We start from the raw sequence: 101173 nt of genomic DNA, 5'->3' as shown, positions 1-101173 counted from the left end.
TCGCTCAGCCTCCCTGAGCCGAGGTCACCTTTTCTTAAAATAGGAGTGAACCTGAGGTTGTCTGGCAAGGCAGGCACAGGGGAGGAAGGCCACAGCGGTAGGGGCGTGGCGGTGGTCAGGACAGGCCGCCAGCAGAAGCGGTGGGTGGCGGGAGGAGGAGCCAAGGCTGGCCGAGATGCAAAGAGGAAGGATGTGAATGAACCAGGGCAAACTTGGAGGCAAAGGGCAAAAGAAAGGAGGTAGAAGCAGCCCTGTGTCCAGCCAGGTCCTGGGCCTTGTGGCTCCCCTGGGGCCCCTGAGAGCAGGAGCCAGCAGGGCAAGGGTGGGGTGGTTTGTGGGGACTGTGACAGGAGAAGGGGCTCCTGTGGTGGGGGTGGGGGTAGCCTCTGGGGGGGAAGACCCCTCCCGCTGTCACTCCTGCTGGCTTGGGAGGGATGAAGGAACTCTCTGAGCTGGTCAGAATTGGGGTCAATTTAGAACGTGGCCCTTGAGAAAGCCCCCAACCCTGAGACAGAGAACACCACCATTTAGAGTTCACCCCAGATCTGGGTTGGGGATACCATGTGGGTGGGGGAAGGGGTGAGGAGGTGCAGCCACTGGGGACACCCGGCAGCGCCCCGTGGGCTGCAGGCTGGCGCAGGAGGTCTGGGGTTTATTCTGTTCTCTAAACTGAGGGGGAGGGCCTCCCTGGCGGCCCAAGGGGTTAAGCACTGCACTATGAAGCAATCTGCAGCCTCTGCAGCACAAGTTCGATCCCCGGCAGGCCAGGGAGCTACCCACATGGCGCAGCAGACCTCTCCTGCCTCGCCAGCTGCTCCCCTCAGCAGTGTATGTCACTCAATCTGCCTGTTCTGTTCCCCACTCTGTCTCTGGTGCATCCTCTCACCCCTGTACCCCCACATCTCTGGCCTGTACCCCAGCTCTTGTATGCATAAATAAATCTTTAAAAAATGATAAAAATAAACTGAGGGGGAGCCTTGTCTCCAGAGGAGATGAGCAGCTGGGTCAGCCCCTCCTGGCGTCCTCGCGCGGGGAGCGATGGGGTCAGGGTGGGGGGGGCGGGGTGCTCTGGCTTCTGCGGAGCCTTCGCGGCAAAGCGGCCCGGGCCGCGCGGCCCCACCGCGCCCCCTGCTGGCAGCGGCGGGCACCTCGCCTGGGAAGCCCGGGCTGAGCGCGGGCCTCCTTCCAAGGGGCAGCGCCACAGGGAAACTGTGCTCCCCTGGACCTGCTTATCAGGATGGAGGGTAAGTGATCATCAGGCTTTTCCGCCCTCCCGCCGTTAGCATTAGCACGACTGATGGATCCCTGCGGCCCTGCGTGCGTGCCTGATGGCGGCACCTGGAGTGGGCATGCATAGGTGGGCGCACCTGGGCTGAGACTGGGCTTATAAGGGCGGCGCCCCGGGGACACCGGCAGAATGAAAGAGAAGCTGAGACCACAGAGAACGCCAGAGAGCCCAGAAAGAGTGAAGACTCGCGGGGGCCTGGGGAGCAGCCGGCCTTCCGCCCTCCCTCACACCCGCACCCCCCACCCCTGCCTGCCGTGTACCTGCTTAACAAAAGCCTGAAAAATCCACCCAGGGCTCCAGGACTCTCCTTTGCCAGTCTGCTCAGATCATAGAGATCCTGAGCTGTGCTCCTGTCCCTACAGAGAACAGCCCTCCCACCCCACCCCACCCCACCCCACCCCACCCCACCCTGTATTTTGAGCCAAGTGAAAAATGTTAATGAATGCTCTATTTAAAAAAAAAAAACCACACACATAAAGCCCTGGTTGCCCAAGCTGTCGGGTCTCATTTGTTTAAGGGTTTAAACTGTTTAAGGGTTTAAGTATTTAACCCTGTTAAATGCTGTTGGGGGACACTGTGTCACAGAGGTCAGTCAACAAACAGTAGGTCTCTGTTTAACTTTTTAATTTTTTGTTACATCATGGATATTTTTATTTTAATACAGATGTTGTAGTTTAATACTGTTTTCCTTGATTACTGCTCCCTTCGAATTTTGTACCCCAGGCAAGCCGGGTACAACTCACCCACCTCTCCCTAGCCCAGCCCTTGCCTGTTTGTTGGGGTGGCTCTAGGGCCGGGTCTCCCTGGAGCTGGTGGGAAGCTGCACACTCGGGATTGATTTCTGAAGTTGGTCCAACATGATTTATTGATAGAGCAGATGTGGGGGTGAAATTGGGGAGAGGTGAGGGTGACCCCAGGGTTTCTTGGCAAGTGGGTGGCCCCTGCTGAGGGGAATCGCGGAGGAGGAGCAGGCTTGGCCCGGACTGTCATGAGTCTGCTTTGTCCAGGGGAAACGCGAGGTGTCCAGGGGTGCCTGGATACTGCCGCCAGGTCCAGGGACCTCGGATTGTAACAGGGGGTGAAGCCAAGGTTGCTACAGATGGCGCCCCTGGAGGGGGTGCTGGTGAGCATGAAGAGCCCCAGGAATAGGAACAAAGTATGGGGGTGGGGGAGACTGATAAGAAATATAAGGGACGGCAGAAGGAACACCCCCCAGCCCCCCATTCAGCATTTGGGATTTTAGCGTTTTCGTATCTTCAGGAACGGGGGGGCCGTTCCTGCCCCATGGGCCCATCTCCCAGAGGCCGCCGGGGCCTCCGCAGGAGGAGGAGAGGCTTCCAGCAGCCAACCTCAGAGAGGGAAAGTTTGGGGCTTTGCAGGTGGCCGAGCGGCTGAAGCTGCTCCGGGTCCGGCTGCTGCACAGCGGGACGGGCGGTGGCGGGGACGGGGACACAGGAGCGGCCTCCCCGAGCTGCGAGCGTGGACGCTGGTCGGGGGGTGCAGCCGCTGGGCCGCTGCTCTGAGTGTCCCGTCGGGGGCTGCGCTGGGTCGTGTCTGCAGCGCCGGGTGCAGCTCCTGCTGTGTCTCCTGCTCTCTCACACCTGGACCCCGGCCTGTGGTCCGGCTGCCTCTTGCTCCAGCCCTCAGTGGCGGGAAGACGCCATCTTGGAGCCGCTGCTTCCGGGCGACGCCATCTTGGATGTTTTTGGTCCAAGTCTTGAAAACATCAGGCACGCCTTGGGGTCAGGTAACCGGCCCTTTGTGGCCTCAGTGACTCTTTGTTTTCCCTGGTTTGCTAAAAAATCCTCTTACTGTTGTTCACTGAACCTGAGTGCTCTTGCAATGGTGCACACAGGTGAAGAACTCAGACGGAGACTGAGTTTAGCCCCCAGTGTGCCTGCAACACTGTCAGTTTACCAGACGGTGACTGGTGAACTATTTGGGCAGTGTCCTCGGCCAATTCTAATGCCCCTTGCTGCCGGTATCAGGATGAGATCGCAGCTCAGAGTGTGGGAAGTGGAGGGGCCGGGTCAGGGCTCTGGAGCCCTTGACCCTGAGATCAGGGCTAAAGGGAGGAGGGAGGGCAGGAGCAGGGGCCGAGGGGCCTGCGAGGGCAACTTTCCTAGAGGCCTGGCCAGCTGGGTCTGCACAGCAGCAGGGTCCAGGGCTGTGAGGACAGACAGAGGCAGGGTGTCAGCCCTGGGGCTGCTGCCTGCAGGAGGGCAACGTGTCTGAGGTGGGGAGTGGAGGAGTGGAGGGGGGTGTCCATGGTGCAGGGCAGAGACTGCTGAGGGAAATCTCCAGAAGAGGAGGGTGACCTTAAGAGACTTGCCTGGGAAGGCAGAGGTGGGCTGAGCTGCCAGCCGGGGATGGGCTGAGGGGTGCTGAGGGGAAGCTGGGCTGCCTTCCTAATGAAGTATGACTCAGGTCATTACCTGAGAGCCTGTGGGCGCGGTGCGGAGGGGCTGGGAGAGAAGGGAGGCTAAGAAAGTCTCAGCACGGAGAAAAGAGACTCCAGCAGGGAAAGGGAAGACAGTAGAGGGGCAAACACGTGGCTGCCGCGGACTCAAGACGCTGCCTTGGCCGGGTGGAGACCCCTTAGAGGTGGGGGATTCTGGCTGCGCTCACCCAGCGGGGTTGTGGCAGGAGGCAGGCCAAGGAGCAGACACCTCCCCAGAGGGGGCGTAGAGCCTGAGGAGCCCAGTGGGGAATTCTAGTTGAACTAACTTAGAAGGTTTTTGCTGAAAGTGGACAATATACCGGAGCCCAGAAGTGCCAAGGTCAGGCCTAGTGGGAAAGGTCAGGGGACCCAGATCTTTGTCATTTTCTCCCTTGGGACACAGAACAATGGCAGGTTCCAAGAGGGTCATGGTGGGGTTGGGGGTAGCAGGGCCAGCCTAACCCTCATTCCTCTAAATAGACAGAAGGGGCCTAAGGAAGCCAGCCCTCTGCCCTGCCTCCTGCTCCCAGCCCTTTTCTGCAGCTGGGATGGGCCCCTTGGAGTAGAGGGAAGGCAGGGGGCAGGTGGGGAGGGGCCTCCCCAGGCTGGTGGGGAAATGAGCCCATGACCTTGTCTGGGTCCAAAGACAGTGCATGCAACACTGTCATTCATTCATTAAAAACAACAATGTTCTGGGCCTCCCCAGTGGCACAGCGGGTTGAGTGCAGCTTCACAGGGTTCGATTCCCAGCCAGCCAGGGAGCTACCCACATGGTGCAGCAGACCTCTCCTGTCTCGCCCGCTGCTCCCCTCAGCAGTGTATTTCAGTCAGTCTGCCTGTTCTGCTCCCCACTCTGTCTCTGGTGAATCCTCTCACCCTCCCGTGCCTCTGGCCTGTACCCCAGCTCTTGTATAAAAATAAATAAATCTTAAAAAAAAAAAGTCATATAGAAAAAAGTTCTTATGCAAGAAGAAAAATTTTAACTGTATTTCAGAAAATTTAGAAAAGAACTCGCCCGTAATCCATCACCCTCACCTGATCTCCCAGATGTCTTTTGTCTGCCTTAAAAAAATTATAATGCTTTAAATTTTAATACCTTGTCTTAAAAATAGTATCCGTGGGGCCTCCCTGGTGGCGCAGCGGTTGAGCACTGGGTTGCGAAGCTGCCCGCGGCCTCTGCAGCGCTGGTTCTGCAGGCTGCTCCCCGGCCACCGGAGGAGGGTCCCACATGGCGCGCAGACCTCTCCTGCCGCCCGCTGCTCCCCTCAGCAGTGTACTTCGGTCCTTCTGCCTGCTCTGCTCCCCGCTCTGGCTCTGGTGAATTCTCTCACCCTCCCACGCTTCTGACTGTACTCAGTGCTTGTATGTATGTATGCATAAATAAATAAACAAATTAAAAAAAAATAGTATCCGTGGCGGGGTTTGTACGGTTGCAAAGCCAGTGTCTGATTGTTGCCGGCAATTAGGGGGAACATAAAAGAAAGAAGAAATTAAAATCACTGGTGACCCTCCCCCCAGAGGTAACCCCTGTTCCCATTAGGGTGTAAATATCTGCGGTCTTTCCCCTGTGCCTAAATTGAGATCCTTCCCTATGTGTTGCCATCAGTGAGATTCCTTCGCTTGCAGGAAACCTCCTGGTGCAAAGGAAAGTTTGGGGTCACACAGGGACCGTCACAGCTACACCTGACTACAAGCTGGAGTTTCCTCTCCTTGGGTTTGTTCTTTTGCTGCAGAGGCCCTTAGAGCGCAGAAACATTGTGCTTACTTTGTAATTATTATAAAGGGCATTTTAAAGGATACAACTGAACAGCCAGATATTAAAGGTCTAGATGGGCCCCTAAGGCTTTAAGAGCTTTTATCCCCAAAGAGTTGGGGTACACCACCTATCCAACAGGTGAATGTGTTCCCCAGCCTGGAAACCCTCCAAACCTCATACTTTGGGGCTTTTTAAGGAGCCTTCATCCACATGGGGTTGAGCGTCAGTAACTCAATCTCCAGGCTCCCTCTTCTCCCTGGAGGATAAGGATGGGCTGGAAGTTCCAAGCTTGCCCCATCAGAACTAAAGCTATTGGGGCCTCCCCGGTGGCGCAGCGGTTGAGCGCTGGGTTGCAAAGCTGCCAGCAGCCTCTGCAGCGCCGGTTCGATCCCCGGCTGCTCCCCGGCCACCGGAGGAGGGTCCCACATGGCGCGCAGACCTCTCCTGCCGCCCGCTGCTCCCCTCAGCAGTGTACTTCGGTCCTTCTGCCTGCTCTGCTCCCTGCTCTGGCTCTGGTGAATTCTCTCACCCTCCCGCACTTCTGACTGTACCCAGTGCTTGTATAGACAGGGCAAACAAACAAACAAATAAATAAATAAAACATGCCTCTATTAAAAAAAAAAAAAAAGAACTAAAGCTATTCCTATCACCCAGGGGATTCCAAGGGGGCTGGAATTTGGAGACAGAAACAACGGGACTGTGTACACACACACACACACTCACACACCCCTACTCACATGCATATACACATTCATATATATATATATATATATATATGGATACATATATTTTTATTTTATTGACTTTGGATTTTTCACTCTGAAACATAGTGCAATGACATCTGTGGGCTCGTAAATCCTAGAAGTGAATTTTTCAGTCAAAAGGTGTGGCCATTTTAAGGGTTTTTTTAACCTTTATTTATTTATACAAGAACTGGGGTACAGGCCAGAGATGCAGGGGTGAGAGGATTCATGAGAGAGTGGGGAACAGAACAGATGAATCTACTGAAACCCACTGCTGAGGGGAGCAGCGGGCGAGGCAGGAGAGGTCTGCTGCACCATGTGGGTAGCTCCCTGGCCGGGGCTCAAACTCATGCTGCAGAGGCTGCGGACAGCTACATAGTGCTGTGCTCAACCCCTTGCGCCACCACAGAGGCCCTAGATCGCCATTTTTAAAACTAACATTTTCACAGTGGATAAAACCTGTAACGGCTCCCTCGGGTCATCCCACCTCCATATTAAAAATTCACCCGTTGCCTCCCGGGATTCGTATGCTTAGTTTTTCCAGTCCAGGCTGTGCCCAGGACCCTGGGTTGAGTCCGTCTCCTTTTACCCAGCACAACCAGCCCTTCGGCGTGTGGGGCGCCACTGTGGCCCCCTGCCGGGGTCTGCCTGCTCTGTCATCCTGTCCTTCATTTCTTTGTTCCAGTCCCTGAGCTCCCGGGCACTGGGCGTTAGAACCAAAGTCGGTCATCAGTTCAAACACTGTTGGCAGAAATCCCTGAAGGGGAAGCTGTGAGCTTCTGGCTGCACCCACTTGGGGACACAGAGGGCCTGGGTGTCCCCCAGGGGTGATGTAAGGTTGACCCCTGGAGCAGGCAACACAGCCTCAGCCTTTCATGTGGACCCCAAAGGGATCCTCCTGGTTTTGCTTTGGTACCAAACAAATGTCCACTTCCCCGCCCACACTCACCGATGTTTCTAGCACAAGTGGCCGCGGTCGCCTGCCCAGGGCTGGAAATGTGGCTGCCTGCTGTGGGGGCACCTTCTGAAGTGGCCCCCGGGCCCCCGCCTGGAATTGACGCCTGAATTGGTGGGCTCAGGTACTGGAACAGCGCCCACAACGGGGGACTCAAACAACAGGGGTTGCACTCTCCCACGGTTCTGGGGACCCTGAAGTCCAAGTTCAAGGCGTGGGCAGGGCTGTGCAACCTCTGGCGGTGACCTGTTTCCAACTCAGATCTCATTCTGAGCTTCTGGGGGTTAGCATTTTAACATACAAATGGTGTGTGTGTGTTCGGGGGGGACACAGTTAAACCTATAACAATGTCCTAAGTAATATTCCTTCCAGGGTGGGCTAGACTTACTGATTTTTTAAAAAGATTTATTTATTTTTTTAATTAATTTTTTTTAAATAGAGGCATGTTTTAATTATTTATTTGTTTGTTTGTTTGTTTGTTTTGTTTATACAAGCACTGGGTACAGTCAGAAGCGCGGGAGGGTGAGAGAATTCACCAGAGCCAGAGCGGGGAGCAGAGCAGGCAGAAGGACCGAAGGACACTGCTGAGGGGAGCAGCGGGCGGCAGGAGAGGTCTGCGCGCCATGCGGGACCCTCCTCCGGCGGCAGGGGAGCAGCCGGGGATCAAACCGGGGATCGAACGGGCACTGCAGAGGCTTTGGGCAGCTTCGCAACCCAGCGCTCAACCGCTGCGCCACCAGGGAGACCCAAGATTTATTTATTTTTATACAAGAGCTGGGGTACAGGCCAGAGGCATGGGAGGGTGAGAGGATTCACCAGTGACAGAGCGGGGAGCAGAACAGGCAGATCCACTGAAATACACTGCTGAGGGGAGCAGCGGGCGAGAGAGAAGAGGTCTACCTCGCCATGTGGGTTTCTCCCTGGCCGGCTGGGGATTGAACTCGTGCTGCAGAGGCTGCAGATTGCTTCATAGTGCGCTACTTAACCCCTTGCGCCACCAGGGAGGCCCTAATTTCCTATTTAATGAAATTTATTAATGTCATTTCCTTTCAAGTACAAGGTTAAAGGGTTAGCATGGATTTTACTGGTCATCTTTGTAGAGTGCGCGCCAAGTTTTAAATGCCAATTGAAGAGCACTTATGGAACTCACCAGCAGAAACATTAAGTTCACACCTTCGGTTGCTTTTTTTGTTGTTGTTGTTGTTTATACAAGAACTGGGGTACAGGTTAGAGGCATGGGAGGGTGAGAGGATTCACCAGAGACAGAACGGGGAGCAGAACAGGCAGATGGACCAAAAGCACTGCTGAGGGGAGCAGCAGGCACAACAGGAGAGGTCTGCCGCGCCATGTGGGAATCTCCCTGGCCTGCTGGGAATTGAACTAGCGCTGCAGAGGCTGCAGACAGCTTCACAATGGTATGTTCAACCCACTGTGCCACCGGGGAGACCCTGTTTTTGTTTTTTTTTTTTAAATTTATTTATGCATAAAGAGCTGGGGTGCAGGCCAGAAGGGCAAGGCAGTGAGGGGATTCCCCCAAGACAGAGTGGGCAGCAGAACAGGTGGATCTCCTGAAGTACACTGCTGAGGGGAGCAGTGGGGAGACAGGAGAGGTCTGCTGTGCCATGTAGGTAGCTCCCCAGCGGGGATTGAACTCACGCTGCAGTGGCTGCAGTTAGCTTCATGGGTTGGATCTTGATCCCTTGCACCACCAGGGAGTCCCACACCCTTGGTATCTTGTGGGGGGGTGTGCATATGTATTCTGGGTCCTTCCTACTGGAACAGCAAGAGGCTGCCCTGGAAGATGCAGCTGGTTTTATTACACTTCTTGGTTCTCCTACGTCTCTATGGAAGCCAGGGGGTCCTCTGCCACCAGACCTCATACTCACCTTAACTATCGCCAAACCTCCACACTGGGTAGGCCCACCAGAAGTTGGAGTCCCTCAAGTGCTTTATCAAAATGGAGCTGCAAGGGGTGAAGGTGACCATGGACCCGGAGCAGCTCCTCAAGTGCCTGCCTGCTCCATTGTGCCTGGGCTGCCGTCACAGACCACAGCTCAAAGGTAAAGCACTAAACAGACAGCAGGGGGTGGAGCCCTGCAGCATCCTCAGGTGCGCAGTCCCGGGGCTCCTGCCCAGGTCACACCCCAGGAAGTCAGCCCTGCCTGGACCACAGTCGGCAGGGAGGGCACCTGCCCCGCTTGGAAGTGGGCCCATCCCATGCCAGCCTGAGATGCCTGCCTGTGCAGCCAGCACCTGGACTGTAGACCCACATCAGCCACACCCAGACCCCGGACCTAGGGAAACTGTGGGGTAGCAGCTCGTGTTGTTTTAAGCAACCTGGCCTGGGGGTCATTTGTTAGGCAGCCATCAGGAACTGATGCCACCAGTGCTTCTGTAAAGCAGTTTCCCCCTCCTATCCAGGGCTGTTTGGTTTCTTGGAAATAAAGTCCCCAGGGCCTCCCTGGTGGTGCAAGGGGTTAGATGTCAGCACTATCAAGCTATCCCCAGCCACTGCGGCCTGAGTTCGATCCCCAGCCAGGGAGCTGACCCACATGGCGCAGCAGACCTCTCCTGTCTCTCTGCTGCTCCCCTCAGCAGTGTATTTTAGTCAGCCTGCCTGTTCTGTTCCCCACCCTATCTCTGGTGAATCCTCTCACCCCCTGCACCTCTGGCTTGCACCCCAGTTCTTGTATGCATGAATAAATAAACCTTTTTTTTAAAAAAAGAAAGAAAGAAATACAGTCCCGAGACGCTGAGCCCTGCCCTTTACTCACCCCCATTTCAAAGTAAGATTTGGGTTCCAGAAATGTCTCCGTGGGGTCCCGAGATTCTCTCTGCATTTTCTCCAGTTTGAGTTTCTTCAGGAAGACAAGACTTGTGGTTTCAGGGATTTCCAACCACCTGCCACCTTTTTCCTTTTTAATGCTCACATCTTTGCAGTTTGGTCAGTGGGAAGGATGTGGCGTGGGTGCCTGGGGTCCTCTGACATGACCCCGCGCGTCTCTGACAGCCTCCTTGCTTCCTGCTTCAAACAAGATGTCCCGCGCCCCTCCTGTGATTTCATCGGCCGGACCCGCAGCCGCCTTGTGCCAGGGCCCTGGTTCTGGTGCTTCCGGACACAGGGGCCTGGACAGTAGGTTCACCCCACGTCCTGATCCCCAGTGAGGCTGGTGTCTCTCCCCCCCCCCTTAAACCTTTAAAACACAGGTTTAAGCGATTAGCATACATTTTTTTTTTTTGCACTCAGTGGTTTTACTAACTAGTGGTCCGCATCTTTCGTTCTGTTCAAAGGTGCCTTTTCACGTCTGTCTCAAATAGTTTGAAAATATGTGCTCCTTCCCCGCCCGCCTCTTACAATGTCTCCTTGAACTGCTGGTGATAAAGATGCTAAGTGCTCTTTCCTAGTCTCTGTTTATACGCTCACTCCCCATTCTGTGCCCCACACCGCCTGCCAGAGAGCAACCATCTCCAGGGCTTCTCCATCACCCCCAGGCAAACATCCACCCTCCTTAGCTCTGAATGCAAATATTTTCACCATCTGACCTCGGACTTATTTTCCAGCTTCATTTATCACTTATATTCCCGTCAAATGCTCATGTTATCATCGCTCCCCAGGCTCTGCCTTCCTAAACAGCTTATCCCTTCCCCCCACCATCCCCTGCCTCCCTCTTTACTTCCCCTTCATCACCCCAGAGCCCTCATATGTGTGCTGATGTCTATATTTTTAAAGAGTTCTTTATGCATACAAGAACTGGGGTACAGGCCAGAGGTGTGGGGGAGAGAGGACCCACCAGAGACAGAGTGGGGAACAGAACAGGCAGACTGACTGAAATCCACTGCTGAGGGGAGCAGCGGGCGAGTCAGGAGAGGTCTGCCGCGCCATGTGGGTAGCTCCCTGGCTGGGGATCAAACTCACGCTGCAGTGGCTGCAAATAGCTTCATAGGTTGTGTCTTAACCCCTTGCGCCACCAAGGAGGCCCATGACGTAGATATTTTAAAGAGTTTTATGTTGTCAAATTGCTATATGACTATCCCATATTTGTTTTTATTATTCTGACTTGTTTTGCTTCGTACATTTTCCCAAACTCCCTCCATTTTGTGGAAAATGTCTGCATTTCATCTTTTCTCATGGCTGTGTAATATTCCATGTTGAGTCTGGACCACATTTTTTTTTTTTTTGCTTCACTATTTTTATGGATTCATTCCTCCACCAAAGGAGATTTAGGCCGCCTCAAAGTCTCCGCTATTGTCAGTAACATCGCTGTGAATATTGTGGAACAGATGGGGATTTTTGTTGATAAATTTTACTTTATATCTTTATATCGTATGGTGCCGGTTCTCAGACGCCAGCAGAAGAGCACTTCCTGTACTCCGTGCAGAGCCACCTAACTCTCCCCACGGGTGTAACTGGGCCTCTTTTCTCACTTTGAGATGTGACTCCTTGACCAATCGCATCCACTGGAAACTCTCTGCTAGCTTGACCTTTGTCCAAGACAACTTTTTGTGGCAGCTTTTTGCAGTTTTTATGTCATCAAATCTGTTGATCTTTTTGTTTTATGGTTTTGGGGTGGGCCTTCTAGGGAAGCCTCGCAACTAGGTAAATTGCCTTTGGTCCCACCTCCAACGCTAGTTAGTGGCAAGCTGGGTACCCTGAGTATTTACCCTGAAAGTCAGTGCCTCGGGGTAGGTGAGAGAGGCCGAGGCAGTGAGGTGGGGTCTGCCGGATGAGCCAGGTGGATGTGTGAGGGTGACATGGGCTCAGGATTAACAAAGTCCTTTTCCGAAGGCCAGTGGGATAACCAAGTCTTGGCCAAGACCAGGGTGACCCAGAGGAGGCCTGACAAAGGGTGAGAACAGTACGTGCAAGAAGATTCAAGACTCCCATGGGGGGGAGGGGACAGCCTCAGGAGGAGACTGAACTGAAAAGTACCCCTGCACCCCAGGAGTCTGACCACATCAGTCCTGACTCTGGACACCCCGGGATCCCCCAGGGTGCTGCGGTTTTGCAGCACCTGAGTCCTGGCATAGAGGGTCCCTGGTGCCTCTTCCTGAGCACGATGCATATCCTGAAAGGCAGGCAGGCGCTGGCATCCTCCTAACACTGACAACTCTCTTGAGACTCAGCACCTGGCCTTCAAGCCCTTGACCTTGGAGCGGCACTGTCTGTTCTGGTGAGGGCGAGCAGGGACCTGTGCTTCGGGGTTCCTTGGCGCAGTACCCCCTGTGGCCACAAGGTGGCGGTGCTGCGCCATCAGTAGCTGCTGCCCCGGCCGGGGCGCTGCTGGGTCTCAGGATCACCCGCAGCTTCACTCCACCCAAACCCCCTTTCCTGATGCCACCCCGGAGCCTGAGCATAAATGGAGCGGGTATCTGTCGCCCTGTGTTGGCCAAATTCCGCAGGGAAAGGGGATGTGTTTCTAATGCTATTCCTCGTCTCTCCCCTCCTGGCAGGGCCCGTGTCTCCTCACAGGAGCCCCGTCTTCCGTCCATCTTCGCCCCAAACCAGCGTGGCCCGTGCACGGCCAGGACGGCCCTGCTGCAGGCTGTCCTGCGTGGGCCCCAAGGCGGCCGGGAAGAGGCCCCAGCTCTGCTCTCCCGCCGCCGTGTGGCTTTGAGGACAGTCCCGAACCTCTGGGAGCCTGGCCGAGCAGCAGCGTCCCTGCAGCCAGCCGCGCCGTGTGTTCCGCAGAAAGCTGGATCTCGGCGAGCAAAGACACCCCAATATTGTACTCCCCGGGGCAAACACAGGGGCGGCTTTCAGAGGCCGCGTACCGGAGTCTCTGAGTTTGCTCCCTTCGCATCACCGGTCCCCTGCCCTTTCCTCCCGAAGGTCATGCTCTGAGCGTCACCAGGCAGTCTCGGAATTGCTCAGACGTGAAAGAACGAAGCTTCTGATGTGTTGGGGAACCGGCTGGTGGTGATGCCCCGTCCCGCCTTCCTGCAGAGCATCGCTTACAAACTGACAGAAGCTTCTCATTTGAAAACTACCGGCGTGTGGTCTATTATTCCACCGCAGCCTGTTTCCTTTCGTCGGCGTTGCCCTGCCTACCTTGCAGGATCGCTGTGGAGATTAAAAAACGCAATCGTGTCAGAGAAAACACTTTTCAAAGAGGGCGACACAGCAGCAAAATAGCAGGATGCAAGGGCCCAGGGTACAAACTCCTGATTGCTTGCAGGATAAAAGAAAAACACCTTCTCCAGACCCATCAGCGCCTCCCGCACACGCCCTCCCGCCCTCCCGGGCCCGTCTCCCTCCACACACGTCCTGGGAGGCGGCCAACCCAGGGCAGGAGCTGCCACCACCACGGTCTCCTGAGACGACCCCCCCCTCCGCACCTGCTAAGACCCTCCAACACCTTTAGGTCCCTCTTCAGCAAACCCGCACATGTGTGGGTGTTCCCTTTAACCCCAGGTAAATGGACTCGCGCTCAGCCTGCACCCGGCTCTTCTTGACGGCATACGTCGTGGATGGGCTCCATGCCAGCGGACCGCCTGGCTCCCTGCTTTGCACAGCAGTTGACATCACCCAAATTACCCCTCTAGTCTATTTAACACGCTTCGCCCTGGGGGTGGGCAGGTGCTGTGGCTGCAGCCAGGCAGTGATCACCACCCCCCACCCCCCCCCCCCGCCGCTGGAGAGCCCCATGTCTCTGCGGGACAACCCCCTGGCAAGGCCTAGAATCCCACCCTCAACAGCCTCCTACAGCGCCTCCCTTGCCCTCAGCAGCAGCGACAGCTCAGGTGCAAGGAGCTCCCCAGAGTGTTAAATGGGAGCGGTGCTGGGTTCGAACCCCGGCCGCTCCACCTCCGTCGCCTCCACCAGGGCTTGCTTGTCCCCAAGCAGATGACGGTGGAGCCGCTTCCGGAGCCGTCCCAGGAGCAGGGGAGGCTGCCCGTCCAGCCCTGGGCTCCGGGGAAGGGGCGGGATGGCTTCCTTCCGCCCAGGGTAGCCCCAAGGGCGCGCCATCCCGCTGCCAGTGCTTTCCGGGCACTTCTCTTGTAGGTCGGGGTCTTGTTCCTCTCTGCGCCCCGCATGGGGTGGGTGCACAATAACAGCCTCTGCGTTGCCGCTGAGGAGCAGTCCTCCGACTTGGGGGTCCCCCACCCCAAGAAGAGTTTCCCTGCATGATGCCCTGTAGTCAGGAGCCTCTCCCCTCTTTCCATTCCTTAACCACCCACCCCATTAGGGGCAGTGAGAAGTAACACAAGGGTGCTGGAAGGGGTGCACAGGGGCTCTGGAAGGGGCCAGGCCCCTCTCCCTCCCCCAGGCCTGAATCCCAGCCAGACCTCCCCAAGGGGGAGGGGGAGATGACAGCCACCAGGGCTGATGAAGGGGCATCTGGACTTTGGGGTTCCAGCAGGGCTCAGCTGGCGCCCTGCCCCTGGGCCCAGCACTCCCAGGACAGATGGGCAGTCCCGGTCCTGCCTATGGAGGGGGCAGTTCACGAATTTTGGCCCTGGCGGCAGCAGGGAGAGACCTGTTCCCCCACCCCCCACCCCCGCCCCTGGCCCCCTGCGGGGGTGGGTGGGGGAGAGTCAGTGCCCCCGGAGCCGCAGGGCTGGGGAGAGGCCGAGGCCTCGGGACGAAGCCTGAAGGCCCAGCGTGCCCGGGCCCAGGGCGAGTCGAGCCGGGCTCGGTTAAGGAGGCCGCCCCGCCCCGCCCGCCCCGCCGACCCCGGCCGCCTCCAGACCCGGCTCCTCCCTCTGCGCGCGCCGCCTCGGGGGCTCCAGTCGGGGGCCGAGGCCGCGTGGGGCTCCCCTGGTCCGCCCTGAGGAGGCTCCCGGGACTCCCCAGAGCCCGGCGCCAGCCCGCCGGGGCGCGCTCCGCGCGGGGGGGCGCTGGGGCGGGATGCGCGGCCCGCCGGGCTGCACGGGGCCCGGGGCGCGGGGCGGGCGCTGCACGGCGATGTGACGCCCAGCGGCGGCGATCCGGGAGGACTTCCCGGAGGCGGCGGCTGAGCGACACCCGGGGTAGGAGGAACAGCTGAGCTGAAGCTCGCGGGGCCAGCCCGCCGGGCCCGAGGCGGCGGCACCGGAGGGGAGAGGAGGGGGTGGCGGGGGGTGCAGGGGGGTGGCGGGGGGTGGGGGGGTGGAGGAGGGTGGGGGGTCCTCGGGGGACGCTCCCGGGGCGGGGTGACGGGTGAGGGCGGCTCGGGCCTGCCTCACGCGCTTTGTCTTGGGAGGGGAAGCGGGAGGCAGGGCCGGCGCCCGGAAGAGACCAGATCCGGCGGAAAGCAGGGTAGTGCCCGGCGGGAACCCCCAACCCCCGGGCCCGAGCGCAGGAGCGGCGGGATCCCACCCAGGGGGAGGCCCCCCAGGGGCCGCCCCGCCCCGCCCCTGGCCCCGCCCCCGGGATCCAGGCCCCGCCCCGTCCCGCCGGCCCCGCCCCGCCCCGCCGCCCGCGCTCCGGTGGGGAAGGGGCGGGGCGGAGAGTCCCCGCCCCCGGGATCCAGGCCCCGCCCCGCCCCGCCGGCCCCGCCCCGCCGCCCGCACGCCGGTGAGGAAGGGGCGGGGCGGAGAGTCCCCGCCCCCGGGATCCAGGCCCCGCCCCGCCGCCCGCGCGCAGGTGGGGAAGGGGCGGGACGCCGCGGCCCCGCCCCCAGGGGCCACCGCCCAGCGCTGGCCGCGCCGCTGGGAGCTGCGTCCCGGGGCCGCCGCGCCGCAGCCGGTGAGCGGGGGCGACGGGCGGGGGCGCGGGCGGGGGCGCGGGCGGGGGCGCGGGCGGGCGCGGGCGGGCGGGGGCGCGGGCGGGCGGGGGCCGCCGGGCCGCGGGCGACGGAGGGTCCGCGGGGTCGCGCCCGAGCCGGCCGGGGCGGCGGTGCCCGCCCCGCGCTCCAGCGCTCGGGCGCACGTGGGCCGCGCAGGCCGGAGAGCGCGCGGGGCTGCCGGGCCGCCCGCGGGCCCCGGGGTTCGGCTGGGCCCGGCGGCCCCCGAGCGCGGTCACCGGCTGACGACGGGGGGGAGAGTGAAGTCCGGGCGGGAGCGCGGGGCCGCCCCGCGCACCCCCGCCCCGCGCACCCCCGCCGGCCCGGGGCGCCGGATCCAGCCCCGCCCGCCCTCCCGCGCCCCGAGCCCGCGGCCTGGCCGGGGCAGCCGCTCAGCCGCGGGTGAGCAGGTGCCGCGGACTCGCGGCGGGGGCCTCGGAGCGCGCACGCTGGGCCCAGAGTCCGGCTTCGGACGGACGGGCCGGGCCGGGAAGGTTGGCCCCCCGGTTCCCCCGGGTCTAGGCTAAGGAGGGAGGTGGCCCCGGGGTGCTTGCCCCCCACCCCTGCGGGCCCCGGCTCGGCCGTCGGCCCTGCTGCAAGGAGTGAGAACAGGGGAAGGCTGTGGGCTGGGCTCCTGCGGGGTGTGAGGCGGGGAAGCCTGGAGGGGCCCCCAGGGGTGTGCCCCGGCTCCTGGATGGCTGGCCCCGGCACCCCGTGTGTGAGACACTTGCTGGCAAATGATGAGCCCGACCTCTGCGTGCGCGGCTGTGCCCTGTGGGCAGGGCAGGGGGACATGGAAGGGGAGCGTGTGGGGCAGTGGCTCTCCGCCTGGGGTGATTTTGCCCCGTAGGGGATGTTTGGCTGCATCTGGAGACACTTTGGCTGCCACAGCTTGGAAGCAGGGGGCTGAGCGTAGTTGTTGCTTTTAGCATTTAGTGGGTGAGAGGCAGAGAGGCTGCCGAGCGTCCTACCGTGCCCGGGACCGTGCCCGGGACAGCCTGCGGGACAGAGGTGGACCCAGCGCAAAACCCACCAAGCCTGAGAAACCCTGAGTTCCTTCTCACCAACTTCCACTCGCTGCCTCAGTTTCCCTAGGGTTAGGGGTGGAACCTGGAATAAACCTAAAGGAAATAGAGGCAGGACATGCAAGGGCAGCTGTTCCCCTCGCCAGAGGCCTGCCTCGGGGCCATCGGCCTCTGTCCTGCAGGAAGTGAGTCTGGGTGTGGTGGGGGAGAAGCTGAGATGGGAACTGGGGTCCTCTTACAGCTCAGTCTAGAGTGCTGGGCCCCAGACAGCTCCCCCACACAGGAACTCAGATGTCCACACTCTGCAGGGAGGAAGGGGGTGAACTCTGTTTTCCTAGGTTTTCCAGAGCGTTGCCTGATGTCACGTGACCTGCAGGAATTTTCCCTTCTAAACTCACGCCTAACTCTTCCAGTTATTCACACCAGGAAAATAACATCCAAGGAACAGCAGGGCCCCGAATTCCTTGTAGCTCCCCAGTCTGCTTCCTTCCTGCAGGGCAATGCTCCCCTGTGGCTAGGGGAACCCGGATTAGGTGAGGCCTGCGTCCTGATGCAAGGGGCGAGCCCCCACTCTGGGTGTCAGCTGAGCGTGTGAGAGATGGGGTCCTCAGAGTCACAGGCCGGGAGGACCCCCACTAGGGATGACTCCAGGTGGTCTGAGCTGGACGCAGTGGTGTGTCTCCACTTCAGGGCGTGGAGGGGGTGGCCGTCTTGGGCAGGGTGGAATACAGTGGCCCTTCATGCCCAGGCTGCCCTCTGGGGTCAGGGGCAGGTGGCAGTTTCTGGCTTCACTTTTGCTTGTGGGTTGGGCTTTTCGTCTTTTAACTTTAAAAGATTGGCGTGTGTGCTCGCTTCGGCAGCACATATACTAAAAGATCGGCATGAGACTCCTGGTGTGGGCCCCTTAAGGCTGGCAGTGCCCTGGCTGGTACAGAGCTGTTCAGGAAGTCAGTCTGCAGCCCAGCTCCCAAGCCTCGTACTGCCTGCAGGGGCTGGGGGGACCCACTCGGAGGCCACTGGAGTCTGTGAGCCGTGGTAGTCTTCCTGTGGCCTCCGGAGGGTTTCTGTCAACCCACTGTGTAAATAACCCAGGTGAGACCCACCAGTTGAGTGGAGGGAGTGATTTGGGTGAGCCTCCTGGCACTGCCCTCTGGGTCAGGAAGGGTGGTGTTGGGATGGGGCGGCCCAGCCCCCCACCTCTCTGTGGATGCCTGTCCCCACCTGCACATCCCAAAGGTGCCTGGCATCTGCCGGGGAGCAGGCTTCTGCTGCCCTGGCCTCCCGTGGGGATTTCCAGAGTGAGCTCAGTGTCTGCTCCCAGTTTCCTATCCCGCTGAGCCAGCTGGGGGAGGAGTGGCCCGGACAGACGTCAGCGCTGCCCCGTGCAGGCTGACCTCGCGCCTGCGCGCGGCCTGGCAGAGAGGAGACAGCCAGGCCAGCTGGGAGGCACTGCCCCTCCCTGGGGAAAACAAGGACCTTTCCTAGACCGTCCAGGGAGCTCCTGCTGCCTTAGTGACTTGTGTACATGGGGGTTCATCCTTTCTCTTCCCCAGAGTAGAGCCAGTGTCCACGTTCCCTCCCCACCTTTGGTAAATATCTCAGGGACGCAGATGTAAATTGTTGGCAGTTCAGAAGCGGCCAGAGGCATGCTGGTGGAGGCCTCTGGGAAAGTGGGTGGGGCACAGTGGGCCTCCAGGTGAGCTGGCAGGACGCTGGCCTGGAGGGTGGAGGTGGTGGGAGGCGCAATTAGCAGCCTGGAGGCCAGCAGGCCCTGTGGGCTGGGGGAGTGTGGTCAGCAGGGTGGGGGCCACTTAAGTAGTCTGCCTCAGTTTTCCCAGCTCTTTTTTTTTTTTTAAGATTTTATTTTTGCATAGAACTGGGGTACAGGCCAGAGGTGTGGTGGGTGAGAGGATTCACCAGAGACAAAGTGGGGAGCAGAACAGGCAGATCCACTGAAATCCACTGCTGAGGGGAGCAGCGGGGAGACAGGAGAGGTCTGCTGCTCCATGTGGGTAGCTCCCTGGCCGGGGATCGAACTCAGGCTGCAGCTGTGACAGCTTGAGACTTCACCCCTAGGCCGCCAGGGAGGCTGTCTCCCAGCTCTCAAGGGGGCTGACACAAGTCTACCTGGAGGCAACCAGTGGTCATTTGTGTGGAAGCTCTGGCCCAGAGCCCAGGGAGGGAGCCGGCATGGGAGCAGCCACTGCTGCTAGGAGCCCTTGGCACAGACTCGGTGATGCCTGAGGCCTGGCCTGGTGGGCTGTTGGGGGACTAGATGGGACTGCCGCGGAGTGGCGGGGCCTGGCATGGGAGATGTCAGCACCCTGGAGTCCAAGGGAACGTTGGGCCTGACCTGCCCTGCCCCAGGGTCTTCCCTGCCGCTGCAGTGTGTGTCCTGGTGACAGGGATGGGGGTCATGGGGGGTGAGGCCCCTGGGCCCAGCCCCTCTGCAGGGAGCGAGCAAGCCTCAGAACCTTAGACCCTCCTCCCACGTATGCCCATTACCTGTGCTGAGAGTCCTGGGGCCGTGAGCACCTCGCCCTCTCCAAGGGGCTCTCCCCAGGTCCTGCTGCGGCCCCCTGAGGCCTGGGGGGTAGTGCGGGGGGTCCTCTGTGTGGCTGGGCGCAGCAGGATTGGGAACTGAGGTCTGGCTGAGTCCTTGCTGTGGCCTGGGGCCTTATCAGTCAGCCGTGGTGGTGAGGTGAGGACAGGACCGGTGAGATAATGGTTGTGCAAGGGGGGGGCGGCCCAGCCTGCCCAGCCTAGGTGTTGTCGTTTCTGCCTGGGGCCTGGGAGGGGCTTGCGAGTCTAAGGCCGCACCAGACCTCAGCTGCCTGCCAGGCCCTGGATGTTCAGGGGCGACCCTGGCCTGTTCTTTTGCCCCTGATTTCATAGTTCCGGGTGGCAGGAGAGTACAGAAAGTGAGGGCCGCAGCCCCACCACCTCCTAACTGTGGGACCTTGCTGGGACAGGTGACAGCCTCACTCTCCCCACCTGTCAGATGGAGATCTGTAACCTCTGGAGTTCCGGCTCACGTACAGAGGCCAGGGGAGCCTCGGAGGCAGCAGGCAGGTGGAAATGAAGGGCCTGTCGACTTCCGGCCTCTGATTTTATGCCAGGTGCTGGCCATTCACAAGCTCGTGTCGTCGCTACTGGGTCCCTGCTTAGGGGAGTCCCTCACCCCATTTCACAGCAGAGGAAACAGGCCTAGAAACAGAAACTTGTCCAGTCTCTCAGGCCATAGGTTCTCTTGCCACTTGCTTCACCAAGCCAGGCCGTGAGCCCTGTCTCTGAACCTGCATCCTGGAGCAGTGGGGGGCTCTATGGGGAGTCTAGCGCGCTGTGAGGGCCCTGGTCTGGGGCCAGCCTCTTCCAGGGAAGCAAGCCCCAGGGCAGGATTCTGGGAAATCAAGTTTACTAGCACCTTAATGACTGTTTACAAGCCGAAAATTGTGTGCCTCACTTTTCCCTGCCCGCTGAGGGGCCCCTACCTGAACCTGCAGAAATGGGGGGGGGTACAGGACGGGACGGGAACACCTGCCTTCTGGCCGAGTGCACCTCTCTGTAAGATAGACTGTCACTGCGCTGTGCATGCCCAGGTGAGCCTTAGCTAGTGCTGACCAGCCGCCTGCACGGCTGGCCCCTGGGAGGCTACTTAGCATCTTTAGCATTTTTGGCCTAAATGCAAGTGTTAAGTGGCTCCAGCTCACGCGGGGCCTAAGGCTGGGGCAGCCTCCACCTGGCTGTCCCTCCAGTACGAGAGAGTTCTCAGCAGAGCCAGGCCTGGGGAGCCGGGTGGAAATTGGCTGGACTCCACCTCTTGCCCCCTACCCCTGCTGTACCCTGTCTTTCCTCCACCCACTGAGCGTGTGTTAGGCCTCTGCCAGCGAAAACCCAGCTCCCAGAATCCCAGGATCCCAGGAGAGGCAAATCCTCATGAGTGGCGCGAAACCCAGTTGGCCCCCAAGCCTGGGTCAGCGTGGCGCCTGTGTGCACCCCCCTGTCCTGGAGCCCTCCTATGCCCCAGGGGCCAGTTCCGGTGCCCCTCTTCCCATGGGGGTCAGGACCCAGCAGAACTGGAGCAGAACATGCCTCTTTCGCAGAGGAGGCCGGGCCCCCCGGCAGAGCATCCTGTGAGCCTCCCAGTGCGCGCCCCTCTCCCCGCTGCCCCAAGCAGTGGCCAGCCCCCGCCGGTGGGCACTGCTGCCTTCCCAGGAATGGAAGGGCCCTGTCCCAGGCCTCTGTTGGGGCACCCACATCCCTTTGTCGGCCTCCACCAGCACCTTCTGGGGCCCAGAGAGTCCCAGTGGCCCTGGGGGGGGGGGGGGCGGGGCGGCTCTCCCGCCTCCACCGCTGCCTGTGCCCCGTGTTGCCGGCAGCTGCTACGTCTTAGGAGGTGGGGATGTGGGCTCTTTCACCCCCACCTCTGCCGGCTTCCTGGACCCCAGGCCTCCAAAGAGCCCAGGGATTCACATGGCACCAGCGCCCACTTCCCGTGTCTGTGGTCAGCCTGGCGACCCATGCCCTCTGACTGGGCCGGGGGCGTCCAGAACTTGGGGTCTGTGGGCAAAGGCCAGCTGTTCCCCACGCCCCTAAACCTGCCCTTCCAGTTCTTTGTCTTCTGAACTGAGGTTGAGTAGAGCTTGTGGGGAGAAATAGGGAGTCTGGGCTGGGACCCGGGCAGGGGCCCTCTCCCTGGGGGAGGTGCAAACCCGCAGGTGGTTTCAGTTTTCCTCTGCCCTGGGGTGCTGGGTGGGGTGCTGTGACATGCGCCCAGGGGACGTGGGCGCCGGCTGGGAGGGCGGGCGGGCACCAGCGGCAGGAGCTCCTGTTTGGCTTCTGGAGAGAAGCAGGATTCCCACGGCCGCTGCAGCTCTGCCCCCCCCCCCCCCCCCCCGGCCCCGCAGCTTGCTTCCGTCCCCTCTTGTCTCGCCATCTGTCGTCTTCCCAGATCCCGTCTGCCCTCGGCAGCCCGGGGGGCACGTCCTGCTCCGCTGCCGGGGCTGCTGTGTGCAGGGGATCCAGCCGGCGGGGGTGCCAGCAGCTGGGGGCGCGCAGGGAGCGGGGAGACCCCCGCCTCCACGGAGCTGCTCCTTCCGGGCCTCGTGGGGGGCCGGGCAGCTCCTGAGGTCAGCGAAACTAGGGTTTTGGCTCGGGATTGCACCACGGGTGAAGGCCAGCTTCCTCTTTGCAGCTTTCTAAAAATGACCTGCTTCTCAGAAGGGCTGCGGGCAGGAGATGGAGTTTCAGTTTCTGTGGCAGGGAAGCGGGGAGAGGAGCCGCTTCCTCGCCCCCGGCCCCCGTCATCCTGTGAATCAGCCGTGGGGCCAGACAGGTTCCCAGCCGCCCTGGCCTCGGGACCGCGCCGCCTGTGCCAGGGGATGGCCTCTGTACTTCCTCCTCCCCCAGGGGCAGCCCCTAAACCGCTCACCCGTGGCCAGTAATAGTCTCTCCCTCTTTCCTCTGGGGGGGCTCCTTCCCCCGTCCAGAAGGGTCCATCCTCCCTCTGGCCTCATGCAGGCTGTGCCCTGTGTCGGGCCCCTTGTGTCCTGGGCTGCAGCCGCTGCCCCTCTGTGCCGGCTGAGGGAGCCCACAGGGGCTGCAGACACCTGCCCGTGGCTTGTGCGGGTGGGGGCAGCGGGCCAGAGGGGGAGGGGACTGGAACGACACTGCTGGCAGGTGGAACTCACCTGGAACACCCCCCCACCCACACCCTGCCTAGACACACTCAGTTGGAGGACCTCCCTGGGGGAGGCCTTGCTGATCCTGGCTGTGTCTGTTGGGACAAGGTTTAGCTGGCAGTGCCCAGCCCCACCCTTTGTGGGGAAACCGGATTCTCAGGTGGCAACGGGTGGGTGGTTTCTGAGCCTGTAATTCTGTCACATGTGCATGATCCTGGCCATGCTCACTGGCTCCCGCTACCGGGTGTTGGGGTGGCAAGGATACAGAAACTGGGTGGGGGTACTGAAGTCTCAACCCCTGGTACCTGGGGATCACTTAGCTCTGTACTTGCTTTGGGTTTGGACCTGCCCACTCCATGCATACCCCACCCTCAGGCCACGCCCTTTCTCCAGGCCCTTGGGGGTCCGTCTCCTCACCACTCTGGGCTTGGGCCCCGGGGTCCTTCCCTGGGGACAGCCCCTCCAAGGCCAGGATCCAGCTTGGGTCCTGCTGTGTGGGGCAGCCCCCCCGACCACCCCTGCCTTCCCAGGGGCTGGGCACTGTGCCCCTGGGGGGGTGTCCTTAGAGCAGCGGATGTGCGTGTGGGCCCGGAGGAGGCCGGTCCTAGGATGTCACAATTTCCCCTGCAGTGAGCAAGCACTTCTGGGGCGCGGGAGATAAGTGTCGGGCGGGGCTCCAGCACTTTCTCTGCCTGGTCTCTGCCATCTTGGCTCTTCCACACCCTGGTTTGGGTTACGTAGATGCACAGAGCAGGCGCAACGTCTTGGCACCTGCCAACACCAACCCTCCCCCAGCCCCAAGAAAGGGACTGGGGTTCTGGTGCCCTCGCCTGCCTTTTCTGCCCCAGCGAGGGATGCAGCCTTGGGAGCGTGTGGAGACAGTCCGGGGAAAGAGGTGTGTTTATACCAAATTTGTGGGCGGCGAAACTTGACACTCACCTTGTCCAAGTCCCTGGCTGACAGAGAAGGAAACTGAGGCTGGTGTGTGGTGTGTGTGTGAAAGAAGCTGTTCACAGGCTTGATGCCGCTGCCCTAAACCCTGAAGATGGTATCCCGGGGAGACATTTCAGCCCTGCACCTCCCTGGGAGATGCACCCCCAGCCCTGCCCTACCCTCTGGGAGGAGCTGCTTCTCTTTGGGACCTGCAGGATGACCCTCGCACTGGTCGAGTCCCCCCCACTTTGGCCTTGGGTTGTGCCTGCCCTTTGATATTGGTCGTGTAGCAGGTCCTGGGCCGGGGGTCCAGCCAGGGGAGGGATGGCCTTGGGAAAAGAGAGCTGGACAGCTCCCAGAACTGAAAGGAATACCTGTGGTGGGCCAAGGAGCAGGGTGGGGAGCCACCTGTGCTGGAGAAGAGGGCCAGGAGGTCCACTGGGGCCTCATCCCGGGACAGCATCCTCTATCCCCGCAGTGGCCGCAGAACTGTGGGAGATGGTGTCTGCATAGGGTCAGTGTAAAGTGACCATCGGCAGCACGTGCTCAGCCGTGAGGGCGCCAGCTGTGTGCCGGCCCTTGTGCTGCGCAGGGGCAGTTGGGAGACGCCTGCGTGTGGGCCGATCCCAGCAGGATGCTGTGAGTGCAGGTGAGAAGGTGCTGGATTCTGTTGCCCGTAGCAGGCAGGCTTCCTAGAGGAAGTGACATTTTACCCTCTTTAAGGCAGTGCATCAGTGTTGGCAGGCAGGTGAAGTAGAGCCTGGCGTGCCAGGTACAGGGCCTCCGAGGAGAAGAGGTGGGAGCTGAAGGAGTTGGGGGGGGCCTGGACCATGTGGCTTGTCCGGTGGGATGTGGGGATGGGTTTTGAAGGCACCAAGTGCCCACTCTGGGGAGGTGTGATCCCCTGCAGGATGACCTTACCTGAGCTCGGGCCTGGAGGCCCCCCACTCACCTCTGACCCAGCTCCGCTGCCTCCTTCCCTCCTTGGTGCCAGTTTCCCAGGGCAATGCCCACCCGATGCCCTCTCACTGCACCCTGGTCCCAGAGGAGGAGCAACTTTCCATGCAGGGCCCCAGGTGAGGCTGTTGTCTTGGCGCTGTCCCCAGAGCGGGCTCAGAGTGGCATCCTGTGCGGCCCGCAGGCCCCAAGGAGTCAGCTGGCCCGGAGCCGACGGGCCTCTGTCCTGGGCCTCTGCGGGCCTCGTCCACAGCAGTCTGTCCGGGAGAGTGAATCAGGACTGCCAGTGCTTTGGGCACGAAGGTGGGATGCCCGTGTCTGTGGACCAAGCCTTAGAGAAGCAGGGAGTCCTGGGTGCTCAGTTCTGCCTGGCGATGGCTCTCTGGCACCCCCTACTCCGTACCCAAGGTCCTATCTGTAAGCAGAGGACTTTGGCAAAGGGCGCCCGCCCTCAGTATGTAAAGTAAAAGGAGCGCTTGCCCCATGGAATCAGAGGGGGCCCAGATCTGCTCCTCAGCCTCCAGGTGACCCCTCCTTCGACCCCGTGACCCCAGGTCCCTGAGGAACACATTCTGCAAACCGTGTGATGCTTTACCAAGTTCTCTGCAGGCTGAACTCTCCACTCTGTTTCCCTGATACGGGCCGCCCAGCCCTGGGTGTGCCCCAGCTTTAGAAAGGGGGTGTCCTTGTTTCCCAAGGAAACCTCAGGCCCTAGAGCCAGTGCTCCCTTTCCTGGCGGTGTGAGCCTGAGCACATCACTTAACCTCTCCGAGCCTCCCCACTCCCACTACAAACTGGAGGCCGTGGTGAGGGCCACCTTGAAGGTGCGTCCAGGCCAAAGTGGTCTCGGGTACATGAAGCCCGAGCCTCCCCCCTGCTCAAGAACAGTGGTTCACTTTAAAATGCTTGATTTTATGCTGCATGGATTGCACTTTAATGAGTCATTAAAAACAGCAAGATGGCATTGAAGCTCTTCCATCATGAACCTACCTGGCTTACCTGCCTGAGGTGGCCAGAGGCAGCCAACCGTTCCTGGGTTTTAAGGTTAAATGTTTCGGGCCTTCCTGGTGGCGCAAGAGCTTAAGTCTCAGCACTTTCAAGCTGTCATCAGCCACTGCAGCACGAGTTCAATCTCCGGCCAGGGAGCTACCCACATGGCACAGCAGACCTCTCCTGTCTCCCCGCTGCTCCCCACTCTGTCTCTGGTGAATCCTCTCACCCCTGCCCCCTCCCCGCACTTCTGGCCTGCACCCCAGCTCTTGTATTCATAAATAAATCAAGTTAAATGTTTCTAGTAAAGTAACGTTGAAATTCCCAAAACAAAAACGGGAGCGTCTTGAGTTTGGGTCCCCAGTACCGGGCAGGGGATGTGGCTAAGGTTTGGGCGAATGTCCTGGGGTTGGAGCCCCTGGCTGCCCCCCCTGCCAGAAGGCTCATCTCCAGGGCCCTTACTCCAGGGGAGGAACGGGGGAGGACATATCTCCCATAATCCTCACCCACAAGGCCTGGGAATTATCCCCATGAGGCCCAGAAGGTAAGACACGGTGGTCCTGATGTTCCCCTGATGTCTCCCTTCCCTGCAGGCTGTGAGCACTGAGGAGCAGCCCTGCTGACCTGGAGCGTGTGTCCAGCTTTCCAGCTGTCTGTCCAGCTTTCCATACAGCTTGGACTTGCCCCCAAGCATCTAGAGTGAAGAAAGGGCCAGAACATGCTCTGAAGACCCAGGAGGCTGCTAACTGAGCCTGCTCTGAAGGTAGGAAGCCGATGCCCCTGTAGGCCCGCACTCTGCTGGCGTGGAGGGGGCAGGAGATGCGGCAAGACTAGACTGAGAGAGGGCAGGGGTTGGGGGGCATTCTTTAGGCAGTCAGGGAGGGCTCCTCAGAGGAGGTGGTGCCTAAGCTGGGACCCCAGTGCTGGGGAGCCCCTGCTGTGCCATGTGTTGAGCCAGGAATGGCAGCACCCGTGCAGGCAGGTGGGCCACTGCACAGGCTGGTTCCTTCTGGGGACCAGCTCACGACCTGAGCCTGTGTCTGCCAGGTACATCCACAGGGCGGGAAACGGCTGGGCCAGTGCAGACAGGCCGTCCACTGGCCTTGGCCTCACGAGCGTCGCCAGGTCTGGGGGAAGCTGTTTACGTTAAGATCAACAGCCACCTCGCCCAGACCGAGTGCCCAGTCGGTGTGCACCGTCTCCTGGCTGAGAAAGTCCAGCCCCGACTGGACTCAGTGCCTGGTGCTGTGGGCTGCGGCTCAGGGCGAGCTGACATGTCCACACGCGTGCACATGGCTGAGGGCCCCGACGTCCAGCTTCTCAATCTAGTCAGAGGAAGTTAGGTTCAAGTTTCACTCAGCTTTGTCTAAAACAAGCTTTCAAAGCACAGTTCTGACGTCCCGAGGGGCCAGCACGCGCAGGATGGAGCTTGTTTGGGTTACAGTTTGTCCGGGGGCTGCTGGTGTGTTTCCTCCCTTCACGCTGATGAGCTTGCGGCGGCAAACGCACCAGACCAGGTTTCCATGAGGACGCGCAGCCCGAGCCCCCATCACAGACCAACCCTCAGGCAACCCTGGTCTCCTGCCAGCGTGTGGGTCAACACAGGCTGCTGCCTGGTCCTGCTGGCCCAGCCGTGGCTCTGCGTGCCCTGGGGAAGCTCCCTGTGCCACTCCCCTCAGTTTGTGCACCCCCACATTGGCACATGGGGTCCCTGGCTTTGTATGAGGGGAGGAAAACCCAAACCTGCCCCAGGAGCCTTGGAAAGTGATGAGAGACAACAGGAGTTTTAGCAAGAAAACAGTGTCAGGGCAGAGCCAGCCAGGAAGTGAGGGGGACAGACTAGGCAGAGGGTGTTGGTTCTGGCGAGAGCAGAGAGGGAGTAAGAGGGAGGCAGGAGCTAGGAGAAGCCCTAGATGGGCTGGGGTGTGAATGGCCCCTCCCCTCCGCAGGCCATTTGGCACAACCCACTGACATTCAGGATGTGCCTCCTGGACCCGCGATGGCCGCGGACAGGCCCTCACGTGGGCAGGGCGTCTGTTGCAGCATCGGCCTGAAATGCCAGAAACACCCTAAATAACAATCCGCTGGAATGAAGGAAATACTCGCGTCAGGGAAGACGTGGTACAGCATGGCCTTCCGGTGCGGAGGCTTCTGGAAGGACTTGTATACCCAGCTTTTTGCTCTAGGAGGTGACGGGCAGGCCATGCGGTCACTTCTCGCTGATGGTCTTCTCGGTCTCTATGTAAAGGGATTTTGTGGCGAACCTGTCTCACTTTCGTCATTGAGACACAGTATTTTCCTTCTGGAAGGAAAGCAGTGCTGGACAGGTGACAGTGCCTATTAGCTTTGAAAAAGGAACTGGCACCCACCCCACCCTCACCCCCTCTTCCTCTCAGCCACCTGCTTCCTGCACAGCTGGCCTCAGGAGGTGTGGCAGAGGCCCGAGGGCCCCTTGTTTATGGCCTGGTCACCAGGTTGCTCTGGGGCCCTCTAGTCCTCCCCCGCACTCCGCCCAGGGACAAAGGAAGCTGCCCTGGAGCACAGAGCTACCCCTGCGGCCTGAGCCAATCTCTGCCACGTGGTTTAGGCCCCACAGTTCAGTCTGAACCCACTTCAGGCAAGTCACAGGCCTGCCCCCTGTGGCACCAGCGTCCCCCGTCCCCTCGGCCTGTGCCCTCTCAGCACCCCTCTGCTCCCCGTCTCCATTCCAGCCGCCTGGCCCTGCCCACCATGGCCTCCACCGACAAGAAAGGGGACGGTGGGTCCGTGCCCAGCAGCCGCCTGCAGAGCCGGAAGCCTCCCAACCTGTCCATCACCATCCCACCGCCCGAGACCGCAGCGCCCGGCGAGCTGGCCAGCATGCTGCCCCAGGTGAGCGGGCCGGCCCGGGCTCCTGCCCCGCCACAGTGACAGGCGTGCGCGCGTGACACCTGCACCCTGAATGGGAGTTTCATCTTGGGGGGACGGGGGCGCCGGCCTGGAGAAAGGGTTGAGGTCCCAGCTGGGATGTGGCCGCCCTTGCCACCCCAGCCCACCCCGGTGCGGGGTGCGCCTCCGTAGTGCCGGGTGTCTCGGCGTCGCAGCCTGACCCCAGCGCCTGCCGCCTCCTCAGAGCCGGCGTGAATCAGTGTTTCCAGCCGGCCGGACCGTGGTTCCATAAAGAGCTCATTGAGAACGGCCGGGCCGGCCCACAGGGCACCGTGCTAGTGCCGCCCACGCACCTGGCTCCCTCTGGCACACGGTGGCCGTGCAGGGCCCTGGTGACCAGGGCGCCCCGAGGGGCAAACAGGCCATGCGTGCTCAAAGCAGAGGAAACGGCTACTTTACATGCAGGATGAGAGCAGCTTGAGGGGAGACTCGGGGAGGGGGAGCGGGGTGTGCCCTCTCGGGGCTTTCACACTAGGAGCCGGGCAAGATCTGGCCCTGGGAGGCCTCAGCCTGACCGCTCCCCGCCTCCCCCAGAGGCCCAGGAACCCAGCCTACATGAAGAGCATCAGCCTGCAGGAGCCGCGGGCACGATGGCAGGAGGGCGGCTCGGAGAAGCACCCTGGCATCCGCCGCCAGGCCTCCCTGTCCCAGAGCATCCGCAAGTGAGCCCCTCCACCCCCTTGCCCCTGTGGCTTCTGGGCACCTGGACATTCTGGGCCTGGTCACTGTGTCCCTTGCCAGAAGGCATGGGCAGGCATCAGCAAGCAGCCTCTCCCAGCAGGGTGAGAACCTAGCACCACGCCCGGGGGCGGCAAGCCTACTGGGGCTGTGCCTGGTGGAGTCACAGGATAGAGGGGAGGGGTTCAGGGAGCCAGGGGCACCCCACACCCCTCAGATTGGCTTCCAGAGGCTGCCCAGCTCACTCCCCTTGTTCTGTCCAGAGTCACCTCGGCTCATCTGGCTGTTGGGTTCCCAGTCTGGGGCTTCTCTGCCCCCCGCCCCCCGCTTCTCCTGCACACACACAGGTCCTGCCTCATGTCACCTCCTGCCCCCTTCCCTGCACACACCCATGTCCCCTGTCTGTGCCCTACGCCCGCCCTGTCTGACCCCCGCGCCCGCCCTCTCTACCCGCAGGGGCACAGCGCAGTGGTTCGGGATCAGCGGCGACTGGGAGGCGAAGCGGCAGCACTGGCAGCGCAGGAGCCTGCACCACTGCAGCGTGCGCTATGGCCGGCTCAAGGCCTCGTACCAGAGGGACCTGGAGCTCCCCAGCCAGGAGGTGCCATCCTTCCAGGGCACCGAGTCTCCAAAACCCTGCAAGCTGCCCAAGGTGGGCTCCACCAGGTTGGGGGCGGCGCCTTCACCAGGCCCTGTCGGCTCTGCTCACCGCCTACCCCTTCCAGATCGTGGACCCACTGGCCCGAGGCCGGGCATTCCGCCACCCGGACGAGGTGGATCGGCCCCATGCCCCGCACCCGCCGCTCACCCCAGGGGTCCTGTCCCTCACCTCCTTCACCAGTGTGCGCTCCGGCTACTCCCACCTGCCCCGCCGCAAGAGGATGTCGGTGGCTCACATGAGTTTTCAAGCTGCTGCCGCCCTCTTCAAGGTAAGAAGACGGCACCTGTAACCAGGGCACCTGCCAGGAGCTCCCGCAGGCACCTGCCTCTGTGCCAAAGGCGGTGGATGCCCTGGGACCCTGGGCACAGAGGGTCCTGTGGCCAGGCCCACCTCTGGTCTGGAAAGCCAGACTGCCTCTGGTCTGGGAAGCCGGCCTGGGGCTGGCACCTGAGCCGGGAGGTGGAGATATAGTCACCACTCATTTGCTCAGGCTGCCAGAGCCTCCGGGTGGGCACCGGGGCTGCCCCAAAGGAGCTCCCAGCCCAGGTGAGGGCAGTGTCACCATGAGGGTGGTCATGCTGGGCCCACCCGGAGAAGGGGCTGCCCCAGCTGATCCAGGAGGGAGTGCAGAAAAGTAAGGAAAATTCCCCAGGAAAGGAAGGAGGGGAACGGCATCCTCAGCAAAGGGAACAGCCTATGCAAGGGCCTGGAAGGAGGGGATATGGCCCTTTGGGGGAGCAGCAAGTGGTTTGATAAGGGTTTAGTGCGTTGGGTTACAAGAGGAACAGCAGGAGATGGGGTCAGAAAGGTGGGCAGGGGCCTGGCGGGCCTTGCCAAGAAGCCAGGATGGTGGAGGAGACAGCCCAAGCCTCAGGAGTGAGGATGCAGAGTGTGGGGGGCCGCCCAAACTGGAGGGCAGGAGGTCCCTGGGAGCCCACCGGGGAGCGGCCTTTAGGCCAGGAGAGCCTGGCGCTGTGCTTCCTGGCCTCACCCAGCCCCTTGTCCCCACGGGGCCCCTGCCCTCGGCATGCTGCCTGCCCCAGGAGGGCGGGTCTGGTGCTGCCTTTGGTGCAGGCGGTGAGGCCTGATGGCCGGGCCTCTGCCGTGCAGGGGCGCTCGGTGCTGGACGCCGCGGGACAGCGGTGCCGGGTGGTCAAGCGCAGCTTCGCCTACCCCAGCTTCCTGGAGGAGGACGCAGTCGACGGGGCTGACACATTTGACTCCTCGTTTTTTAGTAAGGCAAGCATGGAGTGTGGGCCCTCGGGCAGGGCTGGGCGGCCTGGGAGCCAGGAGAGCTGACCAGCCAGCTTGTGCTCTGCAGGGAGCCCCCGGGAAGCCCACGGGCCTGCGGGTGGGATGGGGTGCGCCCCTTCTGGAGCTCTCGACCCCCATCTTTCTGCCTAGCCAAGCAAGGACCCAGACATGGGGGATCGGGGCCGGCGGCCGGGGCCTCCACTTCCCTGCAAGAAGCCTGCCCACCCGACCCCAGACTGAGCTGTTGGGGTGTTGGCTAAGTGGGGCCTCACACTGTCTCTTTTTGTGGCCCCCCCACCCCCAGGAAGAAATGAGCTCCATGCCGGATGATGTGTTTGAGTCTCCCCCACTCTCTGCCACCTACTTCCGGGGGATCCCGCGCTCCGCCTCCCCAGTGACCCCCGATGGGGTGCAGATCCCTCTGTGAGTTCCGGGGAGTCCATCCTCTAGGTGGAGGGAGGTGGTTCAGGGGTCAGGGGCTCCCAGACCTCAGCTCTTTCCTCAGTGCCCGCTCTGGGGTGGGTGGGTGGGAGGGGCAGCAGGCTGAGACCCCTGTCCCGCCAGGAAGGACTACGGCCGCGCCCCGGTGCCCGCGGCCAGGCGCGGCAAGCGCATCGCCTCCCGGGTGAAGCACTTTGCCTTCGACCGGAAGAGGCGGCACTACGGCCTGGGCGTGGTGGGCAACTGGCTGAACCGCAGCTACCGGCGCAGCATCAGCAGCACCGTGCAGAGGCAGCTCGAGAGCTTCGACAGCCACCGGTGAGCGGCGCGCCCCGCCTGCCCCCGTCCCGAGCCCCTGCACCCCTGCTGTCCTGCCTCCCGCTTCAGACAAGTGTTGAGGGCCAGCACGGGGGCCTGGACAAGCCCCCACAGGGTGGGGGGGCATATGTCAGAGGAACAGTTGGGGCCGGGGACTGAGCTGGGGCTGCACGAGAGCCTGGGGGGAGGGGCGGTTCTCGCAGCGCCTGCTAGCAGTGACCCCAGGGTGAGCGCAGGGGCTGGGCTGCTGGTGGCGAGGGCCAGGGTCAGCAGGGCAGGCATTTGCTGGGGGAGAGGAGAGATGGGGCGAGCATCCCGGGCAAAGGAGGCGGCATGGGCAGCGTGTTCAAAGGCTCCTGGGCTCCAGGAGCTGCAAGAAACAGAGGGAAGAGGCAGGGAGGGAGCCCCGTGGGCTTGGTCCTGAGGTCAGTGGGAACAAGGGAAGGGGTTCAGACAGGTGCCCGCTGTAGTGGAAGATGAGTCGGAGGGGACACAGGGGAGCGCCGGGCGTCCAGGCCTCAGCGGGCTCTGTCTGCAGGCCCTACTTCACCTACTGGCTCACCTTCGTCCACATCATCATCACGCTGCTGGTCATTTGCACGTACGGCATCGCCCCCGTGGGTTTTGCCCAGCATGTCACCACCCAGCTGGTGAGTCCCAGAGGAGAGTGCTCCCCGGGGGGCCCAGCCTCCCCTGACAGGCTTTGGCTGCTCGGGCCACCGATTCCGTCCCACGGCAACACCCCCACGCAGGAGGGGCTTGGGCTCACCACAGCTTTCCCGTCCTGGGATGGGGAGCCCTGCCCGCTGGCGCCCTGATCCCTGTCCTCCCACCACTGCACCAGGTACTCAGGAACAAAGGTGTGTACGAGAGCGTGAAGTACATCCAGCAGGAGAACTTCTGGATCGGCCCCAGCTCGGTAAGGGGTCCAGGGAGGCTGGCATCTCAGCAGGGAGCAGGGCTCAGCTTGCTCAGTAGCCTGGCTATTCAGGGGATCCTCAGGGGAGACTGCACAGAGCAGCCAGGTCGGGACCGAGCTCACCCCACACCTGCCCCCCGCCAGATCGACCTGATCCACCTGGGAGCCAAGTTCTCACCCTGCATCCGCAAGGACCAGCAGATCGAGCAGCTGGTGCACCGGGAGCGAGCCCTGGAGCGGGACTCGGGCTGCTGCGTGCAGAATGACCACTCGGGCTGCATCCAGACCCAGCGCAAGGACTGCTCGGTGGGCACCGGCCCCAGCCTGTTGGGCACCTGGCACCGTCCCTGTTTGCCCCATCCTTGGGAAGCAGCCCTTCAAGACAGCGAGCGTGTCCCCACCCCCTTCCTCGGTCCTCCCTGTCCCACCCTGGCCTCCCCACGTGGCCTAGCATGGCCAGGGCCTCCAGTGCCTGACCAGATCCCCAGCCCCCCAGCCCCAGGGAAGTAAAAGCTCGGCCTCTGGACCGTCAGCCGGGTGGGGGGCTGGGAAATGGCTCTCCCGTCCGTCCTGCCCACTCCGACAGGGTGGCCTTGTCCTAGCCATGACCAACCCTCCATCCTCCAGGAGACTTTGGCCACTTTTGTCAAGTGGCAGGACGACACGGGGCCCAGCATGGACAAGTCCGATCAGGGCCCGAAGCGGACTTCTGGGGCCGTGTGCCACCAGGACCCCAGGTACCTGCCAGGCCCTGGCCCAGGCTATCTGAGCTAGAGTTGAGGATCACGGCTGCACCCCCCGTGGGGCTGTGGGCTGCAGCCCCTCACTTGGCCCCCTCTGACTTATGCCTCCAGAACCTGTGAGGAGCCAGCCTCCAGTGGTGCCCACATCTGGCCTGATGACATCACCAAGTGGCCAGTAAGAGGGGGGACAACTGAGGGAGAGCGGTGTGTGCAGGGCCGGCGGGGACCTGCCTGTGCCCCGGCTCACCCGCCCGGTCGGCGCCCGCCCGCAGATCTGCACTGAGCAGGCCAGGAGCAACAGCACCGGCTTGCAGCACATGGACTGCCAGATCCGGGGCCGCCCCTGCTGCATCGGCACCAAGGGCAGGTGAGCCGCCCGCCCCGCGCCACCACCGGGCGCTGGCCCCGGCTTCGGGGCCACCTGGGGTGTGAGCAGGGCGAAGGGGAGCTCACCCCGGAGCCTGGGTCTCCACAGAAGCCGCTCCCTTCCTGCCAGCCCTGCCTGTGGGGGCCACAGCCTGGGCTCCAGGGAGGGGGTGGGTCCTGGGGCTCTGACGCGCCCCTTGCCCCCCCCAGCTGTGAGATCACCACGCGGGAGTACTGCGAGTTCATGCACGGCTACTTCCACGAGGAGGCCACGCTCTGCTCCCAGGTGAGGCCATCCCCGGGGCCCGGGTGCGCGTCCCCCTGCAGCAGGCGTCCAGCTCGGCCCCCAGCTCGGGGCTGTGGCAGGGCGCTGACGGCTGTGTGCCCCCCACAGGTGCACTGCTTGGACAAGGTGTGCGGGCTGCTGCCCTTCCTCAACCCCGAGGTCCCCAACCAGATCTACCGCCTCTGGCTGTCTCTGTTCCTCCATGCTGGGTAAGGGGCTCCTTGCTGCCCCCCTCCAAAGGCCCCCAGGCCCCTGGATCACTGAGGAGGGGCTCCTGGGCCAGGACTCCGCTGGCACAACCCGCCAGACCCCATGCTCCTGGCTGCCAGGCCGGTGGCTGCAGGAGATGTGGGCAGGCCGGCTGATGCCCAGTGTGTCTGCCCCAGCCTGGTGCACTGCCTCGTGTCTGTGATCTTCCAAATGACCATCCTGCGGGACCTGGAGAAGCTGGCCGGCTGGCACCGCATTGCCATCATCTTCATCCTCAGCGGCATCACTGGCAACCTCGCCAGTGCCATCTTCCTCCCATACCGGGCAGAGGTAGGTGGGGGGCCCCTCCCGTGCCTGCTCCACGGCAGATGGAAGCTAAGCTGGGGCTCAGCAGCCGATCCCTTAATCCCGGGCGCGAGGAGCAGCCATGCTCCTGAGACGTCAGCTCCAGAGAGAAGCTTCTGGGCCTCTGTCCTCTCCCTGTTCTTCTCCGCTCCTCATGGTCACCACTGCCTCCCAACCCCTCGTGGGCCGAGCCATGAAGAGTTGCCAGGCGGCCCTTCTTGACCTGTGGAAACGGTGCTTCAGCAAACGTTGCTGCCAGGCCAGGGCCTGTCCCCTCCGTGCCGTTGGCTGCCTGGAGCAGGCTGGCCTGTCCTGACTGTTGCTCCGGGCACCTAGTAGGTGCTCAGGCTTTCCAGAAAGGTGGGGGGAACAAGCCCAGCTGAGAGGTCCAGCCGCTCCACTGACCCTGGTGTCCAGCTTCAGGGTCCCCACCCCGGGGAGGACGACCCCGTCCCCCATCCTAGGGCTCCTGCCCAGCTGTGCCAGGGCCCCTGCCGGGCTTCCTCTCTGGCCCTGGAAGGGACATGTCTCCCCCTCCCCAGGTGGGCCCAGCTGGCTCGCAGTTTGGCCTCCTGGCCTGCCTCTTCGTGGAACTGTTCCAGAGCTGGCAGCTGCTGGAGCGGCCCTGGAAGGCCTTCCTGAACCTGTCGGCCATCGTGCTCTTCCTGTTCGTCTGCGGCCTCCTGCCCTGGATCGACAACATCGCCCACATCTTCGGCTTCCTCAGCGGCCTGCTGCTGTCCTTCGCCTTCCTGCCCTACATCACCTTCGGCACCAGCGACAAGTACCGCAAACGCGCCCTCATCCTGGTGTCCCTGCTGGCCTTTTCCGGCCTCTTCGCCTCACTGGTCATCTGGCTGTACGTCTACCCCATCAACTGGCCCTGGATCGAGTACCTGACCTGCTTCCCCTTCACCAGCCGCTTCTGCGAGAAGTATGAGCTGGACCAGGTGCTGCACTGACCATGGCCTGCTGCCCACGGAGCTCTGATGTCACCATGCCCGGGCTGGGCCTGTGCAGAGCACCCCAGCCCGCCCTCCAGAGACCCCACTGGGCCTAGGCACCCACACCAGGCCAGCCACCCTGGAGCCATCACGAAGGCCCATTCCTTCCCCAGGCCTTGTGGCCCTGGCCCAGGCCAGGACACCCCCAGCACCTTCCTCACAGCTCAGGGTGCAGGCACTGACCTCTCTGTCCCCTAACTGTCAGGTCCCTCTCCTGGAGGCGGGGTTCTTTCTTCCTGGGGTCCTCAAGCTGCTGCCGCCTTCTGCCCCATGGTTACGTGGGTGTGTGGGCTTCCACCACAGCCCCCTCCAGTGTCTCCTGCCCTCCCCTGTGGGCCCAGGCCCTGCCTTCATCGGCGGCCTGGTGAGTTTGCCCGGAAGGCGGCTGGACATGGTGAGGGTGGGGCAGCTTGTGCGAGGGCAGGGGAGAGAATCAGCAAGAAGGCAGCTGGCCAAGGGCCAGGGCTGTGCCCCGACCCCAGTCCACCCCTCCCACCAGTGTTCTGCCTCTGGGGGCTGCCCCCACCTTGGCCTCAGTCCTGCCCCAGGTAGGTGGGGCATCCCAGGACCGGGCCCCAGAGGGCACCCAGCCTCAGGCCCGTTTTTTTACTACTTTATATTATGGTCCTGATTTTTTTAAAGGAACGCTAAGTTTGTATGATGATGTATTAAATGGTATTCTTCTCAGGAACACCTTTGGTTCTAAGGCCTCAGGCAGCATCAAGACTGCAACTTTATTTAGCAGGGGGCAGGAGGATGTGGGGGGCAGCCGTGAGGAGCTGGGGAGCAAGTGCTTGGCAGTAGAAAACTTCAGAGGGATTTGGTTGGATCAGGTACCAGGTGGGGATCCATTGAGAGGGCTTGGTTAAATCCGGGGGTCCCTGGGGTCTCCCAGCCTTGCCTCTTATGAGGGCAGGGAGGGAGTCTATTTGGACTCGCAAGTGGGGTGTAGCTCGACCATTCTCCCCAGCTGGTGCCAAGTCCACTCCCTGCACCTGGGCCTCACCCCAAACTACCCCCATGCCTGGGAGGCACAGCTACTTAGCGTGTCCTGGATCAGGGTGCTTATCGGGGGGGGGGGGGGGGGGGACGGGGGGCTGTGGGTAAACTGGGAGGCCCCTGTTCCCAGCTACCCTCCAGTCCAGGGCTGAGTCCAGAAGGGGCATCTCCAGGGCTGACAATTACAAGGGCTCCCTCCCTGAGCAGGGGATCCCCGTGAGGACACTGGTGCTGAGCCCCTTCCTGACCCCTGTCTCGAAGTCCCCCCACTGTTCCTTAACAAAGTGGGAGGTGCTGAGGTGCCACCCCCACCCCCACCCCTGCCCAACCTCAGGCAGGCAGACTGGGGCTGTGGCCACACTCTAGCGGGGCAGCCTGGATGGCAGAAACTGCCCCTCTTTTCATTCGGTGCCCCCCACCCCCACCTGGGGGATCACTCCCTTCATGCTCAGTGGGGGCTGGGGGGAGCCCAGCCTCTGGCTCCAGGCTCAGCAGCCGCTGTTCCTGCGCAGGGACGCGTGGCCCCGCAGGCAGCAGTGGAGCTCGGTGAAGGCCAGGGAGCCCGCGCTGGCCGCGCAGGGGCCGACGGGCCGGAAGCCACACCGCTGGTAGAAGGGCACCAGCGCCGCCTCGCACATGAGCGCGGCCCGGCGCACGGCGCGCTGGCCACCCAGGCGGTGCAGGTAGCGCCACAGCAGGACGGGGCCCTTGCCCTGCTGCCGGGAGGCGCGGTGCACCGCCAGCACGTGCAGGTGGGCCGTGCGGCCCCCGGGCCGGTGCAGCGTCAGCGACTCCTAGGGAGAGAGGGACAAGGCCCCGTCGCCTCTGCGCCAGCTGCCCCAGCCTCCCCCTTGGGCCAAGGGCAGGGTCTTGAGTTTCTCATCAGGGTCCCCCTCCCACCCAAGGAGGCTCCAGGCAGACCCTTCACGAGGGCCTCTGGGACCCCAAAGGGGCTGGGTGCTACATCCCGGGAGGGACGGCTCAGCTCTGGAGGACACCCCGCCCCCGCCCACCTCCCCCTGGCTGGCCGGCTGGCCTCTGCGGGCAGCAGGTACCAGGGCAGCGGTGGGCAGCGGCCTGCCTTCCATGGCCCTCACCTGAGTGAGCCTCTCCTCATCCCACAGCGAGCCGATGACGAAGGCTACGAGGCGGCCCTCCTCGAACCAGCCCAGGGACAGCTCGGGACACAGGGTCAGGAAGTGCCGGATCTCATCCAGATACAGGGGGCAGGCGCCCGAGACGGACAGGAAGGCTGCAACGGGAGGGGCGCTCGGGTGGGGATCTTGGGGGTCGCCACTCAAACCCCCACTGTCCACCGCACACCCAGGTCTGCTCACATCACCCCCACAACCCTCCCCGGGGGGCTTCCCAGGGGGGCCCGGGACGCTGGCCCCGCCCATGTTCTTAAACCCGCGCCCCCGTGCACAGGGGCTCCTCCAGCACCCCGGGCCCGGTGTAGGGGCCGCTCACCTTCCCGCTCGATCTCGAACACGCTGGTGGCGTCCTCTGGGGTGAGGCAGCGAAACTCGCTGGCGGGGAGCGTGTGGCGGCGCTGGCGGCTCGGGGCCTCGGCCGTGCCCAGCGGCGGCTGCGGGCCCACGGGGGGCTGGCAGTGCGTGCCCGACCTGGACATGCTGGCTGCCGGCTCCTCCTTGGGCTTTCCCAGCTTCGGAAGTGGCTCCTGCAGACAAGGAAGAGATGCCCCCCCACCTGGGTCGGGGGTCCAGACCTGGTCTCCGGGAGGGGCAGTCAGGAAGCTCCCTCTTGCCTCTTTCGGAGCCGGGGCTCTGGGGCACTTTGGAGGCTGTAAACTCGATGCTTCTGCCCACGCTCCCCCCTCAACCAGAAGTCCCTGCACAGCAGCCCCTCCCAACCTCCAGATTTCTGGCCTCACTGCCCTCTAAACCCCAGAGATGGTGGGAGGGCTGGTCTGGGCCCAGAGCCTAGGGCACCCCAACATTGCAGTCCACGGCAGGAGGGGCATACACCTCCCCTGGCCCTTTCAAATGCAACTGTGCTGGGATGGGGGCGTCTAACCCCAAAAGAGGGAGACTTTGGGGGATGAGATGGTGTGGCCAGGAGCTCCTCAGGCACCCTGGGCCCTGGAGGGAAACACCCTTATTCACAGCAGGCCCTCGAGGAGCCCCCGCATTGACCCAGATGACCTCAGATTGGGTCATGCACACCGGGCGGGGCTGGGAGTCTGGAGTGGGGAGGAATCCGAGACACCTGCCCACCCTGGCTCAGAGCTGTGCCCCCTTGTATCTGTTTCCCAAGACACCCCCACCTTAGCCCCCTGCCACGTCTTCTCTGCCCTCGCTCCACCACCCGTCCACCCCACTTCTTGAGCCCCAGGCAGGTGTTCCTGTTCCCGAAGGCTGAGGGCCCGGGCAGTGTCTCACCTGCAGTAGGGACCCTGACTTTTCCACCACAGAGCCAGTCACCCTGGGGACTGGCCGCGGCGCCGGAACGGACAGCGGTGACCGTTGTGTGCGTGGCCGCTGCAAGGGCCGGTGATGCTCGGTCTAACCCCCGCCTCCACGCGGCCCTGCAGGACAAAGCCCCGCTTCTGCGGCTGAGGGCGAGACGTCAGCGCGGGGCGCCCGGGGAGGGGATTACGGGGGCCACCTGGGCCGCGGGGCTTGGGGAAGAGCAGGGCTAAGCCTCACGGTCCAGCTCTAATCCTGCTCCGTGGCCAGCTGGCAGGCAGGGCGCCCCCTCTGTGTCCTAGAGGCCCGGGCAAGCCCACCTGGGAGGGCCCCTCCCGCTCCGGCGGCTGGAAAGCTGCCCCTGAGAGCCCTTCTTCTGCGCCATCCCTGAGCGTGTCCCTTAACCCACAGACAGCCCCGTGGCGCTGCTGACCCCGTAAGGACCCAAGGTTCGGAGGGGTCATAGCCTGCTGGGGGGCTATCCTGTCAGCACAGGCAGGAGCAACCCCAGGTCTGTCGCAGTGGAGCCGAGGGCCCAGAGGATGATCCAGGTGACCCGTCCACGCCTCCTCAGTTGTCCTGCTGGTGCTCAGTGTCCCCAGGTCAGAGTCCCCCCAAGCGAGAGAGCCGCCGAGGGACCCATCGGCCTTAGGGGACTGTGCCCCATCTGGCCCGAGGACGTGCAGGGGGAGCCGGTGAGCCTGGAGAGGCAGGCAGGGCTGCGGCAGCGTTCGGGCTGCGTGAAGACTGTGGTGCGCCACGGGACGGGCTCGATGCCCAGACCCTCCCGTCCCGCCCTCGCGACCACCTCTGTCGCGTGCGCAAACGAAGTCTGGCGTAGCCAAGTGTGCCTCTCAGGGTGCTCCGGGGAAAAGCCCAAATCCGGGGTGGGAGTCATGTCCTTGTGCCCCCGATTCTACCGTGGTGCCCACCGTCGCCCCTCCGCTTGTCGCATCCGTCACCCCACATGAGCAAAAGATCCTCAGAGACTCGGCCTTCCTGCCAGCGCCTCTGCCCAGGCCGCTCTCCAGCACCCCCCCCCCCCGCCCCGGGATAGGTGAAGAATCCGCGGTGGTGAAGCATCCGCCACTTTGGAGGCCCGAGGCAGCACCTGCTCCAGCTGGACGTCACCTCCCGAGGCCGCCTCTCCACACACCCAGTGAGAGCCGGAAGAGCAAGAACGCCCCCCCGGAAACAAACCACACCTGTCCACTGCACGCGAGGCAGTGGATGCCCACGAAATTCTAGCTCGCCCAGCGGAGAGGCAACCAGCCTCGTCAGGCGCAATGGCGGCGGCATCACACCAGGAGCCGGAGATCGAGCGGCCCCAGGGGCCCCGTGGGCGCCCTCTCATGCCCGCGTTGGAGCCAGGACGCGGGACCTGGGACAATGGGACCTTGGGGTGCCGGTCGTCTAACGTTCAGTCCTGAAGCTGGATGCCGATGGGGGCAGGCGGGCGGTCACCAGGCTGCCCTTCCTGCGCGCGTGAGTGGGGCCTGCCGGAGGCTGCCACTCGCCTGTCCAGCCCGCTGCCAGCGTTCTCTGACTACAGCCGCCTCGGCTCCAGGGCGGCGGGTGGGGGGAGCTTATCTGTGGCTGTGAACTTTTCCTCTGGCACCTGAGCCCCAGCCCAGGCCTCTTACTCGGCCCTCCCCCCCCCTCCCACCGCCTCCAGGAGCCCGCCGGCTCTCTTCCCCTCGGGCTCACACGCTCCCTGCACAGCGCCCACCCCATGCTTGCCCCAGCACGGCCAGCCCTGACCGCCAGGCTCCCACACTGCCCAGCAGAGCCTGCCCCTGCCCCCCTTGGGCCCCGCAGGGTTCCTGAGCTTCTGGTCCTGCAGGTGCCCGCAGGTGCCCGCTCTCACCCATGGTCCAGAGCCCCTGGGGTGCCCCGTGCTCCACACACTTTCTCTCCAGGTCCCCTTCCTCACCGCCCCTCTGCTGTCTGAAGCCCCAGTAGACCCCCAGAGCTCACCATGCCCCCCAACTGCTTCTAGGCGGCTTCCCGCCTTCCCATTATGGGGACCCATTGCAGACCTCTTGTGCTTGACCCTCCGGCCTGGGGTGGGCGGGACAAGCCCAGGCCTTTAGCCTGCAGGACCCAGAGAAGGCCCCCTCCACCTCCCAGCCCTGCACCCCCGCCGCGCCCCCTGGTGGCCACTTGCCGCTGGAGCAGGGCAGCCCCCACCCAGCCTCTCCCAGCCCCTCTCCATGGACGCCCTGGACCTGTGCTTTCCAGACAGTACTCCCCCCGCCTCCAGAACCTCAGCAGACAAGATGAGGCAGTGCACTAAACGTGGATAAACTGGGGGACCCGACACCCCACGAGGCAGCAGGGTGATGCCCGGCCAACTGGAAGAAAGTGACAACCAAGCAACAGAGACAGGGAGAATGAGGGAATGTGGGGGCACGGGGCCCAGGTGGAAAGACAAGGACACCCTGTGCAGTGGACGCTGAGACACCCCCACCCCCAGCAAGAGGGACTGCAGGCAGCCCAGACCCTGCCAAGGGGCCTGCAGCGCCTATCAAACACCCACCCGCCTCCTGGGACCCCGGGGTCGGCCCCCAGGGGACTGCCGTGGAATCCCTCTGGGCTGCAGTCGGAGAGGCCTCAGGAGGGCAGCTGTGAGCAAGGTTGCAGGTTTAGCAAATAAAAATGCGGAACAGCCAGCGAAATTTGAATTTCAGGTAAGCGGTAAGTATTTTTACAGTATCCAGATGTCCCTGAAATGTTTACTCTAAAACATTGTTTCTCCAAAATTCCAACTTGACCCGGGGTCCGTATTTCCTCTGGCATCCCCCTCCGTGAGGCCCGAGAAAAGGAATGGGCAGCACGGGTCAGGAAAGGGCAGTGAGGAGCCAGGAGTCGCCGCCCGCCCAGGGCAGAGGTTGGGGGTGCCTGACTCCTGCGCCACCTCCCTGAGCTCTGGCCTATTCATTTTGGGGAGGGGGTCGCAGGTGTGTAGAAGCCCCCAGGGGAGTGTAATGTGTCATGGCCCCGAGGCTACCATTGGCTCCAGTTTGGCATCCTGTTTCTCTGGGGGGGGGGGCAGGGAGTGCCCCCTGCAATGCAGGTTAGGGGGACTTCAGACCTCTGTGGCCCTGGAGCCTCCCCTCCCTGGCAGGGTCCTGCTGTGGAAAACAGCCAGCACCCCTAGCTGAATGACTGCAAACTCCTGAGGGTCACTGGGGCCCTGCCAGGAAGAGGGGGCATAATGTGGGCTCCAGCAGGGCTTCCCGGGGAGAGGCGATGGCCCACCTTAGAGCGCCCTCTGCCTGCACTCCCCGTGGGACGGGACGGGCCCCACACCCCGGCCCTTCCTGGCCACGGCGTTTGTCTCCAGGGCCGTTCTGCGTGCCCAGGGCTGTCCAGAGGGCTTGAGTCTGGACCCAATATGGGGGTGAGGGGCTAGGACATAGAAGAGCGCCCTCTACCTGCAGCTCCCTGAGAAGGCAGGTGTGGCTCCACAGCAGGCACCCACCACAGCCCATCTCCCCAACAGGCGCGGCCCCTGGAGAACACGGTCACAGGTGGCGTTGTGAGGGCCGGTGTGGAGGAAGGTGGCGCTCAACCTCGGGCTGTCTGGAAGCCGCTTTGCATAGATGGGCTGACTCACTCCAGGGCCCAGCGGGGCCCTGTTCGTATTTGGGTTCAATGTCTGCCATGTTACACAGGCAGGTTTCCTCAGGAAACTTCCAGAGTCTTCAGAAACAGAGGTGTCAAAGGGCAGGGTGGGATCGCCCCCTCCTGGAGAAAGGAGGCATTTACGCTTTCGGGGCATCTGTCCCCAACTCCCCCCTCCACCTTCCTGTAGAAAGATCACTGAATGAACACAGAATGATAGAGACTTTACTCTGGTAGCCCCAGGGGAAAAAGCCGAAGGAGACAGGTGATCTTGATTGTAATGTATAAGACAACTGGGCCTTCCCGGTGGCGCAGTAGTTGAGGCGGGGTTGCGAAGCTGCCCGCAGCCTCTGCAGTGCCGGTTCCACCCCCGGCCACCAGGTGAGGGTCCCACATGGCGCGCAGACCTCTCCTGCTGCACCCGCTGCTCCCCTCGGCAGTGTCCTTCGGTCCTTCTGCCTGCTCTGCTCCCCGCTCTGGCTCTGGTGAATTCTCTCACCCTCCCGTGCTTCTGACTGTACCCAGTGCTTGTATAAATAAATAAATAAATCTTTAAAAATATATATATAAGACAACTAATGCATTTTATTTAACCTAATATATAAAGTGTTGTCATTTCAACAAGTAATCAATATAAAAGTTGTCAATGAGATATTTTATATTCTCTTTTGCACAGACGGTTAAAGTCCAGCGTGTGTTTCACGCGACAGCACATGTTACTTCAGAGCAGGTGACTGAGGGTTACTGTAACGGGCAGCACAAATCTTGAGGTTGAGGGCTGTGTGTGCGCACACGTGTGTGTGTATAGATGTGGGTACATGTGTGTGCACGAGGGGCGAACGAGCATTGTGTGCATGTGTATGCAGATATGTGTGTGCATGTGTATGTGTGGATGTATGCGTGCTAGTGTGCATGTGTGTGCATAAAGGGTGTGTGTGTGATGTGAGTGTGCATGCATGTGGGGTGTGTATGTTCTTCTCCATATCTAGGGGAGATGGGGTGCCCCATAGACCTGTTGACTGGTCGTCAGGGCCTTTTTGGGAGACATTGGTTTCCGGGAGACACACATGGGCTGGATGCCGTGAGACAAAAATGAAGGAGACACGTCCCTGCGCCCCAAAGACCACATCCCTGGGAGACCCGTGTGCAACCGATGGCCGTGCTCAGCCACGTGTTACCAGGTAAGGGGGGAACAAGCAGGGGCATGGGGTGCTTGGAGGTTTCAGAGACGAGAAGGCCCAGGCGGGGTCTTGTAAGGTGAAGAGAAGCGCGTCAGGGGAAAACAGGAGTTGAAGCCGAGGAGTCAGAAATGACCAGCACAGCGAAAACCAGTCTTCGACTTTGCGAAAAACACCCTGGCTGCTGAGGGAAGAGGGAGGAGGGCGGGAGGGGCTGGAATGGGCTAGGGCAGGGTAAGGGGGGAGTTGGTGTAGGGTCACTGAGGTGAAGAAGCCCAAAGTTACCCCAAAGTTGTATAAGCACGTAAGCAATGGACAAATCAATAAAGCAAAAAACCAAAATGCAACAGCAGGAGACAAACAAAACCAAAAATGACAGGCAGGTGGTGAAGCAGGTGCAAAGGTACGAAGGCACCAAAAAGTTGGGGTCCTGCGGGAAGCGGCTGATGCTGGAGCAGGGCGCATGTGCTGGGAGCAGAGGCGAGGGAGGGGTGCAGGGGGGGATGATTTCAGAAGAGCACGTGGGCCATTCTCTGTGGCCCAGGGAGAGCCACAGGAGCTACTGAGTCAAGAAGTTGGAGGATCACGTTGATATTTTCAGTCTCCTTGGGGGCAAGTGGCCGACAGATGAGGCAGCTGGGCGCAGGTGAGAGATGGCGATGAAGGCCTCGCAGCTCACGGGAGTCCCTGCGCACGGACGGGCACCGTGCAAAGCACTAGACACTCGCCATGTCAGTTAAGATCTCAACAGCCCTAAGAGGAGGTGCTATTAGTATCCTCATTTTGCAGAAAGGAAACTGAGGCTCAGGAAAGTAAAATAACGTGCCCAAGATCACGCTGAGTCAGTGACCGTACAATCTTCAAAACCAGGTCTGTCTGAGTTTGGAAGCTCACCCTTGGCCACCCCACCTCCCCGCCTGCCTGCGTGCCCACCTCCCTGTAGAGCTGCTCTCCGTAGAGGGTAGAGCAGCCTTGGGCCTCAGGTGTGTGAAAAGGGGTCAGAGGGGCCATGAACTGGGCTTGGGTCACACGTGGAGTTCAAGGCCAAGGTGATTTGTTCATGCTCACCCAAGCGCTGGGCTCCGTGCCCATCTGCATTTGCTGGGTCAGGGAGTTCGAGAGACCGAGCAGGATCCCCGGGGTGGGGGTGGGGGGTGGGGTCTGTGTACATTTCACGGGTCTGGAGGCCCAGTGGCTGGCTAAGATAGGGACGAGACAGGGCCTGCTTCCTGGAGATCAGGGCACTGTGCTGCTAACTCTCCTGCCTCCCGCACCCCGCCCACCCCTTAGCCAGGCTCAGGCTGGCTCCACTTCTGGCAGGACATCGGTAAATAAACAAAATTCAGAGAAGCATCTCTACTCCCCCCATCATGTTGGGGCCATGACAGAGGCGCGTTCGCCACCAGAGAATGAAGGCTTTTTTCACTCAACAATTATGAAGATAAAAATGAAGCAGATGCTTTTATCTGGGCTCACCCCACTCACCAGCCGGGGTGTGCAGGCTCTGGCTAGGGGCTGGGGTGGGGGGTGGGGGATGTGCTAGGAAGGAGTTAAGCCTCAAACCTAGTCCAGAGCTTCTCAGGTCTGAGTGGGGTCTGAAGGATGCCATGAGGTGGGAGAAAAGCACTCAGCCTCTCTCTCTAGGAGGGGTCAAATGCAGCCTAAACTGGGGGTGATAGAAAGGTTTTAGAGATAGCACAGGCAGGAGGGCGCCATAGAGTGCGGCCCTCTCCCACCTTCCATGAGTGTATGGGAAGGGAGATGGGAAACTAACCAAATGGAGGAACAGGGATCTTAGACCTTTGGCACCCTTCAATAGGGTCTGAGATAGAGCACAGGCGCTGTGGACACTGGAGTCACACAGTATGACACGATCCACTTGCACTAGGGGGGATTGGCCAAGGAGAGGTCACTGTTTGGAATCAAAGACTCTTACCTTCAACCTGGCAGGCTCCTGTGTGTGTGTGTGTGTGTGTGTGTGTGTGTGTGTGTGTTGACAGCATAGCTGGGCGGCAGGGAGCTCCACAACAGGGTTGCTCAAGCTTCCTCCTTCACAGGGGGGTGTGAGGGCTGAGGTGGATAATCTATGTAAAGCACTTAGCCGACTACCTGGCATTAAGTTACAGCTCAATAAATGGTAGCTATTATTAGCCACCATTACAAGAAGCTGCAGAATAAACGTGGCACATCTTCCTGGAGTGCCAATTTTACTCGATGATTAGGGAGGAAGGGACATTCTTTTTATATTAAGATAAACAGGCATCAGCTGAAGGAGAATGCCAAACTCCCCCCCATTTTTGACAACAGAGGTTTGGGGTTTGCGACGCCCTGCCCCTTCAACCTACGTGCTCACCCCCACTCCACCCCCTTCCCTCCAGGGACACAGGAACTAGAAAAGTACCTGTACGCAGAGTCAGGAGACCTGGATTCCAGCTGGAAGACCGGCTGACCACCGTGTGACCCCGGGCATGGAATTCCTCAGGCCCCGTTTCCTCACTGGTAAATGGGGTTCGCTCCATCTGCGTCCAGGATTGTGATAACAAACAAGACAATGCTTGTTGCTGACACAGAGCCTTCTCAAGAACAGGGGCTCAAGGAGCATTAGGTTATGAGGGGCCGAGGCACACAGGCATGCTAAGTGGAAGAAAGGTTACCAGTTATTGCGACTAAGCCCCAGAGGTCTTGGGGGGAGTGAGTCGGCGGCCCACAGCAACGACCCCAGGTGCCATTCTGCATGGTGGTCTGGGATGGGAAGGCCACGATTTCTGGAGCCAGCTTTGCTCCTAAATCATAGCTTTACTCTCCTTCAGTTCACGTAGCCCCAGTTGGTTTTGGTTTTGGTTTTCTGAATCTTATGAGTTTTCTAAGATTTGGGGGATGGACAACCACCCCCAGCTCAATATTATGTCGATCTTCTAAAAGCACTCGGCTGAGGGCAACTTAGGTCCTTAGGCTGCCACCTCTGGTTCACGCATTTTTTCTAACTTCTCCATGAGTGTAGTCCTGTATCCTCAACAGCATGTAAAATGTCCAAAGTACAGGGATCCTGCCTGTTTTAAAAAGAACCAAAATACTGTAATATGGAACCATCTTCCTAACTGCTACCGACGGTCTTGCAGAAAATTGTGGGAAAATGATTTTGGTGAAGGAAGGTTAGGGCCATATCCTGAGTATCCTTAATTTCATTTTAACAACCTATTACGAATCTGTCCTCTGAGAATGCATCCAAATCACTTGGAACTTACTTAGGGGACACATTCGTATAATTACTTTTTATATTTTAAAATGGCAATATGGGGCCTCCCCGGTGGCGCAGCGGTTGAGTGCTGGGTTGTGAAGCTGCCCGGCAGCCTCTGCAGCACCGGTTCGATCCCCGGCTGCTCCCCGGCCACCGGAGGAGGGTCCCACATGGCGCGCAGACCTCTCCTGCCGCCCGCTGCTCCCCTCAGCAGTGTCCTTCGGTCCTTCTGCCTGCTCTGCCCCCTGCTCTGGCTCTGGTGAATTCTCTCACCCTCCAGCGCTTCTGACTATACCCAGTGCTTGTACAAATAAATAAAGAAATCTTAAAAAAAAAAAAAGATGTTATAAAGATGGCAATATGGAGCAGACCAGGAGGATGACAGCTCTGCTCCTCTGAATCTTGGTCTAGGCAGGGGGTGGTGGGGAGACGCTATACTAACTGCTGAGCTTTATTGAGGGAACTCTATTCCAGGTGCTGTTCTGCCTTGCTGAGTTCTCCCCATCCCAGATGAGATGTTATCATCCCTACTCTACAGATGAGAAAATTAAGGTGAAAAAAAGTTTATCAGCTCGCCTACCTCTATGAGGTTAGTAAGTGGCAGAGCCCAGGCCTGGAATCCGTGGCTCCCACTCCTAATTACCCCGCCCTCTAGCTCTGTCAGACACAGCCTCACGGCTCTGAGCTCGTCTGGATGGGTTTATTGTATTTTTTTTTAAATTTATTTATTTACACAAGCACTGGGTACAGTCAGAAGCGCGGGAGGGTGAGAGAATTCACCAGAGCCCGAGCGGGAGCAGAGTAGGCAGAAGGACCGAAGTACACTGCTGAGGGGAGCAGCGGGCGCAGCAGGGAGGGTTCTGTTCACCATGTGGGGCCCTCGCCGGCAGCCGGGGATCGAACCGGCGCTGCAGAGGCTGCGGGCAGCCTCGAGGCCCAGCGCTCAACCGCTGCGCCCCGGGGGAGGCCCATCTGGATGGGTTTAAAGCCAAACCACAGGGGCCACGACCGCTCTGCTTTGCTTCCTTATCTGCCCAGGCCTCCTGCACCCACGCCCTGCCCGGCCCCTGGGGTCACCGCGCTGACCCGCTCCCTGGGGTGGCGTTTGTGGCTATTTATGGGCCCCTGTTTGTGTCTTGGGCCAGACTGTAAACACCCAGAGGCCAGGGGCGTCCCTCCCTTTCCGCCTGGCTCCCCGGGCCTGGGACGCCGCGAGCCGCCGAAGCTGCGGCCCGGCTCGGCCCCGCCCGCGGCGGCCACCCGCCCCCGCGCCCCCGCGCCCCCGCGCCCCCGCGCCCCCGCCCCCGCGCCCCCGCGCCCCCGCGCCCCCGCGCCCCCGCGCCCCGCGCCCGCGCCCGGGCCCGCCCCGCGCGCCCCGTCTTTTCCCCCCGCTGGCCCCGCCCCCGCGGCTGCGTCCTTCCCGCCCCGCCCCCGGCCGCCGCTTCAGCGTCCCCTAGCGACGGGCGGCGGCTCCTAGCAACCGCATCAAGGCTCCCTGACGACGGCGGCACGTAGGCCACGTCAGCGCGCCGCGGCCCCGCCCCCGGCGCCGGCTGGCCCCGCCTCCCGCGCCTCGTCCGCCGCCGCCGCCGCCGCGCCGCCGCCCGAGCCTCGCGCAGAGCAGTTATGGCGGATCCCGCAGCGCCCGCGCCCGCCGCCCCGGCCGCCGCCCCGGCCCCCGCCCCGGCCGCGCCGCCCGCCGCCCCGGCCCCGCCGCCGGCGCCGGCCCCGGCGCCCGCCGCGCCGCCCGCCGCCCCGGCCCCGCCGCCCGCCGCCCCGGACGCGGCCTCGGGGCCGGCCCCGGACGCGGGCGCCGAGCCGGGCTCGCAGCGGCTGCTCTTCTCGCACGACCTGGTCTCGGGGCGCTACCGCGGCGCCGTGCACTTCGGGCTCGTGCGCCTCATCCACGGCGAGGACTCGGACTCCGAGGGCGACGAGGACGGCCGCGGCAGCTCGGGCGGCTCCGAGGCGGGCGGCGCGGGCCACGAGGACGGCCGGGCCAGCCCGCTGCGCCGCGGCTACGTGCGCGTGCAGTGGTACCCCGAGGGCGCCAAGCAGCACGTGAAGGAGACCAAGGTGGGCGCGGGCGGGCGGGCGGGCGGGGCGCGCGGCCGGGCCTCGCGGGCCGCCGCTGCAGAGTCATCGCGCCGCCCCCCCGCCGCGCCGCGCCGCCCCGCGCCCCCGGCCGGGCCCGGCCCCCGAAGCCCCCCGGCCCGCGGCCGGCGCGGCGGGGTGCGCGCGGGGGGCCGCGCCGCGGCGGGGCCCGGCTCGGCCCAGGCGGGGCTGCGAGAAGTTCGCCCGTGACCGCGGGCGGCGGGGTGGGGGCCCGGCCCGGCGCGCGCGGCCTCGGCGCCCCCTGCGCGGCGGCGGCGGGGAGCTTCGTGAGCCAGACCGTTCGCGGCCGGGGTCTCCAGATGCCAGGGGAGCGTTTGGGGGCGACGTGACAGCTGAGGCCGGCGTGGAGGCCCCGAGGGCAGCGGGACGCCTGAGAACTAGGGTGCTGCGGGCCGCGGAGGGAGGGGAGCCCCGCCGAGCCCCAAGGGCTGCTCTCGCCCCCGGGCTGTTAGAGGGACCTCGGGCTCCCGTGTGGTTTTGGGGTGAGGGAGGCTTATCGGCGTCGTCAGCCTCAAACCTTGCCCCGGGTGCTTTGGTGGCTTCTCAGGTCTTGTTTTCCCGAGTGTGAATTCCTATCAGTGCCCCCCACACAGACACACCCCGCGTGTCTCTCCCCTGCCCTCCGCCTCCCCCGAGCGAGCCTCCTCAGCAGGAAGAGGCCTGGGCCTGGCGGCGGCCCGTCGGCTGCCCGTCGGCAGGTCTGATTTCAGGGGAGGGCCCTGGCAAAGTTAATCTGGGCTTCGCACAGCGTGGGAGACAAAGGCGACAGGACTAGGCCCTCGTGCCGCGCTGCAGAGGGGCCTGTGGGGATGGCTCAGGCGGGGGGAAGAACCTGTGACCCACTCCCGGTTACCAGAGGCTGCGGACACCCGTGTGCGCCGTCCGCACACTCAGAAACCCGCACCCCGACCCTGGCTTTCAGGCAGCAGAATGCGAACCAGGCAATAGCTTCTGACTCGGGAAGAAGGTAATAAGTTCTTGTGCAAACGAATGTGGAAACGATCACTTTTTGCAGAGGCGCGCTTGTTAAAAATTACCAGGGTGTTATGTCAGAAGGAGGAATTTTGCTCTATGGACCGTGTCTGCGCGTTGTCTCACCAGCTAATGGCTGCTGATGTCTTTCCATAGGTTTTTTGGAAAATGTTTTTCCCTAGCCATCTCCTCTAGAGGCTGGTGCCCTTTGGAATGCCACACGCTGACTCTCATGGCCTCCTGCGCCGGGACTCGCGGACCAGGGCCAGCCGCCGCGGAGCTGCCTGGTTTTTCAGTGGTTGTTCCCGCTCATCTTACTTTGGGGGTTAACTTGGTCCACAGCGATGTTCCGTCTGCTCCCGCCACCATATGGGATTTTATGAAATTTGACTTCAAATACCTGCTCTGGAATCAAGTGGAAAGTAACTCTGAGGTTGGCTGTGTTTCGAAAGGGCCCTTCACGTCTTGCCGTGGCTCTTGAACCGCTGTGCTTCCAGCGGTGGTGTTTCCTTTGCCACTGTGGTTGCTGGAACCTCTGGCCTGAGCAGAGGCCACGGGCGTAGGCGCTCTGGAGAGTGGTGGCATCTAGTGTCCGCTTGGAATGGCAGGACCCAGCTCTTCTTTCAGGAATGGAGGCGAGGCTGTTGCTTTGTTTTGTTTTGTTTTGGGCGGGGGAAGCTTATACCTGTCAGGTGGCTGTTAAAACTCCAGCCCGTGTGTTACAGTGAGCCACACGCACAGGTGTCCCAGGTCCACCTGAAGGGTCTCCTGCGTTGCCGCGGTCTCTGCTTGGGCTGGTAGGGTCCTGGAGCCTTGCAGCCCCTCGGCTTTGGACGATGCGCCTTCTCTCCTCTCGCTCCTTGTAAATCCCATCGGGGTGACTGCGCTGTAAAGGAAGGACCATTAGCCCGATGAGCACTGAGGTTCTGCTCCCTGTTCCATCTCTTGTGCGGTGATGAGGTTTAAGAACCCAGTTACTGAGAGACTGATCTAGGGGTGTTCTTGGGGAACTTCTTTTTAAAGCTGCCACCTATTGGATTTTTTTTAATGGCCTCCATTTAATGTGGAGTGTTTAGTTGGCTTTGGAGTATTTTTGTAGTTTCCATGTTCATTTGAAGGGGGCAATGAATAAAGACTCGATATTAGTCTCCTGACTTTTTTGATTTTTTTAATGAACAAATTTGAAAAAAGAGAAGAAAAGGCTAGTCAAGGCCAGTCCTTTTCCTGGCTACTTCCATGAACGTTATCAACAGAAACAAAAATTCTTCCTGAAACTGGAATTTGTGGTCCGGTAGCCACAGTGAGACTCTTTTTTCAGACTGAAAGGCAGCTCCTCCTCTTACTCAGTCTCCTGACCCCTTCCACGCGGTCGCTGGTTTGCCCACTGGAAACTTTTCCCAGTCGGCAGTGGGCCTCCTCTGCGGACATTTGCCCCTTCCCCGGCTGTGGTCACCCCTTGAGTAAAATTTGGGGTTTTTGGGGTTTCTTTTTCAAAAGATCTATTTATGCATACAAGAGCTGGGGTGTGGGGGGATGAGAGGATTCAGCAGAGACAGAGTGGGGAGCAGAACAGGCGGATCTACTGAAATCCACTGCTGAGGGGAGCAGTGGGGAGACAGGAGAGGTCTGCAGCGCCATGTGGGTCAGCTCCCTGGCCGGGGATCGAACTCATGCTGCAGTGGCTGCCGATTGCTTCATAGTGCTGACTCCTCACCCCTTGCACCACTAGGGAGGCCCCGAGTAAAATTTTGTGCTAAAGCCAAATGCTGACAGCCTTGTCACCTTTTCCAGCATGGGCTGGACATATGAGTCTTTCTGTCTCCACCTGCCAGGGTTGCACAGAATAGCCCTGTGAGCAAGAGAGCAGAGTGCTGTCCGTCCAAGTTTGGGGCTTCTGGCTTATCTTTCAGCTTTCCCACCTCGCACATTGTCTTTTGCTTTGAATTGCCACAGTATTCAGGGTCTCCCCCTGGTTTTGATATTTTGGGTTTCTAAATTCAAGCTCTCGGTGATCTCCCTGTTTTGTGGGGCTGTGTGTGTGGTGCACCCTTGATGACAGGTCCCTCAGGAATTGGCTTGCCAGTTTATTTTTGGCTCTTGCTCAGGCCAGCGTTCCACGGGGAAATCTATTTAGGTGGTGCATCACCGCAGCGCGAAGTTTGCGTGCCTCCTGTCCAGGTGCTGGACCCATTAAAAGTAATTGTTCTAGGTGATGTCATAGGAAGAGTTATGTAAGGTTAACAAAGATGCAGGACCAAGTACATCGAATTCAGATAGGATCACAGGCTTGGCGACTCCCACAGCCGCTTCGTGCTCTTATCCCTTGTCCCTGAGTTCCCCACGTCCCGCCCCTGGGCCTCAAATCCTCGAGGGTGCCTGTCTGAGGGGATGCTCTCATCAGATGAGCCGTTTGTGCTTGGGTCCTGTGATTGGAAGTCAAAACCCTTGGGTGCTCTTCCTGGCTGTCACCGCTCTCAGTGACCTTGGCCAAGTCGCTGCCTCATTTTCTCTCTGCACAGAAATACCAGGTCTGTCTCGCGCCCCTGAGATGAGCCTGCACGGATGGAACGGCCAGCGGTGTTGGTATCTGCACTGGCCGCTAGGCTGTTCGCAGAAACCCTCCTGATGCCCACCAGGCAGGGCCGGCCCCGTCCCTTAGGGAGGTCACCCATGTGTCACAGAATGGCACCGCCCCAAAGTGGCGCCTTGGGAAGCACAAGGCGCATGGGGATGGGGCGTTCCAGCGGTGCAGGAATTCCTGATTGATCATGTTGTTGCTGTGACCTGGCGGATTACAGATTTGCCTTGTTAGGTAAAGCCTTCCCTGTGCCCATGAACTTCACTCTTCCCCTGCTTCTTACGGAATTCAGTAGCGCACATCTGAAGTAACACCTGCCAGAGTCACCCAGCCTCCAGGAGGGGCGTGGAATGAATCTATAGGATTGTGTGCGTGTGCGTGTGTGTGTTTTCCAGAATCTGGAAGACACTTGAAGTTCCTCAAAGACAGGTAATAAAATAATGAATTGCAAGGGCTGTAGTGGTAATTGTGCTGTGCTTGGAGATAAGAACACAGATTACCTGGTGTTGCTGTGCCAGCCGGGAGCGCGTTACGTGTACTGCTCACCGAGCACTCGGCAGCAGCCCGTGAGCGAGGTGCTGTCACTGTCTTACTGCAGAGGAGGAAATCGAGGAACCGAGAGAGTAAGTACCGCGTCCGGTGTTACGCTGCTGAGAAGTGGAGGAACCTGAGTACAAATACAGTCACTGTGGCTCGTTCTCCTGAGAATGTTGGCGTTCGGGACTCAGATCGTCGCTGCGTGCCCGTATGCGAGTACCCTCCTCACGCATGAGTCACACGCCCTGTGCTTGGCTTTACTCTTCCAGTCTTAACAGTTGAAGACTTGGTGGAGTAGGAGGAAGCCACAGGCGAGGGGAAGGCGGGCGGAGCGCGGCCTGCGGCCCAGAGAGGGAGGTCGTGGTGGGAGCGGCCTGGGAGCAGCTCTGTGCCTGCGCTTGCAGTGCTTCTGCTCTAATTTTTCATTCCTTGGCCCCCCCCCCCCCCCCGTCATTCCTAAAATAACTGTCAACAACACGTTTTATTTCTAGAGAACCTGTGATACCCCTAGATGTTGACCGAGCACCAGCTCTCAGTCTAGGCCGCTCCCGCCCTGGCTTACAGCCCCTGTGCCTCCCTGAGCGAAATGCACCTGGTCCCACGGCTCTGTGGTCGCAGGCCTGGTCAGTGCCAGGACACCCCCCCTTGACGGCCTGGCCCCTCTCTAGCTGCTGCTGCCCCTCCGGCCGGGAGTGCTGAGTCACGAGATGTCCTGCAGGAGGCTCAGCCGGTCAGCTGCCCCTCCCTGTCCCCTGTCCCGCCGTGCTGGGTGCTCTGAGGTCCTCTGGTGGCCCCGCTCCTCTGTTACCCCTACTTTTCTCTTTTTCGTGTCCCTGTTATATCAAAGGAACCTTTTCTCTCTTTGCCACCACTTTGCCCCTGGGCCTCATGGAATCCAGTGGAACCTCCGCGGCCTGTCCTTGACAAAAGGGTGCAGAGGAGTGTGGGCCGTGAGTGGGCCAGCTGCCTGCTGGTCGCCGCAGAGTTGGTGCCGGCCTCTGACCAGCATCCTGCCTCTCGGTGGAGGGCGTGACCTGGGCTCCTCTCTGATGCATAGAAGCTTCCTGAGCCTGGGCCCAGGGCCTAACCTGGGCCTGGGTGGGATGGGAGGTGCTCATTTAAATGGATTCTCCAAAGGGGAAAATTAGGGACATTTATAAAGCGCCTTTTCATTTGCAGGAGGCCGGCACTTGCGTTTGCTGGGACTTGGTGTCTGCCTGTAACTGCTTCCTGAGGCTCCACGGGCCGGCCACTGGACGCCAGGCCCGCGGGGGCCGTGGTTTGAGCGCTGCTGCTGTGTCCACGTTTCAGCCAGTGCTGAGCGGGGGTGACAATCGGAATCGCCTCGTTTCTGACATTCAGCCAGCCCGAGGCTCTGCAGGAAGCCTGGCGTGTGTGTGGTTGCAGACAGGGAAGAGCAAAATGCTTACTGGAATATTTTGTAGCTGGGAATAAAATTGAATCATGTTAATGGATAACCTTCCGCGCGTCTCCGCTCGGAGGCTGTTTGTCCTTGTTTGCTCTTCAGCTTCGCTCTGCGCTTGAGGGTTACGCGTCCTGCCACCCCGGCCCCTGTGCTGGGTGGACCGTGCGGCCACTTTGCCCACAGGTGCGCCCTGTTCCGATGCAGGATGGCGAGAAGCAAGTTTTCTGATTTAAACAGTGAGGCAGGTGAGACCCTTGTTCAGAAGTGTCCGGCTAGGGAGTGAGTACTAGAATGAATGTCCTTTTGGAGTTAAGTCTGGCTGGTTCTTTGGTTGAGGAGTTTGTTTGCATATTTTGAACGGCTGAAACACTGCTTCCTGCACTTAGGTCAGAAAACAAGACACTGAGCCACTTTTGGTTTAAATTGATAGCGTAGCTATATCTGGGGAGGACGCATCCTAACTTTGGCGGTTTCAGCTTTTTTTTTTTTTTTTTTAATTTAAGACTGAGTAGTGCTAAAAAAAAAAAAAGAAAAGGCAGCTAGTCCCAGCCAGCAGTGAGATGAAACCCCAGCCAGCAGCCGCGATTTTCTGCAGTCTCAGAGCGTCCTTCCTTCATTTGCATCCTGCAGGGAGAGCTGGTCTCTGCTAGCAGCTGAGGCGCTTCTTCCTCCCTGCTTCAGCTTTGCTCCTTTTGGTGGGAGAGGCTCAGTGAGGCAGACTGGAGAGGCCGTTGTCGCAGCGTGCCCACAGGCTGCGCCTGCCAGACCTCGCCAGGCGGGTGGGAAGGCGCACAGACACCCCATCTCTGCCTCTGGGGGGCTTCAGGGAGCCTTGGAACCCAGCGGACCCTGCGCTGAAAGCGTCTCCATATTTGTCTGCTCTGACTGTTTAATTACTTCAGGGACTTCGAGGGCCCAGAGGTTGATGACATCATCTTCAAGCCAAGCCTCTCTCCCCCTCCCCGCGGGCTTTGGGGGCACCCCAGCTCCCTGCCGGTGGGAAGGGACGTCGGCCTCCATTTCCTCGTGACCTGCCCACCCCTTGGCCTTTCTCTGTGGCCGCTCCCACCACTAAGTGTGACCACCTCCCTGAAGGTCACAAAGGACTGGTGAGTCCTGGTCACTGCCCTTCTTGACTCCTCAGTCCGGTCCCCTGCCCACCAGCCTTGCGACCCAGCGGCCTGGGCCCTTGGTTCCGGGAGACCCGGCTGCGCGGAGTTTCTCCTTTTGTCTTTTTCCTCCCACGTCTCTGTGACTCTCCAAGTCCTGTGCGCTGCTCGCCATCCCGTCCTCCTCCACGTGCCCGTCCGTCCGGGTGACCCCCTCGGCTCCGCCATGCTCCCCTGCGTCCCGCCCCCCGGCCCCTGCCAGCTCCGTGCTGCCCCCCGAGCCTCAGACTTTGTGGGGTAAAGCCTCGTGAGCGCCGTACGCTCTTCACCTCCAAGTCTGTGGAACTAAAAAAATTCTTTGCCCAACTTGTTATGAAAAAAGTTTCAAACCTCCAGAAAAGTCGACAGGCCAGGCCGGGGACGCAGGTCGGCGGTTAGCGCAGCGCCTGCCTCCTTGGCGGCCTCTGTGCCAGTGACGGGGCCTCACCGGCCGGGGATCAGCAGCCGACGGGCAACGGCGGCCCCCGACACCCGCCACGCGCTGGGCCTCGCCTCTTCTAAGATTCAGAACCTTGTCTGCGCATCATCTTCGATCCACCTCCTTGGATTCCCATTTAAGACATTTTCCCTTTAAAAACACTTTTTTTAAAATAGCAGCAATAGACGCATAAAAAAATGACCGCCGTAGTCATTGACAAGTGTGTGTGCACAGCCGCCCCCACCGGGGCTCTTGGCGCTTGCAAAACTGAAACTGCCCCTTTCACCGTAACCTGCCCAGCCCCCGGGCACCTTCCACTCCCCGGCTCTGATTTTGACCTTGTACCTCACGCAAGTGCAATCACGCTCCCTGCCTTCTTGCGATGCGCTGTTTCCCGCAGCGTGCTGTCCTCGGGCCTCCATGTGGTGGCAGACGTGAGAGCTTCCCTCCTCTTGAAGGCTGAGTGATGCTGAGCTGCAGGTAAGCAGGTGAGCGCACACCACGCCCCGCGTTGCTCATTTGTTCTCCGTCTGGGCCCTTGCGTGGCCTCCGCGGCCGGCTCTGCGTGACGCTGTGCGCTTGGGCGTGAGCGCTTCTCGTCAGGACCCCGCACTCAGGTCTTCTGGGTCTATGCGCAGACAAGGAAGTGCCGAAGAGATGGAATTCTGTTTTTCCTTTTTTGAAGACCTGCCCAATGGTACAGAACCACCCCCATCTTCTGTGCCCACCAGTGCGCGAGGGCCCCCCATCTCTCTACACGCTCGCAAACATTAGCTGTTTTCTGCTATTTTGTCTTCCTTTTGATAGCCATGCTGGTGGGGGTGAGATGGCCCCTCATTATGGTTTGGAATTCCATTTTCTCGGTGCTTAGCGACGTGGGACACCTCTCTGTGTGCTGATTGTTCATGGTGTATCTTTGGAGAAATGTCTGTTCGGGTCCTTTGTCCATTTTCGAATGGGCTGTTTTTTCTTGGTTAGGCGTTCCGAGTTCTCTATGTATTCTGCGTACTAATCCCTTACCGGGTGTATGATTTGCAGCTGCTTGCTCCCACTCTGGGGGTGGCCTTTTACTAGGGCGACAGTGACTTCTGATGCGTGAGTTTTTCAGTTTTCGAGTTCGGTTTGTGTGTTTTTCATTGCCCGCGCCCATAGTATCAGCCCTCATTCTGAGTTGCCGTCGAGTCTTTGTTTCAGATGCCTCTTGGCGTCCCCCGCATGTCCTTTCTCCCTTCCTGCTTCCAGCTCTGGTTGCCATGTGCCCAACTGACACTCTGCTCCTCTGGCTCTGGCGCCTCGCGGCCCCACCCGGCGGCACAGACAGCCTCCCAGAGACTGCTTGGCTCGCTCAGGCCCGGCCTCAGGCCAGGCTGCTCACCCGCTGCTCCTTGAATCTCCGGCCTCCAAGGTGGGCTCCCGCTGATGTCGCCCAGGTCACCGTCCTCTGCTCTCAGGCCCCCGGGCGCTCAGGTTATCACTCCCTGGGTCAGCAGCTTCCTGAGAAACGAAGGCAACGCATCCTTACAGTCCCCGAAAGCTTACATTCCGAACGGCTGGTAGCTCTACACGAGGATTCTTGGAAAGCGCTTGCGGGAATGACCATTACCTGCAGTCTTAGTCTTTTTTCCAGATGCTTCTGGGTCTGTCTATGCTGGAGCTGTTGACGTTCCTCACGAGCCGACACCTCCCCACTTAGGGTACCCACTAGGTGTGTGCACCATGCGATTTGTTGCCCAAGCTGGATTCTTGAGAGCACTATGAACGATGGCTCCTGGGTTGGCACCAGGAAGAGCGGATTCACCGGAATCCGCCGCGTGTACTTTCCTCAGCTTGCAGCTCGGGGCAGAGCACCACCCCGGGAGTGGCCGGTGACAGAGCTGGTCACCTGTGGGGCATGAAACCCAGCAGGAACTGAGAACTCTCCTGCCAGGCCTCCGCGAGTGAGAAGGCCCCCTGGTGTTGCCCCAGGCTCCCTTCATGTCCTCAGCACTGGCTCCAGCTGTGAGTGGGCTGGGAAAGCACCAGCTTAGTGCTTAGGAGCTGCGCGTTCTGGGGCTGAAACTTCCAGCCCCACCCACCTCAGGCCTCAGTTTCTCAGCTTATCAAGTGGGGATGTGGCTCATCTCACAGGCTGTGGCGAGGGGCAGCTGTCCCACCCCGCTGCGGGCGCTGCGCAGCCCTGCTCCCCACTGGGCAGCTTCCTGACCGTGACCCAGAGGCGTGCACGCCTCCTCGCCTTACGAGTTTTGCTTTTTTTAGTGTGAGGCGCCTCTGTTGGGAAAGAAAGTTAACCCAGCTGCTAGTCATCCAGGAAGGGGCTTGGCCTGGTGCCCTGCCCGCTTCAGGACGGCGCTGGGGAGCCTGGTATGTGAAGGAGTCGGGCACCACGGGGTAGACGCTGTTTGGGTGGGTGAAGCGGGGCGAGAATAAATGAAATCGGCATGTCCCCCCACACACACACACATCGTTTCGGTCTCTACCCTCTAGGTCGCCTCTCTGGAGCTCATACTGGCCTCTGGGGGTGAGGGCGCCTTGCGGTGTCCATTTCAGCTGCTGGTGACACGCTGAGCACGGCCTTTCCCTTCACTCCAACTCAGCAAGGAGTTAGGAGTCTTGTTTTTTATGGCCTGGTCCCCGCGGCCTGTGGAGGTTGTCTGTTGCGCTGCCCAGCGCCTGGGGTGCGGGACCCAGTCTCTTGTCCACGCCCAGGAGTGCGCCCCTTCCCTGCTTCCTCTGCTGCTGGCCCTGTTGCCTGGCCTGCCCTCTGAACTGAGCTGGTAATCTGGCTGGTCCTTCCGAAGCACTGTTCCTGTCAACAGGTTCTTATCTTCCCCAGGTATCCTTTGTGGAAACGTTTTCCTCTGTAGTTCTCGACTAGCCGGGCACGCCTCTCCACCACTGTTGATGTCATCTGTGGCGCCATGAGGGTGGTAGCCCCCAGACTGAGCAGGCCCAGGAGCCAGTAACAGTACCAGAGAGTTCTCCGGCCAGAGGTCGGAGCCGCCCCTGTGGGCAGTGCTGGCCATCCCCGCAGACGCGGGCGCTCCGCTGCGCTCCATGCCGCCTTGCACTGCTGTCTGTCTCCTGGTGGCTCCTGGGCCTTGCACGCCCAGTTTCATCGCCCTCCTCAGGCCCTGCCTGTCACCAGTTACCTTGGCTGTGCTATCAACAGCTTTTTTGGAGACAGACCCCGGGGGCCAGGGTCAGGGCCAGGGCAGGTGTAGCCCTTGCCAGTACACTCGGGGGTCCGGCTTTGGTCTCACTCGGAGGAAACTTAGGCGGCTCGATGGGGCAGCTAGTGTCAGGACAGAGAAAGTCACACTGTGACCCCCTGTTTATTTGGAATTGCCAGCAGGTGGGTGCAGGAGGGAAGGACGCGGATTAAGGGCCCCTGATAGGTGGGCAGCACGCTCAGGTCTCCGCCCTGGAAAGGCCTCCGTGCCAGGCCAGCACGTCATCCCACCCCTCTACCTGCAGAGCTAGTGATGCCCGGTCACCGCCAGCACATTGCACTGAATTTACTTCATTTTAGGATGAAAATACGATCATTGTTACGAGTTTAATGACAGCAGGCCGAGAGTGACTGGAATCGCTGTGACTTTTTCTCCAGCTGGTGCCAGCAGATGGCCTGCTGTGGACAGTAGGCACGACACACACTTCACACAGGGCCTCTCTCTCGGTCCCAGAGGGGCCACCGTCCCCACTCAGGAGACCAGAGGTGCCCAGGGCCTCATGGCCCTTGGGGGGTCTGCATGTGCGCACAGCCCAAGGGTGAGCTCATGGCGGCCCCACAGCCCCTCGCCCAGCCCCCCACCGCCTGGCCTCTAGGTTGGAGCCAGCAGACTTTGTGTGAAGGGCCGGGTAGTAGACACTGCAGACTCTGAGGCCTCTGCATCTCTTCAACTCTTCATCTCTGCCGTGGGGGCATGGAGGCATTCAGATGGGACCAGCCAGCGGGCATGGCCCGGACCAGTGCAATTGGTTTTGCTTAAAAAAGCACCAAGCTTGGATGTGATTGTAAAAAAATCACAGTCAGCATTCACTGTGCGCCCGCTGTGGCCCAGGCGCTCTGTAAGCACTTTACGTGTGTGAGTGCGTTGAGGCCTGTGAAATAGGCAGATGATTTTAGTTGTGACACAGATGAGGGGCCTGGGCTGCCTGTGGTCACGTGGGATGGGGACCTTGGGTTGTGGCTGACCCGCCACCATGTGGCCGCTGCCCTCCAGAGACTGCCCCGCCCTTGCTATGCGCTGGAAGGTCTCTGACCCGCAGACTCGGGCATGTGGGTTTTTACACAATGAGAAGTCACTTTGAGGTTGGCAGTGAGTGAACTGGCAGCAGTTCCCGAGATGGGTCAGTCAGGGAGCTGGAAAGCCTGAAACCAGTTGTGAGACTTGGCAGTGCAGGCGAACTGTATCTTTGCACACTTAATTTGCATGACATTGTGTACGTACGCACAGCCCAGTGTTGACAGGATTGACTTTTTTAAAAAAGATTTATTTATGTATGCACAGAAGAACTGGGGTGCAGGCCAGAGGCGTGGGGGGTAAGAGGATGCACCAGAGACAGAGTGGGGAGCAGAACAGGTGGAGTGACTGAAATCCACTGCTGAGGGGAGCAGCGGGGAGACAGGAGAGGTCTGCTGCGCCATGTGGGTAGTTCCCTGGCCAGGGATAGAACTCGTGCTGCAGTGGCTATAGATAGCTTGATGGTGCTGAGACTCATTGTTGCACCAGGGAGTGCAGGGAGGTCCAGGACTGACGCTTAGGTATAAAAGTGACTCCAAGGCCTGAGCCAGCAACGGCATCCGGTATTCAGTTGACAGAAGTGTAGCCTCTCCCATGCCCATGGGAAGCTGACGTGTCAGCCTCCGTGACAGCTTCAGGGGTTTTGCACAGACACTTTCCATGTTACTCAGTTTGACTTTGGGCCTAACTCCCAAGTAAACTCAGGACTCTGTTGAATCTGAGAGGGTGGGAGTGAGGTTTGGAGTGAGCATGGAAAGCACAGAGAGGTAGATGGGGTGGGGGGAGTTCCGCAGGGTAGCAGGCATTTTGGGGGTCATGGGGTGTGTTGTACTGAGAAGGCGGGACCAGCAGACGTCCGCCTGCCCAGGGCTTTCAGATGACCAGGAGGGACTTGCACGCCACTGGCTACTTCGATGTTTCTCGCGGTGTAGTGTGTGTGAGCCAGAACTGACTGTTTTAGCCGCTTCGCAGCATGCAGGTCAGTGTGATGGTTCTCGTTGTGCAGACGTCAGCCCCTCCATCTCTAGAATATTCTCATCCCCCAGAAACAAAAGCCTCAGAGGTTGAGTTAAGGTTGGTGGAAGCTGCAGAGGGCTCGGCCTTCAGGAAGGAGCCCACGGAGGGACAGCTGTCTGGTCTCTGGGAGTGCAGTGGGGGCATCCACAATGCTGGCCCCAGTTTTCTGGTGATCTGGGCACCGAGGAGGCGGGTCCTGGCCCTTGACTTGAATAAAATCTGTAACAGAGACCATCCCAAGAAGTCGAACCAGGTCTCAGGACCCCAGACCCAGGCAGAGTCAGCACAACAAAACCCAGTGTCTTTTTTTTTTTTTTTTTTTTTTTAGTTGAGATGGAATTCACACCATCAAATCACCTTTGAAAGTGCAATTCCGTGGCTTTTAGTCTCTCCTAAGATTCATGCCCCTGTCACCACTAATTTTAGAACATTTTCATCATCCCAAAAGAAGCCCCATGCCCGTGGAAGCGGAACCATCTACCACGTGGCTTCCTCCCACCTCCTTGACTCCAGCGTGGCACATCCGGGCGTCCTCCCTCCTCAGCGTGCGCCGCTGCGCTCCTTCCCGGCCGGGGTGGACACATGCCCGATCCGCCAGGCTGTCCGACAGCGCGAGTTGGTCTCACCTTGGGGCTGTTTTGCAAAATGATGCCGAGTGCTCGTGTTCGGGTCTTCGTGTGGACTTCGACGTCGTTTTCAGTTCTCGTGGGCACTGCACCCAGGGTGCCCCTGCTGGGGCATGTGGTCACTCGGCTTCAGCCTCTCTCGTAGCCACCACTGCAGAGCAGCCACACCTTGTGCGATGCTACCTCTTCACACATGCACGGCTCCATCATCAGTCTGTTGAGCCAGCATCCTGGGGCGTGGGCTTTCAGTGCGTGTCTCCCTAGCGACAGGCGCAACCCGTCAGGTGTGTTTGCCAGCTGCTCGTGCGCCACCCCTGGAGGTTGCCCGCTTTTTTTTTTTTTAAGATTTATTTATTTATACAAGAGCTGGGGTACAGGCCAGCTGCACAGGAGGGTGAGAGGATTCACCAGAGACAGAGCGGGGAACGGAACAGGCAGACTGACAAAATACACTGCTGAGGGGAGCAGCGGGCGAGACAGGAGAGGTCTGCTGCACCATGTAGGTTGCTCCAAGGCTGGCAGGGATCGAACCAGCACTGCAGAGGCTGCGGACAGCTCTACAGCGCTGCGCTCAACCGCCTGCGCCACCAGGGAGGCCCGAGGATGCCCGCTTTTAATGGGCGTATTTGTTGGCTTGCCCCTTAGACGATGCGCTTGGGTCTTCTCCCTGTGCGGTGGGTCTGCCAGGGGGCCCCTGTCTGTAGGTGCCCTGGCCCTGTGTAGGCCGTGCCAGGCAGCCTGCGTTATGCTGCTCTTTGGCTTCCTTCCCTATTTAAATGTGCTCTGGGGATTTGAGACCCTTAGGAGCCAGGAGGGTTTTAGGTTCTAAATCTTTCTAGGAACAGAGTTTTCATTGTTTCATGTCTGCGGCTCCATAACCACCCTAGAGTAAGAAAGGAGCTTCTAAATAGGCCTTCTCGGACCTGGGGCAAGCCTTCAGAACTCAGCAGTCACGCGCGTCATGGCACGCAGTCCAAGTGTGCGGAGGCAGAGGCTGCAGCATGGGACAGGCCACTTCGTGCCGCAGGGTGACGAGTCGAGCTTGTGGAGTGACAACGAAGAACGCACTTTGGGCACAGAGTCATTCCTGGAGCCTGCTGGCAGGCTCCGACATGGTTGCGCCGAGGCCTGGGAGGGCAGGCCCTGGGCTTTCCCTGGGTCTCGCCACTGCTGGTTCCTCCCTCCTTTCTTCCATGGGTGTCTGTCAAGGGGCCTGTGTGCTGCTGTTTATCTTTGGTCACTTTCTCAGGGATGGTTTCTAGTTCAGCATTTAAGAACCTAATTTAACAGCAGTTCTCACTGTCCCAGCGCAGTCCGCCTACGGGATTTAAAGTTTCGCTGACATTTGAATCAAAAAGCCACGTGGAGGCGCAGGTAGGTCCAGGCAGGAGAGGGGCCTCCAGCCGGGTGTGCTTGCTCCCCCTCCTGCCTTCCCAGCTCAGCCCTGGTGACCCAGAGCCCCTCGGCTGCGTAGGTAATGTCGAGACCAAGCACTTCCCACTTTTTAATTCGTTTCTGTTGACGTATCATGGTCTCTGCATCCTCAAATATGCCCCACGGTGGTTGTGTGTGCAAGTACTTCGCAAGATGAAGGTGAAAGGTCCCTGGTTGGCAGTCCTTTAGGTAGATTAAACACATTTTATTTTCTCCACTCCCGCCAGAAACCTGCTAAAATGACAGTAAGAGAATTTTTTAAATGTATGAACCCACGAAGGCAAGGCGTAGGGGAGAAGATGGTCATAGACAAAACACCTCACGTTTCAGGAGGTGGGGCACTGGGTGTGGCTCCAGGCAGGTGTGAGCTCTGGGCCTCAGGATGGAGAGCTGGTTGAGGGTCTATGTGGGAGAAGTTAACCTCCCAGGTCACCGCTCTGGTTCTGCAAGCCAGTGTGCACTCAGGAGTATGTTTGGAGAAAGCAAGCGAGAGAGACTCTGGGTTGAGTGCCCTGTGCAGATCTGAGCGCGGGTGTGGTGGCCGCGCAGCTGCGGGAGGGCCGGCCGGGGCACTGGGTTGGAGGCCTCCTGACCCAGGAGCCACATCGGAGACAGCTCTGCAGTTGATGGCGCTTGGCCGTCCCTCAGCTAGTGTGGCCCTTGACAGGAGAAAGCCTTGCCCTTGTTCACAAAGTTCTTAATCTTTTTTCACCTCAACTTTAAAACAAGAATAGAGAGTCACAGGCAGTTGGGAAAGTGGAAAGAGGTCCCTTGCACCATTTTCCCGCTTTCCCCCAGATGGCTGCATCTTACGCAACCATAGTTGCTCCTCTGGAAGAGCAGAGCGAGCGCGCTGTGGGTGCCGTTCCCTGCTGCCTGTCCCGCGCGTCCTTTCATGTGACCGCGGCATCAAGGCGCGGCTCCACCCACAGAGATCCGGTGACTGGTTCATAAAAGCCCTCACCAGCCAAGGATCACTGAGCACATTGGCAGAGAGGGCAGAGGCTGGAGCAGGCGGTCACACCGAGGACAGGAGCCCGCAGAGCACGTAGCGAATGTCCCCGGGGACGTGGGAGCCGGTGTTTTGTCAATGAAATGAAACAGGTTGCTATAAAAATCCTAATAAGAACGTTTTTTGAAATTCAAAGCTTAATAGTAGGATAAAAGTTGGCAAGGATTCGTTTAGGAGATCTGTGAGGAGGGAAAGGGAAAATGAAGGACAGAAATGGATCAAACAAGTTGGAAATGTTTCCGGAAGTGAGAATCCCAAGGCCCCACATCGGTGAGTGGGGTGCGGGGTGCCGGGCTGTGGCTCCCAGAGGGAGCCCGGGGAGGACGAGCCACACCTACTCCCCGGCTCTCAGGGAGATTTTAAGTGCACACTGGGTTGCGAGAGACGTGGTAGCAAGGGGCCAGCATCAAAGTGGGAACCTGGAGCCCATGCATAGGAGGCCTGCTAATGTCACGGCTGCTCTGGGGTGTTCACTGGACCCCAAAACGGGCCCTAAGAATGATAGCGGCTTGGATTGCAGGGAACACATAGAGCACAGACTTGAAGGGCTGTTCCTAGTAAAAGGGATAAAGGCTGTGAGGGGGTCCCTGCAGGGCCAGAGAGACAGCGGGGAGCTTAGCATAGCCCCACAGCCCAGGGCATTCGCGGGGCATCAGGCCTTCTGCCTTTGAGTCTGCTTTACGTCTCAGAACCCCACGCCATCACCAGGCTGCTTGATGCCCCCGGAGCTCCTTGCAGAAGGAAAAGCCACGTTTTGGTAGAATGAGCCTTCACAGAGTTGGCCGCTTGAGCTCCTGCGACCACAGTGACACGCTCGTGCTGCGATGTTCCTGGGCTTGCGGCCGTTCTGAGGGGGTGTCAGGTGACGCGGCAAACCAGAGGGCTCCAACACTTAGAAACTTCAGATAATAGCGATTATAATGTGAATGTTTAAGGTGATTGAAGAGTTAAAACAAAGAAGTCCAAGGAAAGAACAAGACATAATACATTTAAAATGAGCTATTTTCTTTTAGAAGACCCAAATCATTGAATTTAAAACCCAGTGGAAACGTTAAATAGTAAAATAGGCACACCCCAAGAGAGAGTTGCATGAACCAGAAAACAGATCTGAAGAAGTAGAAATCAGCACAGAGGCAGCAATGGGGTGAGGAAGGGAGTGCCGGACTTGGAGGACAGAGGGAGAAGGCCCCGGCAGGCCTAGTGGGAGAGCGCGAGGGAGAAGAGGGTCTTGTCATGGCTCAGAGAAAGATCTCTCCCAGGGCTCAGTGGGGAGACTCAGAAGAGGTCCTAAGATGTCTTCCCGGTGGCGCAGCGGTTGAGCGCTGGGTTGCGAAGCTGCCCGCAGCCTCAGCGGCGCCGGTTCGATCCCCGGCTGCTCCCCGGCCACCGGAGGAGGGTCCCACATGGCGCGCAGACCTCTCCTGCCGCCCGCTGCTCCCCTCAGCAGTGTACTTGGGTCCTTCTGCCTGCTCTGCTCCCCGCTCTGGCTCTGGTGAATTCTCTCACCCTCCCGCGCTTCTGACTGTACCCAGTGCGCGCATAAATAAATAAATAAATCTTTAACCAAAAAACAAAAGAGGAGGTCCTAAGATGTCAGTAGAGGCCAGAGCACCAGGGAAGATCTTCGCAGGCTAAGAAGGGGAGCTGCCAGCTTAGTTTTCAGTGACCAGCTTCAGTTATCACGGAGTGAGAAGGAAATAAAGTCACTTTCACAGAAAGGAAAAACCGGCCTTGATGGAACTTCAGGAGGAAGGAAATTAAGCCCAGGAGAAAGGAGAGAGAGAAAAGGGAGTGGTGTGCACAGGCGCCAGCACCTGTGGGCAGAGCTCGGGGAGCACGGGCGCGTCAGACAGTGCTCGCCGCTGCTCGTGGGAGGAGGCTGGAGAACAAAAATCCTGATGACTGGTAGAAATGAGAGAGGACGGTGTGACGGGGGCATTCTATGTCTTGGCAACTGTCGGGAAGAGTAGGAGGGATATTGATTTGCTTTAGATTTTTAGTCAAGTTGACATTAAAAAGGTGAGGGTAACCACTAGAAGAATTAGAACCGGGATTTAATGTCTTCCAACCACTAGAGGGAAAAATGGGAATTACAGATGCCACGCCATGCTTCTGAAGGAGTGAGCAGGAAGCATGGTAGACAGAAAGCTCTGAGGCAGGACAGAAATCCAGGTGGGTCACAGCGAGTGGAGACAGGATGAACGCCCTGGCAGCCCAGCCCTCCCCATGTGAGGGCACCCCAGTGCAGCCAGCCACAGCCAAGGAGCGAACAGAAACATGCTGCCCCTGGGCCTTTTCTCAGGAGGCTGGTGGGAGGCAGGCTCCCCCCAAACCAGGCCCTTTCCCTGGGATCCAGGAAACGATGCCACAGGTAGGCGGCCAGTGGAGGCCGGGTTGGAGCAGCAGCACAGGTCTGTGCAGGAGGGGGGCGCTCCAGGAAGAAGAGACAGACCCCCCCAAGCACCTGATGGGCCATTGAGGACGTGGGGCGAGTTGTGGCGAAGCCCCTAGCGAACTCCTCGGGATGTGCGGGGCTGTGATGGAGAAGGTGCACCTTCGCTGCGTGGGCCCCGGCCGGGCCACGCCTACTGGGTGGCTGCGGGGCGGCTGGGGAGCTCTGTGCTCCCAAAGCGGGGAGTCGGTGGACCCTGTCCACGGTTCACAAAGGAGAGGGGCATATTCCTGTGTGTGGGGCAGTGGGAGGCAGCTAAGAAAGTTGGCGGTGGGGCCTCTGGAGAGTACCGAGTTCCCTGTGAGACAGGAGACTGCTCCTTTTTGTCGTTAACTTGATACTCTTCGGATTGTTTTTAATTTGCTGCTTTAAACTGACAACAGTTCAATAGTGATCTAATAGGAACCACAGTGTAATTAAAACTTTTTTTCTCAGTGACCACATTTTAAAAAGCGCAGGTGATATTAACTTTAACATCCTTAACCCAGGGTGGGTCTGAGACATCGTCTCATTGTGTAGCAAGTAGGACAAATACTTACACTCTCCACCCAGGGCCTGGCTGGGGGGGGGGGGAGCAGTTCCAGTCTCGCCAGGAAGGATGGGGGCGGGGGGCTGTTTTCTCGAGGGTCTTTGGTGAAGTGATGGTCTTCTCAAGAAGCCCCTTCTAGAGAGTGGCCCCTGACGCCGGCTGCTTCCTTTGCTCCAGCCGTTCCTGCTGTCGTTTCAGTTCTCGTGCAAGTCGGGGCCCTGAAGACAGACGTCACAATCCTGTTTCCAGCGCGGGGTCTCCTGTGTTCTGTTCCTGTGGTAGCCAGGCTGGGCTGGAGACTTCTGAGAGGCAGATTCCAAGCTGAGGGACGGAGGCCTCATCTTTCCAGCTGGCGTTCTTTGGGCTGTAGCTCTTGCTCGCTCTTGCTTGTGCTCCTCAGACAGCACGCTGGCTGGGTCTCAGGTCACACTCCCCCGGTGGTGGTTCTCTGTGTGCCAGGCCACGTGTGTGACCGCTGGGCGTTTAGCGGCAGGTGTTTCAGAAGTTAGGCCCCAGAGCAGGTTTGCACTTTGCCCTGGCCACACGCTCCCAGGCAGCCACGGCTTCCTCCCGCCTGTCTGTGGCGTGTTCCGGGGACCGTCCTGTCTTGTCCACGGTGGCCGGCGTATCACCAACAGCTCGTGTAACAAGTGTAAGTGCCCGAAACAGAAGCAGTGGGCTGTGTCGGGCCTGTGCCACCCGACAGGACTGGGTGCTGAGTCCCTGCTCAAACTCGGGCCCACGGCTCCAGGTGCACACCCTTCCTGCCCCACCTCCTCCCTCCCAGGCTCTGGCTCCAGTGGCACCGCCCCAGTTGAAGACGAGTCCCTGCCTGCCTGACCGTTGTGAGAAGCTGTGACCGGGGGCCTGCAAATAGTGGGAGCTTTAGTTTCCAGCCAGTAGAGGAGTTCTAAGTGCTGGACTTCCTGCCCCACATCCATTCCCGTGGATCTCCTGTCACCCACCAGCCCCCACACTCTGTATTTTGCTTAGTTAAAAACCTGCCCATGTGGGCGCAGTGCCTCAGACCAGCACCCGGCTGGGTCCATAGCTGCCAGCAGACAGGAGCTGCCTGTGACCTTCCAGCTGCTTTCAGAGCCTTCGGAAGCCGAGGTGCTTCTCTTGCCTTTGCGAGTGTGAAGCTGAACCTGCAGTGTTAAGAGTAAAGGTTGCATTATTCATATTTCAAAGTCCGTTTCTTAACCGTCATTCTACTTGGATCCCAACCCTCAGATTTCAGTCAGCGGAAAGACGTGGGGTGCTAACACCGATTTGTGTTTTGAAGCTCTTGGTAACCCCTCTCTCCCGTGTTTTTGTTACCCTGTTTTTTTATCTGACTCTTTAAAGAATCAGGAAAGGCATGGCTTGCACAGTCAGTGAGCCCCTCCTGCTCCCACGCCTCTCAGGCTCCTGCCCTGCTTCCTTGCTCCCCACCCCTCAAAGACCCAGCTTCAGAAAAGCTCCCATTGTGTGGTCCTTGTCTTAAAGCTCAGAGTGAAGGAAGAAGGTCGGATGACAGTGAGCGATGGAGGCTGTGCCCCATCTGCAGCCTGTGGTTGTTCTTGGTCTCTTCCCTCTAAGGCTGTGGAGTGGGCACTGCCTGCCGCCCCATGCTTCCCATGCCTGCCCTGCAGAGCCCATCGGGATGGCCTGTCAGATGGGGCTGCTGGCGGGTATGGGTGCTGAGCCAGCCCTGTGCCGCCGTGAGAGAAAGGGGTGTCAGGACCCCCGCTCTGGAGCAGCAGCCAGTCTGGCAGGGGGCAGCTCCTACCGTAAGGGGTGGTGCCTGCGGGGCGCCTTTGGTTGGGCGTCTGGCTACACACAGGCTTCACTGGCGCTGACGCCAAGGCCCTGGCGGGGCAGAAGAGGACCCTTCAGCGCTGCCACCCAGAGGCGGTGGTGGAGCCTGCTTGGAAAAGGGGCTCTGGGTTTACTGTTTGAAAAAACCTAACCTTCTAGAAGTTGGCGGGGCTCCTGGCAAGACCAGGAACATCAGGATGGTGTAGCCAGAGACTGGTGGGGTTTCTGAACTGAGAGCCTTTGCTCTGGAGGTGACTGGCCTCCTTCCCTGGGCTCTGATGCTGCGGGCTGCCTCGCAGGTCTGAATGTCCCCCACTCTTCCTCCACAGCTTCCCGCGGGACCCTATTCTTAATGTCCTCAAAGGAAGCCCTCCCCCAGCCCAGAGCCCCTCCACATACCTCCGCCTTTCTTTTTTTTAAATTTTTTTTTTTTTTAAGATTTTATTTATACAAGCACTGGGTACAGTCAGAAGCGCGGGAGGGTGAGAGAATTCACCAGAGCCAGAAGGGAGAGCAGAGCAGAGCAGGCAGACTGACGAAGTACACTGCTGAGGGGAGCGGCGGGCAGCAGGAGAGGTCTGCGCGCCATGCGGGACCCTTGCCCTGTGGCTGGGGATCAAACCAGCGCTGCAGCAGCTGCGGGCAGCTTCGCAACCCAGTGCTCAACCTCTGCACCACTGTCTTCCCCGCCTTTCAACCATAGTTCCTGAAGGCACTGCCACCCTCCGTTCTAGCCCCTCCTGCAAGGCTTCTGCCACACCACTCCCAGAACCGCAGGCTCAGGCTGCTCATGGCCCTGGTCTCAGCAGCAGTGGGCCTGGCTGCCCACAGCTCTCCCAGCCCTGTCCCATCCCCCACTCTGCCTCCAGCGGGTGTCTGGGGCTCCTCAGGTGCACCCTTTCATCCCATCTGCACTTGAACCCCTTCTGTATCCCAGGCACTGCTCTGGGGGTATGGTGAGCGGGATCGGCCTGGTGGGGTCCCCTTCTGACAGGTGGGGGGATGGCAGGTACTGGGGAGGAGTTCCTGGCGGGGGTTGGAGAAGGCCTTTCTGCGCTGAGCAGACATGCATGTGTGGCCTGGGCCACAGAGGAGTCGTGTGTCCCAGCGTGGAGTTGCCGGCTGGACCGCCTGCCCTCTCTTGCTTCCCAAAGTGTCGTTATCGTCAGGCCCCGTGTCCGGCACCCTTGTCAGTGTTTCGTTGGAAGGATGAGAGAGTGGATGGTTGGATGGGTGGGTGCTTGGATGGATTACAGTCGATTGAGGCCAAAGGAAGCAGGCCTTGGGGACCCAGATTTTTCTACAGGGCACGTCTGTCTAGGCAGAGCCCTGTAGGAGGAGAGCTGGGACTGGCGCGCAGGCCTAAGAGGAGCAGGTCAGTGCTAGGCACCTTCTGTCACCCCTTGCCCTGCCACTTAACTGTCCCCGCCCATCTGCTGCTTCGGGCTACTGAGGGGGGTGTAGAAAACTCTGAAATAGTCGAGGAAGCATGAAGGGAAGGGCAGTGGGGGGCAAGAGAACTCCCTTTTTGATTACTTAACCAGTCCTGCGTGTCCTGGGCTTCTGGTGGCTGCGTACCCCTGGGCAGAGACCTCAGACCCTTGCGCTTCACCCTCTTGGCTTGGTTTCCTGAGAGGAAGAGCCAGCGGCACCCCCTTCCAGCGGACTGTGGTCCTGGGGAACATGTGCGCACTGCAGTCTGCTATTGCCTCTGCCGTTTCCCAGCAACTCGAGGGCCAGCTGCTAGGACTGGGGATGAGGAAGGTCGAGCCGGGACAGGTAGGAGAGGTGGGAAAGCAGCGGTGTCTGTTCATAAAAGGTGTCACGTGCACCCCAGAAAGTCTCCAGTCCCCCTCACCCGCCGGTTCTGGCACCCCAGGACACCCGTGGTGATGGATCCATTGACTGGCCCCGAGAAGGTGCTTGCCAACCACCGTTCCGGGAATAACAGCGTTGCTCAGACCCTGGTCCATGCTCAGGAGGCCGAGCGGAGGGTGACCTGGGTGTCCCTCTCCGGAGGGTCCTGTCGGCCAGCTGCTGGCAGGAGACTCAGTGCATTTCGCAGCGTTTCCTTCCAGTGTGGCCATTCCCCACTCCTGCTAGAGGACCATGGGCCCGCCGGAGGTAGGGCTGCGGGCCAGAGGGGTAGTAGGCCTTTGGCAGGTAGCGAGGCCTTTCCGCTTTCCCAGCCACGTCACTTGCCACAAAACAGGCCGCTAATATTTTGGTTCTGCTTGATCGCGTTAGAAATCGCTCAGAAGGCGAGCTCCCTGTCCTTCCTGGCCTGATTCTAGTGACCTGGGGGCTCAGGGAGGCGTATGTCGAGGTGGGTGCCACGGGCAACAAGCCCGCGTGTGGCTCCTGGCGGGGTCTCTGCACTGTTGGCGAGTGATGTGAGACCCCAACTTGTTTTTGAGCACAGGGCTCTCTTTCCTCAGCTCCCCTGGCCTTTACCTGGCCCCTGCTCCCCTGGGGCTTTGCGGCACCCACTCCACTCAGCCCTGGAAGCGTGCGTTTTTAGAATCGTAGTTATGAAGAGAGCCGAGGTTGTTCTGACTCAGTCACTCAGGGAGGGTCCCTGCCTGCCTGGGGGGTGGCTGGGCCGCGTCCGGTGCCGTGAGGGGAGCCTGCACTGTCTTCTGTGCGCTGAGCTCATGGGTGTGACTGAAACCAAGCTCCAGGAAGGCCAGCCAGCCTGCCCCCAGCGCCCACCCCTACTTGAGCGGGAACCTGGCCGCCCAGGAAAGCATCAGCCTTGGATCAGGGCTGTCGTGTGTTATTTTTACTGCCTTTTCCTACGGTATTCGCATTTTTTAAAAATAGCAGTGCTGAGTGAACCCCTCCGTCTGGGCCTGCATCTTGCAGAGTGGCTATTGATTACAGCTGGTTCTCGGCACTGGGCGCGTGGCCGGAAGGGGCCGCAGCTGTTCTGGGTGGGGCTGAGACTCCGGCGCAAAACCCACTGTGGGACGAGGCCTGAGCTCTGCTGACCGGAGAGGCGCCTCATTTCGAAGATTATGTCATTATTCTGTGGCTTCGCCGCGACAAAGTGCACCAGGGGGCACGAGCCCAGGTCCCAGTGGTGCTCCCAGAGGACCTGGCCCGGGCGGTGACTGGCCCTTCCTGCCAGACTGGTCTTTCTGCACTTGGAGCCCTCCGCGGGGGGGGGGGGGGGGGGGGGGGTTTGTGGAGGAGATCCGCGTTTGTGCACCCCTAGTTCTCATGGCCACGGGGCCGGAAGTCTTCAGGGTGACAGCTGCTCCCCAGGCGTCTGAGGACGCGCGGGCCGAATCTGTGCTCTGCTGCCCTGCGTAGCTGGCCTGGGTGGGTGCCCTCGTTTCCGGGCCCGCGGGTCGTGTGCCGAAGCTCTCCAGGCCCGACCCGTCCTGGGCGCTGGCCAGGACCAGGTGCTGGTGCCTGTGCTTCTGTGCCTCGGCCGAACCCGGGGGTGGGTCGGGGGCCCAGCTGCGCTCCTGGTTGCATCTCACTTGACCCACCCTGCTTTTGCCCCTCGAGCCCCAGACTTCTCTTTAATTAAAATTTTTAATTATAAACAAAAGTGGGGGGGGGGTTCTATTTTGTTTTCGGAAGAAGAGGAACTTGCTGGTCAGAGCAGAGCTATTTTAACTTATCAGACTTGCCCAGAGAATGTTAAGGAGTAGATTTCTGGCTTCCCCCAGCAATTCCTTCAGTCGGCTTGGGGTAAAAATGACGAATCTGTGTTTTGGAAGGGCATGAGGATGCTGATAAACAGCTGCTTCCAGTGGAGCCTTCTCCCAGGGCCTGCGGGGCCGCCTCTGTTTTCCTTCAGTCTTGCTCAGTCCAGCCTCCAGGCGGCCTCCTCTCCGTGTTCTCGGGCGTTTGTTGGTTCCCAGCGGTTGACCCCCAGAGAGCCACACGAAACGTGCCGCTGCTGAGTGTAAAGTGCGGTGCGGAAGGGGGTTCACATGGGTCAGATCAACTTTGCTCCTGCTCAGAGCACGTGTCCTCTCGGGTTAGTGGTGACGTGAGTTCCGGCTGAGACGTCCTTCTGCGTGGACCTGGGGGGCCTGGGCGCCGTGCGGCCACAGAGGAAGGACGTCTCCTGCTAGCTCGCGTCGAGCACATCACCCGGAGGCCAGGGCCCTGGGTCGCGTGTGCCGGTGTCTGCAGGGGCTGCCGCTTCCCCCTGACACGGAAGGGGTGCTGTGGGGCAGCGAGGCCATCGTGGTCCTGGGAGTAGGCCTGGGGAGACGCCGCTCCAGGGCTTCCCGTCTCTGAAATGGGGGTGGCCTTCCTCATCAGGTGGCTGCAGGAGTTGAGTGAGGCCTGCAAAGCACTAAGATGCCCCCACTCTGTGCCAGGGTCTAAGGTGACCCGCCATTCGAACCCCCGGGCCCTGAGCTGCCGTTTCCTCGCTCTCCAGAGCCTGCGTGCTCTGCCTCAGCGTGGTGGCCCCCGAGGCCTCTTCCCCAGCCCGCCTGCCGTGCATGTGTCCTGAGTGGGGGTATTTGTCCCTATAAGATTTCCTGTGGGCTTTCTTTAAATAGTCCACTCCCCGATACACCTAAAATCCCTTTAAGAGATTTTTTTTAGTAATGCCATCTAAATCACATGCACGGCCACTTTATTTTTTACATCTTGTGTCATTCCTTGTAAATGTTGTCGTGTGTTGCTGCAAGTTCCTCCAAAGAGACCCTGTCAGAGACCTTGCTCAGGCTGAGGCCTGCGCTCCTGTCACAGCTGCCTCAGGCCCTGCCTACCGGCACAGTTCCCTTTCAGCCAGCATGCCCGGGTCTGTGCGGTCGCGCACGCTGGGTGGGATGTGGCCCTGCGGCAGACCCGGGTGCCAGAGGTGTTGCCGGGAGCGAGCTCTGGAGCTAGAAGGGCCCAGAGCGCTTGAAGTCAGGTGCGGCCTGTCCTGGGCAAGCACTCACAGCTGGGGAGCGTAGGCCTCCGGCCCTGTCCCTCGGCCCCCACCTCTGTGCGCCGCAGCAGGCTCTCCCCGAGCAGTGACTCTGCTCTCCAGCGTGAGCCTCCCGTCCTGCTCCTCAAGACGCGTTCCTGCAGGCGCCTGGGGGAAGTGGAGGTGGGAGGAGGGCTGACAGGGTTTTCAGGACGGAGCGAGCAAAGCCGAGAAAGGCCTCAGCCTGCGGGAGCCGTGCTGACTGCGCGGGCCTCCAGACCACTTGGTGCCGGGGTGACGCCAGTCCCCAGGATGGGTGTTCCTTTCGCCGCCTGGAAATAGTAAGACAGGTGCCGGAGGCGTGAGCGGGCTGGGTGCGGGTGCAGGGAGGTCGTCCTTCCACGTGTTTCCATGTAGTTGAGAGGGACTGGTCAGCCCACCCTTTCCGAAAGCTGTTTCTCCTCTTGCTGCCTGTGAAATGCGAGCCAGAATAGCTGGGACTTGGGATGTGTCAGAATCACCTGGGGACTTTTCCAGAACACCGTCCTGGCAACTGAGTGAGGCTGAGCCTGGGGCAGGGCTGCACTGGGGCCTGAGCGTCTGCACCCCATCAGATCTGGGGAGATGCTGGAACTGCAGCCAGGTGCGGAGGAACAGGGAGCAAAGCCAGGGACCTGGGTCTGGGCACCTGAGTGGCCATGGCGGGCCTCCCATACGAGGGCTGGGGTGAAGAGGAGCACGGGTAAGAGCTCTTTCCTGCACTGTGCAAGGCCAGGTCAGACACGGCAGGCTCCCGGCTGGGCGGTCTTTCCTAGTGCTGGCCTCATGTCAGACATGGGGGTAGCAGTCTGGGAGGCAGTGCTGAGGCCAGGCTCTCTGGGCCTGGGCGGTAGGCCTGCTCCCTGCTGACCATCGGGGTGCCATCCACAGGACAGAACGCCCTGCTGCTGTCTCTCCTGTCTTGTGGTATTGGAGGAGGCCTTTCCTCCTGAAGCTGCCGGCTTAGCGCCTGCCTCCAAGCCCAGGGGTCCTGGAATGTTCTTGTCCTTTTTAATGCCAGGTTGACAGTCCCAGGGCCAAGAGCAAGGGATGTGGTGCTGGCCACTCTCACCACACTATTCTTGTCACTGGAGTGCGTGCCCTGCACCCCAAATACCACAGCCTCTGCAGAAGTGCTGGCCTGCTGCTTTGCAGGATTCGGTCTCCTTTCTGTGTCCCCTTGGGCGGGCTGTGCCTCCAGACCATCCCAGCAAGCCAGTGCTCTGCCGCTCTGTCGCCTGGCCCAGCCCTGATGGCAGCCCCTGGTCTGTGGGTGTGATCAGAGATGGCAGACTTGGGGGTTGGGTTACCGGGGACTGGCCAGTTTTCAGCTCAAGAGGGGCAGGTGGAGGGTGTCCCATGACCGCCCTAGCCTGCATTTCCGGTGGGCGGTTCCCGTGTGGCCTGTTCCTTCCACGCACCCCCCCTGCCATCCAGAAACAAGGCTTGTCTCCCTCCCGCCTCAGTGCTGTATTTACTCATGGTGTTTTCAGGTATTTTCATTTGTCTGAATGCAAGCTCTCTAAAGCCAAGGCACGTTCCTCATTATATATTTGCATTCCTGTCTCATTCTGAATCTACAGAAAACACTCGGTAACCATTGAATTGATTGACCCCCGTCTTTGGTTTCCCAGGGCTGTTGCTGAATGGTTTCTGTAACATTGATTGACGAGACAGAGATTTCTAGTCACCGGCGCCACCATTTGTCTTTTCTTCCAGCTGCCTAGTCATTTCCCGGGGACCTCCCTCTGCCCCCCAAGCATGTGAGGTCCTCAGGCTGTTTGTGTCTTGCTCAGGTTGATGACACGGGGGCTCAGCCACACCATGGTCAACCGCCCTGAGACGGCCTTAAGCTGGCACTGACCAGCCACTTCCCGGCCCACTCTGAACGGACACCTGGGGCCCAGCTCCCACCCACCCTGCATGCCACTCCCAGTTTTTCTTGCTGGCATTTTAGTGTGTCAGAAAGACCCTTCGCAGCCCCCACGGGGGGTCTGTGAGCGTGTGGGTCCTGGGGTTGTTGCTTGTTTGCTCGTATTTTGATCCAGACCGGCTTCTGATGGGGTGTCTCTCTCCCCTTGCCGTCACTTTCTGGCCAGAAAGAATCCGGGAGCTGGGCCCAGGGGTAGGCAGGTGGCTGGTAGGGGCCCGGGACTTAGGTAGGGCGTGCCTGTCTCATCTGACCTGTGTGGCTTCCTGGGCCGGAGGCGCTGTCTCGGTGTGCGTGCCCGGCCCTGCGGCGTGCCGTCCGCCCAGGCGCTTTCCCCTGTTGGCCATGACCCACTGCACTGATTCATGACCACGGAGAGGTCTCAGCGCCCAGTTTGAAAAGCGCTGCGGAGAACGCCCTTGTCAGATTCCAGATGTTTCCAGAGTGCCACCCCGCCACCCTATGAGATAAGCTTCCCAGCCTGCAAAAGCGGCTCTCCGGCCTCCGGTTGTGCTTGCCCTGGAGAGAGGGGTCAAGTCACTGGACCCGGCCTTCCCCGCCCCCCCATCTCTACACCAGATCCTTGTAAATTCCTTAAAACAGTGTATGTTCCTGATTTCACTTTTGTGGTCTCCAGCCTTGAATTCATAGGAAGCACTAAAAAATATTTGATTGGCCCTTATCCTATGTTTTAGCCAAGTGCCTTTTGAATGCTTTCCTCTATTTCCACCACCAGACTGAGGGGGGCTCAGCCAGCCAAGCATGGACACACGTGCTTGCAGGCACACCCACGCCCAAGTTGTTCTGGGCCTTCCAGAACAGCATGGGAAGAACTGAAGGGCCTTCCTCACTGTCTCCCTCAGCCGAGGGGGGAGGAGCCAGGTTGGAGTTCCACGGACACTGTCCTGCTTCACTCTCCCCACACGCCTGCGCTCAGACACAGCTCGAGCTGTCTGGGAAGCAGGAGGCAAGGGTGGTAGCTCTCAGATTGTTTTCAGCTTCTGGGAAGTAGCAGGTGTTTAGAAACCGCCAGTGCTGGTCTGTCCTCATATTCTTTTCAGGACTCTGTCTCTGTCCTGGCCAAAGTGATAGCCTCCTCCCGTGTCTGCCACACCCGCCACCTCCCTCCCATCCCAGGCAAAGCAGCAGGGTGCCTTGTTTGCGTTTTTTTTCAGAGAAAGGTTCTGTTTTCCTTCCTGACCCCTCTTGGTCTTAGGCCATTGAAGGCAAAGCACATAGAGCCGGGGCTTCCGCAAGCTGTCCCCACTTTTCCACTCACCAGGGGCTCAGCGTGGCCTGGCGGGCGCCTTGTCCTTGCAGTCTGAGGCTGCTTGTCAGGCCCTGGTGGGCGCTTGGCTGGCGCTGGACCATCTGTGTTGTGCATTGAAGTGCTGGTGCTGAACATCACGAAACCCCAGAAAAGCCTGGGTTGGTCATCTTCCTGAGAAGCTGAAGGAGATCCCAACCTCCCTGCGCTGGGACCGGCTCAGGGCTTGACACAAGATGATGGTGGTGGAGGCTTCCAGCCCGACAACGCTCAGGCCCCTATAAGGCCCTCCTTAGCGTCCCCCTGCGTTAGCAGCCCTCTTAGTGTCAGAGATGCTGGTGCTGGTGACCAGGCCTGAAGCACCTTTACCCCAAGGCCAGGGCTTGGCCTCCACTGAGCAGACCAGCGCTGCGGGCGGTGATGGGCAGTCCACTTGCAAGGCGCTCACAGGCTGGCCTCCTTGTATTTTCAACCTGTTGATCAACCTCATTTGCCTCTTTGTGTCTGTGGAACATTTTTGTACAGTGGATTTGGCTTCCTCCCGCTTGGTCAAGAGCAAGGTTATGAATGAGTCTGGACCCAGAGTTGTTGGACGAGGTCATCGTCGCTGCCGTCCTGTCAGAGGCGGGCCTGAAGACTGCAGCTCAGAGGGCCGTGTGCCCCTCAGGCCCGGGTGTGGGGCTGCCTGGGGCCTCCTGCCTCTCCCCTGTGTTGCTTTCCACAGAAGCCCCTCCTTAGCTCCACCTTCAGAGCGCGTGGGTGGGCGGGTGGCACTCTGGTCCCAGCACCGCCACTGCTCGGGCTGGTCCAAGGCTGTCCTGGGCCCTGTCCTGACCTCCGCCCGCTGCATACGAGGCTCCCTCCTCCAGCTGTGACAATTAAGGTGTCCCCAGACATTCTAGGTGCTGAGCCACTGGCCGCCCTGCTTCTCTGCCGCACGTTCTCTGCATTCCCGTCATGCGTGCCGTGCTCAGCCCTGCGGGGGCTTCCGTGCTGGAATCTCAGGCCTCACCTCCTGCACACTCTCACTTTTTTTTTTTTAAAGATTTATTTATTTGTGCATACAAGAGCTGGGGTACAGGCCAGAGGTGTGGGGGTGAGAGGATTCACCAGACACAGAGCAGGGAACACAACAGGCAGACTGACTGAGATACTGCTGAGGGGAGCAGCGGGTGAGGCAGGAGCAGCCTGCTGCGCCCTTTGGGTTGCTCCCTGGCCAGAGGCTGCGGATTGCTTCATTGTGCAGTGCTTAACCCCTTGAGCCCCTAGGGAGGCCCCAACCTCCCACTCTCTTGAGAGCCCTCTCTGCTCCTTCCGTCTGCTCGGAAAGTGCTGTCCCTGGGCGCTCTGGTCACGTGAATCGCCTTTCCCGGCCGGCCGTAGCCGTCCCCGTCCCTGCCAGGTCACCTTGTTTGTCTGCATGGCCGTTAGTGCCCCCGGCCAGCCGGTGTGTGTGTCTCCCTGAGCTTTGTGAGTGCCAGGAGGTGTTCGGAACAGGCAGCTCCTTCGCCCCTGGCAGACTCCTCTGCCTCCATGGGGATGTGTCCTTGGAGCTCCCGCTTCCAGAGACAGTGGGAGCTGAGGATGTGGAGTCTGGGGTTCTGCCGGCACACCCCACAATGTGTCACAGAAACAACCAGAGGAACGCATGAGCATTTCCAAGCCCCCGGGGTCCTGCCCCAGACACAGCTCAAAGGAATTGTCCTCGTGTTTTGTTCAGAAACCCCCGAGAGTTGCAGCGTAACCTCAAGAAACATGAGCCATAGTTTGCTGTTCAGAGTTCTAGAGCCCGTAGTGACAGCTGAAATCTCACCCGCCCCTTCCCCCCCCCCCCCCCCCACACACACACACACACACGCCTTTTACAAACGACGGCGCCTCTGACAAGCTCGGTTTCCCTGACTGTTTTGTGCTTAGTCGGCTGTTTCCGCAGAGCCCGACAGCGCCCCCTGGCGCAGCCGCGGGGAGTGTCCCCGGCGAGGCCTCGGCCGCTGCCCGGAGCTATTCCGAGAGGCGGCGGCAGCAGACTGTGGGCCCGGGCGGGCGCTCTGCTGTCCCGACCCCTGCGCTCCGGGCTCAGATGTTCTCTTTGTGGTTGAAAGAAGAGCTCTGGAGCCAGACTGCCTGAGGCCCTGCTGAGGGGCGGCTTCCTGGGCACAGCTTCTCGCCTCAGCATACAGGCTGGGAGGGTGCGGCTCTCCGAAGCAGCGGCCGCCAGAACCCTGTCCACGGGGATACCGGGCGCCTCCTTGGTGCAGCGGCACAGGGTGGGTGCAGGGAGGGGCCCCAGGGTACTGGGGTGTGCGCCCGGAAGGGGGCAGCGGGGCGAGTCAGGGCCCAGGTGGGTGGCACGCGGCAAGCTGCCAGGGCACGTGCAGGATGGAGAGCCTGGCCCCTCCTGAGCCTCCACACGGCCTTCTTGCGAGTTCTGGAACCCCACACTGGGAGTGGAGCCAGAAGGGGAGCCGCCCGCTCCTCTTCCCTGCCACTCCCCTCCGCCCAGCCTTGTGGGCTTTGGAGGAATGTCACCCTGGCCGTGGAGACAGCCACTGTGTGTGGAGTTGTGCTCTGGCAGGAGGCCAAGCGCAGGCTGGAGGGCCTCGGCCGGAGGCCCCTCTCCCGGGAACGCCAGGCACCGCCGGTCCCCCAGCCGCAGCGGAACGCGGAGACCCTCACGGAAAGGAGCGGCCGGCGCCTGGTGTGACCGAGCTCTCGCTGGCCGCATCGTTGCTGCTTCGGTCTCATGCGGAGCCCGAGCCGCAGTCACCCTGCGGCCTCAGGAGCAGCGTCCCCGGCCGGGGTGCCGCGGGGCTGGGCAGGGTCCTGTCGATGCCTGCACCGCTCAGGGTCTGCCTGCTGCTGCTCCCCCTTCACCACAGCTCCTTCGGGCCCCACGCGGCGCCAAGGCCGGGACGTGATCTGCAGGCTCACGTGGGTCTCTTCTCCGCGACCCCTGAGCAGGCCCCTCCCGCCCGGCACGATGCCTCTTCCATTGGTTTGCCCGGCTCTGCGACTTCTGGTCTCTATGGCAACTTGCAAAGAGCCGCAGCTGGAGCAGAGGGCTGAGAGCGGGTGGGACAGCCCTGACAGGGCAGGCCCCAGGCCAGAGCTTCAGGCACAGCAGGCGTTGGCTGGGAAGCCCTGTGAGTGGGGGTAGGCCACATCCAGCACACCCGTAAAGGGAGCTTCTCGCACCCCTCCAGCTGCCGGGATCCCGGGGGTCAGTGAGGTGAGGAGGGTGATTGCAGCTGGTGTTTGTGGGGCTCTTGCCCGAGGTTTCAGGGCTGGCACCTGTGTCCAGGACCCCTGCCCTTCATCCTTCGGGCCCTGGGGTGTGCTCCCTGTGGGGAAGTCCCCTGCCCTGGTGGCTGGCAGGCCCATCGCCCCCACTTTACTCTGGTAAGACACGCCCTCCAGCGAAGTTTGTTTTCATCATCTTTGCTGAAATTGCCGTGACCTTGAGCCAGTGTCTTCCATCTTCCGCGGCCGCCACCTTTCCATGCCCAGGGCTGGGAGGGGCCGGGCAGAGGGGGTCTGAGGAGCCTTGGGGGGAGTGCTGGGGGGAACAGCTCCCCCACCCCAGGGGTTTGCGGTCTCGGCGGTGCTCATCTGGCGAGGCGGGTTGACTCCGTGAAGAACTGCAGCAGCGCCGCCCCAGGTTTCGGGAGCCAGCAGAGACATCGGCCAGGCTGTTGGGGGATCTGGCTGAGCTCTCAGAGGTGGCGGCTGCTGGGTGTTGCAGGAGGGACAGGCGAGGTGCTCGTTGCGCCCTTGGCCAGGCTCCAGAAGCCAGCGGCTGGCATCACTCAGCAGCCCACACACCCAACAGTGTGATAGATAAGGACAGGCTGTGGCTGGTCAGGAAGGATAGCTCAGAGTGGAAGGTGCTGTCACCTGATAGCCCCCTTCAGGGTGACCCCCCACCCCCGTGTCATGCTTCCCCTTCTCCCTACTCAGCACTCGCCAGGGGGGTGGAGGGCAGGCGCTTGCAGAGGTTGGAAAGGATTGAACACTCAGCAAAGTGTTTGTGCTGCATGGAACTGGCTGTTAAAGCTTGTAGTTAAGTGAGGCCACACTCTTAGTCCCCCTGAACCCCCCTTGGCAGCACGGTGCTGCCTTTGGTGCGGGGAGATGGGCAGCACCCCTTGCTGTGAAGGGGTGTGCCTTGGGCAAAGACCAGGCTGGACAGCAGGCCTGCTGCACTGCCTGCTTCCCGTGCTGGGGTGCGGCAGGACGGGCCGCCCCAGGGGCTGCTCTCACACCTGCCTTTCCTCTCGCAGCTGAAGCTGGAGGATCGCTCTGTGGTGCCCCGGGATGTAGTCCGGCACATGCGCTCCACTGTGAGTCCCACGTCCCCGCCCTGACGGGGGTGGCCTGGGGCTGGTCTGGGCCGGGCCCTGGCAGCAGGCGCCGTGCCCTGCGCAGGCTGGATGCCTTCTCCTCCCCAGGACAGCCAGTGCGGCACCGTCATTGATGTCAGCATCGACTGCGCCGTCAAGCTCATCGGCACCAACTGCATCATCTACCCGGTCAACAGCAAGGACCTCCAGCACATCTGGGTGAGCCACCGCGCCGCCTCCTGCGCTGGCCCTGCCCGCGAGGCCTGTCCTGCCAGAGCCGCTCGTGGGGCTCTTCCCCTGCTTCTCTGCCTCCTCTAACACTTACTTTAAACAACAAATTTCCTTTCAGTGATTGATTTTTTAAATGATTTCGAACAGTGAGAAGTTGTAAGTCCCCGCGCCCCTGCAAGGCGCAGGGTCCACAGCTGGTGACATTTCTCTCCGCCTGCACGGCACCTCTCCGTCCCCTTCCCCACGCTCCTCTCTTGTCTTTTTCCTGAAATACTCGAGAACAAGCACAGGTGTGGTGCCCCCTAAATACCGCAGCGTGTGCTTCCCCCACACAGGACCACTCAGCCCCAGGTTAGGAACCAGCATCAACACAGACCCAAGGGGGTCCCCACCTCACCCTTTGTCCTCCTCTGCCCTGGGACTCCGCTCAGCCTAACATCCCCGCCCACCTGGGGCAGCTCCCCAGTCTTGCATGGTTCCCCACCCCATGATGTGCCTGCCCTCTTGGGAACCCCTGAGCCTGGAGCTGACGCCTCCTCTCGACCAGCCTGCCCTGTATTCTTGGCAGGACGGCATTGCTCCCCCGGCCCCTAATGTCCAGGACCGTGCTGTGGCCCTGGATGCTCTGCCCCCGGTCCTGTGGGTGACTCCAGGCCACTGTAGTCACCGTGTACCCTTTGCTGCCGATTCTGCTTTGTGGGGACCTATTCCAGGGCCCTGTCGATAACCTGTTCCTTGTCAAGTCCCGTTAAGCCACCCTCCCAACCAGCCAGCACCCTGCTTGTGTGTTTTCTGGCCCAGCCCTAGAGTCAGCTGTTTCTCCAAGGCCCTGGCTCCTGCAGAGGAGAATGGCATTTAAGGGTCCATGCACGTGCTAAGTGTGCTCCCCACCACTAGCCTGTTCAGGGCGTGCGCGCATGTGTGTGTGTGTGTGTGTGTGTGTGTGTGTGTGTGTGCACGTGTCCACATCCGATTACATATAGATTAAAAAACAGCTGGTCCCAGAACCTCTAGCTCCAGTTCAGCTCTGCGGTTTCTCTCCTCTCTGTGGGAGTGAGTACCTTCCCCGCAGAGTGCAGCTTGCCTCTCAGGCTCCTCGGCAGGTCTCGTTGCTGCTAGCTTGTCCCTGTAGCTCCCTCCCACCCCAGAGGGCCATGTCCTTGGCATGTCAGGCCTCTGCACAGCCGCCCCATGGCCGCCTTTGCACAGCCGCCCCATGGCCGCCTGGGACAGGAGCGGAGCGGGATGAGGCTTAGACCCGGGGGTGCAGGGTGGGAGCCGACAGTCGCAGTTAATGGGTACAGCACTGAGTCTGTAGAACCTTCCTCCCTTGTCACGGTGGGCAAAGAGGAACCTGTGCCCTAGGGACCACCTGTGCCCTTCTCACACTCCCGCCCCTTGGCCCGCAGCCCTTCATGTATGGGGACTACATCGCCTATGACTGCTGGCTGGGGAAGGTCTACGACTTGAAGAACCAGATCATCCTGAAGCTGTCCAACGGCGCCAGGTACCTGCGCCGTCCCAGCCGGTGCTGCTGCTGGGGGAGGGGGAGGGGGCTGTTCCTTAGGGGCCGGTGAGGATAGGTCCACCTCGCGCCCCAGCCACCACCGCGGGTGTTCAGCTGCCTCCTCGACAGGGTGGCTAGCTGTCCTCAGGCAGGTCCTCGTCGTTGCTCCTGGCTTGGGGAAGAAGCTTATTTAGGGCACCTGCTATGGGCTCATACTCTGTGGCAGACATTTTCAAGGCGGTAAGCGCTCAGATAGAGGGTTAGGGTCACCTTGTTTGTAGGGTAGTCACTTGTTCCAGCTCAGAGGCTGTGCATGGGCACCGGCCACATGGCCCCTCCAAGGGTCTGCAGACCCAGTGACGCCTCTGGCTGGTCCTGACCGACAGCCTCACTGGACCTGGCCTGTTGGGTCCACGCCCTGAGGCTCTGTCAGTGAGCCCCAGTGGAGACCAAGACCGTTCCCTTCCAGATGCTCCATGAACACTGAGGATGGAGCCAAGCTCTACGACGTCTGCCCGCACGTCAGCGACTCGGTACCTTGGCTCAGCCGGGTGGGCTCCCCGGGGCTGGGGGCAGGGGCGGGCAGCAACCTCTCCTGCCCCTTCACCTGCTGGGCTGCTCACGAAGGGGTAGTGTTAGCAAGCAGCAAAACGCTGGCCGGCAGGGGGGCTTCCTGGAAAGGGGGTGGGGTGACCAGAAGCCCTAGGGGCCTGGGTGTGGCAGAAAGTACTGGGACGTCTCTTTGCAGTTACAGCGCTTATCCCCACATCGTTTTAAAACTGCTGTTTTCCTGTCTTCACACGTTTGCTGTTCAGTACAGCATGTCGTAGAGCAGTAGCGTTTTGGCGCCATTGTCAGCCAGCACAGCCGGTGCATGACCACACAGGTTTGGGGACCACTGTCCCCCAGAGTTCAGGCTCCAAGCTGACGTGCTCCCCAGGCAGCGTGGCAGCCTGAGCTTGCGAGGAGCAGAGGCAGACGTGCCCCTGGCTTGAGGCGTGCAGCTCTGGCGCCCTAGGATTTGTTTTAGGGAATGTGGAGGCTCGTGGAGGGGGGTGCAGGTGTGGAACCAGCAGGGGCTGGCGGGGGAGGGGAAGGTGAGCACCCTCCCCACAAGACTCTGCTCACAGGACCTTCTTCCTGCCCCATCCCCTCAGGGCCTGTTCTTCGACGACTCCTATGGCTTCTACCCGGGCCAGGTGCTCATCGGCCCCGCCAAGATCTTCTCCAGTGTCCAGTGGCTTTCGGGGGTCAAACCCGTGCTCAGCACGAAGAGCAAGTTCCGAGTGGTGGTGGAAGAGGTGAGAACTGGGGCGGGAAGGCTTGGGGTAGGGATGTCCTCGGCCTCCAGGCCCTGTTGATCTGAGAGAGCTCTGGGGATCAAGGGAAGCCAGGCTCTGGCCAGAGTGACCGTGGTGACCGCCCAGCCCAACTGAGCCAGGCTAAGCAAGGTGGGGGAATGGCCGGTGGCACGTCCACTGGGCCCTGGACAGCAGTAGCAGTGACCCCTGGGGTGGGAGTGATGAGTCACTTCCGCACCGGAGCTTGAGGGCTGTGCAGCTCCAGCAGAGTGAGCTGTTGGGACCTTCTGACCGTGGCCCTGCCCTACCCACTGTCTCCAGGTTCAGGTTGTGGAGCTGAAAGTCACGTGGATTACTAAGAGCTTCTGTCCAGGGGGCACAGACAGCGTCAGCCCCCCGCCCTCCGTCATCACCCAGGAGAACCTAGGCAGGTAAGCGGCGCCAGCATGCACCCCTCCAGCAGCCCTGGGCCGTTGCGGGGGTGTGGGGGCCGGGGTGGAGAACCCCACCGGCCAGTCCCCGCTTTCTCCCCCAACCAGGGTGAAGCGTCTCGGATGCTTTGACCATGCTCAGCGGCAGCTTGGGGAGCGCTGTCTGTATGTCTTCCCAGCCAAGGTAGAGCCGGCCAAGATTGCCTGTGAATGTCCAGAAAAAAACTGCGCCCAGGGGGAGGGCTCTATGGCCAAGAAGGTATGTCCTTGGGGCTGGGGCTGGTGGGCGTTTGAGGAACTGGCCTCGCGCCATTTCCACAGCCAGGAAGGATGGTCTGTGCTCTGGGCCTTGGGGGGCAGGCCTGATGACTCTTGTAGGCCAGATAGGTGTGTGCCACTGCCACCCCCCACCCCCAGACCAGCTGCCTGGGGTCAGCCCGCCTCGGTCCCTGCGCTGCTCGCCATACCTCTGCATCCCCTGCTCTGCCCTCCAGGTGAAGCGCCTCTTGAAGAAGCAGGTGGTGAGGATCATGTCCTGCTCGCCAGACACCCAGTGCCCCCGGGACCACTCCACGGAGGACCCGAGCAAGAAGGGGGAGGCCAAAACCAAGAGTGAGCCGGGCTCAGCCAGCCCCGAGGAGACACCCGAGGGCTCGGCCAGCCCCGTGGAGATGCAGGACGAGGGCCCAGAGGAGGCCCCCGAGGTGGGCGAGCAGCTCCCGCCCTTCTTGCTGAAGGAAGGCGGGGACGACAGGCTGCACTCCGCGGAGCAGGACGCCGACGACGAGGCCGCTGACGATACGGACGACACCAGCTCCGTGACCTCCTCTGCCAGCTCCACCACCTCCTCCCAGAGCGGCAGTGGCACGAGCCGCAAGAAGAGCATCCCCTTGTCCATCAAGAACTTAAAGCGGAAACACAAGAGGAAGAAGAATAAGATCACGCGCGACTTCAAACCAGGGGACAGGTACGCCCAGGGGATGCTCTGCTGGATGACCAGCCCCTCTGCGGGCCACATGCACACGCGCGCGCGCGCACACACGTGTGGGCACACAGTTTGCAGCCCCGCGGGTGTGGGGGTGCCCCGCAGGTGCCTGGGCTTGGCCCTGGTGAAAAGAAGAGATTGGGAGTGGGGTGGAGGGGGGGGTGACCTGGACGCACGTTTGCTGGAGCTCTCCCCAGTGGGACCGTTCTCAAGGCCATGTGGAAGCTGTAAACTGAGTCACTCTTGTCTGGAGCTAAGCTTCCTGACCAAGCCCACAGGGAGGGGAGGGCTTCAGAGAGCCCCCGCCCTCTCCTGGCTCACTGTCCTGCCTCGCAGGGTGGCGGTGGAGGTGGTGACCACGATGACCTCGGCAGACGTCATGTGGCAGGACGGCTCGGTGGAGTGCAACATCCGCTCCAACGACCTCTTCCCCGTGCACCACTTAGACAACAACGAGTTCTGCCCTGGAGACTTCGTGGTAGACAAGCGAGGTAGTGCTGGCACCGAGGCTAGTCCTGCTAAGGGCCTGGGTTGGGCGGGGGAAGAGGGGGCCAGAGGCCGGCCTCAGGAGTGAGGGAGGAGACTCCCTTTGAAGATGGCACCCCAGGCTTCTTAGAAGGTCATGTTCCCTCCTCTGGTTCCCTAGTCCAGAGCTGTCCAGACCCCGCTGTCTACGGCGTGGTGCAGTCTGGGGACCACGTGGGCCGCACCTGCATGGTGAAGTGGTTCAAGCTGCGGCCGAGTGGGGATGACGTGGAGGTGAGTGTGGGCAGCCTCCCTGCTCCCCGAAGGGTGGGATGTCCTGGGCTGGGGTGGGTCCCGGGGCTCACAATGGCCCATCCTGTCCCAGCTGATTGGAGAAGAGGAAGACGTGAGCGTCTACGACATTGCTGACCACCCCGACTTTCGGTTCCGCACGACCGATATCGTCATCCGCATCGGCAACACTGAGGATGGCGCGCCTCACAAGGAAGACGAGGTATCGTGCCCGGTCGGGACCCATCATGGCTTCCCACAGCCCACGGCAGTGCAGTCCCTGGAGGTGCCACCAGGTGGCTCCAGGAGGCCAGACCTGCAAGCCCGCTGCTCTGTCCACCCGGTGCCTTCCCCAGGCGGGCAGCTGCCCACAGTGGAGCCGCCCCCTAGTCTGTCACCTCCCAGACTCACGCGCTTGCAGAGTCAGACTTCTGTCTGCAGCTGCTCCCTAAGCCCTGCGCTCCCATCTCAGAGAGGCCCACTGGTGGTCCTGAGTGCCATGAGCGTGCTGGCGGGTGCTGTGCAGTAGGCAGTGGGGGTTGTAGGGAGCTGGGGAGTCGCCATCGAGCTGGCCTTTGAGAACAGGTGGCACACCGGGTAGGGGAGGGGCAGGTCTCAGGCAGAGGAGGAGCAGGAACAAGGCTTCGAGGCGGAAGCCCAGGCTGGGCATATCTGGAAGCCAGAGTGCTGCGAGTAGGGAGGGAGTTGGAGGGGGCTTGTGTGGGGCGGGAGTTGGCACTCGGGTCGCCAGGTGGAGGAGCGTGAGCCCAGCGACGGCCAGCATCGCCGTGGGCGGACAGAGGCGTCCCACACTTGTGTGCCATTGCGGCCTCTGGCTGCCATCCACACCCCTTCTCTCGTCACCCCTGCCGCCTCTCAGAGGGACCCCGAGAGCTGACCCTGCCCCATTTGCCTTGTAGCCATCGGTAGGCCAGGTGGCTCGCGTGGACGTCAGCAGTAAGGTGGAGGTGGTGTGGGCTGACAACTCAAAGACCATCATCCTGCCACAGGTAAGACCCTGCCCGAGCCCGCTGCTCAGCTTGCAACTGTGGCAGCTGACAGGGCCTGATCCTTACCACTCAGGGAACGGGAAGATGGCCTCTGGGATCTTCTGGTGAGGGCCTGTCTTTTTGGGTGTTAGGGTCCCAGAGAAAGCTTGGGAGGAAGAACAGGTGTTTTGAAAAAAAAAAATTTTTTAAGATTTATTTATTTATGCATACAAGAGCTGGGGTACAGGCCAGAGGTGCAGGGGTGAGAGGATTCACCAGAGACAGAGTGGGGAACAGAACAGGCAGACTGACTGAAACACTGCTGAGGGGAGCAGCGGGGAGACAGGAGAGGTCTGCTGAGCCCTGTGGGTAGCTCCCTGGCCAGCCGGGAATCAAATACATGCTGCAGAGGCTGCGGATAGCTTCATAGGTTGCGTCTTAACCCCTTGTGCCACCAGGGAGGCCCCATGAACAGGTGTTTTGGATGAAGCCTGGGGTGTGTCGGGAGAACAGAGGGGCAGTCCACAGCTCACCCCACCTGGCAGACTCCCCAGGTTGGCAGGCATTTGTAGATTTTCACAAACCTCCCAGATTTGCCTGGATCCCCGTGTCATTGGGCTGGAAGTGCTGGTTACTTCCTGGAGGAGACGAAGCCTTTCCTACCTGGGGACACTCTCCCAGGCAGGCAGGAGGGAAGGAGGCGAGCTGGCATGGTCCCAGCCGAGGGCCTGGGCTGTGGGGCCCTACTTGCTGCCGCTGCTTTGCCCCTTGTTCACGCTGATGATCTGTTTGCTCCAGCTCCCCTCTCCAGGGATGAGACAGGAAATGACACAGGCCTCTCCTGCCCCACCCCCCTCACACACTCCCAGCATAGCCCCACAAAAGCCACTGGCCTGAGTCCTCTGAGGTGGGCTGGGTCTGCCCTGAAGGGCCCGTGTTGCCTGGTGCCCACAGGCAGGGAGGCTGGAGCAGACTGTTGGCTTGGACTTCGGGATGTGAGACTGTCACCTCCCAGCACAGCCGGGGGCGGGGGCGGTCAGCTCTAAGGGTCAGAGTGTCCGGCGCCCTCGGAACTCCTTCGACCTGCCCGCCATGTCGCCCCTCAGCACCTGTATAACATCGAGTCTGAGATCGAGGAGTCCGACTACGACTCCGTGGAGGGAAGCACCAGCGGGGCGTCCTCGGACGAGTGGGAAGACGACAGCGACAGTTGGGAGACGGACAATGGGCTGGTGGAAGACGAGCACCCCAAGATAGAGGAGCCCCCCCTCCCAACCATTGAGCAGCTGGCAGCCCCCGAGGAGGACAAGGGCGTGGTGATCAGCGAGGAGGCTGCCACCGCCGCCATTCAGGGGGCCGTGGCCATGGCTGCCCCTGTGGCTGGGCTAATGGAAAAGGCCGGCAAGGATGGGCCCCCGAAGAGCTTCCGGGAGTTGAAAGAGGCCATCAAGATCCTGGAGAGCCTAAAGAACATGACCGTGGAGCAGCTCCTGACGGGCTCCCCCACCTCTCCCACGGTGGAGCCCGAGAAACCAACTCGAGAGAAGAAGTTTCTGGATGATATCAAGAAGCTTCAGGAGAACCTCAAGAAGACCCTAGACAACGTGGCCATCGCGGAGGAGGAGAAGATGGAGGCGATGCCGGACACGGAGCGCAAGGAGGACAAGCCCGAGGGGCAGTCGCCGGTGAAGGCCGAGTGGCCCAGCGAGACCCCGGTGCTCTGCCAGCAGTGTGGTGGCAAGCCCGGGGTTACCTTCACCAGTGCCAAGGGCGAGGTCTTCTCGGTGCTGGAGTTCGCGCCCTGTGAGTGAGCCAGCAGGGCCCGTGTCCCGGGGGGTCGGGGTCGGGGTGCCCGCAGAGCTGTGGGAAGCGCGTGAGGGGAGCACGCCAACAACTGCTGCCTGCAGGGGCTGCTGGGCTCTCCTTCAGGGCCTGACCCTCTCTTTCCCCTCCAGCAAATCACTCCTTTAAGAAAATTGAGTTCCAGCCTCCAGAAGCCAAGAAGTTCTTCAGCACAGTCCGGAAGGAGATGGCGCTGCTGGCTACCTCGCTGCCCGATGGCATCATGGTCAAGACTTTTGAGGATAGAATGGCAAGTGGCCTGGTGTGGGCTCGGTGTGGGAAGGGCCAGGTGCGCCGTGTGGGCGCTCACTGCCCGCCGGGCCCAGCCTCGGGCTTCTGGCTGCCAGAACTGAGGCTCCCCGAGGCCGCCCACAGCCCCTGCACGCAGGTGGCAGCCCCGTCAGTGACGGCAACTGGCAGGAGTCCCGGCCTGAGTCCAGACCAGGTGGCTCCTTCCTCCCTCCCTCCTTTTACAGCTTAGTTTAAAAGTACGTAATTGTCACCTGAGTGTATTCTTGTTTGTGAAAAGTTAGAACTTTACAGGAAAAGCGAGTTACCTCGGGTGATGACCTCGGGCTTGGGTGGGCCTCCTGGACGCCCGCGTCCCGTGTTTGAAACCCTTGCGCATGGCCGCCAACTCGTGCTGTTTCTGCACGAGCAGCATGTCCTGGTCACATCTGTGATTTGCTTTTTTCACTCAAACGGTGATTTTTTGAGTCCTACCAAGGTTGATGCACATTGACCGGCTGGTCCGTGCCCTTGTGGCCACAGAGCAGAGCGCCTCCCAGGGCCGCCTCCCTCCATGCTCCGCTCCTCGGCACGGTCGTGCGGCCAGAGGCACTGCGGGTGCGTCCTCGTCCAGGCAGGAGAGGGCAGCCCCCTTCTGTCCACCACCTTGGCCGTTCGGCTGCCTTGTGATGGGCCGTGCTGTGCGCTGGGCACCGTGGACACACTGGGTTTGAGTCTGACCGAGGCCCTGGCTCCCGCCAGCCCTGGCGGAAGGACCTGAGCCACATGGCGGCCCGTGGTGGCCGAGGCCACGGGGCAGTGCTGGGATCGGGGCAGGGGGGCAGCTCGAGGTTCTTAATGCTTTTGGTGTTTGGAGTTCTTGAAAGTAATGATGTCTGAGGGGGAAGCCTGGTAGGATAGAAACCAGTTTGGGAAATGCCTCTTATGCCAGCAGTTGAAAGATACCACGTAGGGCCGCACAGAGATATTTGCATTTAGCTTCTCTGTTGCTGCCAGTCTCTGGAGTCCTGGGGTTTCACTCCCCCTCCTGCCCCATCCCCATGAGAAGACATCTGGAGAAGAGTGGAACCCCACCCGGGGGGTGAGGCCCTGCCAACCTCAGCCCTCTCCCCCCCTTCCCTAGGACCTCTTCTCAGCCCTGATCAAGGGCCCCACTCGCACCCCCTATGAGGATGGCCTCTACCTGTTCGACATCCAGCTCCCCAACATCTACCCGGCCGTGCCACCCCATTTTTGCTACCTCTCCCAGTGCAGCGGCCGCCTAAACCCCAACCTGTATGACAATGGGAAGGTGTGCGTCAGCCTGCTGGGCACCTGGATTGGAAAGGTGAGCACGGCGCCAGAGCCCGGGCAGGTGGGGGAGAGCCAGCCTTGAAGACGGGGCTGAAGGTGCTTTGTGTGCGTTTCAGGGGACAGAGAGGTGGACCAGCAAATCCAGCCTTCTTCAGGTGCTCATCTCCATCCAAGGTATGCTTGGGGTGCCAGGTGGTAACCGGCGGCCGTGGGGGGGCACAGTGACTCTGGCCTAGGCTCCCCTCGCCTGCCTCCCTGGACCCCTTGGGAGCTGAGCTCCGGCTTCCCCCCACCCAGGTCTGATCCTGGTGAACGAACCGTACTACAACGAAGCCGGCTTCGACAGCGACCGGGGCCTGCAGGAGGGCTATGAGAACAGTCGCTGCTACAACGAGATGGCGCTGATCCGCGTGGTGCAGTCCATGACCCAGCTGGTGCGGCGGCCCCCCGAGGTGTTCGAGCAGGAGATCCGGCAGCACTTCAGCACTGGCGGCTGGCGGCTGGTGAACCGCATCGAGTCCTGGCTGGAAACCCACGCCCTGCTGGAGAGAGCCCAGGCGCTGCCCAGCGGGGTCCCCAAGGACAGCAGCTCGCCAGAGCCGCCAGCTGCGGCTGAGCTCTCGGACTGCGGCCGAGAAGAAGCTGAGGATGGAGGACTGGCCCCTGGAGAGGCCTCCCAGGGCTCAGACTCGGAGGGCGGCGCCCAGGGCCTGGCCTCAGACGGCAGGGACCACAGAGACCAGACTTCGGAGGCAGCGCCTGACGCCTCGGTGCCGCCCAGTGTCAAACCAAAGAAGCGGAGAAAGAGCTACCGGAGCTTCTTGCCCGAGAGGAGCGGCTACCCTGACCTCGGCTTCCCGCTCTTCCCGCTCTCCAAGGGTTTTGTCAAGAGCATCCGGGGCGTCCTGACGCAGTTCCGGGCCGCTCTGCTGGAGGCCGGCATGCCCGAGACCACAGAGGACAAGTAGCCGCCCGCCGGGGAGGAGCCGCAGAGGCCGCCAGCCGCCGCCCGCGCTCCCCGCCCTGGAGTCTGCCCCTGTCCTTCCCCCCGTTCCCAGTGCAAGCCCCCTCTCTGCCCTCTTCTCCTCAAGGTGAGTTTGATGCTGAAGTGCAAGAAATTTCTGGAGATGCTGCCGTTTCTGTTCAGAAGCAATCTTCCCGCAGGCGCCCCCCTGCCTCCTCGGTGGCAAAGAAAACCCGAGCCCCGTTGCTGATTTTCCACTCGTCGCCTCAGGCGGAATGTGCCGGCACTTCCTGCCGTCACCATCTCAGGTCGGGGGGAGTGTTCGAGGGCCTGCCGTGGGGCCTCCACGCCCGGGGGCCGGTGGGTCAGCAGCGGGCCGAGTGGACGTGCCTTGCATGACGTGTGTCGCTCCAGCGATTCCCCGGGTCCCCTTCCGCCCGCGCAGCTCCACTGTCGCTCCCCTGTGTCCCCGGCCCTCCTGCCGCCACTGCCACCGGATGCCCCGGCCCCCAGCGGGGAACTGTCGCTGCCGTCACCGACTCCTGGCTCGGTTCTGGCCCACAGGATAGTCCTCAGGGCCGTTGAACTTGCTCTCGAAGAGAGGCTGGGGCCAGGCTGGGTTCAGGTGACACCCAGGAGAGGTGGCGGCCCGTGAGGACCCCCGGCTGCGGGGGAGGAGCAGCTGGAGGCGCCTGTCTCTCCTGCCCTGGGTGGTCCGGGCAGCGGCACTTCAGGCCTTCAGGCCTCACCCCTTGGACTGAAGCGGCTGCCTGCTCCCTGCTCAACCTCGTCCCAGGGCCCCAGGAGGCAGGAATAGCAGCCCTGAGAGGCCAGGGCAGGTGCTGGGGCCTCTCCTTAGACCACGCCCTCCTGGTTCTGACGCCAAGGGGCATGGAGCACACAGAGGAGCACGCCAGCCCCCCTGCCCCCGGGCTCCCCTTCCCCGCTCCACCCGCCGCCCTCTCCCGCCGCCCTCTCCCGCGAACACAAGGCCTCCTCAGTCCTCGGCTAGAGACTCTGCAGGCTCCATCTGGGGAGGTGCCGGCTGGGGTCCTCCCCTGCAGAGCAGGCCCAGAGGTTTACAAGTTTTCTAGCTTTTGATAATGTGAAGCTCCAGGTTGAGAGGATGCCGTCGAGCACATTGCAGCTATGTAATTTTTGGTGTATGTATGTAATATTTAAGGTTGAAAGAAAATAAATCTCAAAAGCAAAGATATTAACTATTAGAAAAAAAAGACAAAAAAAAAGCCAAAGCATGATGCGTCTTGTCGGCCTTAAGCTGGCTCGCCGCCCGGCCCCCAGGGCTGCCGCCGCGGGGAGGACGCACGAGCTGGACGCCCGCAGCCCTCGGCCCTCAGCGCCCAGAGCCAGAGCCTCGCTGAGAGCGCCCGGAGCGGCTGGCGGGCGGCGGGCCGGCGCGCGGCGATGTGATGCCCACTGCTTCCGACGTCTGTATAAAGTGCTGTGTGATTCGACTTTTTTTTTACTTGCATTTTTTTTTTTTTTTTTTTTTTTTTTTTTTTTGGTTTGGCTCATTACAATGTACAAAAAGACAAGGTGGCACCATTAAACCTGCCTCTGCCATTCATCTGGGCTCCGTGGCCTTTCTTCCTCTCTGGGCACCGCACCCCTCTCCCCAGGGGAGAGACCCTGGGGCCGGGCCTGGGCAGCCACTCCTCCTTCCAGGCTGGTCCCAGGCCTTCTGCAGCTCAGCTGGAGAAGAGGGCCTCGGTTCCCCTCACGAGGCTCTGCCCGCAGCAGCTGTGGCCCCCGGGCCGAGTGCCCAGCACAGCCCCTCCCAGATACAGGGGGATCCGGCACGCCAGCACTTGGCTGGCTGGCTCTCCCCAGAACAGGTGCCCAGTTAGGGGCGCTCTACTTCTAACTCATGGCCAGCGCTCCCCTGTAAGGGCAGGGCGGGGCAGGGCAGCAGCGACTGGACGGGGGGAGCCCTAGAGGCCTCCCTGGAGGACAGCAGACTCGGGAACAGCTGCCTGCCCGTCTGACTTGCTCCTTGTCCGTGTACCCAGGGCCACTCGCTCGGACACTGTTCCTTGTCGCCGAGACTGGCCTCTGGGTGAGAGTCTTCAAGCCTCAGTCTTCCCACGTGTGGGGGAGGCAGCGGGCCAAGTTCTTCGGCTTCTCCGGGGCCAAAGGTGGGGCGGCTGGGCCAGGGCACCGCCTCCTCACGGCCACGGATCCCTTCCAGAAGCCGGTGCCACACATCATCCAATTCAGGAGGCACCACTGGGCATCCTTACAGTTGAGTTCTAGAACCTGGGAGGAGCAAGTTCCCCCTCCTCCCCCACCCCGGATAAGAGCGGCAGGCTGGGAATGTCACTTTATTTGGATCTGATTCATGGGGTGGGGCTCCCAGAACAAAGGAATGCCTCCCCTGGGCAGCCGCCAGCCAGCCAGGCTTCTGGCCCAGGGCCTGATTCTGGCCTTTGGTGTGCAGGGCCCGTCCTTCAAAGGGTGTCCATTTTCCCTCCTCCGGGAGTCCTGCATGTCACGTGAGCCGTGGGCAGGCCCCCCAGTCCAGAAAGTGGGAGGGTCCTGGTTCAGAGTAGCCCGAGCTACAGAGAGAGGCACAGCGAGGCCCTCGGAGTCACAACGGCTCCCCGGGACGGGGCTTCTGAGGCTGCCGGCTGGGTGGGGGCTGCACGCAGCCACTGACCATCCAGAGGTAGTCCGCGTGCACCTGGCCCTGCACAGCCTCGGTGACCATCAGCTCCCCGTCCACGGCAAACACACCCTTCCCATCCTTGGGCTCCAGGCGGAAGGCAACCACAGGCACGTACACCAAGTAGGGGCAGTCGCACTCCATGTGCTTGCCCTTCTCCATGGCCAGGAAGAGGCGCAGCAGCATGGCCCGAGACACGCCAGCCCGCACGTAGAACAGGTGCATGGTGCCCGCCGCACAGCGGCCCATGGGTGCCGCAAACATCTCACTGCCCAGGTGTGAGTGCAGCAACGCCAGCACCAGCACGAAGTCCTGTTCTGGCACCACCGTCCAGTGCGAAGGCACCGGCTCCCCCAGGGGCACGAGGTGGCCGTCCACAGGGCCCTGCTGGCCCTGCCTGCCCGGGGCGGCCGAGGTGGGCATCTTGGGGACCCCGCTTTCTGCCGAGAGGTAGGCCAGTCGGCCCTGGTAGATGCGCAGGGCGGCCAGGCGCAGGAAGGTGCCCAGAGTGAAGCGCATCTCCCCCAGGCGCCGGTACTTCTCGCTCTCCAGGTCCACGTCAGCAATGAAGCCCCACGCCAGGCTGAGCACGGAGAACAGACGCAGGCCCGAGGCCATCTGCAGGGACAGCAGGTCCACGGGCGCCAGCAGCCGGCGGCACAGCAGCAGCGTGCAGTTGGTCAGGAGGTCTTCGTTGGTCACCTGCTCGTTGCTGCAGGGAGAGATGAGATGGGAGTGGGCAGGCGCCCTCGCGTCCCCCCTGGAAGCTGCTGCAGGATCCGCAGGGCGCCTCAGGGAATCCAGGAAAATGACAGATGGAGGCAGCCAGCTGGAGCCCCAGGAGAGGACCCCGGAACAGAGGGTCAAGGCTCCAAAGAGGGAAGGGCAGTCGCCCCACTCACTATATGGGAGCCTGAAAAGGAAAAGCGGCAGCACTGAGGGGAAACTGAGGCCCACGCCGGCCCCGGGCTCTCACCCAGCATAGTGATTCAAAGAAGCTGCCAGCGCGTTGCCAGAGCCAGCGGGGAGGCTACACAGGGGCTTCTGGATGGCCAGCTGCCAGTCAGGCCGCTCCATGAGCCCATTCACCACCTGTGGAGCAGGCAGGGGTGGCTCAGCCTGGGCAGCACCAGGCCGGCCCCCCCAGCCCGGCGCGTGCAGGCCTCACCTCGTGCATCAGCCCGTCCCCGGACATGACCACCAGCGCGTCCCAGCGGCTCAGCTCCTCGCCGCGCACAAACTCCCTGGCGTGGTTCCTGCGCTCTAAGGGGGAGGCGGGTGGGTCTCCAGGCGGGGCTCCCCGCCGCGGCGCGCCCCGCCCCTCCAGGGGCACTCACCAGTGAGCACCAGCGAGAAGGAGACCTCGGCCTGGGCCAGCAGGGGCTGCACGTGGCTCCGGAAGAGCTGCAGGGCCTTGCCCTTGCCGCCGCGGGGGTTCAGCAGCACCAGCACGCGGCAGGGCCGGGGGAGCAGCCCCGGGGGGGCGGGGGCTGGACAAACAGGCACGGCAGGGCCGGTCCCCCAGCGGCCACTAGAGGGCCGAGGCGCCCCGCGGCCGCGCCGGTGGGAACCTGGGGCCCGACGAACCTGGGGCGCAGACCCGGGGAGCCCAGTCGAGAGGCAGAGGCCTCGGCCGGGGCGGGGGCGGGGCGGGGGGTTGGGGGCTCCGGGCGGGAGCGCAGCGCCCTCGACGCCCCCCTCGCTCGGGGCCCGCCGGGGCCCGGCCTCCCCCGAGTTTCTCCCTGGCGGCCCATCCCCTCGGGCGGCCAACTCCGGGCGTCCCTTGGCCGCCCCCAGGCCCCCACAAACCTGCATCCATCACGTCGACCCTCGGCGTCCGCGGCCGGGGACCCCCGCGCAGTCGTGGCGGCGCCCGCGGGGCTCCTGCGCTCGGCTCCTTATCTGCGCCGCGCAGGCGGGAGTCGGGGGCCGGCGGCGGGGCGCGCCCTCCCTGCGCGGGGCCGGCGCTGTGGGGGCGCGCGCCGCATTCCCCGCCGCCGCGGGCCTGGGGAGAGAGGGGGCGCTGGAGGGGTCCGGGCGAGCCCGCGCGGCCGGCGCTCCGGGTCCTGGGGCCGCGGGGCCGGGGTCGCGCTTTCGGGGGTCCCAGAGACCCGAGATCCGGGGCCGCCGAGGGCGCCCCCGCGCTGGGGCTGGGTCCGCTCCGCGGGAGCGCGGGGTCCCCTCCCGGGCCTCCCCTCCGGGCCGCGGGCTCCGGCCAGACGTTGGGTCGGAGCCTCGTGTTGCGCCCCTTCGGGCCAGCCCCGCCCGCCCGCCCGCCCCGGGGCCCGCCGGCGGGGGGGGCTCCGTTGCGCAAAATTCCCAGAACTTGACTGGACATCGCGGGGCCGGAAGTTTGGGGTGAGCGATCCTGGCCCCCGGCCAGCCCCCCGCGAGCTCCAGGGCGGCCGGGGGCGCGGCGCGCGCCCCCCCCCGGGCCCGACTCTGCCCCGCCGCCCGCAGCCGCCCGCCCGGCCCAGCGCGGAGGCCGCAGGCGCGCGGGCGCGGCCCTACCCAGGCGGCTCGGCGCTGGCTCGGCCCGCGGCTCGGGGACGCCGGCTCCGCCGCCCGCGCCCGCCGCTCTCAAACTTTCTCCGCGCAACTTCGTCGCGGGGGGCGGGGGGGAGGCGCCGAGCCGGGCGCCCCTGGCCCCGCCCCAAGCGCCGCGCGCCCGCGGGGTGGAACCGGCCGGGCCGCCCCGCCGCCCCGGGCTGCACGGCCCGGCCCCCCGCGCGGCCCGGAGCGCGGCGGCGCGGAGAAGGCGCGGGGGCGCGGGGGGCCGAGGCGGGGCCGGGCCACCAGCGGGGCGCGGGGCGCGCGAGGGCGGGCGCGGGGCGCGCGGCTCGGGGCTCCCAGCGCGCCCTCGGCCGCCGCCGCCCCCTGCGCGCCGCGCGCCCCGCCCCGCACCGGGGTCCAGGCCCGGCCGCCGGGGGCCCCCCGCGGCCCTCCCGCCGCCCCGTGTCTCCCGAGAGCTGGTCTTCGGCCCCCGGCTCCGGGGCGCCGCGGAGAGCCCCCCGGCGGGCGGAGGGGGCCAGGGCCAGAACTTCAGCGGCGGAGCCTCTTCCCGCGGACGTCGGGGGCGTTCGCGTGCGCCGGGGCACCGCCCCCGGGGCCCGCCAGGCCGACGCCCCAAACCCACCGAGAAGCTAAAGGCGGGGGCGCGGGGGGGGCTGGCGGGCCCGAGGGGGGGGCGTGGACGCCGCGGGGGGGGCTGGCCCGACGTGTCCGCGAGTTAAACGGGGGGCGGGGGTAGCTCGCCGAGGCGCAGCCCGACTTGGGGACCCGATCGGGGAGGCTCAAAGTTAACAAAAAAACCCGTAGGGGCCCGAGGGGGTGGGGGTCCAGGCTGCAGCAGCCCCGCGCCCCCCGCGCTCCCCACCCCCACCCACCCCTCCCCTCCCCCTCCCCACGGCCCGGCCGCGCCCCGCGCTCTCTTCTCTTCCCGGGACCCAGAACCGGGCCGGCTCGTCCAGCCCTCGGAGGGGCGGGGGGCGCGGGCGTCCCGGCCGGGGGACCCCCTCGGCGCGCGGCGGGGAGGCCCCCGCCCCCCGCAGCCCCGGCGGGCCCGGAGCGTTCCGGGAAGGTGACTCAGCGGCGCGCTCCCAGGCGGGGGCTCCGAGAAGCTGGGCGCGCGGAGAGGGAGGGGCCCCCGTGCGCCCCCACTCCCGGCGGCGCGGCGCGCGTCCTCCGAGGTCTCGTCTGGCGCCCCGCGCCCCGGGAGCGCTGGGGGTGGGGAGGCCGCGCCGCAGCCGCAGTGCCGCGGTCACGGGGCGCGGGGACGCGGGCGGCGGGGGGAGGGGGCGCCGGAGCTGGGGGCCAGACCCCGCCCCCCCACCCCCCTCCGCCGCGGGCCCCGGCGCCGGCACGACTCGCGCGGGGGGCCGGTGCCGCGGGGGTGGCCTCGCCCTGCTCCCCACGCCGGGTCTCCCCGTCAGCCGCGGACGCCCGCCTTTCTGCGCCCAGATTCTGGTGAGAAACTGAGGCACAGGGAAGGGAGGCCCGGCCGGGGGGCGCGGGGCCGGGGGGCGGGGCGGACCACAAACCGGCCGGCGCGCGAGGGCGCGGGGGCGGCCTGCTGGCTCGGCGCCCCTGGGGCGCCGGCTCCCCGCGGCCGGCCGGGAGGGAGGTGCAGGGCAAAGTCCTCGCCCGGGTTCCCGGCCGCACAATGGCGCCTCTGTCCTCCCTGATGCCCCCCAGCCCCGCACCTCCGGTTCCTCCTGCCCTGACCCCTCCTTCTTGCCTCTTGCCTCCCCCTGCCCTGGCGGCTCTCGAGCCCCCCCCCCCCCCCCCCGCGCACCCCGGCCTCTCGGAGGAACTTTTCCCTCACCCCTGGCACTCACCCATCAGCATCCCTCTTGACGGCTGGGGCCCGTCCTGGGAGGGCCACCCTGGCCCCAGCTTCCAAATAGCCCCCCACTGGGCGGTGAGCACGCCCCAGCCCTGGCCCAGCGGCCCCAGGCTCTGCTGATGTCTGAGCAGAGCCGGCCGGGGCGCCCCTGGAGAGAGGGCGAGCGAGCACGCTTCCCCGCGCCCCGAGGCTTGGGGTCCAGATGAGCAGACCCGCCAGGGGCCTGGCATCAGGCTTGATCCGATCCGATCGCCAGCCCAGAGCCCAGCTCGCGGGTAATACCTGCCTCGCAGGTGAAAGGGACTGTCTTGCCCCGTCTCCCGGCCTCCCCACCCCCTCGTGGACAGTGTCCACAGGGAGACACGCCTGAGGACCCTTCTCTCCCTCCGAGAAAGCAAGCAGGCGGGCCCCCGCGCGGAAAACTTGGAGCCACGGCCGCCAGATGGCAAATTACACGCTTTTATTAGGAGGCCTTCCTGCTTCGCTCCCCTCCCTGAAGCGACCTTCCCTGCGAGGCTTCGGCTCCCCGCGGAATTGCAGGGCCCCGAGGCCTTCCTGAAACACAAGTCCTTTCTCTGGGAGGCTGGAGGGCAGGGGAAGGGAGGTGGCCGCTCCTCCGCGTGGACTTAGCCGCGGCGGTGGCTTTCCATTCGGGAGCTCCCCGGAGCAGGTGCCCGGCAGGGTGGCGGGTGTGCCTCCCGCGCTCACGGAGGGCAGACTGGTCCCACGGGATTCTTACCTGCTTGCAAGGTGTGGTCAGGGCTCCCCCCGAGTTTCTGTTTCTGCAGAGGTTCAGCGGTTCGGTGGGTAAGTCCGGCTCTACCCCTCACGTGGCCTCCTGGCCTCGTGGGTGTGCCCTGGAGGCTGGAAATTCAGGTCTCCTGTAGGCCTCTGGGCCCCGCCTGCCCCACTTCTCCGCCCGCAACCTGCTGACACTGGCTACCCTTCAGGTCATTAGCTTCCAGAGCCTTCTCCGCATGGCAGCCCGAGGGCCCCGCCCACTGTGCTGTGTCTCATCTGCCCATTAGCTGGAGGCAGTTGCTGGCTTCTTGGCAGAGTAACGCCAACCAGGTGTCTTGAAGGAGCGGACACCTCCCAGTGCTGGTGGCCAGGGTCCAAGGTCACCTGCTGGCAGGGGGGCTCCCAGTGGGGCAAGAGGGAGAAATGCCTACGTCCTGCCCCTCCTTCTGGAGGTTTCCTTGACTTATGCGTGCGTCCCGCTCTCTCTGCCTTCACCTTCACTTCCCTTCGCCCCAGGGAGTAGGGGGTCGGGATTTGCTGTGTGGGATCTGCTCACGGCCTGTGGCCCCTTTCTTGTGGCCGACACTCGTCACTCTAGGGCTCCGGTGAGAATTCATGACTCGTGTTTTTAATTAAAAACAGGACAGTAGGGCCTCCCCGGTGGCGCAGCGGTTGAGCGCTGGGTTGCGAAGCTGCCCGCAGCCTCTGCAGCGCCGGTTCGATCCCCGGCCACCGGAGGAGGGTCCCACATGGCGCGCAGACCTCTCCTGCCGCCCGCTGCTCCCCTCAGCAGTGTGCTTCGGTCCTTCTGCCTGCTCTGCTCCCCGCTCTGGCTCTGGTGGATTCTCTCACCCTCCCGCGCTTCTGACTGTACCCAGTGCTTGTGTAAATAAATAAACAAATAAATAAATAAATCTTTAAAAAAAAACAACAATAGGACAGTACCAGATGCCTGGATGCAGGGAGCCC

At 61.5% G+C, this 101173-nt stretch overlaps 4 protein-coding genes and 1 long non-coding RNA gene across 6 annotated transcripts; 2 read left to right on the top strand and 3 right to left on the bottom strand.

The window, feature by feature from the left end:
• Positions 1–15114: 15114 nt before the first annotated feature.
• Positions 15115–36496, top strand: RHBDF2 (rhomboid 5 homolog 2). 2 transcript variants are annotated; one of them, XM_037493600.2, is made up of 19 exons: positions 15115–15153; positions 26067–26236; positions 28185–28344; positions 28936–29063; positions 29536–29731; positions 29805–30008; positions 30851–30979; positions 31299–31417; positions 31559–31753; positions 32292–32403; positions 32598–32672; positions 32817–32978; positions 33300–33409; positions 33527–33590; positions 33688–33782; positions 33992–34067; positions 34176–34276; positions 34454–34607; positions 35165–36496. In XM_037493600.2, exons 3-19 carry the CDS (start codon positions 28204–28206, stop codon positions 35582–35584), a joined length of 2481 nt encoding a protein of 826 aa, XP_037349497.1. In that variant the 5' UTR covers positions 15115–15153; positions 26067–26236; positions 28185–28203; the 3' UTR covers positions 35585–36496. The 2 variants fall into 2 exon arrangements, with proteins under 2 accessions (XP_037349497.1, XP_037349496.1); XM_037493599.2 differs by lacking the exon at positions 15115–15153 and adding an exon at positions 15812–15850.
• A 615-nt stretch (positions 36497–37111) lies between these two features.
• AANAT (aralkylamine N-acetyltransferase) lies at positions 37112–39518 on the bottom strand. The gene is made up of 4 exons (XM_037493345.2): positions 39375–39518; positions 38096–38306; positions 37723–37877; positions 37112–37419 (listed from the first exon to the last, which is right to left on the bottom strand). The coding sequence occupies exons 1-4, from the start codon at positions 39516–39518 to the stop codon at positions 37114–37116; spliced, it is 816 nt and encodes a 271-aa protein (XP_037349242.1). The 3' UTR covers positions 37112–37113.
• A 3751-nt stretch (positions 39519–43269) lies between these two features.
• LOC129144929 (uncharacterized) lies at positions 43270–49029 on the bottom strand. The gene is made up of 3 exons (XR_008549767.1): positions 48949–49029; positions 46261–46909; positions 43270–44612 (listed from the first exon to the last, which is right to left on the bottom strand). It is a non-coding gene; the product is annotated as an uncharacterized LOC129144929 (long non-coding RNA).
• On the top strand, positions 48724–94051 carry UBE2O (ubiquitin conjugating enzyme E2 O). The gene is made up of 18 exons (XM_037494942.2): positions 48724–49173; positions 81828–81887; positions 81996–82106; positions 83528–83625; positions 84095–84158; positions 84783–84926; positions 85248–85357; positions 85466–85616; positions 85852–86324; positions 86679–86833; positions 86989–87101; positions 87193–87321; positions 88019–88108; positions 89194–89890; positions 90043–90179; positions 91302–91505; positions 91588–91645; positions 91769–94051. Exons 1-18 carry the CDS (start codon positions 48724–48726, stop codon positions 92437–92439), a joined length of 3915 nt encoding a protein of 1304 aa, XP_037350839.1. The 3' UTR covers positions 92440–94051.
• Positions 93868–97456, bottom strand: SPHK1 (sphingosine kinase 1). Its single transcript, XM_037494941.2, has 5 exons — positions 96928–97456; positions 96456–96608; positions 96287–96381; positions 96095–96210; positions 93868–95830 (listed from the first exon to the last, which is right to left on the bottom strand). Exons 1-5 carry the CDS (start codon positions 97454–97456, stop codon positions 95044–95046), a joined length of 1680 nt encoding a protein of 559 aa, XP_037350838.2. The 3' UTR covers positions 93868–95043.
• Positions 97457–101173: the final 3717 nt, after the last annotated feature.

Source organism: Talpa occidentalis, unplaced genomic scaffold (assembly GCF_014898055.3).
Source record: "Talpa occidentalis isolate TD23 unplaced genomic scaffold, MPIMG_talOcc4v2.1 talOcc4.7, whole genome shotgun sequence".
In the NCBI taxonomy this organism is placed as follows: domain Eukaryota; kingdom Metazoa; phylum Chordata; class Mammalia; order Eulipotyphla; family Talpidae; genus Talpa; species Talpa occidentalis.
Note: the sequence above shows the minus strand (reverse complement) of the source record. Positions and strands in the feature narration are given on the sequence as shown.

Bases quoted from the DNA above. Each gene is read 5' to 3' on its own strand.
- UBE2O (XM_037494942.2), top strand. From the start codon at position 48,724: ATGGCGGATCCCGCAGCGCCCGCGCCCGCCGCCCCGGCCGCCGCCCCG. The intron at 85,358-85,465 runs GTAAGCGGCGCC...TCCCCCAACCAG, and splicing joins ACCCAGGAGAACCTAGGCAG to GGTGAAGCGTCTCGGATGCT. The intron at 86,834-86,988 runs GTAGTGCTGGCA...CTGGTTCCCTAG, and splicing joins CTTCGTGGTAGACAAGCGAG to TCCAGAGCTGTCCAGACCCC.
- SPHK1 (XM_037494941.2), bottom strand. From the start codon at position 97,456: ATGTCCAGTCAAGTTCTGGGAATTTTGCGCAACGGAGCCCCCCCCGCC. The intron at 96,609-96,927 runs GTTTGTGGGGGC...CTGTTTGTCCAG, and splicing joins GGTCGACGTGATGGATGCAG to CCCCCGCCCCCCCGGGGCTG. The intron at 96,211-96,286 runs GTGAGGCCTGCA...CCTGCTCCACAG, and splicing joins GGGACGGGCTGATGCACGAG to GTGGTGAATGGGCTCATGGA.
- AANAT (XM_037493345.2), bottom strand. From the start codon at position 39,518: ATGACCCCTCCGAACCTTGGGTCCTTACGGGGTCAGCAGCGCCACGGG. The intron at 38,307-39,374 runs GTGGGCTTGCCC...CCTTGTCTGCAG, and splicing joins AGCGGGAGGGGCCCTCCCAG to GAGCCACTTCCGAAGCTGGG. The intron at 37,878-38,095 runs GTGAGCGGCCCC...CTCCCGTTGCAG, and splicing joins GTTCGAGATCGAGCGGGAAG to CCTTCCTGTCCGTCTCGGGC.
- RHBDF2 (XM_037493600.2), top strand. From the start codon at position 28,204: ATGGCCTCCACCGACAAGAAAGGGGACGGTGGGTCCGTGCCCAGCAGC. The intron at 33,410-33,526 runs GTACCTGCCAGG...TTATGCCTCCAG, and splicing joins GTGTGCCACCAGGACCCCAG to AACCTGTGAGGAGCCAGCCT. The intron at 33,783-33,991 runs GTGAGCCGCCCG...TGCCCCCCCCAG, and splicing joins TGCATCGGCACCAAGGGCAG to CTGTGAGATCACCACGCGGG.